Source organism: Agelaius phoeniceus, chromosome Z, assembly GCF_051311805.1.
Source record: "Agelaius phoeniceus isolate bAgePho1 chromosome Z, bAgePho1.hap1, whole genome shotgun sequence".
Classification (NCBI taxonomy): domain Eukaryota; kingdom Metazoa; phylum Chordata; class Aves; order Passeriformes; family Icteridae; genus Agelaius; species Agelaius phoeniceus.
Genome location: NC_135303.1, coordinates 71,485,790 through 71,591,919, shown reverse-complemented (window position 1 = coordinate 71,591,919; position 106,130 = coordinate 71,485,790). Strand labels below are relative to the sequence as shown.

General features: G+C 38.7%; 2 protein-coding genes across 5 annotated transcripts; both read right to left on the bottom strand.

Annotated features, from left to right (window-relative positions):
* Positions 1–2,844: 2,844 nt before the first annotated feature.
* Positions 2,845–48,780, bottom strand: CMYA5 (cardiomyopathy associated 5). Of its 2 annotated transcripts, XM_054652609.2 has the most exons (13): positions 48,617–48,780; positions 30,686–40,922; positions 27,889–27,984; positions 27,013–27,246; positions 25,238–25,260; positions 23,163–23,284; positions 19,018–19,167; positions 17,951–18,097; positions 14,405–14,549; positions 6,285–6,418; positions 5,424–5,523; positions 4,295–4,471; positions 2,845–3,446 (listed from the first exon to the last, which is right to left on the bottom strand). In XM_054652609.2, exons 1-13 carry the CDS (start codon positions 48,778–48,780, stop codon positions 3,194–3,196), a joined length of 11,982 nt encoding a protein of 3,993 aa, XP_054508584.2. In that variant the 3' UTR covers positions 2,845–3,193. The 2 variants fall into 2 exon arrangements, 1 of the variants encoding a protein (XP_054508584.2); XR_013180018.1 differs by lacking the exons at positions 2,845–3,446; positions 4,295–4,471; positions 5,424–5,523; ... (2 more) ...; positions 17,951–18,097; positions 25,238–25,260 and having other exon boundaries at positions 19,035–19,167.
* A 685-nt stretch (positions 48,781–49,465) lies between these two features.
* TENT2 (terminal nucleotidyltransferase 2) lies at positions 49,466–94,226 on the bottom strand. 3 transcript variants are annotated; one of them, XM_054651662.2, is made up of 15 exons: positions 94,056–94,225; positions 92,311–92,502; positions 91,571–91,696; positions 90,062–90,317; positions 88,989–89,103; positions 88,776–88,867; positions 87,932–87,998; positions 82,782–82,851; positions 80,169–80,245; positions 76,909–77,037; positions 74,725–74,768; positions 68,786–68,922; positions 60,804–60,895; positions 55,495–55,574; positions 49,466–53,638 (listed from the first exon to the last, which is right to left on the bottom strand). In XM_054651662.2, the coding sequence occupies exons 2-15, from the start codon at positions 92,463–92,465 to the stop codon at positions 53,564–53,566; spliced, it is 1,515 nt and encodes a 504-aa protein (XP_054507637.1). In that variant the 5' UTR covers positions 92,466–92,502; positions 94,056–94,225; the 3' UTR covers positions 49,466–53,563. The 3 variants fall into 3 exon arrangements, with proteins under 3 accessions (XP_054507637.1, XP_054507638.1, XP_054507641.1); XM_054651663.2 differs by lacking the exon at positions 49,466–53,638 and adding an exon at positions 60,120–60,232 and having other exon boundaries at positions 94,056–94,226; XM_054651666.2 differs by lacking the exons at positions 49,466–53,638; positions 55,495–55,574; positions 60,804–60,895 and adding an exon at positions 64,055–67,708 and having other exon boundaries at positions 94,056–94,226.
* Positions 94,227–106,130: the final 11,904 nt, after the last annotated feature.

Genomic DNA, 106,130 nt, shown 5'->3' with positions numbered 1-106,130 from the left:
CTGTCTTTACAGTCAAGCCTATATTCTCATCTCAGTGCACAGGCATTTACAAGCCTAATCTAAAATCTGCTGAAGTGAGAGGAAATTGTTCCTTTTAATGAAATGTGTTTCAGGTCAGTCCAATTATTTATTAACAATGCTTACATTGTTAGGCATCAGCTTTTGTACTTCAGAATAAAAATAAACCCCAAATTACTGGTGAACTCTTTTAAAGATGTTTGTGTAACTCCTAAAATGTTGCTCTAAGCATGGAATGATGACTAGACTGTGTACAGATGCGACACAACCCTCTCAATATTTTCATGAAGTCTTAGTGATTATCAGCCAAGTTAAGTGACATTATTTGCTGGGTCTGAGGTATTTTTAAATGTTAAATTCATAAAGCACAACAAAAACATGTTGACTGGGAGGTTTCTGCCTTTTTCTTCTAATATACAAGTTACAATGGTGAGGAAAAAGAGAGCAACAAACGTCAAAGTCTCACTGCGCTGTACATTGAAGTGTTAAAGGGCAGTCACCTTCTGGGAAGTAAGTTTCTGAACTTAATGCCCATCAGGCAAGTAAAATATCACAGCAGATGTACCTCTAAGCTTTCCAAGGGCAGCAGAGTTTGCACCCTATACTGTAAGTCCTAGCAGTTTAGCTGTGGCTTTTAGGGTCTGCTTTCTTCACTAATATGAGTGTTTTCTTTATACAGAATCTTAACTCATATATAGTTTCCTGTTTAGTGCGCACTTTGTTCCATTTTTCTGAACAGGACTTCTTCATCTGGCATAGCTTAAAGCAGACCAGATTTAGACATTCAAATGAGTACTGTTTAAGCTCTTTGAGTGACACTTTCTTTTTAAAATAACTTACCCAGCTTTCACATAAACAGTAAATACATTTTTTGGACACTGCTCAATATAAAAGGTGGACCTTATATAAAATTCATCAATAACACCAGCCATTTTTTGAAATTAACCAAATATGTCTAAGAATGAGATGTCTCCAATAAAAACATTTTGCCAAGCTCAGGTGCTGTAATAGTACCTAAGTGATAATGTCTGGCAATAGACAAAGCTTTCATTTTTAATTTTAAAATCACTAATTACTACTAATACATAGTTGCTTTTGACAAGGCAATTGCTTCTTGTCTTCATTGAAAAAAAAATCCAGATAATTTCCTGTCATTTTGTTCTCCTTTTATCACTGTCTCTCCCCTTGTCAACATATCATATTGGTGTCCATGAAGTAATCCCACCTTTGGAATGGCAGTGATCAGGGTGAGGAGGGCATAGGTAAGATCAGCCCAGTACTGGGATATTTCAGGCTTACTTCTAAGAACCACATTAAGATCTGGAGGTAGTCAAACCTTTGGTGAGCTCACTGGCTGCAGGAGCCTAAGGAACACACCCTGCTGACACTACTGACCTGCGTCTTAGTTTATCACCATCTGCTTTGTGAGTTTCCAGCCTACCTTCTGTCGCCTCCTCCACTTCAGCCGTCAGAGTAATGCTACCCCCAATACCCTTTCTGTCTTTCTTTCCCAATTAATCCTGGACCTTTTCTCACCATCCTCCACACCTCTACAAAATGCTCACTTGAGCCAACATGACACAATCCTTCTGTTTTATTCCACTCTCTCCTTGACAGGGACTCAGAACTGGCACCGTTTTATTGAAATGCCAGAAAGAGCTCCAGCTTAAAATGAGTGGTCACAGGATCCTCTCTGTGTTACCTTAACCAAGCTCAGGCTTGCCTGAGCTTGCTATGACAGTATGGATTGTGGCTCTCCTGGGACAACAAGCACACAGCAGACTGGAGCAGAAAACACATGCCTTGGTGGTGTTAAATCATAAATAAACCAACAGCAGGCACCTTCTCTGAGCATAAAAAGCAGAAGCTTCATGGTAATTCATTTAACTCCTCTTTTCCGCTGCAAACTCTATTACACTCCTGAAACCTGTCTTAATTCAGAAATACTGCTCTTCAGCTGAGCTCAAAAATGAGTCTGGCAACAGAGTCCCCTGAGGCAGAAATCTCCAGAGCAGGCACAACATGAAAACATTGCCTGCCTGCTTTAAGATTAATTTCCCCCAGCACTCACTGGAGTTCAGCACCACTGGCATTTGGGCCTTCAGCCTGAGACAGGCAGGAAGACAGCCATAGCACCAGTGTATGAAGTGCTTGGAAAATGGTTTGAAAAAGCCAAGTAGAAAAATCAGCATCCTACTCCTGTACTGACATAAACCATTTTTAGCCTGCTTGTTTTGGGGGCCCTGAAACACTGCACCTCACTGTCATGCTGGTCCTAGTGTGGATAACAGTAAAGAGCAGGGCAGATGCAGGAAAATGTACACAAACCTGAAATTAGGAGCATCAAATTTCTAAGACCAAAGGTAAAAAGCAGTGACAGAAAAGTGGTGATCCACAGGGTCTGGCATAGCAATCTTCCTTTCACTATCAAAACCACTGACCTGACATACTGAGGATGAAAAACACAAGGGAAGAATTTTACCACTACTATCAAGTTTCCTTATACTAGTGTTTTGTGAGTAGCTACTCACAAGCACAGCATTTACTGACACAGTCAGGTAGCTGCTAGTCTGCTGTGAGCAGGGTAGGTAGGTATAGCATACTCAGACTGGACATGGCTGATACAAACACCTAGCTTGGGACTCCCCTCCCATCTTGCAAACATGAGGATCTCTACATGATCAACTTCGCTTAATTTGTGCATTAAAGCTTTGGCAAACAATGGCACAGGATATATCAATCTGTAGCATATTTCAGTTGAAATTTTTATACATTTTCCATGCACAACACCTTGGATTCAGGCTCTGGCTCTCCTGGCAAGTGATAAAACAATGACTTTCATGTATTGCAGTGAGAAATGCATTTATTTCATACATGGGTTCATAATTAACTTTAAAAAGACAGCTAGCACTATCATATCTAACAAAACTTCTTTATCCCCTTAGAAGTACTGCTCTGTGTATTACTAAGTGCATGCTCCATCTGAAGGAGTTGATTTTCTTCCAGGCTCAGGGTGATTATCTATCTGAGCAGAAACTACAATTGCTGATGATGTGAAGGAGAGCTGTGCACATAGCATTCATCAGTGAAGACTACCTATACCTGGCATACCTCTTCCTCTCTCTATCCCCTGATGCTGTATTCACCAGTTTTCTGGAAACTGTGAAACAGGAGATTAGCTCTGCTTCACGAACTCCGGTAGCTCCATTCCTGTGCACAGGGTAAGCACTCCTGCCTTCTCCAGGGCAAAGGCTGGGTGAGCAGCATCAGTGAATTTGTGCCTGATGGCAAACAGCACCAGTCCTCTCTCTGCATTGAAGAACAACAGCCTTCCACTACTATAATCCAACAGGATGCCAATCCTGGCCAGGTGCTCCGTCACATGGACATCACTCATCACACCAGTGTGAAGAAATCTGTAAAGAAAGCTGCGGGAAAATGGAAACCAGAATACAATGAGCCTCCCCGTAGCAATTTACCAGAAATAACCTGCAGCTCAATTCCAATCTATTAACAGGTGGCTGCATACAGCAGCCTATCACGTGGCTGCAGCATTTTGCTCAGTACGTAGGCAAAGCAAATGTGGCATCACTTCAAGCCCTGCCTGGCATCCTGACAAGCCTTTTCACTTGGTATCTTTGGACTCGTAGAAAAAAAAGCCTCTTGGATGTTTCATTTAGCTAGTAATGTTCGTACATCTGTATGATTTCACACTGAAAAAAGCACACTTGTTTAGATCAAGAGCACCTTTATAAAGTAGCAGGCTGGTGCCTTACAAATCTCCAAGCAGCCTGGCACTGGCCTGCTACCACAGACTACCCCAGCACCCTGCAGTCCTGCCACAGTGGCAGGGGAGGTCTATCACTGTGAAGGACAAGGCTGGAGAAAACATTCCCTATCAAGTCTTGACATCTCCTACAAATGGAATTGGTTCTAAAAAGGCTTCATTTATTGAAATAAATACCGTTGCTGGTGTTTAGTGAAGCAAATCAGGATAAGAGCAGCAACAAACTAGTTCTTTAAGTTTTATTCCTTGTCTGGATAAAGGGTGCTAAAATCATCTATTCTGAGTTTAATTTTATTTTTTAAGGTGCTTTATACTTTTTAAACTAAGAGGAGGTCTAAAGATCTTATGGAGATAGCCATTTCTTATTATTCAAATTTACATAAAGGAAGCTGAAGAATCCTTTCTGCTTTCATGATTCTTGTGTCTGGCCAGCTTTATTTTCATGAAAGACAAGTAACTTCCCAAGCCACCATATTGAATCCTCTTTACCTGGTTTGTGTAGGACAGCACCTCATGCACCAGGAGGTATCACTCAACCCCAGAACACTGTTCTGTGTTATTGCCTCATAGCAAATCCCAATCCTGTAGCTTCTGCAGGCAGAGACAACAATTTCCCAGTAATGACATCCTTGAGCAGGCAGCAGTTCACCCAGGACGGAAGGAAACCTGTTTGTGGAAGAGGCAATACAGTAAAGAAAGCGTGGTGGTAGACAAGCCATATTGTGATATTTCTTTAACTCAAATCATGAAGCATCACAAAAAATTACTAAAGAATTGCACTCTGTTGTTCTAACTGCAGAGTTTTATGAAAGATTTAACTGAGAGTCTTTTCATCTTTGCACTGAGACAGACTTATCTAAAAGACCTCAAATTTAGAAGGCTTGTTCAAACTAGAAAGTCTGGTGTTTCATACAGACATAGTCACAAACATCTTGTGTACATTCAGTGGTAACAGCAACAAGAAGTGCTTAAACCAGTAAATCCTCGTCACCTTTTAAGAAGCCATATCAGTGTGGCACAAGTTATACAAGGGGACCTGTGCTTGTCCTAGGACTGATATCAATATGTTCACCCCCCTGCAATGTTCTCAATGGATAGAACTAGCCTGGTACAATCATGTTAACATATCCCAGGAGCACTTCCTAGTTCTCCAAAGCCACAAATACTTTGGAAAACACTACCCATAATAGCCTCAGCAGAGAAGCAAACTATGGAAGATGGATTACTTCTATCCACAATGTATTAAAAACTAAGCCCACAAAGCTGACCTTCTCAGTGCAGCAAAAAATTGGTTTGAGACTCTGATGGATTAAGCGGTGACCATGGGCTGAAACAAATCGAGCAGTCAAAGGTACCACTACCTTTGACCTCCTGGCCATTCCTTAGTGTGACACCCAACTCTTCCTTCTACATCAGTCCCACCAATGACTTAGTACTGAGATTTTGCAGTGTTTGAAAGGGAGGTTCAATTGCATGAAGTCCAGAGGCTGCATGACCAAAATGATTCAGTTCTACAAAATTAGCGTTGTGTGAAAGATGCCTATTGGCAAAAAAAATTAAAGTGAGGGATCCATCCTGAACCCCACAAGATGGTTTTGCTTATCATACTGCTACTCACCCAGTGAGTTTGGCTTTTTCAGGAAGGTGGATCACTGTTGCATTAGAAGAGATTTGCAATGCAGGATGTGCTGTGTCACTCAGCAGGTGAAATCGAGTTCCTGGTACAATTCATGACAAAGAAACACCAGATCTGAGAGGTTGGCTACATTAACATGAGAGGAATCATAAAATGTTAAGCAACAATGACGGCCATCTTAGCTGGTCAGGGTTGTATCTGCTGGCATGTAGGAGTGACAGAAAATTGCATGCAAATGCAAGGAGTCTTCCAAACTGAGACAGAAGTTTAATATTCAGAAATGCAGATAGGTGATAAAGAGGCCTTTTAGAGTATGTAAGAAATTTGAATAATTTTCAATCAATTGCTTTTTTCAAAATAGCAAAATTCAATTTTCAGGCTGATTTGGAAGAGCCATACATAACACTATTTATCTGGAAATCTTATAGTTTTAAAACTGCTTTGCATGCTTCCTCATCACTCAAAATCCATTAGGTTTTAATTGTGAGAGGTTTTCTTTAGAGTCATGACAACTTTTATCTGATTGTGCTCTGTCTGATTCAAGCAAACTGAGATCCCTGAAGAATACTTAATCACTTCATCTCTTTGACAGAATTCAACATTTTTGCTTGAGGTCACACTAGTTTTACACAGGACATAAATATACAAGCTTCAAGTGAAGTCCTGATTATGCTAATTTTAAGCAGAAAAAAAAGGGATATAAATTTGAGTTAACAAGATAAAAATTTCAGTAACTTGGTCACAACCATACTGGGAAACTTCAGGTATAATTTCCAAAGAAAAATGTTTGGCTACTTTGCCCTTTCCACCCTGTTGTGTTGACATCAGGAAATTATGATCTACCTTTAGTTGAGATGAGAGCTGCTTCACTTTGTTCACTTGTCCCAAATGGGTTGACAGCCCTCAGGTAGAAGAAATAGTTCACATTGGGCTCCAGGGATACTTTCAATTCGGATTTCTTTATACCAGCGAAAGACCTGCAAATGTTGAAGATAAATTAAAATGTATGCAGATATCCAAACTAGGGAAGACTGTTTTATGCCAACAGTTAAGTTCCCTAACTGTATTGTTTACAACTGAAATAACAAACACCATACAGAAACTCCAAATGAGAAAGACAAACCCTGTTTTCACAAACAACTGGGTTATGTAGGAGCTTCAGCATTTCACTTGAGGGATTGTCTTCACTTTATCTTACTTATGACCCAGTGCAGTCATTTGGTGTAATGATCACTTTATGTTGGTTTTGTGGCATAATTCATCACATAAAATTAAAGCAGCACAGAGTCAAATCCTCATCTGCCTCCTGTGAAAAGTCTGGTTTTTCTTTACAAAATAAGCAAGTTTCTGAAGGAAAAAAACCACTTTTAATTAATTAGTTACATGACACTGAATACACTTGTGCTTTACTATCTGGGCACATGCTACAAGTCCAAAAGAATTGATACCATTATCTGAGGCAGCACAGAAATCATGCTCTTCATCATGAAATCATCATAGAATGGTGATTAACTTCTTATTAGGAACTCCTCACTGACAAATCTTTCAATAGCCAAGCCTGGGCTCTGTCTTTGCTGTGGCACCATACACTCTAACAGGGCAGTTTTGCAGGAGGCAGAGCAGAAGAGCTGCCTTCACACAGTTCCCTGCTTTGACTATGCTCCCCAGTGCAGTGCCTCAAAAACTCCAGCCCTCCCATCCTCTACCCCTGGTGTCTTCACACACTGCTAGAAAGCAGGAGTCAGCACCCACTCAATCTGCTTATCAGGTGCTTTAAAGTATCAGTGAAAGTATTTTGGATGGCTAGAAAGATGCCATTTTATTTTCAACATTGACAGCAGTATGAAAGATTGGCTTAACAAATTCTCTTGCACTAGATCTTGATTTTCCTCTTTTTTTGCCTCTTATGATAACAGCTAAGCCAGACAAAATACATGCTCTGCATAGTATGCCTGTAGGTAAAGATTGTTTATCTGTATAAATTAGGTAATTTCCTCCAAGAAATGCTTTTAGGAATCTACAAGGCAAATATTTAAATTCCAGAATGGGAGACCTGCCTTTGGAGAATGAGCAAGACACTTTCCCTTCTACCTCAGGTTTGAGAGTGGAGCCCACAATGGTCTCTCTCCACAATGGCAAGCAATGCCCCTGTGAAAAGCTAGACTAAATAAATTACTTTTTGAAGCACAAATTGCTGTGACCCCAGAGGAGGTAAGGCAAGCAAGTCAACAGTCAGATCAGATTGTTCTATTCATTAGGGGTTACTGTTTTTACACACATATCCCACCAGAGAGCAGTACAAACTGATGAATAATCAGTGCTCATCCGTCGGGATTTTTCACATGCCTGCTTCTGCTGCATTTATCACATCAAAGTAAAATCTCACCACTCTCAATATAGCAGATTCCTGCTTACACCACACACATCTCTTTCTAGAGGATGGCATCTTCAGAAAAGACTGGTGTGTCATTCTTATTAGTCTGTGACAGGTATTTTGCACTGACAGTTGTCATTAAGGGCGATTAAGAGCATCAAGAAAATGCACTGGGTGCTTCTGTGATGTGTTCCTTCAATTTAAAAGAATTTCAAAGAGTCTGGAGCTCTGGCATGATCAGCACAAGACTATGCTACTTTCAGGGAATGTGTTACATTAATGCTGGAACTGACGTAGTAAAGAGAAATGGCAGAAATTGCATGGTTTGCTTCACCCTCATGACTCACCAAGGCCCTGACCGCAAGACCACTTCAGCAAGGCACCGACAGCACAGCAGGCTGAAAGGTTTAGGGAAGAGGTACAACCTGATGAATTGACTAATGAGAACACAAGCTCTTTAGATTTGAGTATAGGAGACGAGAGAAAAAAAAAATTATGAATCGAAGAAAACTACAAGATGGGAACTGAGAAAGGAGGCAAATATGAAAGGAGAGAAAGGAAAAACAGGACAGAAGCAGAGGCAGGGGAAAAGAAGTAGGCACCTAAGCTTTGAAGAAATTTGCCCAGGCTTCCTAGGCAAGACTTACCCAATCTGTTCCTTAAAAGCAGCACACTGACATCTTTGATGTGAATCTGAAGCACTGAAGCACAGACCACCAGAGAGGAATTTTAAGCAAAGAGTTACAAGTGACATGAAAAGAGGATATGCTAAGATATTCCTTGAAAGCTGTCTGTGGCACTATGTAGATCAGCATGCCTTAAGCACAGTGATGCCCTGTACATGGCTCCTTCTTCTGTCTTCTGGAAAATGTCATGTAGGTCAGTATCCTTCCAGAGAAATTAGGAGATCTTTTTCACTAGGTACTATTCATCAGATGATTAAATAATAAAATACAAAATCACTTCTAAATTCAATTAGATAGTTACATTGTGGTATAATAAGTAGACATGGGGTATTCATAATCTGAAGTGTAGATCCCAGAGATGTCTCATAGATATTTAGAAAACATGTTGGGTCCAGTCACTTGCAGAATAGGGTGAGCGATTGAAGTTCAGACTTTGGTCTCTTACCAATATGAAATTCTCCAAATCAGAATTTGGATGCAAATTTAAATCAGAGGTCAATAGCATGCTGCTTTTCAGTCATAATAGTGAGACAGAAAAATCTTGACTTTAATCTGATCTGGGCTGTAAAACGGTGATCAGATTTTTGAAAGCATTATCTGCTTGGTAATCTATTTCAGCCAGCTTTAAGCTGCCTGAGAATAAGAGCCCATCAATTTTAGCTATGATTAAGGCTTAAAAACAGTCCTGCTGCTGCCAACTAATGAAGCAGAATATGCTGACAAGAAGGAATTTCATTTGCTACATTCTGAGCCAGATCCATGAGCAAAAGAAGCTGCATGCAAAGAAGAAATAGGTCTTGCTATCTGTTGCCTCTCCTGTCTAGAGGGTAGGGTAAAAGGGGAGAGTGAATACTGAGGGGTCCCCAGCAATCACAGTAGTTTATCATGCTTTAGACTGACTTCACAAAAGCAAGTATGAGGAGAAGGTATGATTAGTGCTTAGCTTACAGCATACAGGTTATGTGTAGGAGAAGGCGAGGGAAAATGCATCCTGACTGTGTTGGTGGAAGGCTGTTTCATTTCTGATTTCTTGTAACAAGCACTGCAGATGGATCTTCCTCAAGCTCACCTTAAGTAGTGAACTGAAATTTTGAAAGAAAAAGAAATCCACCTACAACATTTCTAATGTCAGATAGTTTCTACTTTATATACACCTGCCCACTTCAGAGATGATTTGAGATGTAATAATGTTGTTACCAAAGTGTGAGGCATCCTGGTCTTTAGATTAAATGTTAACTTGCTTGCACTGTCCTCTCAATTTCTTGGTATTGTGGATACAAAAATTAGTGCATAGAAAGTCAAGAAGCATTCGAAGTTAACTATTTTAAGTATCTCCTCTCAATCCTTTCATTGTAAGATGAATCTGTAAGACTGAAAATCCACTCTTCAAATATCAGGTATGTGCTATTTAAAGCAGAACAAAAACGACTTGCATGTTCCTTCACCTTTAACTTGCCAATGAATATTATAGTAGCAGTTTTATGCTAAATCTGTGATTTCTTTGGTTTTAGGGACATCTGATCCTGTGTTTTCATGCTCATTTCTCTCATCAGCATCCCCATTTATTTAAAAGAAACAACATCTAGGGGATACTTTTTAAATATCGCCTGAACCCAGCAAATGAGATGCCTTGCAGTGATTCACAACACCCTCTGTGCTATAATTGTCATTTCCACCCCCAAGATCCCACTGAAACAGTACCTCCAGAGCTGTGCTGCTATCACTGACATGGAGTTAGGGTGAAAGTATGCAAGCTTCTCAAGATACATGTGGAAGCGTACAGAAAGGGTGCACCATGAGTGGAAAAAAGCTCTTGAAGCTAAAAATAAAGAGCAAATAGCTCTGAGTTTGCTCCCAGCTGTGCCACATGCCTCCTTTCCTCTCCTCTCCTCTGTCCCAGCTCAGGCTGTTTTGGGATTAGGTCACCAAAACACCCCCTGCTTGCTGCTATCTGCAATTGGCAGAGTTAGAGGGAAGGAAGGTTCTGCGTTTCCAACACCCTGTTTCCTGAGCTACCATGACTACCGTGTGGGCAATGAAAGAGGAGGGAGACTTGCTCCTTTTGTTCCAGCATTAGACTTGCTTCATCAGGAACCCAAAAATTTCATTCCCTAGAAGTGCTGGTCTTGCACTGTCAGAGAGGATGACATACAGTAACTTCCACTTTCACAAGCTCACTGCATACTGCACTTATTTCTGCCTCCCTGAGTCTTACAGATTTCTCATGATGTGACACAGGCTTTCCATCTGAACAGCCTACATACCTAATCCCTGGACTACATTTCTCACAGCTTTCCATCTTCCACCCACAACTCCATTGACTTCTCAACACAAAGAGGCTGAACAGTAAGAAAATAGCAGAGCTCTTGAAACTGAAAGAAACATTTCAAAGAGTCACTCAAAAAGATTCTGGAAAAATATTCAACCTGGGAAAGAGCTTTAAAACCACTGCAGCAGGCCAGGGACTCATTTTTGCTGAAAATTTAAGGTGATTTTATACGAAATTATGTCCCTCAGGTGGCAAGCTGGCAAGAAGACAGAAAGGAGAAGGGAAAATGTAGATTTGGGTGGAGTTTTTTTGGTTGGTTGGTTTTTTGTATGTTTTGGTTGGTTGAGTGTTGGATAATACGTTTTTCTTAACTTAGATATGGGGCAACTGAGAGGCATTTAAAAAACTTTGATTCCATTTTCAGTCTCATGAGAATGGTGAGACAATACAGATAATTCACACCATCACAATCAGAAGCCAATAATTTCCTAATTCCAATACACTATAAGTGTTTCTTGGCCTATCAGCTTTTTGCCACACCATACTGTGTGCCTTAAAACCAACCATCTAAAACTACCCCTTGTGGGTCCTACCCCAATGCATCATTCATTGTTCTATTTCTCCAAAGTATCTAGTCTTATTTGCAAGGTCATCTTTTGAAACTTTTTTCTAGCTCCATTTCTCTCAACAATATCTGTCCTATTCCATGGCATTTCTAAGTCAGCATTTCTTATCTCAAAATTTGCATACGGATGCATACTGTGTGGGCCTTCTACAAATCCATTTCCCATGACTGGGGTTTTGTGGTTTTTTTGTTTGGTTGGTTTGTTTTGTTTTGTTTTTTGACAGTATTTGACAGGAAACTTTAGTGAGGTTTCATTTCCAGATATGCTTCATATTCTCTCCCTGGGGAGCTGGGATTGCTCCAAGGATGTTCTTGGAGTTATTCAAAAGCATCCTGGGCAACTGGCTCTAGGGGGCCCTGTTTGATCAGGGGTGTTACTCTAGGTGATCTCCAAAGATCCCTTCCAGCCTCAACCACACTCTGATTCTGTGGCATGCTGAAGTCTACGTGTCGCTGACTCAGACCAGTCCCTAGCTGTTCAATGAGGGCCTTTCTCCCTGTTTGCTCCCTTGGGAGTGTCCTTTCCCTTGGGTGAGCTTCCAGAATGACATCCGTAGAAGTAGCCTTATGGGGATGGGACCATGCTGCCTTCTCCTGAACTTTTCTTGAATGTTCTTCCCTGACCTCTGCTTTCACACTGTGCTCGCAGCAGCAAGCACTGAGTGAACCTTCTAGGGTTGCTGAGAAATGTGTTTGAACTCCCACCCAGGGACTGGGAGATTGCTTAACTCCACGGCTGCTGCACGCACAAAAGGCACAGGCTGTCTATGAGAGGGCTCCACATTCAGCTGATCCCCAAGATGCACGTTGCTCAGGAAACCTGCAAAGGACAAACCCCAAGCTTTCCAAGGAAAAAAAAAACCAAAAACAACCAAAGAAACATCTACAAGATTTGAAACCAAAATTCTGGGTGTGCATAGAGTCAGAGTTTTATTCTACCTTATATAGGTACTTGGCTTCTAGTCAAGTTGATTGACTTCTAGTCAAGTTGATTTCTAATTCTAAATTGCACCTTTGGGGGCCTTGGATATGATGAGTGATACAGGCAATTCTCCATCTAGCAGTAGGCTTTTCCCCCCTCAACTTTATCTAAAATCTTAAATAGAAATCTTTAAAAAAATTTCTCCATCACTATAACAACTTGCGACAATACAGAAGATTTCCAGGTTATTCTCAAGGGGTTGATTTAGGGAAAAAAAAGAGGGAAATTGTTTTCAGGGAAAGTAAGGGGTAAAACATTGTCTTTGACACACAAAAAGAGGTCAAAGCTCTTCTACAAATAGAGAATTTTAAGCTATAGCAATTCTGAGAAAATTCATTTTTTTGTCCTGTGGAAAGTTTTCACACTTGTCACAGTTAAAGGCCAGCTTCTGCTAACAGGGAGGCCAAAAAGTCAAATGTGACTCAGTATAATTATAAACACATTAGATTTTACACAAGGTCACTTGAGAAAGCAAAGGGGTCTGTTCTGGAAGCTTTTTTGCCACATTTATCACCACACAAGAAAACACTTATGTTACCAACACCTTGCTCATGGATTACAGAAATCAGCACAGCTTCTGGTTTAGAAGTAAAAAGTCAGTTTCAGATAACAGCACAGAAACTTGAGGGCAAACAACCAGCATATATTTCAGCTTCATTATCTTTGACCAAGAGCGACTTTGGCAGGTTGACAGGGATCTGATGGCCTCATGAAATAGGTACGAAACACAGCAAGCCCCTCCGAGAAGCAGGAGCACTGGGTGAGACTGCTCCTTGATTGCAGTAATGCAGCACACTGGTACTGCATGATAAAAAGTCTCCCACCCACACAGAAATTTTTAATTTCAGTTTTCAGCCTACTTTTGTAAGGAGCAAGGCATTCACAATTTCACAGTTGTACTTCTGTCCTACAAAGCTAAGAACACTTCAGTCCACTTAACTAATTTTGACTGCAAGCCCTTCCCTCCTCTTCAAGCAGCTCATCCCTCTCTACCCCATCTTCATGATGTCCATGTGAACTAGCCCATAGCTGAAGACCCTAATCCAGCTTCTCAGGAAGTGAAAAAGACAACCTCAGCTGGGCTGAGGCTCTTTTACAGGGTTCTGTATGGCAAGTTACCACTCTCCACAAAACTCCTTAGACCTGTGCAGCTGCATTTTGCTAGAATATTCCCACTGTTTTTATAAGGCAAACAAACAAAGACCCCCAAGCCCTAAGGACATGCAGACCACCATGTAGTTCCCTGCCTACAGCTGAGGGGTTGGAACTAGATGATCTCTTCCAACCAAGGCTATTCTAAGATTTGATGATTCTGCAACAATTTTCTGGGCATTTCAGGACAGTGCACAGTTACCCGGCTCAGAGGTGCCAACATCCCTCCTTGTCCACTCCTCTATGCAGCACAGGCTTAGCACAGGGACAACCAGAGAGGGTCTGACATAAACAGCCACTACCCTGAATTTCAAAGCTACTTTTGGAGCCCTCTGGCATGCCTGCACAGCCAGGCAGCACCGAGCTCAGCTGTGTGTTGTGAGGTCTCTGCAAGCACGTCTAGACAGCACAGATGGGTTACTAGTATTACTGAAACACCCATATCACCCTTACTATGCCCAGAGACGACTTCCATCTTGTTCTCCACAAAGGAAAGAGCAAACTCGGCCACGTTCGTCCATCACTCGCCTTCCCGTGGAGCTGCCCTGCTCTGCCTGGCCCTGGGGCTGCGCCAGCTCCGCGGCCGCCATGGCTTCTCCGCCCAGCACAGCCCCGAACTTGTGCTTGATTGCACGCAGCACAACATCTCCGCGGTTTTGGCCCCAAATGAAAGGGATTGTCCGGTTAAGCAGAATGAAAAGGAAGTACTTTTATGTCTCAGCCTAATCTCACGGATTACTGCCTGCCCCTTAAATTCCTCAGCACACAGAAGCAGATTTCCTCCTTGCGTGGCTGCAGGCGGAATAATCTCTTGCGTAACGAGCGGCGCTCCGCAGGCCGGGCCCAGCGGCTGCCGGTGTGACCGAGGCACTGACCTGAGGCCTTCTCCTTCCGGAGAGTGCTGCCGGCAGTACTCCAGGATAAAGGACTCTGCGGACACGGATGCGGCGCGCCAGCGGACAGTGGCTGTGTCCCAGCACACGGTGCAGTCCTCGGCCCTGATGGTGGGCACAGCGGGCGCTGGGGACACAAGGACATGTTAGCTGTGCTGTGAGGAGGGTGCCCGAGGAGCGTCTTTGGAAGGGAAGGAACAGTCACCTCCGTGAAAACCCACGCGATAGATCTTTGCTTATCCAGCAGTGATCTTTTGCTTGTTTGTATTTGAATGGCAGAGGGCTACATTACAGGGAAAACAAACAATAAAAACATGCTGGGAAAGTCATTGTGAATAGTTGTGCATTTGTCACATTTACTTTAGAAAGGTTAATTTTTATGCCTTTCCTCAAGCAATGTTTCCTCATTTCTGCCAGTCTGCAAGGAGCAGAGCACCGAGGCAGCACTTCCTACAGCTCTCTGCATCACCTCAATCCTGTCCTCAGCAGCCCCTGCATGAACTGCATCAGAACAAATGTGCTGCTGCAAAAATGACAGGGAGATGCTGACTTTCTGTTTAATTATGTCTTCGTTATTTTTGCAATGCTAAAATTCGGTCCCGTAATTTCTCCTTTTTAGAGATTCTGTTTAAGAGCTACAGGCCCAACTGCAATACAGAAAACTGAATATAAAATAATGCACTAGCTGCAAGTAATCAAAAGCTATTGTGTGAAACTGCATATTCAACACTGTTGGCTGAAAATGGATCAGTTGTATTCTCTTGTTTTTCCCCATTCTGGGAAATAGCAACAGAAAACACCTTACTACCTGTTGTGAAACACACATAAACAGTCCTAATGCTAATTCTAAAAGAAAGGGCACTAATTAAAAAAAAAAAAAGTAAGAAAAATTAATTCTTCTTTTGGGCTTCCAAGTAGGAAGCCTAAGACAAAAGTAGGGATTAGAGGACTTTATGACAAGATAATCAAATAGAACTACAGGAAACATTCCAGATGCATTCTGTTTTTTAAGAAAATTGTTTGTTTTTACTAGAAAAGAAAAGAAAAACACAAATATTTAACAGTTTCCTGGTTTAGTGAAAATAAGGAGGTTAGTCGTTCAGGTTAAGATTTACTTTATGTTTTACTACAGAAAGACCTAATGTATGTATTTAGCAGAACAATGCATTTGTGAGATAGACCATCATCTGGTAATACCTCTTTGTAGCTTCCTTAGTTCTTTAATTATTTCCTGGTAAATTTGATTCTTGTCTGTTTCTAAATGCATCCCTGCTAAAGAATGAAAAATTAATAGCCGAATCCTTGAATACCTGCAGTCAGCAACTTTCACACATACCTACAGGTATGTATGTGTAAACAGCATGTCACAAGACATTAAAATTTTTTTACTGTAATTTGAAAGTAGCTGTCTAAAGAGTAGCTGAAGTGAGCATACTAGAAAAAGCTGTTACTGTGCTTCTGAGATTTTTTTAACAAATTAACTGCAGCTAGAATACAAAATCTAATTTTAGTGTAATATTCTGGAACTCATGCAAGTGATTGTGTAAGAGGCAAAGAGCCAACAGGGTGAAAATCATGCAGGTTTTGAGCAACAGCAGATGTGTCTACTTCGGTGTCTTTAGGACTGCAAGGAGAGAGAAGATCAGTTAGGGGGGAGGGCTCTGGGGGATAGAGGGATACTTCTTGCCTTCAGCATCATCCCCTCACAGAAAATATTGTTTGGAAACAGAATGTTCCTCAGTGGAGGGAGGGCAAGCTGTGAGTCTGGGAGGGGGAGGAGCAAGAGTTGGGGGGCTCTGGGGGATGCTACAGCAGCATTTACTTGCATTCCCCACAACTCTCCAGGCTTCACTGACACTTCCATGGGTGCAGTGCCAACAGAGAAGTTTTGTGAGCATTCCCAACAACTGGAAGAGACTCAGCTTTGTTCAGCTATTAAGGTGTGTATTCCTATAAATGCATATATAAGCAAATTATTTTCTTGTATGTGTGAACTTTCAATCTGAATTACTAAAAAAACCTCTACATTCTTGCTTCGGACTTTATTGGGCCACTTGAAGAATTGAAATTTGTCTTTGTATCAAAGCAGCTGGACTCCCCCTGAAGAATTGGCTTCCATTAATGGTGCTCATCTTTCTGCCTTCGGTGTTGAAAAGATGCAGCAATTTTGCATCAGCCAGTCCTCAGCAGTGTCCCCAAAAAGTCTATCTGGGGCTCATGCACTCCAGAGGGAGCTCAGCTGAGTTTTAGGGAAGGTGTTTAATAAGCCCACATTTTACCCAGTTTATTTGTTTTCTTAAAGAAACAGGCTGAAGGAAGCCATTAAAGACTCTTATAAATTAACTTTTCTTAGAAGGATTCAATTTTTAGGAAAAAAACGTGTAGTGAGCTTGACACAAAAAGACAAAGAGATTTCTTAAAAATAATGGTTTTAGAAAGGTGAAACCTCCTTTTAAAATGATGATTTATTAGGTAGCAATAACTCATAATTATTTGTGCATTTGGCAGAAAGTCTCCACAATGTTCACAGTTGCATTGCTGAAGCCAAAAATTTGAATTTTCCCTTTGAGTTCTCTGGAAAATAACCTTTGTTAAAATATAAATCACAAATTAAGTATCGGGGAGAATTATCAACATATGTGAAGTCTAGTAGGTTAAGCAAAAGGCTTGAAGCTGTGGCTGCTGCCAAGTAATTTTGAAAAGAAACTCAGTGTGGAACTGAATGAAACATAGAATTTTTTGCTATGAAATTGTTAGAAATCCTTGCCTGTATTTGTGACTTCAGGAATGGAGTAATTGTTTTTATCCTGCACCACTGAAAAAATTGTCTGACAGGAGGGCCTCAAACACAAGGATGCTTCTCCTTGCTCGCAATTCAAGAAGCAATAGTTTTGTCAATACAAATTATTAAAGAAATTAATGCTGAGAAAACTTAATCAGTCAAATGAAGCTCATAAGCAATACTCATCTAGTTACTCATCTCAATTTATACTACTTAAACAACAGCAGAGCCTCTCAGCCACACCTGAGATTTGTGTCCCACTCAGCAAGACACAGCATGCAACCTCAGTAAAGCAGTCCTTCCCTTGAAAAATTAATGGCTTAAATCAATGCAACATAGATGTAGTCAGGTGAATGGGATAGAGGCAAAACATGAAGCCATCTCCTCCATGTGGGCAGGAGAGGGAGCAGCAGTAGGGAGCAGCCAGGTGGCTTTCCCAGAGCTTCCATGGAGCAGTGCAACACACTCAGAAGATAAATACATAATGTGCCACCCTGATGCTGCAGCCATGTCGCCCAATACTGGAAACATCTTCAAATCTGAGTGCCTTCAAGTTTCCTCTCAGGAGCAATTATGTCACTATCTCTGAGCAAACAAGGGAATGACCATGAACTGCCTGCTATCTGCCAGATGGGCAAAATGGAGCAGTTTCTTCTGTGTCAGTAACACTGTGGACTGAATTAGTCTAAGGACCTTAGACTTAAGGAAACTTGTAATAATAATCAAATGACCAAAAATGTACATACCTGTTTTAAAAATGGCTTTTTCACTGGGTAGACTGCAGCCTGTGCCATTCACAGCCATGACCCACACACTGTAGCAGCGATCTGGCTCCAGGTCCTCCAGAATGCAGTGGCTCTCTTTCACTGTCACTCTGTACTCTTCCACTAAAGCTAGGAGAACACACACATGCACGGACCTCACACTGCTGCACTGGAAGGGCTTACAACTAAAACTCTCAAATAACACATTAAAAACAGTCAATTGGAAAAGATCTAGAAATTATTACTAGCTAAGATCTCCATATTTCACTCTGACTGACAAAGCTTTAGACATGCCCTTGAGTTGAGAGTACAAATGCCATTCATGGCAAGTGGAGATTATTGCTCTCAGTCCTACTGGACTGCAAGTTTGCGACATGCAAGCAGCAGTTACCAACCCTGGTGTCACCACTATATAGCAACAATTCCTCATAATGAACTATATAGCACTTAGGTATAAATCGCATATTACAAAAAGCCCTTAACATCCTTTAGCCTAGATGTATATGCATACATGGATTTATGCAGAGCCTTCTCTGCTTTGAGCTTTTTAACAAATTAGCATTTCAATCCCCTTTATTAAATTTAAATTTTTAATGTTTGAAATATTTTGAAAAAAAAATCTTTGTCTACATGTGGAAATACTTCCTAATGCTTTTTCAATGAGGACATTTCTGAAGTGCATGCAGGGTCCCAAAAACATAATGGGAGCTCTCCCCTTGGAAGCTCTGTCTGCAGTCCCCATGAGTAACAATGGGGCGGCATAGACACATCCTCTCTGATGGTCAGGCCTCTTCATGAAAAGGCACTTCAACAGGTGAAAACAACTGCCCTTGACTTTACAGAGCATGATATTATCTTGCATTTGTGGAGACAAAGGGGAGGAGAAGAAGCATCATCTTCCTCACAATCTCCCCCACCATTGCCTGTCTTTAGTTTTATACATTATGTCTTCACAGCCATTGCTCTTCCCATGTCATGGGCACTCCCCTGCAGCTCATCCTCCCACCTGCTTACCCCAAGCCAGGGCAGAAAGGGCAGATGTTACGCACCCCCTGCATCTTTGCTGGCTTGCAGCTCCTCCGTACAGTAGACCTGGAAGCAGTCGATGGTGTCCCCATCATTCACAGCCCAGTAGACAGCAATGGAGGTGCTGGTGGCTGAGTTTGGCTCCTGAGGTATGACAGTCGGTGTCTGTGGGACTGAGAGGAAAGTTTCCCATTGTTATACATGCTCCTGTGTTGTCAGCTGAATTACCTACAAATTCATGAGTCAACCCAATTGCTTATTTTCACTCAGGTTGCATATTTCCACAGAGCAAGTGCAGCAGGAAATACAGAATACTGGTGCAGTCTTAGAGCAACAGATCTTCATAAACTAGGAACAGAAAAAAGTATCTGCTCAGCATTGGAAACCCCCCATTTCCCTCACAAGTCTGGACAAAATAAGATGCAGTCTGAGTACTGGGACCAGCCAAACCCAGCACAAAGCATGTGCTTGTACCCTCCTCCACAGAGAAATGTGTGTACTGATCCCAGAAACGTGGGCAGCGGAAAGGACCTGCCACAGCAGGAGGGGATTCATGCAGTGTGTCAGTGCCAGTGACAGCAGCAGGGATGTGCTTCAGGCAAGGAAGGCTCTAACTGCGCTCTCAGAGAAGGCTCTAACTGCACTCTGCCCTGGGGTGGGCTCCTTTGCCCATGCACAGCTTGGCTCTCCTTCCTGCCATGGTCATTTCCCCACAGACCAAGCGGACTGAGAATCCTTGGTTTGCAGGTGCAGCTGAACTCTGCCAAGGCACCTGAACCCCATGGGGCTACCAGAATCATTCCTCACAAGTGCTTCAAAGATTTCCAAGGTTCCCCAGCTTTCACACCAACTTTTGTCTCCTGATTGACACAGATCCAGCCCCAGATGAGATATTGTTTGCCTCTGTGATTATGTCATAGAAGAGAGGGAGGGCAAAGAAAGAAACAAAAAGCCCCAAAAGATGATAATTGTTAAAATGATTGCAGGGAACGAAAATACATGGTTCTATTTCTTCACCCAGTAAATTTCCATATTTCATGAATTCTCTTAGAATCTCAGCAGAAAGCTTCAGTTCTCTTTTCAGTTATCTCCACAGTAATGATGATAATCCCCTGTGGCATGAACAAGGCAAATGCAGATGCTGGCTGTTTCCTTATGATTTATACAGAGAGCCACCAGTACAGTAGCATTACATCTGCTACCCATTGAAAAAAAATTATCCTTCTTATTGCTAAAAACAATCCTCATTTTGTCTTTTGACTGCATCTAGAGTTGGCAATTAGGAAATTTATCATCTTTAGGAAAATACTTCCTTTCAGTGGACATGATGGGGAAACCATTTTTTTCCCCATGAAGTTGCCTAGAAACCACTATTTTTGATCACAGAAACCCCAGAGTTGCAAGATCTATTATTATGCCAAATCTGAACAGAAGCTAGTTTACTGAATGAAACTTTTGAAAAAAAAAATCATAGATCAAAATTCAGTTCAGCAATATTGAGAAACATTTGATTTCTAATTTCCTTTTGCATAATATGAAACAATTTATTAGGAAGCAATTTCAAAACAGGAAGCTGAACTATTCTCTTCAGAAACAGAACATTTATGCATTATCCTCTTTTAAATGGTCCCTTTTAAGTGAATTTTAATCAAAAAATGAGGTATTTGCAATATGAGGTTGACTAACCGATATTTTTCAACAGAAAAGTGGCATATGTTCTCATCAGTTCAGTTTTCATTGAAGTCCTGTATTGTAAGGAAGTTTTCTGTCATGCTGTGTAATCTCCACAGTAATCCATGTGTTTTCTGGTGTAATGAGAGACAATATTTCCTTATTTCCTTGGCATTGTGTACTTGAAGAAGGAGAGCAGATGCATTCCTCTGTGACTCTATTTGAAACATTTTACAATCAGCAAAGGTCCTTGCCTTCCAGTATAAAAGGCCAGGACCTGCAGTGGGCTTTGGAAATAATAATTTTTAATTTTTTAATTATTCCCACGTTTCTATTCCCAGGCAGAACCTGGGTTCCATTATGTTCATCAGCATGCTGCAAGGGTTTTTTATGCTAATGCATTTATGAATGGAAATGGATTACATGAAAGGATGAAGAACTTGAGGGAAAAGGTCTTTTAATTAGTGGATATGGAAAATTTGGAAATGGAGGGCATTTTGAAGGAAAATATTTCTGAAGTGGTGAAAATAATGTTCTATGAAATTGTTCAGTAAAACACTATTCTTTCTGAAGGAAAATACATGGATTGAAGAAACCTGGTACATTCACATTCATTTCATCATATGGCTTCAGTCAAATAAAATTCCAAGTGTCTGAAAATGGTCCCCAGTATGTGATAAATTCATAGCCATTGAATTCCATTCAACTCCAAATCAAGTTCCATGTATACGCGTAACTATTTTTCTTCAGGAAGGTTGTAACCTTGAAAAAACAAACTATCAAACAAATGACAAAAAACACACCAAATTTTTTGTCTGCTGCTTACCAAAGTAAAAATCATGGTAGCAGTTGAAATACTTTGCAGTAAAAATGAAGACAGAAAATTAGGTATTTTAGATATTAAGTAGGCATAAAGGATAAGGTGCTTTAAAGATCTCTTCTAGTGGACAATTATTCATTTGCAGTTTGTCAAAGCAAACTGGTCTGGAGCCAGCAAACCCAGTAGCTAATGCAAACTAACCCAGAAAGCAGACTTCAGCAGTTTAGGAAAATACATGCCAGAGAGGCTTGTGGGAAAAAGAACTACGTGGCTCCATTCTCCTGTATGACCTTGCCAGTAGGCAGGAGCCTAGGAGGAATGAATGACTGCACCCATGGGACTGCAAGAGGAGGTTTAGGAACTAAGCCAAGAAACACAACACATTTACAACAGCAAGTTAACTGGCAGAGCGAGTTACAAAAATGGTCTTTTTATCTGACTTCCTAAAAAAATTACACTGAGATAATGCTGCATACACAAATGCCTCTCCAACTTCACTGCAGAAGCTTCAAATGCCACAGGCAAATTCATACACATCTGACAAGGACATTAACATCTCAGATATATTTGAGTTCCTCCAAGTCTAATAAAAGCAGTGGTGTGGAGGAGAGATACAATCTCCCCATACTGACACTGCTACGAAGTGCACTCAGCCCTTATTAGACACCAAAGAGTCAGCACAAGGTGGGCACTTCTCCAGGGTCCCATTAATCTTGAAAATCCAGCCATGAACAAATCAACTTAGGGAATCTAATGCTCTAGTTTCAGTACTCAGGAACCAAACAGATGGCAAAGGGGCTTCCCTTCAAAACCCAGGCAATGACTATGATGGCAATGGCGCATGTGCTGATGAATGGGAGGGCACAAAGCACGACAGTGAGATGTGAGATCCCTAAACCACTGTTCTCTTGAAAAAGAAACCCTGGAGTGGGGTCCCATTATGACGAAAATGAATCCACAAAATGGTGCTGATAAGATCTCTGTTGACAGCTGTCCAGATCAAGATAATACACCTATGTATACAGGCAGAGCGGAAAACTCAGTCAGGCTTTTTAAAGGACATGAAATGTCAGACAGAGATAAGTAAACCCCTTTCTCATGTACAATTTTTACTGCAACCCTCCCAGGCAGAGGCTGTTTCTAGCTATAGTTAAAAGGCTGTTTCTAGCTATAGTTAACCACTTTCCCTTTCACATCCCTTGGGAATTTCAGGTGCCTCCATTCACTTGTGACAAGTCCAGGGACCTCAGCCTGACCTCATCAATCAGCCCCCTGCTCTCATTCCCACATCAAGCATTCTGGGACTGCCACCCTCAGAAGAAGAGAGCTCAGGAGACCCTTTAATTGCTTCTTCTATCTCTGTATGCAAGGAAAAGCAACTTCTTTAGCCCTGGGAGATTTAGAGATCAAGACTTTCTGCTTGTCTCAGGTACAGATGTCTAAAATGATGCAAGAATCCCCCAATTTAGCACTTCTCCCTCTTGCTCATCTTACTGTACCTACTATAAGCCAAACACTTGTGCACAATTAAACCTCATTTTACATTCAACTGTGATTGCTAATTACATGGTTTGCAAATCTACACTTCTCATATAGATTCTATTATTAGCTTCCTGAAATTTCCAAAGTATTGCCAAAATGTTAGCTTTTGTGAAGACAATATCTGGAATTTCTTACCAGCCACGTGTTGTAAGGAGTGTTGATTGCTTTGTCCTGGACTGTCTGCATAGTGCTCAAATAGTGAAAAAGCGCTGGGCACCTTCTCTAAAGAGAGGGTGGTATCCATTGCAGAAAGTAACCTATTTGGAAGAAAACACATATCTCTCCGTGTAAATTCTTTGCAGCATAGCATAGTTTTCCAAAGGCCAGAAGCAAAGACCACATGACATGTGCTGCTTTGAATATTTCGTGGGAACTTAAGGACAGCATACAAGGAGAAGCTGTCTCCCTGATTTTGAACATTTACACCATACTGCAGTTTTGAATCAGGAGTACAGTGAGAGTGCTCATGGGTCTGTTTACACTTAACCCATGAGAATGTGAAGGTGTGGAAGTACTCAGCAAGACTCTCAAGAACACAGGGGTTTGGGCTTGCTAATGGGATGCCTTTAAAGGTTACAAACCTTAGAGCTAACTACAGCAGCTGACTCCAGAGATGTAGTTAAAGCAGCTGCTTGTGGCAAGCTAAAAAACATGAGAGGGAAGATAGATTCCACTTAATTGCCCTGTATTTACTGGGTTCATTATATAAAAAAACCCCAAACATTTTTAACCCTAGGACAGAAGCAAACTCAAGAAAATGGAAGGTTTTTTTTCAAGGCATCTAAATTTTATATTTCTCCCCTTCATTTTATTTCAGTCACCGAAGTAGTTAATTATGCATAATCTTAACAAAGTACAACAAATATAAAAAACACTTTCTTAATAAAAACATGCATTGTTAAATAGACTTGTTCTTAACCTATTTTATGTAGACCGGTATTATCAAACTAAAGTAATAACCAAGCCCATGCACCAAGCAGAATAAACTTGATTGTATAAGCAAAAATGTAAAGATCAAGTGGACAGAAAGCCTTGGGAAATTGTTTTGTCCCATTTTACCTGCTCTAATCTTATGCAATAAACTAAATGCAGATACGTGGCCAGACAGTTTGACTTGCAACAGGTGAGTCCAGATTTATAGTTCTAATTCTGGAAATTTATAGAAACCTTGAAGGGGTCTTTGGCACATTCTCTTCAGATCGCTCTCCCGGGGTTGTAATTTGACTGCAAACTGAAACCACGGTGTCAGTGTTATACCCCAGCTGGTGTCAGCACACATATGCCTGTGATGGCTGAGGCAGCACTGACAGGGGAATGTTTGATATGCACTGCACAGTGCCCAAGCCCTCTGGGGAGAGTCAGGGGTGGTGGGCTGGGCAGTGCAGTTTTGGGGGTTTGCACGGGAGAAGCCTGCAGCCAACTGCTCTGAATGTTTTCCCTTTACCATAGAGAATTTTTTTGGGGAATATGGGCTTATGGTTGAACACGTCTCTCATAAAGGATGGGACTCACCAAAATAACTCCCTTGAGAAAATCCCACATGGCAGAGAACTGTTGGTGATTGTATGCATTTACTGGTGTGTACAGGCAGATGCAGTTATGATGCGGCACCAGCCCTGTGACACACCCTGAATCAGGCAGTGCTTGTGGAAAGCCATAGGAAAACATCAGCTCGTAGTCTCCTAGCCAGGTTTTGAAATCTACTTTGTCTTATTTTTCTGGACTTGTGTTCAGAAACATAGTCAAACTACCTGTGTTGCTTTGTGTTTTAACCTTTCAGAGACCAAGTGTTACAGAACCAGATCAGTGAAAAAGGAAACGTGATACCATCTGACTGATAAGACATACCATCAGTGGTATGTCTAAAAGTGGAAGCATGGTCACAATGGTTGTTGTATATGTATATATAGCAAAAACTACAAGGAGCATCCTTTTAAAAATGTCTGTGTAGAGATTTAAAATTGAGCTGATGTTTTTACATGCTATTTGTTTAATTAATGTATTACAGAATGTGTGCAAAACACTTCAAAACCAGTCAGTTACAGCAACAAGTCTAAAGCTGCTTTTCTAAATTTCATTATTTGCAAGGTTTATAAAGGTAGCTCTGATTACTAGCAGTGTGTTTTCAAAAGCTCACAAATACTAAATGAAGCATCCAGCATGCTAGGCCTAGTACTCACTACAGTGCACTTAACCCATACTTCATGTACCTTTTATTCAATTCTTTAGATGACTAGAGAAGGGAAAAGAAATGTGTTAACAGTTTTCAAAACCCTTGAAGTGTTGAAAAGCCAGTCATGGTCATCTAACAGTCTTTCTACTCTCCACAGACACAAACCATACAGCTTTAGTGACTTGAGGTTGTGTGAAATGCTACTCATTCACGCCAGAAGAGAATTTACTTCCTTAGAAATATTTCATTTCAAAGCTCTGGCTCAGCAGGGTATTAGACTATAAATCTCATTTTAAGTGCTTGAGGAGTCAGTATTCAACATCTTGATTTAAAGATGGAGCATAATCAAGTACTTTCTAAAACCAGGACTTTTAGAGAAAGAAATCACTTAAGAATCACTTAAGAATGCACATTAAGAATAGTTAAATCCAAATTCTGTCTAAAATGTACATCATAACTTCTTATTACTAGAAGCCATGTGAGATTTTTACTTATGTAATGACAGTTTGTCCCATGCCCCAGGAATTTTCAGATAATGTTTCCTGGCATGTGAACAAAAAAGTTCCCGTCCTTTATCACTAACAGAAGGGAGCAGGAAAATCCAGTAATTTTTACACTCCCACAAAAGAATTTCAGATAACAAAATTATATTTGCCAAAACACTGATCCTCACAAAATCAGGAAAATGATCTAATCCCATAATAGCAAATCTACCACAACATTCACTTGGTTACAGGATACTACAACGTTGTGTGGCACAGAGCAGGGAAGAAAGCCAAATAATGGCATAATTTCTGTAGCTGCTGGGGCCTATGTGGGCTGGACACTTGTATTCTGAAAGCTGGCTTATTTTGCATGAGTGATCAGTCTTTAGACAGTAATTTGACCTTTCTATTTCTGGCATTCCAAGATAGTTTATCTGCAACTTCCAGGCCACATGCTAATTCCATAATGGGGGAAGATTATTATCCCAGAAGCTCCATCCTCTTTGAGACTGGTAATATACTTGTGGAGAGAAGAAAGTGCTGTCACTCATTTAAGGACAAGTCTTGCAGCAGAAGAGCAGTATTGGAGGACCCAGGACCAGCAACATCCTCTGAGCAAAGTTTAAGACTAATGACTGTATGAGTTAGTAGGTCCAGTCCTGCAGATCCACTGGAGGTGTTTTTTACATCCAGGAAGGACCATTAGAGCCACACACATCACATGCACAGCCCTCAGCCTATCTCATTGTCACGGTTTCACCCCATTCAGCAACCAACACGGCCCCTCACTGTTTTTCAACAGTAATTGTTTATCATAGCCTCAGTAATTTGAGTGGATAAGTACTGTACATCTGCTCATTAAAAACACCCCAAAAACAACAACAATACACAACAAAAAACCCTACAGCCCAGAAACAATTTTACTTTTCTATTACATGTTCTTGTTTCAAAGATCACTTTCTTGTTGTTTATTTTTATACATAATATGTATTTTATTTTTCATATGGTAAAATACCTAAATACTCTAACATCTCTTACTTCTCAGTTATTAATTCTAGATGCATTATCAAACTGTATTTTCAACTTTAAAAATGAACAGGACCATTTTACTAGCATGTCACATTTTTGTCCTGTGCATTCTCTCTACAGTTCTCTCTGAGAATTCCCACATCAAAACCAAATGATCCAGCAGTTTCAGAGTGTAATAGCTGAGCTAGCAAGATTGAGCTATCTTAAAAAAAAAAAATATTAATCAAGACCCTAGATACATAAGTATTTTCCTAACTAGTATCATAAAAGCTACAGCATGAAAGCCAATTCCACTTACATTTAGGAAAACAAATCCATCCACTTCATCTGTTTCTTTTACTGTTGTCTCCAAAGTTTCCTTTGCTGAATCAACAGTTTGCTGGAAATTTACCATCTGCTCATACAGGTATTCCATTTTCATCTTCTTCACTTCCTCAAAGTTTTCTGATTTCTCATCATATTGTGCTACCACTTTCTTAAGCATCTCTTCATTCTGCTTTTCCAATAAGTCTGCATTTTTCTTACAGTTTTCCTGCAGAATAAAATGACAACATTTAATGAATACACAGAAATTCTCAATTACTCATAGACAAGCCGGCCACCATATTGATTCTGGCACATTGACAATAAGACAATTTTATTTCTGCAGGCAAACTCCACTGTGAGAAATATCTTTAGAGAAATACATCAATAACAACAACAGATTTTTTTTTAACTGTTTAAAATTAAACTTTAATATTTCATCACTGAGATAGGAAGTCTGACCAAAAAATAGCTAAAAATGCATAGTTACAACTGGAGTTAATACAGTTCTCAAGGCTTAAGAACTTGGGCAATCAGAATTTAATATACTGTCCAACTAATTTAAATGCTTTGCATGGGATTCTAAATAAAACACCATGTGAGCTTTTTATAGGCATAAACAAAATTAAGGGAACTTTTTCCTTCAGTGTTTGACAGTTACATATTCCACTTTGCAGTAATGTGCAAAAAGGCAATCTTTTTCTTCCTCCAAAGTTAACACCTTCCAGTGAACTTCCAGAGAAGTCAATTTGAGGACTGGAGCAGCAGCCCATTTTAGTGGAAGCAATAATGCTGCACAAATAGGCAAGCATATTTTAGAAGTAATCCTGCAGAGGAAAAGAAAACTAGTGTGATAAAACACTGGACTTACCTCAACTGAATTAAATCTCAATTCAATATCACTCACAAACTCTTCAATCTTCATTGACTTTTCTTCCAGTGCTGTTAGCAATTTACTTAACTGATCCTGAAATTTAAAATGTTTCAGTAACTTAGGCAGGTTATTTTATAAACTTTTTACACAGAATTTATTTTAGGTGAATATTTTTCTTTTGCCATGAGCCACCATTGGAACAATTTTTAAGTAAGTTCAAGTATCACCCTGGCTGCAAAGACAAGCACAGAAATAGCAACTGGAACAGTGACAGAACTGTTTCCAAACCAAAACAAGTGAGCTCAGTTTGATAAGGCACTCTGTCCATACAAGCTGTTGAACGTTAAGAATTCCAATGCAGCTTTGCCAGAGAGTGAGGGTACTCAGAGCCTCATGAGTGTCCTTGAGAGATCATAGGAACAAGCCCATAAAAAGGAAGATAACAAAGGTAGTTGTGAGGGTCATAGATTATACTGTGTCATGGCTTTTAAAATTAGAATTTGAAAGATAGATATCTGTCTCTATATAGGTCAATGTATAGATAAATAGATACATGTTTATGTATGTATATGTATATATATATATATATATATATATATATATATATATATATATATATATAAAATTCCTGGAAACAAGAAGGCATCAAAATCACTGGTTGAGTTATGTGGAAACAAAAGCAGTCCAAGGCACACAGATCAAAGACAACTCAGAACTTTTTCTTAGTGCTTCTTGACCTTTTATGAAAATAAGTTGCTCAATTGCTCTGGCACAATTCATAATTTATAAAAACGCTTAGTTTCAATTTGATGGCATAAATCTAAAAGGAAGGTTATCTTCCTTTGTAACGGCTTCTTATTATGGCAAAATTTTACAGCTAGATAAAAAGCACAAGACTGTACATTAATTACAGGTGTGCCATTGGAGAATACAATTGAAAGCGCCCTTTAAAAATATTTAGGGAAATCATCAAGATTTGGAAACAAATTTCTGTTTGTCAGGATGAACTGTAAAATCTTACAAATGCCATCCCTAGCTCATTTAATTCACTGTGAAGCTCTGTTCTCACAGTTTTCATGCAACAATAATTTAGAAAAATTTTGAGATTAAAAATCATGCAACAAGCATTTTAATATATTAATGTTTTCTCAGTAATTATACAGAAGTAACAAGAGACATACAAATGCAGTCTCAAAGTAACCTGAGCCCTGAGTGTTAGAAATCATGTGAAACCAGGCCTGTGTTGCAGCCAAATTTAATACTGGCTTCATATCCCTGCTCCACAGCCAGGGAGTGATGTCATGGGATGTTTATTTGCAGCTTGACTCACTGTAATGCGGGTACATTTGAGGGGTGGCTGGGATCTGTGACTTTATTGCTGACTTACTTGTGCCTTGTTATCACTGCTAAGTCAAACCCAAATGGCCATGTATAAAAAACAACTCTATATCTGAGATGGTTTGCAAGTACTGATAACTGAAACTGTTACATTGACTCCTACTTTTGATTTCTCTCTTCTACATATGAGATAATATAATTTAAATACCACCAATACAAGCCCTTCTGGAATTTCACTAAAATGACATGAAATGTATATTCCTTTCAAATGAACATGTGCCAAAAAAGAGATCTCACCTTTCATTTACTGGGGTGAGAGTAAATAGCTGGTAATCAAGAAAGAAACATCTGTATGATATGTTCACTTGTACATGAGCAGATCAGATATCGGAGAAGTGACGTATCACATACGTGTTGTTTTCACACGCAGAACTGTAATTTAATGAACAATAGCTTCCACAGAAAAAGCATTTTCACTAGTATTTATAGCAATGGACTAGCTTACTGAAATGGAGGGCATTTTATCTATTGGGGGGAACAGCTTGGATATAGTGGCAAGTAGGACTTTATAAACTCTTACCTGTGCTGACACCACAATGCTATTGGCACAGAATGGTTTGGGTTGGAAGGGACCTTAAAGGCCATTTAGTTCCTATTTCCTTGCCATGGGCAGGGACATCTTCCATTAGACCAGGTTGCTCAGAATCCCATCCAGCCCGGCCTTGAACACTTCCAGGGCTGAGTCATCCACAACTTCTCTGGGCAACCTGTTCCACTGCCACATCACCCTCACTATGAAGAATTTTTTCCTAATTTCTAATATAAACCTTCCCCCTTCAGTTTAAAGACATTGCCCCTCATCCTGTCACTAGATGCCCTTGTAAAACCTCCCTCTCCAGTTTAAGGCCATTTTGCAGATGAAAGTGAATGGAACAGAAAATAAGTTGGTACTTCAACAAAACTGTGTAGGGTGATTTGTCTAACATCTCCAAGCAACCAGCGCATGTAAGTGGGACAGGGAACACTTTATGATGATACCAATCTCCACATATGGAGGTTTCTGTACCTTGTCAAGTGAAGTGAGCTGCTGTTACTGAAGTTTTATTTTCATAGAAACAACATTCTTCCCATTTCTCCCCCTACATATCAAAACCAGAACAAACTCATACAGATAAGACTGAAAGATGGAAAGTCTGCTAACAACTACATATAAACAAGGCCATTCAAATTTATGAATAAATAAAAATACCAGCTTAGCAAGTCTAGGACTCCAGAGAATACCTTAATAAAATGGTCTCCCATCAAGATCTACAGCAGGTGTGTAGGAATAGTTTTTATTTAATAGATACTGCATCTTAGCTTCTGGACTGCTCTTGGAAGCCTCTCCTCTTGATAATGCAAGAGAACTGGAGAAATTAGCCTTAGTATCTTCTTTTTTTGCCCAAATTATACTTACCTTCATCTTGATTGCAGCATCATCTAGTGTTGTGACTTCATGGTCTTTATGCTCTCCAAAAAGCTTATCAATAGCAGATATTGGGCATTTGCAGTGGTAACAATAAGTGTCTACTTGTGCTTTCTTCGGTTCTCTCTGTGGGCTCTCAACTTGAGGAATGTTTGTTGCTGATTTTTCAGGATACATCACCACAAAGCCCGAATCTTCAAGCTCAACAGGAGTTCTTTGTTCTGGCTCATTAACAAATTCATAGCTATCAGCAGCATGATCAAAGGAATCCCTGTCTTCAAATAATAGCTCCTCGTGTGTAAATTGAGATGATATTTCATCTTGCAAAAGCTCTTCTTGTGTAATCACATCATAGTCCATTGACTCAGCAAAATCTTCATAAACATCACCGCGCTGCTCCTCTCTTTGCAAGTCTGGATTCTCTGTTTGCTGAATGGTAGGAACACAGGACAGATGTTCCTGAGTAAACTGCTCATCTACACTGTCTTCAGTGGGAGCCCTGACATATGGAACATACTTTTCCATCTGAGGAAATACTGTTATATCTTGCTGTTCTTCCTGCTCAGTACTAGCTTCTTGATATGCAGCTCCCTGATAATCCACTTGATGACTGTATCTCTGTTGACTTGGCTGCTCTGGCAACTCTTCAGTTCTTTCTACTGGTACATTTTCTTCTTCTCTTTGTTCAGTGATATCAGTTCCTGCACCTGAAAGAACTGTTTTGCTTCCAAAAGGAATGGCATGCGTTGGCTTGCAAATTGTTGCTTGAATGTTGCTGTCAGCCTGGAATTTGTCTCTCTCCGTAACAACTCTTTCTGACAGAACCTCAGTTTTGACATACTGAACATCACCAGATCCCTCCTCCTGGTTATTCTCTGAACTCCAAACCAAAATTCCTCCACTAAAGGACTCATCTTCTGGTATCTGATCTTTCTGAGGCCCAATGGCTTTACTTGGAATTTCATCTTTAAGAATGTATTTTTCAAAATAAATTCCAGTTCCATCATCTGTGTCTGAATTTCTGCTAGGGAAAGAAGCATTAGAATTACCACTTTCTTCATCGGAGGGAGTCTCATCCTTTGTCTTTTCTCCTACTGCTTCTGCATATAGGTCCTTGTATAAAAATGATAGAGCAGGTGGCTCCTCTAAAAGCTCTGGGTTAACTGCAGCAACAGTGGTAGGGAACAAGAGAGATCGTTCTAGCACTCCTTCTTCTGAATCGAAGAGCGGGGTCCCTGGTGACTTGCATTCATCTTCTACATTTGTAATGCTTTTACTGCTAGAATCAATTGATTTCTGCAGTGGTAAAGGTTTTGAGGCATCTGCGTAGGATTGCATTTTGCCTTCTCCTTTTATGGTACCATAAAAGACTTCATCCAGGTCCTCAAGTAAGGAAAACTCTTCTAAAGTGTCTGCCTCAGTACTCTCTTTAAAAGGTTCGGCTTCTTCCATACATTCATTAGGGTCTTCTGTCACAGGAGACAATGAAACACGTCTTTCAAATTGTGGCTTAATCGGAGATTTGTCATCAATCAATGTATATTTTTCAAAATAATCCATATCAGCAGTACCATTATTAGGATCCAACCTTGCACAATTATTGTTTTCTGGCAACAGGAGATTTTCTTCTTGAGTTTCTACAGTTTGCTCATCATCATCCTTTTTGACCAATTCTATTAGTTCATGGCTTGCAGTCTTTCCCAATACAGAGCTTTCTGAAATTTCTGTGGTTCTACCAAAAGTTAGGGCTCTCTGGCCATCCTCAACTGATTTACTTCTAAATGAAGGATTTGTTTCCAAGTATTCTAATTTATCAGGCATGTGTTTACTTTCTTCTTGATCAACAGAAGAAATATCTGTAGGTGCATGAATATTGAGTATTTCATAACCTTCTGAAATTATATTAAATAGATCTTTTTGTTCAGTAGTCTCCAGAGCATGCTGGCTGTCTTCTACAACACTTGCATGTACCATTTCTTCCTCTTCTCCTCTCAGGTAATGTTCAGGCACCTCAGAGATTTTGCCTACCTCCAGATGTTGCATTGCTTCAATTTTTGTAGGGTTTAAAGTACTAGTTTCATGCTCCAGAAGTTTTTGTGGACCTTGATTATCTCCTACCAGAGATGGTAAATCATACCTCTGTGTTTTGGGACTAGTGTCTGAGGACTTCCTGTGAGAAAATTTATTTGACACTGATTCAGAAACTCTAAATGTATGTCCCTTAGTCTCTGTAGTCCCATGAACTGTGAATTCTGTGCAACTTCCAGCTGGGAATTGCTTTGATCCAAAATCAGAAGCTTCATTTGGAGTAAGCTGAATTCCTTGTGTGTCTACTTCTGCAGCCCCTATTGGACTAATTGAGCAAGCTTTCACCTCTTCTGCCAGCCAGCTAGCCAGCCCAAAAGATGGAATATCTGGGTTCTGCTTTTCTTCGGAACTTGAGCTAAGGGGCTTAATCTCTGCTGAGGAGAGGCTACCCAATTCACCAGAATAATGCTGTGTTTTATGTGTCACAGTTTCATGAACAAGGTCGGATGAAACAACTCCCAGATGCTCCAAGGTTGTATGCTTTTGGTCTTCAAAACCTTGTTGCATTTCATGTTTATGCTCTCCTTCAGTATAAATGCCTGAAAATTTGTTAGATTGCTTTCCAAGCATGTCTGCTACATCAGATAAAGATGATGGAATATTTTGTTTCTCTTCATCATCAGTGAGAGCCACTGATACTGGCTTTTCAAGTTCTGACTTCCCAGGTAATTTATGAAAAGCTATAAATGACTCTGATGGCACTGCTTGCTGGTCTGCTACACCAGTCACCTTTGACTCTGTGGTCACTGACCTTGGTACTGTCTGGACCTCAGGTTGCATTTCTTGCTCATATTGCTCAGCAGTGAATTTGGGGGAACTTCTGAGCTGGTCTGGAGACAAATATATGGTATCCAACAAAGAAGATTCTGGCTTCTCTTGGTCTTGCACTTGAGACGTACTCTCCAAGTGTGCTGTCTTAAAGGTTGCTGTTTCAGGTGAACTGAGTTGAATTTTTTGCAACTGTTCATTGTGTGGTGGAATTACATGTTCACACTCTGATTGTATGGGCTGGGTAATAAATGGCTGCATTTTTTTATTTTCTTGTTTGGCAAGAGACTGTGTGGGAATCATATATTCAGAGACTGGTTTTGAGTAAGATGGAACTTCTTGCTGGCATGTTTCATCAGCTGAATAAAATGGAACTGAAGGTTCAGACTGCAGTTTTGAAGGTACAGTCAGGTAATCCTGACTTTCTAGACTTCCTGTTTTATCTGTAGAATATGATAAATTTAGTTGTTCAGATTCTAATTGTATAGCTGTGTGAAAGTAATGTGGAGTCTGTTCTCTCTCAACTTCAGGTAAAATTTCATATTCAGCCTCTGACTTCACAGCTACAGGCAAATGTAGAAGACTTTCTGTATTGTCTTCTTCTTTTCTTGCAAAAGAGGACCCTGGCTCAGGCAGAGCAGTTTCTGAGTGTTCTGTTTTACAGCTGGAATAAGATATTTCTAAATGTTTGGGGGGTGAGCCTCCAGTTACAGGTGAAGACTTTGGACTTCCTTCAGGGCTTGTTTCAGAGACAGCGTGTGAAGCACCCAAAGGTACAGGCACGGTTTGTTCAGTAAGAGATGAATATGGTTGAATTTTGTGGCTGTCTGCTTCCTCAGTGGAAAATGATAAATTTTGTTGTTCAGTTTCCAGCTGAGCACTTTGAGATGAAGGAGCACCAGTGTCTTGCTTCTGTGAATATCCTGCTCTCAGTGGGGCCATTTCATGCTTTTCTGCTTTGTAAGTAAGACTTAATAAATCTGATTGTTTGAAATCTGGTTGCACAGTTCCCTGCTCCTCGGTCCTGACAAAGGTATGTGCTACAGAAGGTGTTTCTGGCTGCTCTGTTTCAACATTAGAGGACTGCAAACTAACATGTGGCTGTTCTGGTTGGACCTCATCCCTCCACTTTGTTTCGCCAGTGAAATATGGTTTCTCTGGATGCTCCAGCTGGGCAGTCTGTGGTTGATCTGCCTTGCCACAGGAATATGATAAATCTAGTGGCTTTATTACACAAGTCTCTGCTTTGCCAAGAGAGTATGACAAATCTGGATGTTTTGAATTCAGTTTTTCTGGTTGCAACTGCTCTGATTTTCCTGTGGAATATGAAATATCAGAAGGAGTGAACCCTGCTTGTGCAGCATCCTGCTTTTCCGTTTTGCCAGAGGAATACAAGAAGTCTGGGAACTCCCCTTCCACTGTGGATGTATTTGGCTGCTCTTCCATGCCATGAGGACTTGAAAACACTGGTTGTTCCAATTTTAGCTGCACTATTTCCTCTGGGTGTAATGTATAGCTTTTCCTCTCCTGTTTGACCTCCAGCTGTGCACTTCGTTTTTCTTCACTAACAGAAGAGGACAAATCTGTGTGCAGTACTTTGCCTGTGGCATCCATGACATGTGCATGTTCAGACTCAGGTAGAGCAGCCCATGATGGCTCTGTTTTGACAGATGAATGCAACAAACTCTGTTCTTTCAGCTCTGGCTGAGTTGTTTTATGAGGTTCTGCTGTGCCAACAGAGAATGACAAATCTGCATATTCTGAGTTTGCTTGGGAATTTTGCAGTCCTTCTGTATTCTCCATAGAGCACTGTAGCTCAGGGTGTTCTGCTTGCATTCCTGCATCTTTCCATTCCTCTGCTTTTTTGAGAGATGATGAAAACTCATTTGTCTTTTCTTGCTCTGGTTGAATCTTTTCTTGCTGTACTGTGCCAGTGGAATGAAATAAATCCAGGCACTGCAAATCCTCATCAGCAATTTGAGTTTGCTGTGTTTCACCAACTGAACATGATAAATTCATTATTTCTGCCTCTGGCTGAATGATTTCATGGTGTTCTAATGTGCCAGCAGATAAATCTGAATGGTGTGATTTTGCGTTTAAAGTTTCTTGTTCTGCCTCACTGAGAGAATGACATAAGTCTAAATGTCCCAATTCTGTCCACGCTTTCTTGCCTTGTGCCTCTTTTTCGAAAGAATGCAAGAAGCCTTGCTTCTCCTCTCCAGCAGTTTGCCCTTGCTCTGTTGTGCCAGATGACAGATCTGGTTTTTCTAACACTGCTTGTGTAGTTCTTTGTGGCTTTCCTTTATCAATGGAATGCAGTGAATCAGGATGCTTTGCCTCTGCTTTTAACATTTCTCCTTGCTCCATTTTTCCACTTGGGGATGGTGCATCTGGAACTCTCTGTTTCTCCTCTGCAGCTTGTGAATGCTCTGCTCTGCTGACAGACTGTTCTGCTTTAGAGCATTCCACAGCTGTGTGCTCTGTCCCTCGTTGCCCCACTTCCCTGGCCAGGGGTGCCAAGCTTGCATGGCCTGGTTCCAGCTGTGCAGGTGGGATTTGCTCCATTTTGTCATGACCACCTGGCTTCTCCAATCCCAGCTGGATTGTTTCCTGCACTTTGTGGAGGGAATGTTCTAGCCCAGGGTATTCAGGTTTCAGCTGTGATGTTTGCAGCCCTCCTACTTTGAAAACAGAGTAAGGCAAATCAGAATGTCCCTGCCCTGGTTCTGCCATTTCTGTTTCCTCTGCTGTACCCACAGAATGTGAAAAATGTGAAATTTCCACTTCTGGCTGAGCTGTTTTCTGTTCCATTTGTCTGAAAGGATAAGTTTGCTCTGTTTCTTGTACTCTTTGTTGTACCTCTGTGAGGTCCAGAGGAGATATCACATCAGTATGCTCCACCTCTGGTGGTATCCTTTCATCATCTGGCCTGTCAATGGAAAATGATAAATTTGGTTCTTCCAAGAACTCCTGGGCATGTTCTGAAGTGTCCCTTTTATTGGGAGAATGTATTAACTTTTCTTGCTCTAACTCCTGCTCTGTGGCTTTCTGCTGCTTTTCTCTGCCAAAAGAAAGTTTTCTGTGTTTTTGATCCAATGGTGCTACTTCTTCCTGGCTTGTCTCACCAGTGGAATGTGACAAATCAGGATGCTTCATTTCCCATGGTGCAATTTCTGTATGTTTTGACTCTATTTGTGCAGTTGCTGGAGAAGCTCTTTTTTTACCTACTTTAGGCAATTCTTGGTGTTTAGACTTAAACTTTTGAGTTGATTGTTCTTTGCCTTTATCAAAGGAAAAGGATGAATCTGAATATTTTGAATCCAGTTGTGAGCATGACTGATTTGGGTATTGAGATTCTATTTCCATACTTTCATCTTGTGCTGCTTCACTCAGGCTTCCTTGTGAATCCAAATGTTCTGATTTTTGCTGAGTTTCTCCCATGGCGTATGAGAGCTCTGGATGTCCTGACTCCTGCTCCACAATATCAACTTGCTTTGATTCACCACTGTCCTGTGAAACATCTGGATGTTCCAACATTACTGGTTCAGTTTCTTGTTGCTTCAAATGGAATGGTAAGGTTGGGTTTTTCACTAATTTTTCTTCCTCATGAGAGGAATATGGCAAATCTGAAGTTATATGATATTCTGAAGTTATTTCCATTTCCAGTGGAGCTTCTTTTTCACTGGAAGGAGGCAAAAATGTTTGCTCCAGCTTTGGATGTACTGTTTCTTGTTGCTCTGATTTGTGCTGCACAATTTCCTTCTCTGTTTCTGTACTTACATAAAATGTTTTTTCTGGATATGCTGGTTCTGTTTGCATTTCTTCTTGCATTTGTTTACTGAATGAATATGGCAAAGATGGATGCACTAATCCTGGTTGAGCTCTTTCTTGCTGTGCCAAATTATTTTGGTCTATGACCTGTGGCTCTTCTTTACCCAGGCTTTCTGAAATACCTGAATACTCTGTTTCCATTTGCACCGCTTCTTGTTGGTCTGTTTCCTGCTGTTCCACCTCTCTTTGTACTGTATCTTGTTCCATCCTGCCAAAGGACCGTGAAACATCTGGCTGGGGCACATTCAGAGGTGGTGTTTCCTGTTGCTGAGTACCAGCAGTGGAACAGGAAGGAAAAGACTGCTCCTGCTCCATTTGTGTTGTTTCCCAGGGCTTTGCTCTGTCAGTCACTTGTGACCGCAAAGTTCCAGACTCGACTCCTTCTTGTGTCGCTTCTTCAGTGATAAATGAGAAATCCCTCTTTTCTGAACCTACTTGAACATTTTCATGCTGCTCTGCTTCACTAATGAAATATGATGGCTCTGGACCTTCTAAGTTTCTCTGTACAGCTTCTTGTACCGTCTCTCCCTGGGAATACAGTGGATCAGTTTGTTCCAGCTTTGGTTGCCATTTTTGATGTTCTGTTTTGCCAGCAGAATATGTTGTCTCTGGCTGTTTCACCTTCAGCTGTGAAGTTTTATTTTCCTGTTCTTTTCTGGTAGAATGTGGCCAAACTGGAAGCTCTGACTGCAGTTGAGTAGTTTCTCCTTGCATTGCCATGGCAGAGGAATCCAGCTTACCTTCAGACTGTGAATCCTGCTGTACAGGCTGTGGCTGTTTTCCTTTGTCAGTTTGTGACAGTTCTTTCTCCTTTGTTTTATTAATGGGATGCGATAAATCTGAAAATGCTGTTTCCAGATACTCAGTCTGTTGTATCTCAGCCCTTCCAGTGGAATCAAATCTATCTGGATGTACCAACTGGAGTTCTGCAGCATTTTCTTTCTCTGCTTCCTCCATCAAACATGGTAAATCTGAATGCACCTGTGCAAGCTCTTCTTTTTCTTCTTGTTTTTCTTTTTCAGGGGAATAAGATGGTTCCTGTTCAAAAGGACTGAATGCTTGGTTTTCTGTTTCTTCCCTGAAAAGCAAAACTTGATGTTCATTTTCCAGCCGTGCACTTTGCATTTCCTTGACTACTTCCTGGGTTAAAGAAGAGTCTGGATGACCCATCTCCAGCTGTGCACTCTCTGATTCCACCATTTTTTCTCTGGAATATGCTAGATCCTCAGATCTATCATAGCTGGAGACCTCTACCTCCAGCTGTGTGTTGTCTGATTCTTCCATTTCTTCCCTGGAAAAAGAAAAGTCGGGATGCTCCATCTCCAGCTGTGCACTCTCTGGTTCTATTGTTTCTTCCTTGGAAGAAAATTCTGGTTGTTCTGTCTCCAGTTGGGATCTCCCTGATTTTTCTCTTTCTTTTGTGGAAAAAAGAAGTTCTGGGTAGTCTGTATCTGGTATTGCACTCTCTGATCCCTCTGTTTCTTCCTTAGAATGTGAGAAATCTGGAAGTTCTGTCTCTAGCTGTGCACTTCCTGGTTCCTCTATTTCTTCCCTGGAAAAAGAGAAGTCTGGATACTCCATCTCCATCTGTTCACCCTTCAATTCCTCTGTTTCTTCCTTGGGAGAAGAGAAATCCAGATGCTCTGTCTCCATCTGTGTTGTCTCTGATTCTCCAGTTTCTTTGGTGGAATATGAGAGGTCTGGATGCTCCATCTCCTTTTGCCCACCTTCAGCCTGTTTGTTTATTTCAGTGGAAAAATCAGAGTGATCAAAATCTACTGCTTTATTTGTAGCTGAAGTTTTCTGTGTTTCTTCTGTTTCTGTATGAACAGGATATGAAATGCCAAAATACTTGGAATCTATATTTTCAGGAATTGGTGGTTTTAATTCAATTCCTTGCTTCTTTGTTTTCTGAAGTGAAAAGTCTCGTTCAGACTTTGTTTGGTTCTCCAAATGAACATTTTGAATTCCTGAAGATGGGGTCTTTTGACCCTCTTCTCTTTCAGCTGAATACATTATACCTGAAGTTGCTGACTCTGACAGTGCAGTTGATGATGGACACTCAGTTTCTTGCTTTTCTGTTTCATTTCCAGAATGTGGTAAAAGCACATGTTCAGACTCAGACTGTGCAGCTTCTGATGACTGAGGAATAATATCTTCCTGTCTTATTTCAGTTGAAGTGGGATATTTGGATTTAGCTGATGGAACATCAGGTAAGTAAGACTTCTCTGTTTCCCTCTCAGGATGTTCTGACATAGATTCTGTAGGCAAAATATGCTGGGAACTTGGTCTATCTAATTCACTAACAAAATCTGCTGAAACAGACTGTGGTGCAGAATTAGGCTGAACTTCCTGCTTCTTCACTTCATCCAGATGATCTGATGCTGGCAGCAGGGATTGGTCTGTCTTCTTGTTTGCATTTTCGGCTGAGGGAAGCAGCACTTGTTTCTTGTCAGACTTGAATGGTGTGGAGGTTGTTGACTCTGTTATTGATGTTCTGGCTGTGGCTGAATGACTTAGCTGCTCCCTGGCTGCTTCTTCATTCTTCAGTAAATGTCCTGAAACCTGATTTGGAGTCTCTAAAAGAGGTTGCCTCTCTTTTCCTTCTTCATGTTGAAGAGTTGATTCTTTCATTTTATAAGGTTCAATATTTTCAGATGAAACATCATTTTTCTTAGAAAGCTGTTTTTCAAGAGGTGATGTTGGTGAAGAAAAGCTTTGATTTGCTTGTTCTGTGAGTTGCTCTCTTTGCTTCCTTCTTCTCTCTGAAGGTGTTTCAAGAATTTTACTTCTTGCTCCCTGGAAATGTTTTGGATATGTGGAGAGTGAACCGAACTTCTGCAATCTTTCTTTTACTGATGTTTCAAGGAACTTTTCAGAATCTCCTGAAGCTGAGCTACTTCTCCGGATTCTGTTTTTCTCCAATGTTTCAGGGGCTGGCCCAGTCCCTCCAAAAATTGAGTTGAACAGTTGGATTCTAGCTTGTACTGGTCCTCCAAGAATTGGACCAACTTTTCTCAGTCTGCTCTCCCTAAATATTGATCTTATTGGAGCACGTTTTACGGGCTCTTCTGCGATATTCTCTTGATCCTGTTTGTTGTCCAACATTTCCTCATCTGTGTCTTGTGTTTCCACCTGCTCTACATTCAATGTGGAGGCTTGCACATCTCCTAGAACAGTTCTTGGTTCTTGCCTTTGCATTCCAGAAGAGTCACGTTTTTTATTGCACTGGCCTCCTTTTGGTCTTGTAGCCATTGGCACCCTACTTGAAGATTTGCGTGTCCTTTTCCGAATGATCTTGCCTTCATCCATAATAAAGATAACTTTTCCTGGAGGAGAACCTACTGGTGAACTTTCCATACTGTAAAGATCAGAAGTTGTACTAGTTTCTGAGGTCCAGGGAGTAGAACATCTGCTCGAGCTGGTTTCCCAGGTTATTCCACTGTCTTCACTTTGGCATGTTACCATAGAAAAGGAAGGGTTAGTCATGATGTACTGCAGCTTGGGTTTCACATCTTCACTTTGGATAAGATCTTTTAAACTACAAACAAAAAAACAAATAACAAAAGAAAGCTTTAAAAACACACAACAAATTAAATTATGGAGGAAAAAGCTGAATTTATTCATTAAAATAAAAATGGCTTTCAATGTTGTAAAAATACTGCATAAGCATAGATTTTGAAGTACAAGCATAAGAAAAGTCATATTTCATCTCACAACTATATTTTAGATGAATTTAGATGTAAAACTGCATGTTGCAAGGTTAATTCAATGAAGGGGAGGTGTTTAAAAGATCTTGACAATGCAGGAAGAACAGTCTTTGATCTGACCTTGTTTTGCCAGTGTGAGGTTGAGCTGATTCTGGGGCTATTCTCCAGCATGTGTTTATCTCACAGTATAAATTAAACCTTTCATTAAACACTTCAAAGATACTGTCAGTGTTTTAATAGCACCCACACTTGCTTTGCGCAAGTGTGAATGATTATACAATGCTCAAAGCAGTAGTCTATCCACTGGTTTGTTACTCTCTTCTCATGTATTCTATCCTCTAAACACTCTAGATACTTAACAAAGTAACTTAGAATATATTCAACAATTAAAATATACTGACACCTCCCCAAATGAAACTGCAATGTTTCATAAAGGTAGTTTTAAACCTTATGATGTGTAATCAATACACTATCATATGCTGTAATCAAATCTCTCAGCTAAAATAGTAAAAAGGTTGGAGAAAGGCTTTTTTGAGAAGCTTTAGGAAAGAAAACTTCAAATTCTTCAAGTTCTTAAAATTAAGAGTGTAAAGATTGGCATAGGCAATTAAAAGACACAATGTGTGGAGGGTTTAGTATTTTTAGGTTTGCAATATTTACTTAAAACAAAAAAAAAAGGCACAGAAAAGTTAATCAAAGCTCAACCTTAATATTTCTTGAGTAGACAGTAGTTCATTTATGGAAATCACATTTGTAGCTGATGGAAAGAAAGGGAGAGTATCTGCTGGATAAGATGTAGCCTTCAGTAGAGCAGAAACAGTGAATTTTGGGTGGGACACTTCCTTTACACAGTTACATAATCACTCTGTTACTCCCATGGAAGAATGTACATTTATGACCACAGAGGGACTGAACAGAGGGAAGGGTCACTTTTCCACTGACTAGGGAAAAGCGTTTCAGCTAAAGTGAAGAAAGCTAGCTACTGATCAGGGATCAGAAAAGCAGAATCTGTCTGACCAACTGCCAGGGGCTGTGGCCCTGCACCACATGGGTGCCAGAGATACCTGCAGTTTGCAGAGGCAGGCGGACACCCCTAAGGAGAAGGTGGCACCATGCCAGAGGGTGCTGAGTCCCAGTCAGAGGGCAGAAGTCTTTAAAGGAAGAAAATAAATCCTGTGGAAAGTCGTTAAGTACTTAATTAAGAAACTCTTGGGACTGTAAGTTTTTTGTAAAGGGCACTCAGTGAAAATGCTCAGTACCTAATGGAAACAGAAATGAAATCCTGCCACTGATGGTGCTACCCTTACCTTTCCATGAATTTACTTTCCAGAGCCCAAAACCAGAAGGGCTGCCCTGGGCTGGTCCATGCTCAGGTCTGTGCAGACCGAGGCACAGATCATCTCTGATGTCAGTGCTAACTGAAGGCTGAAGTCACCCTGTGGGACAGTAGCCTGACCAGCCCATGGTGGGACCTTGCAGTATCAGACTCCACTGATGGAGCTTAAATCCAGTTGTGGTGACAGGGCTGGCCTGGAGATGGTAGCTGACAGAACAACTGGAAGGCCCACAATTCAAAGCATGTCTGAGAGTGCAGTACTAAATAATTGCATGTTAGCCAATTGCTTCCTGCCCCTCAAACCCAGCCCTCAGATTTAAGCCCCAGCATGTACTGCTGATTATCTGCCTTGGTGTAGTACTCTCAAGAAAGACTAGCTCCATAGGTAAAAACTTACAGGCTGGAGAAAGAGGTATAGCAGAACACATTCATACCAATTTTTCTCTTAGTTTTTCCTTTTCCAGTTCCATGGCTTAGCATTTACTTGGACATAGCAAAATATGATTAAATTAAAAAAAAAAAAAAAAAAGAAAAGAAAAATCAATAGCAATACTACCAAGGAAGTTTTCAGTTGTTTGAGTCTACAATAATAGATGAATAATTTTTTTTTAACATTTTTCAACTTCTAAATCATTCTTATATTTTAAACCTATTTTCTGCACTACTTGGTGCAATTAAATAGACCTTCATACAGAACAGAGCAGCACTCCCACTCAAGCTGATATTAATAAATAATATAGATTGCCCTGGCCCTGCCTATGCAAAAAGCTTAAATAACATACATAATTATCTCATTTTCATGGTCACAAACTAGTTACAGTTCATATTTCTCTACAGTGTGAGGAGATAGTGCTTTACACTTTTAAGACCAGAATGAGAGATGTGGAACTCAAACATTTACTTCCAAAGCACTTCAAATGCTGCCCTTTTATGAACTGTTTACAATCTGCACAGTAGTAGCTGAAAGACCCCTCTCTAGTCAGAGGAAGTGTTTGCCACTGGAAAGAGATGTTTGCAATGTTTGAGCTCGTAAATGTAGATATGAAGCCACTGACATCCAGGGCAAAAGCCAGTGCTGTCTTTTTTCCATGTAGACATTTCACGCCCATTACTGTTGGCATTTATATCATCAGCATGTTATTTCACTTCTAGGACATTGACTTAAACCTTTTCTTAGTCTTGGAGACATTGACAACCAGTTTTATTGCCATAATAGCTCAAATCCAGATTTTTCTTCCTGCCTCCTCCTGCTTCTCACAGCTCCCTGCTTCTCATGACTTCTGTGCTATGTCCACGAGGATTTCAGGTTTCTAGTCCAGCCTGGCAGGCTGCACAAATGTTCCTTTATGAATCATATGAGGGAAGAGTTTTCACCTCCCCAGTTGCTGTTGTGTTTACACAGTGAGTGGGGTCTACCCACCTGTGCACACCAGTACTATGAGATATACATGTAGCCAGCCTATCAGCTTTCTAAAATTCTCCCTAGCCTCTCTTTATCGTCTTCGTATTAGACCTTGCCACTGCTGATATAATAAAAATTGTAGCTGTTTGCTGCATAATTTCTCACAAGCTGAAAACAATACAGATTAAATGACCAAGGTGTCAACCTATGTCTGTAATCTGCACAGACAAGATCTCATTTTCTGAAAGCTCCTACTTCAGGCACAGTGGTGGAAATTGGTATTGCCAGCTTGTCTTCCCAATTGAAGGAAGCACTTCTCCGTGCTTGTGTTTCTATTCTGTACATATCTGTAATTTCTGCCTTTACCAGGGTGCCCCTTTCCCCCTACAGCAATCAGTATGCTCAGCAAGGTCTCTACCTATTGTTCTGTGTTTCCCAGGGCTACAGCTCATCCATCTTCTTCAGGCTAAGTGAACTAGGAGCTACAGAAAGACATAATTTCAAACCCAGCCTTCCACCTTTGACTTCTTTCAATTAATGATGCTTTGTCTGGCAACAAAGTGGCTCATGCATCTGTTGAAATTCAAAGGAACTACTATCTGAAAACAGTAAGACAGCTGCTTGCCCAGCTACAAAGCTGGGATTTATATGAGTAGCTGGGAGCCAGGACCTGGGTTTGTCTCACACGTTTTGTTCCATCTCTTATGAAGGAACACCACCTGCTGTAGTCCTAGTTGGTTTTCCAGACACCATGTCCTAGTGTCATTGCCATCCGCAGGATCAGATGCTGCTTGAGAGACCCACAGCACCTCCATTCCCAGAGGCCTGCCATGCTCCTGCATTCTGGATTCTCCACCATGTTGTAGAGGGAGCACAGGTACCAAACACTTCATTCTGGGTGGGACACTTCCTTTACACAGGTACATAATCACTCAGTTGAGACCCAATGGGGAACTTCTTGAGTCTGAGAGCCCTATGCAACACAGGCCTTTATTAAGGACTCAGTTTTAATCAAAAAGCTAAAGAGAAACAAAACATGGAATGCCCAGCTGTGGGAGCAAGTGGGGGCTGGCTGCACCCTCCCCTCTTCAATGCCCCCACCTCAGCATTCTGCCCCATTCAGCTGCTCAGTTACGTTTTGCTCAAGCCTTTGCTGTGATGTGCTTGAAATGGCCCGCACAACTCTGCTTCCTATCTCTCTCATGTTCCCTGCTGCAGGTGGCAAAAGAACAGCTCTGCCAGCCTCTTCCACCCTGGCCCATGCCAGGCACTGCCTCATCTAGAGGCATCTAAAATTACACACGCTTTCCCCATGTCTTTCTCTGCTTTGGGTAGGGTATGGTAATTGTTAATTTTGGAAGACAAATCCACAGTACTCCCCACCCCTTCCTTCTCACCATCCATTTGCTATCATTCCAGTCTTTTGCTCTCCTAGATGCTGCAGCATCCCCCACATGGCAGGAAGACGCCTTCTCCACTGTGCTTCCCTTTATATTCATTTTCATCAATCATTATAAATGACACCTCTGATCTTGTGGAAGGACTGCTTGCTTCATTAATAAAACAAAAGAACTCAACCCCTTCCAGAACTTAAGGACTTTCTCCCCATGTTTCTCCCCTTCTACTGGTTATAGGTAAACACTAAACAAGCAGATGAAATGCTATTTACCTATTCCAGGCAAACAAGCTGTCTGGTAACACTTAAGTTGGCTGCAGAGCCATTTTTATGTAAACCCCACACACAGACACATCCAGAGACATTCCCACTGTAGAAGGAAATCAGCTGAGAATGGTCTGAAAGACAGAACTGTGTCAGAACAGCTCACCCATCACATGTTTGTTAGAGACACAGATATTCCAGTGGGTATGTCAACCAGTTAAACAGTAAACAATTTTACTTTAGTTAGACTTAATTTTCACCATCACCAATATGAAAATTAAAACCTGTTAACTTCCTACTCATGCTTGCCTTAACAAACACAGTATTTAAAATATTTTCCCCATTCAGGTGTTTAATTGGATACATGGAGCTAGAAACAGAAGTCATCTACCATGATCATCTATCCTAGACAGTAAAATGCCCAAAGGCAAGAAACTATTGTACGGGTGCTATACAGATCATTGGCGGTTTTGTGCTGACAGGGTTATGAAACCCTTATCCCATCTTTTTAATAGGTTCTGATGCTGCATGTTAGTCTCATTACTTCTATAAAAAAGTGCGCTAGGAAACCAAATTATTTAAACATTACATTAATAAGGATAATAAAGACATGAAACTCAAACTCTTCTGCCTTTCACATGCATGCCTTGTAATTTTGAGACAAGTAATCCTTTCTGCTGCAGCTTTTGGGGTTTTATTTGCTGCAGCTGCTGCACAGTGTGGAAGCAGAGTGGTTTGATCAGAGCTCAGGGCCTGGTGTCTCAGAGGAACACCAGGGCTCTTCTACTTGTTTCACAGAGGTGCTTCCTGACCTTGGGGCACTCATCTTCCTGCATGATTCTCATATAAATTAGGTATGAGACTATTTAACATGCTTGAAAGGCAGAAAAAGGAGTCAGCAGGAAAGCTGACTTGCACTCTTCAACTGCATTCAAAGGAGGAAAGCAGCAGCAACAGAGAACTTGGTGTTGTTAAATATAAATTGATGGCAGCAGGGTCCGGGACAAACTGCCTTCAGCCAAGTTTGCATATTAGTTACATCTCCTCTAAGCTATGTTTTCAAAGCCCATGCACTCAAAACACTCTGTTCTGCAATGGGAGCTTGAAAACCTGTTTGTCAACAAATAATTAGCTCACGGCTTGAGTAAGTATGCCCCAGGGGCTCAACCTGTCTTATCTTGCCAGGAGCTCTGCCCAGGCACTGATCACAGGAGGAGGCCTGAAGCTCAACAACCCTCCTGACATTTGTGACAACATCTAAGCAATTAAAAAGTCAGTTATTTAACTTTTCCAAGCTATTGCTAAGCACTTGTTGCAGTCACCATATTTGTGCTGAACCCAAAATTTTACATCTCCTTTAACCTAATGAAACTAACCAATTTATATATGCTCAGTTACCACTTAGCATAGCTGTTAAAAACCTCTCTGGTAGACTATGACCTGTTTATTAGTAAGACAGTTAAGGACAGAGAAAAACTCCGCTGTGTTTAATATAACTGGGAGCTAAAGGGAATGTTTGCTGTGATTTAAGTAAGTGCTGAGATGCAATGCCCAAGTTTGCATTGCAGAGGTTGCCTGCCAGAAGCAAGACCCATCTGTGAGGAGCTGCTAAAAGGCACCCATGGTAAAGTCATCCTCTCAGCACAAGCAGTAAATAACTGTGAGGCTACAGATTTCACTCCCTTTTTAGTTATTCCTACTTGTGTTTTACAATTTCAGTTTTATTATTAGCTATTTAATTCCAGATTCTATTAATAATTATTTCTCTAAATCACAGTTTAGCTGTGTGCAGTGAGAAGCTCCACTCCATGGACTTCAGCTGGTTTTCTTGCAGGGATACAGCCATGTGCAAACTGTTTTATTGGCATGCAATCCCTCTCTCTGCCAGTACAGGACTGAAAAGCTAACATCTCCCTTGAGAATAAAGCAGCATTACACACCAGGTGTCCCCTCATTGTGAGAAACTAGCTCTTTATTTCCAGAACGGTTTTCCTAGAGTTCTAGGATACATTTCCCCATTTGGCTTTTGTTCTTGCAGCACTTTGGGTAGGTTAAGCTGCAGAGAGCTCCCCACTGCCATCTTTTTTCTCCAGTGACCATCAGCAATGTCAGAAAGCACTTTGAACTGTGATTCACATGGAGTGATGGTAAATGCAGATGGCTTCACAGCACAGAGGTATTAGGAACTGTATGACATGTTTCTTAAAAAATGGGTTTCTGGAAAAAACTCAAGCTACCAATATTAACATCTTAGGTTCTTCTACAGTATCCACTTAAAACTGATGGGGTCTGCTCAAGACAAGGAAGAAATCTTGAGACTTGGTATGGGCTGGGGGACTCTCAGGCCTTGTGGTCTCTTTATGAAACCAATGGTGCTGGCACAGCCAGAGTCTGTCTGACTGGACCGGGTTGCAGACACCTCTGCATCCTGCGCAAGACCATTGGGCAGGGCACTGGGCCACAGCCTTGCTCATTACATTCCTAACGGTAGGAAAGCAATCACAGGACAATAAACTGTTTCTGTGGAAGACTTAGGAAAACAAAAATACTAAGAGAAAAAACATCAAGATCAAAGGGATAGAATATTTCCCATTCCACCACAAAAATCAGCCTTACAAATCATGACCAGCAATAGGAGACATGTACAACAAATTTTTCCTTTTCAAGGAAAGAAGAAACTGAAGAGGGAGGGACAAGTGGGAAGGAATAAAGGGCCATAAAAAGGAACCAATTTTAATGCACCATTATAATCTTTGAGCATTTTCTCCCTGACAAGCAAATCTGCAAAGCATTTAAGATCCATATGTGACAAAGAGTCAGCCAGAGAGGGAGGAGTGGAAGGAGATGCCACTTGAGCTGGCACATCAGAGGATCTTTAAATAGAAAAGCTTTCAGGGAACTCGGGGTAGGCGCTTACCACACAAAATTTAATTACAGCCATACTCATCTGAAAAAAATATTACAGCCCTCTACTCCCTCCTTTTTTATCTACAGCAATTGGGTAAGGGAAGGGGGAAAAGTCAATAAACCACCATGGGACTCCAATCCTGGCATCTCCTGGGGGATGATGCTTTGGGGTAGAGCTGCCAGCTCCCTCTGGGGCTATAAATCCTTTGGGGGAACATACCTATTAGTCAGCTCCTCTGCTTCCTCTGGGTCCATGGCCTCCTCCTCCTCCTCCTCCTCCTCCTCCTCCTCCTCCTCTTCCTCTTCTTCCTCTTCTTCTTCATCTCCTATGAAGGACGAAGTCTCAGATGCCCTGTCACACTCAGAGCCGCGGGAGCCCTCCATTCCCTTCCCTGCTCAGGCCCTCGCCGGTGATGTTTACCCCCAGCCCTGTCCTCCCCAGGGCTGCCTGAAGCAACTGTCATCCCCAGTAGCACTCACTTCTCCTGACTCAGGGCAGTCTTTAAATAGAAGGCAGCAAAGTTACAGCGCAGAGTCGCTGCTGTTCCTACTCTGTCTCCTAGCACCAACCCAGTGCCAGGACACGTGGCCCCGTGGCCATCTCTCCAGCTGCTCTCCCCCTTCGCCTGCGCTGCTGCCATAGAGTTGTTTCTACAGCAGACAGGGCAGTCAGGCAGCAGCAGGGAGGAAGGGGGCCAAGCAGACCTTCCCCAGTCACCTCTAGCAAATTTGGGGTGGATGGTACAGATGAAGCAGAAGGAGGGTTTATCTGTGGCCTCAGAAAAGGTACATTTCAAAAGTTCTGCCCTGGAGAATACCCAGAGTGCCTCAAGCTCAAACTGGAAAGGTCAAATACAGTAACTAGTGAATGAGCCTCTGACAAACACATTTAATTATTAATACCATACTGTAAGATCTATCAGATGCACTGTGGTATTTAACCATGCAAAAGGAATGTATTTAAACCCTCAATTTATCAATGTGCTAAATCACAGGACATTTAAAACTTCCTATTTGAGTGGACTTGAACCAATTACAAAGCAAAGACATACTATACCACCATGCAGAGTTTAGGTTAAGCCACATTTATGCTTTATTATTCTGCATTTTACAAAAAATGCAGTGCTTTTCACACACAAAACAGAAATATTTCCCATCGTATTAGTCAACATAATGACTTTATTTTAAAAAAAAAAATTAGAAGAGGAGGAAAAGCATTAAACCCCTGATTCTAAGTAAAGAACTTCCAAGATATCTCAAGTATAAACAACTGTTTGCACAGTATAACTCCAATGCCCCCAGCTTTTTTTTTTCATTGTTCTTCAAATAAATATCTGGTAATAAATCAATCAGCAAACACTTCCTTAAAAGTGCTGTAAATATAGAAACACCCAGCCATGTACTTCTGACTACAAGCTATCTCTGCACACAAAATAAAAATTCTCCTGACATTCCTAAACAGTTTGTACAGGTCTTTCTGCTCTCTTGACCTACACAGTGACATACACAATTTACAAGGTGACAATGTAATTTTTTGAAAAGTGTATTTTGGAACAGATATTAAACTAAATTAAACTCTACATTTCATCATGAGCATAGACAGTGTACACAGCAAAATGTAAAGACTATGAAGTACTCTTCCTTAAATTTCATGTGGAAGGTGAGAGCTTTACAAGTCTTCCAGAAATGCTTATAGATGAAACATACATACATTGCACAAGTTTTGATTCAGTCTTCAGCACAGCAAGAGAAAGGCAAGTACTCTTTTACCAGAAACCCTTCAATTATTTTCATCTGTACTTCTCACAAGTGAATTTGACCTGTAAATGGACCAAAATCGCACATTCTTTCATGCTCTTCAGACAAGCATCACACTCAGTAAAATCAATGGAAATATTTATATCTGAAAACACAAGGATTACAGAGAACAAGGCAAAAAAAACCCCACAAACCACAAAACACAGGACAACCCGTAGCAGTACAGTACAATAAATCAAGAGTGACATTCTGTGATGGACTTAAATTTAACATCAAATATACTGTGACTCAAGTCCAGTAACACAAGTTCAAGTAAAGCACTAGTTCCAAATAAATGTTTGGGATTCACAAATATTAATGTGCTCACAAATGCTAACTTCAGGTTTTATACAAATCATCTTACATCCTTTTATCATCACTCCCCGTTTCTCCCAAATGAACATGTCATCCTGCAGTGTGAGTCTTAAAATTGATTTATACTGATTTCTTTGTGAGGGATTTTTAAAAAGTAACACCTTATACTGTCAACTCACCTAAAGGTACTGAGAGTTCACTTACATATTCACATTTCAGGACAAGTGAGAGCAAGAGCTAGAAGAGAAACTTTAAGTTTCACAGTGCACAGCCTATGCCAGTACTGCATCACTGTCACCAAATATGAAGCTCTTGCCAACGTTTGGTCCTACTGTGCACCTTTGAACAAGTTAATTTAGAAGACACTAGTGGTTTCTGACACATGAGGTGAGAACAGACAAGAAAACCCAATGCCAAAATGAGTAGTCAAGAATAATAATTTTAAAAATTAAATAAATAGAAACGCTGAACTAAACCAGTTTTATTTCAAGGCAATAACAAATTCCAAAGAAGACAGCATCTTGCACACACACTGACACCTTGGTCAGTTGCAAAAAATACCTTTTACCAAAGAGCTCTTAGAAAAAACTATTCCTGCCAGGATGTATGCCAAGGGATAAGAAGGTAAAAGTTTTTATTTTTAAGCTGAGGAAAGTTGAAAATTTTACCCTAACACTAAAATTTATGGTAGCCATTAGTGAATTTTTTACTCTGAATACTTGCCCAGAGATGAAAACACAGGTCATTAAACCTCAAAAGACTTGAGACTATACAGAACTGAATCCAAAGTTCAAGTCCAGCTCCTACCCACTCTCCCCAAGCAATTTACTTTGTGGTATTACATCTGAAGTTTTCTGACAAAAGTTGCAGCCCACTATTTAACAAATATGCTATCACCAGGTCTGTTCAAAAAAATTGGGGAAAACTACCATCTAGATTTTCTGGTTACAGACATGGTTTATCAGAAGGACATAAACTTCAGAAAAAAATTCAAAAGGATTCTTTTGAAACACACAGACTGTTGTAGTTACAGACCTTACCTTGTATTAAAAATACCACTTAATTGGTAGGGCATTTTTATAGAGTAGCTCAAAAATACCACTATGTTTAAACTAACCTTTTAAAAACAGCTAGGAATTAAATTAAACATGAAGCATTAATTTAAGGTGTAAGAAATGTTGACATATTAGGTGATGCAATACAAACTCATAAGAAAGTTTTATGCCTTTTATAAAGTTTTGTTTCTCACATTCAGCTCGCTTAAAATACATTTAAACCACCTTTAAACATTTATGTCCCTTCTTATTTATTCTAGGTTGGGAAAGTTTTAAATTTTCTAGACAAAGATATAGCCAACATGTTTTTTAAGAAGATACAGCCAACATTCTCTTTTCCCAGAATCTACATAGAGCTTGTAGAGCATCTTTGAATCCGGACATCATCCTGTCCTAAAATCTTGTGCTTCAGTTTTACATAAAGTGAATCAAAGTGAATGTTTCACTGACACTCAAGTCTACCATCCTATAGAAAAAGGGCAGTGAGGGTGAACATATGCAAGGAGGAAGAACATTTCAGTGGACTGCTGGAGTCATATTAAAACTGAAAGACAATTAAAATTAAGAAGAAAAGTCAATTGCAGAAAAAAGACAAAATTCTACATACAGTAGACCATGACAAAGTGTTTAGGAAGTAATCTCACATCAGGCATATAGTTTACAGTACTTTGAACTTCTAAATAAACTAGAACTTAATAGTTTGCACAAGAAGACATAATACTTGTTATTCTACGGTTAGAAGAGTTTTCACAATCTTGTCAGAGAAAGAAATAAACCAAACTTTTGCCTATTCAAGATGTACAGCAGAATAGCCATGACAGATCTTGATGAATTGCAACATGGGCCTTAGCTCATGGGGCATTTCCTATTCTACTTAATTATAGGAAATACTTTAAATATGCAGTACAAAATAACATAAATTGGAAAAATAACCCGTATCTTCCATATATAAACTTTATTTCACTGGACACCATATAAAATATTAAACTTAAAAAAATGGAAGTACGAATTCAACTTCAGTGGTAAATACAACCTTAAAAATTAATTGGTCTTCAATAACAAATATATGAGAGACACAAATTGTGCTATAGGAGGTCTAAGAGAAGGTTTGCAATTTTTTGGAAGAACTATAATTTTCAATATTACTTACTTAGATTCAATTTACAGTAGCTGATCAATTCACAAACATTTACACAAAATCAAATGAGAAGCCCAGCTTATTTCAGCACTGATGTGAGGTGTTTTGATTTTGATTTGGTCTTTTTCTCCAAAAGAGGCACCACTATTACTTCAAATACGTAAAAGGAAGCACAAAAAATTTTCCTTTCTACTCTATGTGAATGTGAAGCATTTATGTGCATTGAATTGAGCTTTTTTACTTACACTTCTTCATAGTACAACTATTGCTTGAAAATTTTGGTTTAGATTATAGTTCTTGATATTCAGAGTACTACCAACCATAATCTAGCTTCATTTTCATAAACAGTTGCTTGTTATTCCAAGTAAAGGTGAAATAAAACTGGAAAGTGCAAAGTTGAGCAGAAGTGCATACTGCAATTCAGCAGATGTAAAGCACAGACTCTGTTCATCAAGAAGTTGGTAGTGCACAGTGCCTCAAGAATGTAGTCAGATTTGCACATGGTTTAACTTTGAATGTCTATCTTTCATGATTAAATCTGTCTGAAATAACGGTTACACAAATCATGCAGGAAACAAGTCAGTATATCCCCATACTTCTTCCCTTAAAATAGATGTATTCTTCTTGTTTGCTGTGAGTTTCTTCTAGAAGTCAACAATGCAAGCATTTTCAGAAAGCGTATCTTGAAGAGCTGTATTAACAAATACTGATAATAAAATATGCCACATCCTTATAAACATTTCCTTAACAAAAGTTTACAGAGAAGAACAGGTCATAAAACGATGGGGTGAGTGCCTCTTGATTTTGACACCGTTCTTTATTTCAGCAGGATCCCAAAAAAAGGGAAAATGAAAGAAGCCAGTTATCTTTTCTGTTTGACTGCTTTTAAAGGCAATATACAGTTCAGGTCTTTCTTTTCTTGTAATAACTGCCAAGCCTGAGGAAAAAACACACAAGGTTTTTTAAAAAAGACTATATAATCTTTGCTTTAAAACTTAAATAGCATTATAAACAGTAAGCATCAAAGTGCCACAAAATTAAGCCTGATTTTTTTCCCCTTCTTGAAAAGAAAATTTGTGGGTTGAGGTATTTTTTGTTCATTTGTTTTTGGGATTTTTAAAGGGAAGCAAAATCCAAAAATACACAAAACGCAATGAACTAATGAGGAAGGTAACAGACTGGACTTTTGGAGACAGAAATGTTAGCAATATTTAAGCATTACACTGGTACTCTAACTGCAAAATAATTGTCCCAAATTCACACATGTCAAAGTCCCCAATAAATGATGTTATGCACTGTCATTTCCAGAACTCAGATGTGTCTCTAAAATAGGTTATTTCAACTTTCTTCTGTGTTCCAGTGTGAGTTTCAGGACATCTGCTATGCCATGAGCTTGCAAACAACTGCAATGACCCTCCTGTGTTTATACAGAAGTCATTTACACTCCAATGTGTAAAGAAAACCACAAGAAGAACAATCCTCTCAAGGACAAAACAGATTGCTTAAGCTTTTTTAAAAATAGTGCAGGATATTAAAAAGTACTTGCACTTTTAGAGCAATTGTCATTCTTATGGTATCTGGTAAAAAGGACATTTTTCTGGGCTGTTTCACTCTAGTATATTGCTTCCAGACAGCTAGGATCAAACATCTACTTACATTTTTCAGAAAACCACAGAGGTTTGAAATAAATTTTGTTAACTGAAAACTCTGGAAAGAGAACTTCACTCTGATTTCAGAGTACCGTGAGAGCCCAAACCACTTTGTGAATGTGACTTAAGCAGATTCACAAAATCAACTATTTTATGTACCAGTATATGAATGATTCAGTATTTTGTATGCTAACATGGTTAAATAAAAGAAAAACTTATTAACATTTCTGAAGAGAATTACAAGGAAAATGACTAAGGTGTCTCTTTTAGCGTTTGCTCTGTTACAAGTATCTGGCATTGAATTATGTTTTGCTGGAGAAGCCTTCAAGGTACTTGAAGACACGAATAACTGGAGTAAACAAGAACCTCCAAGGACAGCTGAACAGGGAAGTCTTAACCGGTTAAAGTTGGAAGCCAGTTCTACGCACGAATCCCTAGTCACAGCTACATAAAAAATAGTCAGAGATCTCAGAAACCTAGAATTTGAGTTGCAATACCTATGCAATGCCTATGATAGGAGAGAAGCATAAAAGAGTTGATACCAAAAATTTTCAGAAAAATGCTTAACCAAAGTCTAAATTTTCCCTTGTTTCAAAGTGTCCTTTCCTCCCCTGACTAGGACAGTGAAAGTTCATGTTTGAAGTACTCATGTTCTAAAATTATGAGTGTGATCTCCCTAAAGAAAAGTACCCACCTAAGTAAGATATTAAAAATAGGAAAACCCCCATTATTTTGGTGGTGATATTTATTAAAAAAAGGGGTTGTAAGAAGAATAAAATATTATCTATTACCACTCAAATTCATGTAAAAATAATTAATGAATGAAAAAAAAGTTTAACTTTAAAGGTCTTAACCACTGTTAGAATTTTACACACACTCTTAGAAAATCTTAGAAAATCTAAGAGAGAGGGCTTTTACTAGTTGGAGTACCCATTTCAGTGTAAACCTGAAGTTTAATGGCAGACATTAAAGAATACTCTTAAATGATTTTTCCACATATTTTTAAAAACATGCATTTTTACTACTTATTGTACAAACTATAAAACATCAGAAACAGGCAGGTTTAATGACTAGCATTTTCAAGACAGTAAAACTATCTTGAAAAACAAAGTGACCAGAAAAATTACATGAGATTACTTTTTACCTGTGCAAGTTCACCTCTGATCATATCAAACTTCTGTTTCTCATGTACAGCTCTAGCAGTATTTGTCCCATCAAAGGGCTCTGGAGGATCAAAATCAAACATGAAAACTGTTAAAGAAATCTAGAGTTGGTTGTCTAACAAAGTAGGGTCAAGCTGCTTCCCAAAAGTGCTTTAAATACTCAATTCCTCTTTGGTTCTCAAGCTTTCTTTCTACTTACCAAAAAACCCCAAACCAAAACTAAACTAAATGAACCAATAACACAAAATAACTGCCCCACCACAAGAACAAGAAAACCCAAGACAAAACAAACAAACCAATAAAAAGGAGGAGGGAATTAACAACCACAACAAAAAAAACCCCAACCACCAAAAAACCCCAAAACCCAAAAAAATTCCCAAAAACCAAAACACCCCAACACTGAATTCTCTGAATGCTCTGAATGGAGAACATTGTCAGAGAGACAAAGCTGAGCAGTGCAGTTGACACTATAGGACAGGATGCCATCCAGAGGCACATGGACAAATTTGTGCAGTGGGCCCATGCAAATCGCATGAAAGTTCAACAACTGCAAGTGCAAAGTGCTGCATCTGGGTCGGGACAATCCCAGACAAGATTACAGACTGGGAGAAGTCACTCAGAGCAGCCCTGCCCAGAAGGAATTGGGGGTGCTGGTGGCTGAGGCTGGACATGCCCCAGCCATGGGCACTCCCAGCCCAGAGAGCCACACGTGTCCTGGGCTGCATCCAGAGCAGGGTGGGCAGCAGGGCCAGGGAGGGGATTCTGCCCCTCTGCCCTGCCCTGCTGAGACCCCACCTGCAGGGCTGCATCAGCTCTGGGCTCCCAGCACAGGAAGGACAGGGACCTGCTGGAGGGAGTCCAGAGGAGGCCACAGAGATGGTCAGAGGCTTGGAGCACCTCTTCTGCAAGGACAGACTGAGAGAGCTGGGGTTGATCCATCTAGAGAGAAGGCTCTGGGATGGACCTCATAGCACCATCCAGTATGTAAATGGGGCCTACAAGAGAGCTGGAGAGGGACTTTTCTCAACAGCATGTCGTGATAGGACCAGATGGAATAGGTTTAAACCAAAAAGGGCAAGCTTAAGACTAGATATTAGGAAGAAATTCTTTACTGTGAATGTGATGAGGCACTGGAAGAGGTTGCTTTGAGAAGCTATGGATGCCCCATCCCTGGAAGTGCTCAAGGCCTGGTTGGATAAGGCTCTGAGAAAAATGGTTTAGTGAAAGATGTCGCTGTCCATGGCAGGGGAGTTGGAAAGAGATGATACTTAAAAGTCTCTTCCAACCTAAACCATTCTATGATTCAATGAATGCTTTAATGATATGTAATTTCTAATAAATTCAGCTTATTATGTGTTGAAGCATACTATGATTGTACTATGCAGTAGTAATTATCTGCTACAGCTCAATAGTCTGTGATAACATATCAGACTATGATTTTGCATATTAAAATATTTTGAAACTTATTACACATGAGACATGAGACTCTTGGAACTATTCACTTTAGATTAATCTCATTCAACAGTTTCTCAGTGAAATACTGAGAATATAGTAAAATATTTAGTATAATTTTAATATAAGACATACCAACTGCTCATACCTTTATCACACCACACCTATTCTGCAATATTGGTTCATAAGTTAACCATTTGGGGGTTCTACTTTCTAACTGATGATTAATCAATGTGATGTTCCCCCCTCCCTTTTTATCCTAAATTAATTAATAGTTTGGAACTTTTTTAATTGCAAGATTAAAAAAGTAGTTCTTGCTACTGATACGGTTGCCAACATTAAAGCAATTGATACTAAAAAATTATTCATTACAGTGTGCTACAGAACAGATTTTATAGTCTTTTTTTTCCTTAATAGAGAACTATTTAGGTAATATTGTGTATTTCACACTGGTAGAATGTATGGAAGTCCTCAAGGACCACAGAAACACAGAAGTATTTGTCAGATCAGGTAGATTTTTTTTTTGTCAAGTTGGTTATGAATTACTTTCATTCAGACAGTGATGTATAGCAAAATAAAGCATTACACAGACACCAGAAGGGCTTGTACCTTCATGGAGACTGGAATTTCAAATTTGGTACATGCTCCACGGCTTTTTTATTTCTGCTAGCTATTTAAATTCACTAAGAATTTTTTTCATGCAATAAATGTTGTATTTAGCAATCTTCTAAAAGGATTCTCTTCAAACTACCTAGTTTTCAGTGGACAGTTACAGGCAAACTTCTCTTATTTCAGAATGCATCATACTTCTAGTTTAGAACAAAAACTGAAAACCAAATAAAACATACACAGTCCTCTAATATCAGTCTCATTATTTGAGAGAGTGATCTAGTATAATTAAGAACTCCATGTTCACATATACTATGTGAACAATTACAGCATTTTATTTGTGTATCATAAATGTGATGGTAACTGCTTTTTTAATGCTAGGACCTTTATGTTGAGTCAAGTCATATTTATATTTTAAAGCCACAAGGGCTGAACTGTACAATCTTCTCAAACCATCTGTGGAAAAAAAGGCATTCCGGGCACAAAAGCTAACACATCTTCCCTTTAATATTCCTGCCTATTTACTGTTTGTCAAAAGACAAACTGGTTCTCTGAAGCACAGCAAGAATAATTTTACAATCAGCTACTCTTTACACCACTATATTTTCTAACCATCAAGACAGTAAGAGTTTGTTTAAAGTTATTTTCTTCAAACACAGAGATGAGAATATTAAAACAAAAAAGTAACACAGCTTTAACACTGATGCTTGAGGGAAAGACTAAAGGGAATCATTTTTCCAAACAAAAATATATAGTATCACAGAGCTCCAGAACTGCTGCTAACCAAGCCCGAGGAATTATTTTTTTAAATTATTTTTAGCATTTGGATCTGAAAGACTTGAAACTACAAATATGAATCAGGTACAGCTTAGGTGGCTTCTGATTTGATTTCCCTAAACTATTATCAATGTAATTATCTTATAAAATTGCCACATTTCTAGCTTTTCCTATTCTCCAACAGGACAGTAGTTGATATTACTTGATACAGACAAGATTTAAACTGAAACTGGAATAGTTAATAGCCATTTAGAGCTTCTGACAAGGATTGTTCAAAATATCTAAAAGCAGGGTTCTCTGTATCACTGTATCCCCATCATAGTAAAAGCCTATCATATTTTAAAGTGTCTGGAAAGAGCATCTCTACTATATTTGTTTCTCTAACAGCAGAAATACATATGAGAATCAGCCTTAAGGCCCATAACATTTAAAACACAATACAGTTTTTCTTGAGCTAATCTAAATACAGTACTATATGCAGAATTGTGGAAACTTGCAGGCACAGACTTGTGTAATTTATCAAGTACATTTTAGATATTTAAAAATAAATGCAATAGTACCAATTACTGCAATAGTATTCTGTGAACAGGAAAATTTGACAAAGACTTGGAAAACAGAATATATTGGCATGTTTACCTAACTTTTGCAATCTTCTTCTCAAGTACACAGAAATTTATGTACATACTTTGTTAACCTAGTTCGGTTTAACAGCTGTTATAAACATGAAGTCTACTTTGAGCAAAAGTAGATTTTATTTTTCCCTCCCAAATCAGAAGTAAAAAAGTTGGTTTGTGAGGCTAAACCCACTAGGTCTTGAACCAAGGAAGGAATCAGATATATCACCTATAGATAATTTTGACTTTTTTAATAGTTCAAAAGCAAAAGCATTAAGGAAAAGTTCTATGTAACCAATCTATGTTGATGTATATTCTATTTTCCAGCCTGGTAGAAAGAGAACCTAATTATTCAACCACTTTGTAATGTCATAAAATACTTGAGAGCTTCAAACACACAGCCCCCTGCAACACAGTGGATCAGCATCACGTGACAGCAGCAAACATAGCAGCCCAGCATTCCCACCTCCCACATTCAGACCAGAGCCTTGGCAGTGCCTCACTACGCTATTCTGAATCATTTCAGCTGTGCAGATACTCTAATTCTCACATTTCTTAACTCTAAGACCACAGAGTCCAATGCAACTATATTTCAGTGTGTTCTTCTTCTCCTATAACTGTTGACTTTTTCCCAAAGGGTCAAATAAAGAACAGGAATCCCATCATGTGGCTTTACACTGACATTCATATGACTATGGCCAAGTCCATGAGCTCTGGACCACAGAATAACCAAGTTCACAAGCAGGTGAAGTTGATTGAAGGCGATTCTCTGCACAGAGCAGCACAAATGCAGGAGAGTAGATACATACCCCAACCCTAAACCTTATCAATCTTGAAGAATGTCTGTTCATCCACAGATGAACAGACTTATTCTCCTCCTACCCCAGCAAAATCTTCTCAGTGTCTAACAACCTTCCCCATACCATTTGTCTCCTGTTCAAGTTATATTCCTATTTCATCCTGTGACGTCAAACAGCCTTCATTAATTTGCAGCCAGGGCTCAGGCCAGCTCTCCCTTTGTGACAACTGTTTCCAGTTACCCAGCAACTCTCAGCCCCTTCAGTCTGTCCTCATTCTCCTAACATCTCAATCCTTCTCTTGGCTTATCATCTTCTCTTTCCTTACTGCAAGCTTCATCTCCTATGTATGCTTACCTGCTCATCTTCTCCATGTACATTCCCCACGGCAGCTGAAAGGTGTCACTAGCACATGAATCTGGTTGTCTGTACAGTGCTCCTACTCAGTTCTGCACTGAGACAGCTGAGACCTGCAACTCCAACAGGTAGCCTGGGTTTACCCTCCAGTTCTGGAAGGCATCACGTAGTCTCTGCACAAAGCCTATATTCACTAGCCAGCCAAAAATAGTACCCACAAGGAGATCAACGTATACATAACCTAGTCAGTGCAATGCCAGAACATTGCAAGAACAAAGCATATTCTTCAAGAATAATCTGAGTATGTGCCTGCTGTGTTTTTTCAGAAGTTCAAACTCGGCAAAACTGACAACTATTTTTGTGGAGCAGAAAAACACACACTAGTGGCATAAAGGCTATTCCTTATCAAAATCCTAAACCCTGGTCCAAAAGTAACAGGGCAAAGAGTGCTCTTGAAGAAAAGGTCAGGAGTACTATTTTTAAACACTTTAGACCTTAAGCTTCCTTCTCAAATGTTTTTGACGGGATTGTTTACAAACTATTTACATTGGTTATACTTCCTTCTCTACATAATGCACACATGCAATATATTTCTCAAAACACAACCAAGGTAAAGTTTAATTTATAGATTTATGTATTTAATGCCTTAACACTTAAAAACTATAATGCAGCTTCACGTATTACCTTCTACACAAATAAATTTGTTTCTCCATTCAATACCATCAGGTCTTGCAATAGCCTTGGCCTCACGAACTGATATCATTTGATGGCTCCAACTAAAGAAAAGGAAAACAATTTGTAAAAAATTTTAACTCTTAGTTATCTTCAAATTATCAGTTTACACTAAAAAAATTGTCAGATTGCAATGTTATAAGTCTGGATATCACAGTATTTAGTAATAATGAGTAATTTAGTTTAACATCATGAGTAGGAAACAAGAAAACTTTTCTACTAACAGAACTTCAAGTACAAAAAGCATCTCCAAAACAGAGCATCACAGCTATCCATGAGTAACATATATTCACAATGGAATTTTTCTACTAACAATGTCAAACTTTGTGACAATTTACATTGTGACCTACATTTATTTCCAAGTTCAAAATAAATTACAGAGTCAAATTTTTCAGAATTTTCTGTAGGAAGAAAAGAAATATAAGGAATAAGTGTAGACAAGTCACATACTGCATTCCATAAACAACACTCAATAGTATAAAGATATGTAGAAATAATTTGCTCATAGGCCTTCCTTGTGAAAGGAACCTTTCCTTGTGAAAGGAAACTTTCTATTACTAGAAAGTTTCAATACTTTATATATGATGAATTTTAGATCTGCAAGTACAACAACTCTCTACTACTTTCTGCAGGCAGCTTTACAACAAAACATGGAAATTACCACATTTAAACAGGAACAGCAGGCAGATTATAGGGCCTTTTGATGTGCCACCATCTTTATAACACTTGGCACAACAATATCCCAAACATAATGGAAGCCAAAAAAAAAACCCACTTCCAGTTTTATGTTCTCATCTACCCAGCCACCTTTCAGCTGCTTTTAACTAAAGAGGGCAGCTCATCCTGCATGCCATCACATCCCATATCCAAGACAGTCATGGGACTGAGCCCAGCCAGCAGGGGTTTATGAAAGGCAGATCCTGACTGACCAACCTGATCTCCTTCTGTGGCAAGGAGATCAGGTTGGTCAGTGGATATGGGAGGGCTGTGATGTAGTCTACATGGACTTTAGCAAAGCCTTTGACACCATTTCCCAATTTCCCACAGCAATATCCTTGAGAAACTGGCAGCTAGTGGCTTGGGCAGGTGCACTGTTCACTGAATGAGTAAGTACCTGGATGGCCAGGCCCAGAGAGTGGTGGTGAGTGGAGTTACATCCAGCTGGTGTTCAGTCACCAGTGCTGTTCCCCAGGGCTCAGTACTGGGGCCAGTCCTGTTTAATACCTTCACCAATGATCTCATGGAGGGCACCCTCAATCAGTTTGCAGGTGACACCAAGCTGGGTGGGAGTGCTGATCTGCTGAAGGGCAGGAAGGCTCTGCAGAGGGATCTGGGCAGGCTGGATCATGGCTGAGGCCAATGGTGTGAGGTTCAACAAGGCCCAGTGCTGGGTCCTGTCCTTGGGTCACACCAACCCCAGGCAGCTCCACAGGCTGGGGCAGAGTGGCTGGAAAGGACCTGGGGGTGCTGGTGACAGCAGCTGAACATGAGCCAGGCTGTGCCCAGGTGGCCAAGAAGGCCAATGGCATCCTGGCCTGGATCAGCAATGCTGTGGCCAGCAGGGCCAGGGCAGGGATTGGCCCCCTGTACTGGGCACTGGTGAGGCCACACCTTGAATGCTGTGTTCAGTTTTTTGCCCTTTATTGCAAGAAACACACTGAGGTCCTGATGTTTGTTGAAAGAAGAGCGGGGAAAGAGTCTAGAAAACATGTCCTATGACGAGCAGATGGAAACGGCGTTTTTTATTCTTGAGAAATGGAAGCTCAAGGAGGAATTCAACTCTCTCTACAAGAGAGAACTACAAGAACTACAAGAATGTTGTAGCCACGTAGGGGTCAATCTCTTCTGCCATGTGTCAAGGAAAAGAAGAAATGGCCTCAAATTGTACTAGTTGAGGTTGAGATTAGGTATTAGAAAACGATTTTTCACTGCAAGAGTAAACTGGCATTGGAATAAGTTGCCTAGGGAAATGATGGAATCACCATCTCTTGAAATGCCCAAGAGATGTCTGGATGTGGTACTTGGGAATATGTTGTAGGGGTGATTACAGTGGTGCTGCATTGGAAGTTGGATTAGATGGTCTAAAAGGTCTCTTCTAATCTTGATGATTTTGCAAACCCAGGAGCCACCACATCAGTGAACAGTTGGATCACCAATACATCACCATATGTCCTGACTAAATGGGTAGAAATAGCTGGGCAGTATGCTTCCAGTTGTACTAGTCTTATCTGTCTTAACTGACAGAGGAGCTAGGCTGGGTATGTCAACCACCAGCAGTAAATCTGTAGATATCAACTGTAAATTAAAATAGTCATCCGTTCATTCATCAGTTAAATCTGAAAGAATTCTGTCCTCCCTAGACCACAGATCTGCTGTTGTAACTCCATTAAGTCAACAATGTCAAGTCAGCTAAAAATACTGACTGTAATTTTACAAGTTATCTTGAATACAACTCAAAATTAAAGCCTCCTATAGAGCTCAGTTGTTTCAATAACTGTAATTTCACAGAACACAAATATTTAACACTATGAATAGGGCCTATTTTTAAAAAAGGCAGGACACAGCACGTGAAGAGATCTAGGATACCTCAGTGTGTATATTCAGCATTCTCTTAATATATCCTTTAGAAAATTAGTAATGATGATGATCTTTTCTAGAATTCAATGTACACTAAAGCCTCCATTCTAACCCATAATCCTTCCTCTCCTTAATTCCCACAGTAGACTACTTTTGTGATAAATAGGGAGCATCAAATACTTTCCTATCATGTCTTTTAAGAATCAACCATCAATATAGGCTTAATTCAGATGAATTGCTCAAAAACCCCAAGTGCACACACACAAAAAGACAAAAGACAAACCCCCTGTGCTTAGAGCATCAAACAAGCTTAAACCGCTGCTCAAGAACACATGTTGCGAGCAGAAGCTTACAGTTTGCTTTTTTTAAAGCCTTACTTAAAAATGAGAGATCCAGGCCAGTGGAGGAAGAGAGAAAGAGAGAGAGAAAGAGAGAGAGAAAGAGAGAGAAAGTCATGCAAAGAAGTATTTGATGTGTATTTGGTTTAACAAGGCAGGACTGTTTCACTTGAAACAGCAATTCTTCTCTTGAATTATTTTCTTCCTAGGCTATACTTGATCCCTCAGCAAAAATATAAATGCATTTATAATACACTGGTTAAGCAAAAAGCAACAAAAAATTGGCACTTCTTGCTGTTTAAAAAGCCTTTTATTTAAATTTGAAACTTAAAAGCCTTTTATTTAAAATTGAAATTTAAATTTGAAAACAACTCTTTTATCTGACAGTCATACAGAACTGTCTTGGTACCAAGATCATACTGAATTAGAAATTAATTATGAATAGCAAATTATTTGTGTGTCAATTTTAGCCACTTTGGCTTGCATATAATAACTTCATTGTTGCCAACATAAAGCAGATACTCTCCCTGCACACATTTTCTATCTGTGAATTAACACTGCCATTTAAACAGCTACTTCAATTATCAATTATTTCTGTATTCACTGAATGCATTAGATATGTCATCTTCATGGCAAAGGCAAGTATTTGAAAGGAGGAGACTAGTAGGCATTTTCAGGTGTTTGTATGACTACAGTGCAAACAGGAAAAAAAACTTTTCTTTTCCAGAGCATTCTTAAAATCAAAGCCACTTGTATACACACAGTATGATGGGTACAAGTTACAAATATATTTAATTCAACATAGTATTAAAAATGATCCCTTTATTACCTAACTCATTCTATTGTGAAAAGAGCTGCAAGCAACTTCTTGCTGAAATTTTATATCTGGTCATTAAAATGTAAGCAAGCTTTTACCATGTGCACCATAAACAAATCAGTGAATGATCTTAAACAACTGCTACTTAACCTGCCATGGTAAATTTAAGGGAAGTAATCACAAAGAATAAATTCAGGTGAGCAATGCCTTGCTTCAAGGTCTCACTTTGTAAGGAGACAGCCAAGTGAAAACCTGCTGCCTTCACTCACAGCTGCAGAATTGAAATCAGACACCTCCTTCAGAGGGGCTGGTAAACACGTTTCCAAATACTTGCTTTGGGGAACATCTACACTTTTTTCTTGATTACATTCACTACTTAATCAGTGGACAATTTTAAATAGGTAAAGTTAAAATGAAGTCACTACCATAGCCAGCTGTATCATAAGAAGCATTACAGACTTGAACTCTAATGGCAAGATAAATATACAACCATAAAGGCAAAACGGGCTTTACCACATAGGGTGCGCTATTCCAATACATGCTGCAATTTCCAAACCACATTTCTTTGGGGACAGGGATAAAGAGGTACAAAAATTACTTCTTATGGACACACTGAAAACCCTAGAGTAAGACTGTGGAAAAACAATTTTCTGAAACACCTTATAGTCTAAATACACTAAACAGTTTAAAAGCGTAAGGGAAAATAAATACAGCACAAGGACTTATGCATGACTGCACAGGATGCAAAGCTCCTATTTCTTCCTTTGCTATACTCTTTAAGCCCATCTTGTCCTACATCAAGTAAAAAAAAATCACTGATTTTAATTGAAATACCTAATGGCCTTTGCTAGAGTGCGGGAGAAATTTAAAACAATATATCTCCATCTTCTCTTAACTTCCTGATGATTACATGTAAAATAGATCAGTAGTTAAAACATTCTAGACGGGTGGCTTCAATGATTTATTCCGTTCAAAATTATGATCTTTACACATGATCTGATCATTCTTGATTGCATGCTGTTCATTCAGAAAAACAGTTCCTGTGTATCAAATCTGGTAGTGCATCCTACTCCACAGATAGGAGCTTACATAAATTGAAGTCACAATCTCTGAAGCAATCTTTTCATCAAACACATGACAGTCCAACAGGGAAAGTTCAGTGGCCCAGTACAGATCATAAAAATATAGCCTCATTTAACAGTCACACTGTCTGAAATACAATCTTGGAATTTTGGTGCATAAAGACACTAGTAAATGTTTCACAGGGAAAACAAACAGTGAAAAAACTACTTATTACAGCAAAGAAAAGGAACACTCACACTCTAACTCTAGTTCTTCCATGAAAGACAGAACTATGAGAGCCCTGTGTTGGCTGTATTTGCAAGTTGAACAGAACCAGCAGTGCCCTGGCAGCCAGGAGGGCCACTCATGTCCTGAGGGCATCAGGGACAGCATCACCAGCTGGGCAAGGAAGGGATTGTCCTGCTCTGCTCTGCACTGGGGTGGCCTCACCTCCCTCACCTCGAGTGCTAGGAACAGTTCTGGGTGTCATAGTATAGGAAAGACATAAAGCTATTGGAGAGTGTTCAAAGCATGACCACAAGGATCATGAAGGGCCTTGAGGAGAAGCTGTACGAGGAGTGGCTATGGTCACTTGGTCTGTTCTGCCTGGAGAAAAGGAGACAGAGGAGACCTCATTGCGGTCTGCAACTTCCTCATGAGGGGAAGAGGAGGAGCAGACCCCGATCTCTTCACTCTCATGACAGGACTTAAGGCAACAGCATGAAACTGAGTCAGGGGAGGTTTAATTTGGATATTAGGAAAGCACTTTTCACCCAGAGGGTGGCTGGGCACTGGAACAGGCTCCCCAGGGAAGCGGTCACAGCACCAGCCTGGCAGAGTTCAAGAAGTGTTTGGACAATGCTCTCAGGCACAGGGTCTTAGGGAATGAATCTTAGTTAGGGATGATCACATGCAGGGCCAGGAGCTGGATTTCAATTATCCTGATGAGTCCCTTCCAATTGAGTATATTCTATTACTCTGTGATTCTATGTATTTCATTCTTACCCTCATTCTCATTTGTACTGTTGCTCCCATCAGCAACTTCAAAGGAAAGATGAAAGGTCCTGTGGCTAGCATGAGACTACTTTTACTTTCACTGGCTGGCTATCACACACACAAAACTTTTTAAGCACCATGTTCATGTTCCTCCCTATGGTGCACTTATTTGTCTTCTCCAGTCAATGAAAGTAACATGGAATTTTACTATCAATCCTATTCCTTTCAGAGGATTTATAGTTGAAAGGGATACACAGATAAACTGTACACTTGACTAAATTTTATTTCCATTGCAGAAAGAGTTAAAAATAATAAAGGCTGCTGCATTAAGTGCATAATTTCCTCAAATGATTTCTCAGCTATGTAGCAGCATTTTCAACACAGGAATTCTAATGGCTGTTTTTACTGGTATTTTTTTTCTTTTTTTTTTAACAGAATATCACAAGTGAAATGATTAAATACTTAACAGATACTGAACACCAAAAGAACACATCAGGTATTCTTTTTATTCAGCTGCTTTTTGAAACAGTTTCTTCTCTTGACATCAGCAACTATCCTATCTTCACTATCTACTTTTTCAAGCTTTCTCTTATGCAGAAGCTCCTCTGTGTGTCTATGAATAAATCTAAGCAGTATTTTTTCCTGATTTATAATCATCAGAAAAATAGTATTTAGGGATTGCAATCAGCTCAAACACTGATACTGCAGACTTTTTGGTCTGCATATGTCTTAGCATATCCTTTCTAATAGCAGACAAAAATGAAGTCATTCTGGACCAGCCACCAACTTAGGCAGAAATCTGGTCTTGACTATGTTAACAAGCACCCCAACCCAAAAAAGTCAAACTAGGTATTTTTCCTGTAATTAGACCAGATCATCTCTGGTACTTTGCATAGGCAAACCAGAAAATTCCTTAACGGATATTTACTTTCATATATAAGAAGATTAACAGCTTGTACAGTCAAGTAGTAAAAGATTCATGTAGTATCCCACACAAATTAAGAATCTAAGGTTATCCCCCAACACTGTCTTCTCATTTGCTTCTTTAGTAAACATCACCTTGTCAGCTGAAAAGACAAGTAGTCAGGAGAAACATTTCAGACAAAAGACCATTCTCTTATCTGCAGAGATTATTGAAAGAAAATTTCTTACATGAAAATCTTTCAGTCAGGCTTAAGCATGCACAAAACGCAGTTGGTTCATGCATTACTACAGGCCATAGGGATTTAGCTTACATATTTTACATGTGATGCACACCCCAGAAATGCTTTAATGATTTTATAGTCTTTCACTTCTTATATTAAAGTAAATTATGAACACTTCCAAAATTATGCATATCCAATTGGCTGTTTTGTTCTCCTTCCAAGAAATGGAGATGATGCACATACGCAGGACAGCAATATGCATGAAACAACTGCCTCAGATGTTATTTAGAAGATCTTCAAGCTGATTGAGATACAACCATTTGATAATTTATAAGAACAAGCATTTTTTCTAAGAAATTCAGAAGTACATGAGTAACAATTTGGCAAAACAGTTGTAATTTAAGGCTTTTTCAGATGTCCTCACAACTTAAGCTTCTCCTTTTATATAAGGAAGTCCAGATGCCAAAACTGAACTCAGATTCTAGTAAACCAATAATGTGAGTGAAACAACTATACATGAGAGAATTCTTCACTAGGTGAAGCCTGTACAGATTTATATTCTGATCAAAGTAAGGAGCCACCTGGCCAGTTACCTCCATTGACTCAAGTATGACAAAAGACAAGCACAGCCCTCAAGGTCCAAATAATTCATATCACAGTTGATGCCGTAAATGACAACTAAGAACAGATCTCACATATGAATAAGCAGTTATAGAATAGTGTAACAGTATAACAAACACCAGCAATTTTAAAAGGACAAAGCTCTCTAACTTTTGGGAACTATTTTACAAGAAAGAATAGCTAAGTAGAAGATATCAGACAATTTACTGGCATTCCTACTGTCATTTAGCCTTTCCACTCATAGCCTTCCTCTCTCTCAGTCACCCCTCCTGCACTGCTGCTTTTCTTTCTTTCAAGGGTTATAAAGTGTTGCTATATTGAATAGAAGGAATCAAAGTTTCATATCTTCTAAACCACTAAAATGATCTTATTACTTACTCAAATTCTGTGGCATAATATTTGAAGAAGCCTATTAGCAAATCTCCAAGGCTTGATCCATTTTTTGAGACGTAAGGAGGAATGGTACGTGGTGCTTGATGAACAAAATGCAACTGCATAGTAGGATCAAAACATTCCTGTCAAAATAAAATCAGAGTGTGTATATATACATATATATATATATATATATATACACAGAGATAGCCTTAACCCAGATACATGTATTTTCCACAATAAGAAAGCTGCCTATTATTTGCTTATTTTAAGTTCAAGGACAAGCCAAGGACTATTTCTCTTCTGCCTCACTGAATACTAGTTACTCCCTCTGAACTCAGGTAGAATTATCTTGCACAGGAGCATACAAGATAAAGAATTTTAACATGGGAGAATCTTTGAACTAGACTTGCATTTAAAACTACAAGAGCAAAAGCTGAGCCTGCACTGAGCTGACTGCAGTTCAGCTGAGAAATACATAGATGAAGTTAATGCACCTACTGTCAATTTCCCACAGCTTAACTGAAGTACAGAAATAATCCAGAGGAAGGCCTATCATTGCTACCAAGCACCAAGTTAAAAACTGCATACGAATGAACCTACATCCACCCACAAAATAAGCATAAAGACTGCAGGTATGACTTCCTCTAGCCAAGAATTAAAAAAAACAAACACAAAAAAACTCCAAAAAACCCCCAAAACCCCAACAACCAACAAAAAAACCCCAACCACCAATGAAGTTATATAAAACACACAAATACACAGAATGCTGCATTTCAGCTGAAGCATGCTTTTCTGTAGGGGAAGAGGGTTAGTATGATGGGGTAAGAAAAAATCAGGTTTGCTATGAAAAGAAGGCACCATTGCCAGCTTAAAAAGGAATACATACAAGACTAAATACACATGGTTTTAGAACTGCCCTGCTGTCTCAGTGTCCATTGCATCCTTTAGGTTCTTGTGATAGACTGGGGTACATAGAAGTAAACATATCTCCTCTTGCTACAGGAACAATTTTTATAACTTGCTGATACCTGGTTTTAACACCCTTTTACAGCAGTGTTGTGTGTTTTACTGAAAATGAACTCAAGGTACACAGATGCAAATATTACAATCAGATAAAGACACACATTTATTTAAATTTAGGAACCTGTTCACTCATTACTGTATCTTCTTTCCCCTCCCCACCCATTCATTTTTTTATTTTTAAGAGTAGTATCAGGCGTGATTCAAATTTTATAGTACTAGAATAGCACTAGAAGCACTACATAGTGTAGTATTATTTCCATGTCCACAGCTGGCACTACTTCCTCTGAGAAAAGTACTGTTAAGTGACAAAACCAGTAGGACTGGAAAGCCTGAGACTCCCATTTTCTTTCTGTCAGCTCCAGCAAAACTTCCTGGAACCTTGTGCCACACCTTTTGGGGGGAAAAAAGCCACTCTTCTAGAGATACAAAAATTTCAATGGTTGATCTCATAAGATAAAATGTTATATGTAAAACATTATTTTAGTTCACAAAGCTCAGAATTTAACAGTTTATAGTTCATCAGAAGACACCAAAACAATGGAAACACAGACATAAAAAGCAGATATGCAGTATACAAAGATCTAGAAAGGAACAGTTGTTCCAATGCCATATAATAAACACAGTTTTAACCTGAAAGTTAATCAGGAAGATACTACAGTGAAAGTCATTCCTTGTCCATCCCCACAGAAAACTCAGGAAGAGTCAGAAAAATTGAATTTAGAATTAACAGTACACCAGCTGATGAAGAAACATACAAGGGAGAAGGGGAAAGGAAGAAGAAAATCGGCCACTGACCTAAGAAAATACAAAACAGAAGTGCAACAAAATTACAACAGATGTCTACTATGACTTGTAAGTGTTTGGAGGTAGTAGAAAAGGAAGACAAGATTCATTTTTTTAAACTTTGAATATTTAATTGTCTGAGAACCTCTCAATTGCAAGAGAATTCTGCCATCACAGTGAGGTTGATAGCCTCGACAGCTAAAAAGTTAGGCTTTATTTTATTATTTTTTTCCTAAAAATAAGCTATTTTTTTACTCGTAGACAATAAGATATCAGACAAATCAAAGATTTTCTCACTCAGAAAGGCTTTTGCTTTCAAGCAAATACACACATATTATTCTAGACACGTACATTAGTACAAACACAGGCTACAGGCTATAGCAGCTAACTATTAAAACCCTCAACGACCTAGTTTAAGAGATGCATATAAGTAATTCTCATTTCCACTTGATTTAGTGGGTATGTCACTATAAAAATTGCTCTTAAAAAGACAACTGAGTATTGCAAACTAGAAGGCATAACTGATAGGACTTTTCTGGAAGAAAATAAGACTTATTAAGGGAAACAAAAGCAATGTATTAATCACATGTTTGTGATACTGTTAGTAGGTTTATTTTTTGTGCACTGTGGGTTGCTGATTACCCCACTGAGAAGGCAAAACCAAGTGTTTCACCTTTCTGAAATACAGAAAATTTGTTATTTAAGTTGCTATTACCATATTAGAAAGTTCTACATGTAAAACCAAATTAATTGCTACTTAAAATTGGCAAGATTTAGTGACAGCTTCTGTCAAGATATACCATAATTCAGTAATTCAATTACCAACAATATAATATAAGGTCATTTCTTAACAAAGGAATCACTCTGTGTCCAGTAAACAAGAGGTCAGACCAGCTAAGGGACACCAAGACATTTTTTTTTGCTTTGCCACAGACAACCCATGATAATCCCCTAGCTTCAACTCATCTCCGTCCACCTGCTGTAAAACAAGGATAACAGTATTTTCCTTCCCACTAGAGGGACTCAGGGAATAACTAGACAAACAAAACAAGGTACGGCTTACAGATTCTGCACATAGGTGACGTTGCTAAAAAAATGTAATTACAAAGCACCTTTGGAAGTACATTTTCTTTCCTTAACTTGCTCTAGAAGGCAAAAAATTCAGCTTCTATTAAAAACTAGTCCCTATTTTGCTTACTGTCTCTTTGCCTCAAGTTGTCTTAAGAGAGAGAAATTAGATTCAGGATCTGATTGAGCAACAAATATAAATGAGCTCTCCATTATTTTAAGATACCACAGAAGAGAGACCTGAAAGTTTTTTGCCTTTTTTGCTGGATCTCTAATTTTTACTTTGATTGGCTGATTTCTCAAGAAATACCAGTATTCAGCAACATGCTTCATGTTCAAGCTACATAATGCTTTTAAGTATACTAATTCCACCTTACACACTGGAAAGAAACAAAAGTGTACATCAAAATAAGATTTATATTTGAGTATTTTGATGTATAGTGAGTTTAACTCTGAATGTACAAGATTCCTTGTTCAAAAAAATTAAGTAGTTACATCAGCATAATGTCTTAACACAATTAAAATATTCTTTTCCCCAGTCCTATAAACGAGTACTTAACTCATATTTAAATATTTTAAAAGTGCAACTCAGTGTGAAGCAAACTGCGTCTTTCCAAGGGCTGACTCTCATGTTAAGGACCATTCCACCTTCTGCCCCACCCTTTGCAAGACATGACATGAAGCTGAGGCAGCAGAAACAAAAATGTGCTCATGCTAGAGTCCTTGAAGTTCACCATCCAGAGCATTCATGGAAACCCAATTTCATCTTGACTTCAGTTAAAACATCAGACTTCTTGAAACAGTGGTGAGTCAGGCACAAGTTTCCTTGTGAGTGCCAGTGAAAGCCATGTTCACCAGCCACAACGGTTTAATCCACCACAGGTTCTCTAGAGATTATTCATGAAGTACTGACATGGAAGCACATACTATATAGACTTCAAAACTGATGAATGCACTTGGTCGGCTACTGTCATCTACCTTACCTGGCTAGGGGGCATGGGAAGCCCCAGAATACAACCCTGCATTTGATGTGGTCTGATACTCCCTTTAAACTAGTAGCTGCTAAAACACATCAGCTCGGTGCCAGCTGGAAACTACCAAATTCTATGACAATAGAATGCAAAAGTGGGCAAATCTGGTGGCTTTCCATGACTTCTCACCCTTCACATTTGTAGCAGGGATTCACTGAGGCACAGAATCTGTCTTTTGTTTCCTCCTCTATGTAAGCATGTCTCTCCTATATGGTACCAACAATTTAAGATAAGCAGTTTCCTCCATATCATGGAAGTATTTTCAGGCTGCAGATTTGATTTTGAAAAACTGTGTGTAGATGTACATAGGGAAGATGCAGTATGTTTGTATAGTTTTTGTATAGAGACACAACTCTGACCAGCTACAATCATAAGAAAAATATATGGTTTCTTTTGATAATGAAATTTGCCCGTGCTTTTTAATTATTACTGCAAGCCACGAGAACCAAAATTGTTTTGCTGTATTTTTCACTTTAAATTCCTCTGAAATATCAGTATTCAGAAATTTCAAGTTTCATAATTTTTAAACATTTAATTATATTCCTAATGGAGACAGTAGATCAAAAACATACTTGCAATTTGGTTTGCAGTAAGCAAGCATAAAATATTCTTCTAATCTTGTTAGCAATTCTAGAATATTTCATCAATTCTCCAAATATAAGAAAGAACAACACCAAGGATAATCTACATCAAAACAGGGCAAAAATGCAGTTCTTACAGCAGTGCTCACCTGCAAGTCATTTACCATTTTCACACAACACAAGATAAAACTTTGCATTTACATTAATTAGATTTTTTAGCTTAAGTAGTATATACATTTGCTTTAATGACTGAAGGCATTAATATTTCTACAGTATTCTGAAGGTCTCCACAAAGTTCGAACACAACAAATATAAATATCTGCATTATAAATACAGAAGAGTCAAAAGTTGTCAGTTGTAAACACTTTTCTCTAAATAACATGCTACACAAAACTTAGAACACTACAGCACATAAACTTTAAGGAAATGTAACTAGCAAATCTAGCAATTCAAAAAGCTATCAGATAAAGCTAAGGATACAAGAAATGAAAGATAGTTTCAAAAACTCTTCAGCACTCCCAATGAAGAAACTAGAAGGTATAGAGTACCATAAAAAAACGACAGGAAAAGATAAAGACCATAAAAATATAGCACAGGATCCCTTAAGCAGATTTACAACACATAAATAAAACTGCAGTGAATTATTGCTCAATGCTTTCTTTTGCATCTCAATTATCTCAATTACCCAAAATGGCTGACACCACAGTATTTTCTCTCTGATGTTCAGAACCACTAAATATTCCCATTTGAGCATTTTTTGTTAATAAATTACAGCATAGAATTATTCAGCAATAGCACTTCTGTGCACAGGTAAATATTGAGGAGGGCAGTTTTTACTTCTAGATAATTTTTCTTAGATTAAATCTCACTATTACACTCCTAACTCTGGAGGGACCAAAGCATACTGATTCATTGACCTCTCCAGAAATGAACAGATTATAATCTGACTACAATAGCAAAGTTCCAAAAAAGTGCTTTCTTTTTGGACTGAAGTCAAATGTTGTGATGTCTCAAGTTTCCTTAGTAAACCATGTATCGTTCACTTTCTGCACATGAAAATACCAGGCAACTCAAGAGCTGTAGGAAGGTAAGGAATTCTGAAGCAACAGAGCTGAATGAAAAAGCACTACTTAACACATGAAGATACAGGAACCAGAAAGTTATAGCTGACACAGGAATATTTCTAGGTCAGCATAAAGAGAATTAGGTCAGCGGTTTTCATTAGCACTTTCTTCTAACTGTGTGTCAGATCTTCCCATACATAACAATTTTCATTAAAGAAATTACCAAAAGCAGCAAATAATCTTTTTCACACCTAGGTCTGGCATATCAATGACCTGATCTACTGGAACTGTTAATTCAACTTAATCCAGTTAGAGATAGTTAAGAATTCATATATTTAGATAAGCAGGGTCACACACATATATGATGTAGTAAATCCATAAGAAACACTTACTGGGTAATTTTTTTGGAGGGATGGAAGGATGGGTTCAGGTAAGGCTATAAAAAAAAGGTGAAAGTTGCTGTGATTCAGGTAATTCACATGGAAGCAATATCATATCAAATACACCAAAGAGTTGCATTGAAATTCTATCTTAAAAACATTTATCAATAACTTCACTTTCATGCATTTTGTAAAATAAGTTATTTGGGAAACATTTATATTACTGTATTTAGTACTGTACAGTACAATAGGACTTTTATTCAGCTAATGGAAGGTCTTACCAAGATACTACTATATATAAAAGGCACGAAAAATTCTATAGCAGCTGGGTATAGCTTTATTCTGAAGTTCATATTCAGAATTCATAGCTATAGAAAAATCATCTAGACTCCCTAAATGAAAAATTAGAGCTTCACTCATCTTTTTTTCCTTACATCTAATACAATTCTATGAACGAGTCTACAGTTACTGCAGAAGAACGTGTTTTTCAGCTGCCAAGTATTACATAATGAGTCTCCAAATGTAACCTATTAAAAAATGCTCAACACACTTAGCAGGCATTGCTAGCAAAATTCCCACAAAATACACAAATACAGTTTAATAGTATTAGCTGGTCTGCTAAACGGCAGATATGTTATGAAGACCATGCAGTCATTAACAATACTAACAAACACAAAATTATCTAAATATTGGTCACTTTTATGAAAACCATGGATTGGGAGTGCATCTATTGAACTATATAAATTAGACACATTAAAAAAAATCACTGTGATTAGGTGGTCTTGTAGATGAATCAAAATCCCAAAGTAATTACAACCTACTCAAGCAGCTCTAGAACTGTCAGAGCACTCCTCAAACTAAGGCTTTAACATCATGTCTTCAGCATGGTTTAAGAAATTGGTCTACAATATTCACTATGGAAAATAAACTCAGTACACAGGTCTTGGACTTGGGACTTAGTTCACTCTTTTATAAGGTCTTACAGGTGAAGGGATGTCACAGAATCCCTTTTCCATAGGGTCTAAGAATCAGAACAGCAAAATTCTTAGAACGTGCTTGGAATATCTTCAAAGAGTAGAATATACTACCAGGACTGCTAAGAAAATTACCACAGCTGCTTCAATAACATTTTTGTTTGTGGGTGTTCATGTTTCTGCAACATCTTGTATACTTTCCAGTTCTCTACCACATAAATTAAAAGGCAACAAAATCTGAGCAAACAATCAAGGTGTTGTATATCTAGGTGTGTATGCTTTAGTAAGCTTTACTACGAGGATGGATGGGAGGGGAAAAATTAACACCACTAGCATTTGCCCTATGAGTTTCCTTTTCTTACTGTTCAAGTTAATTAGACATATTATGTGGAAGAAAGTTCATGTACAAGATACTGATGTATCTATAAAATAAACTCAAGCCACACTAAACTTGTGTCCAAAGACATCTACATTAGTATAAGAATATAATAAGTATATTATTATAAGTATAATAATAGGGAAATAAGTATAGAAAATAAATTTGCCTAACAAAGGCAGGAACACTAGTGCAAAAGAAAGGTATTCTTTTTTTCTCTCCACAATATCAACAAAAATACTATTAGAAATTCTAGGACACACTATTAGAAATTCTAGGCTATTTTCAGGAACATCACATGCATATAGCAGGAGAAAAAAGCTTAAAACCTGCATGAATAAAATATCAGAACCTAAAAATCTGATGCTTAGATGCATGTACAGGGTACAGGGCCACACCTCAGGGTCTTTTTTTCCATGCTTTTTTTCCCCCCACAGAAAAGGCTGAGGAAGCACAGGTAGAAGGCTCCTCTTTGGTTTCTGGTCTGCTGATCTTCCCAAGACAGCTGACTGATCACAGTTTTGCATGAAAAAAATGGCAGCTGCCAGAGATGACTACTTATGCATTTTTGTGACGTAGTACTTGAGTTTATTTTATAGCTACACAGTGTCCTCCAGGTACATTTTTTTTCCAAACTTCTTTAAAGGTGGTAACTCTTTAAAGGTGGTAACTCTGTCTCCAAAGAGCAGGTCCACTTGTTAAAGACAAATGCAACACTAAAGAAATGGAGTAAAATTCACTTTACTTTAAAGTATTTCTGTGTAGGAAATACTTGCTTCATTAAAGAGGAAAACTACACAAATATGAACTTAAAAGGGACAGTTTACACATGTAAAAAATACTTACTCTGTAAATAGTGCAAAACCATCAACACAAGACTATAGCTGCTTAAAGTACCACGACTGGCATCATTTATGTCATGGAAACTTGCCCACTTCTTAATAACAAGTACTAATGGACGAACTCGATTCTCAACTGCAAGTAAAATAAACACATCTCAAAAAAGTACATTTAACTAGATAGCAATTAATCAACATTTGCTCTTACTTGATCAACATGATAGTTTTCTATTCTAAGGTTACATTCTACAGGCATTTTATAGAATTTACTTACAGAATTCTCCAATTACTATCCATCCTATAAAAATCAAAATATAGTACTTGCATTTGCAAACAGCCTTTTGAGTAGTAAAATCCACAGACACACCACAAGAGGTATACTAGGAAATTTGCAAAGCGTCTTTCTACTTCTAAGGTCTCTCCAGTTCATTGTACCAATTTTCCCTGAAAAAACTTGCTGCCAGGAAAGACCCTATGTTATTTTTCAATTTAGGCTATAAAAACTTGGAAGGCAGGAAAAAGAATTATTGTGGCTGGAGGACACAGCTGATTCTAAAGTTTACATCAGGATACATGACAGCAGTAATCCCTGCATACCAACATAAATTATAAATTTGCCCTGTCTTCAATAGCTTTTTATGCAGATGACATGTTAGATACAATATGTCTTTAAATTTATATATATGCATTTCATGAGGAAAAACATAAATGCAGCCATAAGCCATGTATGATCTTTTGAATTTCTGCTGAATATAGATAACCTTCTAATTGAAGTATTGATCTACGTAGGTAAACACCACCCACCACAAACTCCTGGGACTCTGCAGAATAGTTTATTATTTGCAGGTATGCAGAAGCAGATCATCAAAAAAAGCTTATACATTCTGGAGTACTTTTTCTAACCTGACATCATCATACAAAGATTTTGTATTCTGCTTATCAGGACCCGAGGACAAAAGACATCCTACAACTGCATCAGCTGGGGCGCTCTCAGTTATTCTGTAGAACTATCAAGCATGATATTCTCACAAACATATTTTTCTTCAACATATTTAGAGTGGTTCAGCACATATGCCCATGGAACAGGTACTCTTCTCAGAATTTATGTCCTACTACATCTGGAACACCTTCTGGAAACAACCAAACTCATTATTGCTCACCAGTGGTTAAACTAAAAAATGTAACTTAGTACACCAATTATGAGATGCCAAAAAAGTACTGTACAGATACCACATGAAGATGCATTAATTGGAATAGAATTTTTCCATGAGAGAAAAATGCAAATAGGTTCCAGTTTCAAACATAGCTATTTTGTGTCACAGCAGAAAAGATCTTTTTTTAGTTGACCTCATTTTGAGATATTAAATTCTGTCTCCTGGTGCATGTAACTAGCATATAACAAAGTAAATGTGCAACATGGCAGTAAACTTTGTCTGATACTTCAATACAAGCTACCTCTCAAGAAAATGCTCAGTAATATTATTTGCACAAAGCTAAAAAGTCTAGCCTCCACTAACTGAAAAATATCTAGCAAAAACTGGTGATTAATCACAGACATGCCCCTTTCCACAAACTGCTGGTAACGTAACAGCACAGACTTTGCCTTCTAGCTCTGCCTAATCTACCTACATTTTCTGCGGACGTTTTGTGTTAGCTTGCCTTATCATCCTCAATTTTTCATGCACCAACACCAAAGAGTTAACTTCAAAACAGACAGAAGAGCATCCACAGAAATTTTTGAGTTTTAGCTTTTTTATCATGTTCACTAAGATGGTCCCTTGTTTGCTTGAGCATCTAATTTGTTCCAATGGAAAACAGACCAATACATCTTCCACATTAAAGGTAATTTGATAATTTTTTCCCCTATTCAGGTTGAAGGCCTTAAACTACACATGGACCGTCAACTACACATTTAAGTGAGCAGGATAATACATATAAGGCTATCCATCCTTGCTCATATGACTTATAAAAAGTATGGAGTTCTGTGTGCGCTATGTCACCTGAGTTTTCTGATCTAAGGAAGACAAGACAGACAAGGTATATGCTGTATGATATTTAGGAAGGTCCAGAACATTAAGAAGACAATGTTTTCAATCACAGGTCTCCCTTTGCTATTAACTCACTCCTTGACCTCAAGAAATATTATTTGCCTTCACCAGGAAACATGAAGTTAACTTTGCTGGCCTTATAAAGTGAGCACCACAGCAGAACAGAAGAGAAGGTGGGATACTAGGACTGTTTCTACTGCTCTTTTCACATCTGGACTTGTCTGCCCTGCAGTGATTTTCTGACAAAAAACAATGTGTGACAGAAGCTACAAACAAGTACATCAACATTAGACTTTGTGAAGTGACTGACTGCTCAATGATTACTTCCTAATATTTTTAGTACTTGGAAGCAAATCCTTTCCCAGTCATACACTTTCTTGAACATATGAAGAAATTACAGTTAACCAACTGATCCGGGACAAGTTGTAGACTCTCCTAGTAACATGAATATGGAACACAAACTAGTTTAACTGAAATATTAGTAAAAACTAGTGAAGGCAGCTTCTATTGGTAACTGCCTACCCTAAATAGAATGAAATTCCTTTATGCAAGAACTGAACAAGAGGGTAAAAGGAATAAATGCAAATGCCCTAGAAGAAAAAGGCTGAGGCACACTCCTTTATGTACTTATCTGACAAATGACATTGCAATGCTAAGAAAGAAACTCTTAGTTTACCACTAAGAGTGCTGTTGTTATTACCTTCCTTTCACAAGGCTGTTTCACAATCTCTCCCTAAAATGCAAACTCCTGAGCAGACACAAACCAATTTTGATTCGGGATTAGTATAAATACTGAAGCAGTACTTTGGATTTTCCAAGCAAAGACTCTGCAACAGCAAATAGACATAGCTGGCTATCAGCCATCCATACTGTCATTGGCTGTAAGGAAATAAAAGAAGCTGGAGATTATACCACTAGATAACCATTACTATCATGATCTTATTATCTGCAGAATACCTGAAGTAGCCCTTGTAGTAGATATATGGACCTGAATATGAAAAATCTTTTTTATCTTCTGAATATTATAATATTTAGTTAAAAACATACAGCTGTTTTCTCCATGTATTTAGAATGAGCAAGAAGAATTTAAAGCCACTTAATGTAGCTAAATAGGTAATTATATATATAGTAATTATTAAATTTTCATAGAATATCAATACTAAAATACAAACTCTAAAAGCAAAGGTTAAAGAAATAAGAAAATACAATAAAAACTTACTGAATGCATAGCTTCTCAGAAGGAATGTATTTCTTATCCCTATCACATTGTTTACATTCAAGTCGAAATCCACATTGCTATTAGGGAGACAAAAAAAATGAAGCATCATGGTATTTAATTTCTGCATGTTTACTACCTACTTTATGACAGATGTAGAGAAAAGTAATTTTAATATAAAACTCTAGAAACTTTCTTCAGAGTTTTAAATGCTGTGATTTAGTTTTGTTTATAGCACCTGAGCCACTTAAAGACTTGAACTCCTTTGTTATAAAAATGTTATTGTTGTTTTAAATGAAGAATACATGTAGATACAAATTTAGACTTTAGGACAACTTAGGATATCTTTCTTAATTTTTGCCAAATCTTTCTCCAACTACACTTGCAATACATTATTTATTACAGACAACTTTTGATACCAGGAAGGATTCTCTGGGGTATTAGTTTAGGATGAACTGAGAAAGAGAACTGGAAGAGGTCAGAAGGTAAGATCAAAGGCTTGTCAGGAAGCAGAACCAGCATTAGAATAATTTCCTGGGAAAGACTACCAAAAAAAATATGGTAAGTTTTTAAGTGCAGTTGATCTTCTCTTATTTTTACAGCACTATAAACCCCCAAGTTTAAAGGTTATAAAAGAGAACAAATACAAACTGAATGCTTTCTCATTCACTGAATCAAAGTAAGGGGAAACAGCCATTTTCACTTGTATACAAAATAAATATTTCAGTTATTGGTAACACATTAGAATGTTCATCTCCAGATACAGAGATAACACCCATCAAATTCAACCACCTTCCCCCAGCATCTGAAAAAAACTCCCAACAAAAAATCAGCTCTCACAGGAAGCTTGTAATGTTTAGTTTCAATTTTGGCAAAGACAGGCCTAGTGCCCTAGGTACAGGATATCCAGTCAATTTTTCAAGACCTCTGTGAAAAAATGCATGCATATGCATTTTTTGTACATCTTAGCCTACAAAAGACAAGAGACCACTAAAAGACTAGAAAGAGACAAATGCTTAAATAAAAAGACAAAACATGGTGGTGACAGGTTATGTAAGAGTAAGATAACTGTAAAGACAGAAAATAAAACAAAAATTAACTACAACCAAAAAAATCCCAACCCAAAACGATGACATTCACCACCACTCCTCTTCCACAAAAGCAATGTGGAAGATGGAAAATCAGATGGCGAACAATACTGCTGTTTACTCTGCAAAAATATAATGTGCTGCTTCTAGTCTGAGAAGATCACACTTTGATTTAGTGGGAAATAAAGAGTTCTTTAAATCCTATCTGTAAGGTATACAATTATCATGACTTATTTTTTGAAATCACTGCTTACAAAAAGACTTCAGTCTTCTCACACAATCACTTCTATCTGTTCCACACTAAAGGTTTCTTTTTAAAAAAGTTTATTTTCTTAATTTAAATTGGGGAAAAAATATTCTTGCTATAATCCCATAACTCATTGAATATTTGGACCAGGAATGTATAATTTCATTTATATACGAAGACTAGCATTGCTATATGTAGGTAATCCAAATAACCCAAATTTTAGCTTGACAAGTATCATCCTTCCAGGAAGCATGAAAGAAAAAACCTTCTGTACTGTTAGAAGAGAAAGTAAAAAACATTCAAATTTTTAAAAGAAGGTAGGCAATTATACTCAAGTAAATATGGGACTGGGTGTAAATGAAGAAAAAAGTGTAAAGTGAAAACTCCAACAAGTGTGTATAATCTCAGATGAAACAAAAGCTTCAACTGGTGATAGAGTTTAGTTCAAATTATAAACATGAAAGATTTAGTTTTATCAGGGTAGGAACCTAGCCATGATAAAGTTATACCATGATAAAAACATGTTGTGATATGCTTTCATAGGGAGAGGCCAGAGAAGTATGCTTATTTGTTTTTAAAAGACAGAGACAGGCTTACAAAATTTTAGAACTGTACAGACAGGTTAAGAGAGCTACATTACAGTTTTTCAAAGTCCAATTTACAAAGAAGGATCAAACTATGTTACTATAGGAAACTGATAAATATCAGTGTTACAAAACTAAGCCAATGAACATTACTCAGACTATCAACATATTTCAGTGTTTGCATGACTTTTTCCTGTCAGATACTTTTATCACACACAATAAGAAAGACATCATTATCTGTCCTAGTGCAATGCACTAAATTATTCTCATGTCTTCATAATGAATATACAATGAATACAACAAAATATCACCACAAACTAGTTTGTTTCAGTGTTGTTTGTATAGCTCAATAGTTATGTCTGCACAGCAAGCAAAATTATATTTCACAACAGTTTTCTTCCTACCACTGTTTTTCTGTCAAACCATTTGTTAACTTGGAGTCCACTATGTACAAATAACCCACCAGAAATAATTCACATCACAGGAACTAAATAGTATCTCAACCATAAGAGGTGATTCAGACCATCAAGGCAATAAGCTGACTGCCACTGCATGCTAGCTCTACAAACTTGTGATAACAACTACAGCACCACACAAATAAACATACAAAATGGTGGGACTCCTTGTAAGGGCAGTACACATATAGAATGCTTTCCCATATCAAAGTCTAAAAGATTAGGCTGAACAGAATACTTGCCTGACTTTATCCCTGAATTTCACTATTGGCACTTTTGCTCTGATCAGCTGAGGTCGCTCAATGTAGCTTGCTGAAAGGGAGGAAAATATGCAATTAAGTTTCATGCAAGATGCAGATCTTAATAAAAGATCCTGTAATAGAATCTAATTGACTGATTTATAGCAAATAGCAGCTTATTAAATTTAGCAGGGTTGTACAAAACTAAGTAACCTTTAGCAACTGTAGCAAAAAAACAACCTATGAAAGCAGGTGGAACACCCCCCACACTAAACATTAGAGAAGAAGTAGAACATTAAAGACTGAGGGAAATATATTCCAGAAATTTTAACATAAGGAATGCAGTACTACAATGCTTTCATGGAACAGTACTTGTAATACAAATCCTGAATTGCTATAATTAAGGTACAAAAATAAAGGAGGAGAAATATATCTAACCAGGATGGGCTAATGATAGGCTCAAAATTTGTTTTGAAAACTGTTCATTTGAATTATAAACTACATACCAGGAAGTGCTACTGAAAACATGATAATGCTTTCTATCAAAGATGGGGTAAGCTTTATCTGCCTTATGTTTTAATAGTGATAGGACATGCAATAAATCCACACTGATGATGATTATCAGATGATTACCTACACAGTATGCTACCAAATGCACCCTCCACACGCAGCTCCCCAAAGCTGTTGCATCAGCCATACTGTTGTGAATTCCCTAGATTTCATTATACTTCAGCCTATATTCAGTAGCTTCCCATAATCCTGAATGAATACTGTGACCAAGAAAGCAACAAAGAAGAAAGAAAGGTAGGAGCCTGGAAGTTGTATGGTATTAATTTGGTCAAAAGGTGTGATTTTAGTAGTTACTTCTGTTGCCAAATCTAGGACCACTTGAATTTGTCCATATCCAACATCATATATTTTCCCATTGTTTTTATAAATTAACCTCAGATTAGCATAAATAAGCATGCACAGTACAAGTAATACAGACTAAAAATAATCTTGAATAAAATGATTTTTTCTTTCCCTCCAGAAAAAGCAACAAGGTACTTCTATCAGCTGAACATCCAGCATAATCTCCCTTGCTTTTGCATGATAAATTCAGATTTGGTGGAACAAAATCTGTGCAATACTTAATTAAAACAAACCTTTTTTTGAGATTTTCTGAAATTGTCTTGTGGCTATGCATGTTCAGACAGATTTGACCTGAGGCAATCTTTTATCTGGATTTTAATGCATCAGACAAGCCTATGCAACACACAGACTCGCACTCAGAATAAAACACAATCTTACTACTTTACTGATGTTAAAGAAAGAATCTTAAATGAACAAATTCAATTCATGCTCACTGTCTGCTAAATTAACACAAGCATCCCCTCTTTCTAGCTGCACCTTCCGACACATCCAGGCATCTGTCCTCCAGCAGAATATTTTTAAAGCGAGAGTCTAAAGCATGCAGAGCTCTCTGCCTCCTCTCTTTTCACTAACAAATTTATGACAAAGATTCCCAATGCACTAACACATGGTAGGCAATGGTAGACGTCTATCTGTATACCACAGCAATTCAACTTTCCTCACTTTGACCCTTACCAATGCTCTTCAGAGGTTAACTGAACTCATTCAAGGGATAATCCACTTCCAAACACATCCTTGTCTGCAAATGCCTCCCTACACTTGATGGATGCTTGTGTCAAATTAGCTGGCTAAAAAAAAAAGATACATCCCAAAACATAATCCCAATCTGTTTCACAGGGCGGTAGAAAGCAAGGAAGAAGACAGAAGAGGTAAGAAGAAGCTAGAAGCAGCAACTTCCTGCTGGTATCCTCTTTCTTGGCTCAGACCAATGATGCTGTCAGCAGAATCTATATTGTACCTTACACATATATACAGGGGAAGTAACAGTCACAAATACAGGGTGTGGAATTCTTGAGGGTGGAGTAAGAGCCTTAGTAAACTGACTATGTGATCACGAAAGCTGTGACCAGAGACGCTACACTAAAATACATGAAAAGAAATCTGTACAGCTGCTCCACAGTTTTAGGCATGTCTATGGAAAGGTCATGAACACCACTTCAGCTCAGCAAAAAAGAATCTAAGTGGCTTCAAAGAAGACTAAGCATTGCTTCATATACAACTTAATCATGCAGAATTTCAGACTGAAGAGCTTAATTCCCTCTCTTCTTTTACATAATGAAAGATTAAGCAATTGTACAGAATATTAATCCCAAACATGGCATATGCCAAAAAGATCTTTGACATCCTGTGCACAAAGCCTGCTCTTATTGATTTGGTTATACTACAGAAGGAGAAACACAGAAGTCTGAATCCACATTCATGAAGAATCTAGGAAGGTACAACCCACCACAGGACGAAGCAACTGCTGATTTTTTGGAATTCACTCAATGATCTGCACAGCCCTTCAAAGTCATTCAACTGAGTTCAAACTCCTTTGCTTGCCCCAGCTGTTACACATTTCCCACTAGACCACCATTAGGCAGATTCTACTCTGATACCCTAGTCTCAATGCTACTGTACCTCTTTGTAAATCTAAGGAAAAATGAGCTCTTGGCTATTTATGCAGATAGTAAATATTTGTCAACCTAATACTATTATGGTATTCTTCAAATGAATCCCACATAGATGAATCTGAAGTGGGGAATCAGTCTGACATCAACTCTCAGTGGTTTAGATATACACAAAAACAATGAATAAAATATCAGAAGCTTTTTCCCACTTTTCTCTGTTATTAGACTATTCAAAAACAGAAGACATTTTATTTCAATTGGTATTCTAGATACAGAATGACAACACAGAAAAGCCTCTGCTATAAGACTTAGAATCTGATGGACTAAAACTCCTTGCTCAGGAGTTTTAGTCCATCAGATGCCCTCAGACTTGTTACCTTTTACAAACCTGCAACAAGTTAGAGTTTATACAAATTTTGAATCCACTTCCCAAACCGCCTAATCTAATAATCACATTCAACTCCATATGAAGGATAAAAGACATGACACTCAAAGTTTTGAAAACAAAACAAACTGTGAAAGGGACTGATCTAATTTACACTTGGAATGCTTCTTCATTTATCCATCATAGAATTAAGATGAAATAACCACAGAACCACACTTTTACTGTCCTTATGTTGGAATGCACAGGAACACTGCAGACAGCAAGAACAAAGAAGGAAATGTTGCAAGAGGCACAGATAGAAAAAATTTCTCCCAAGTTTCTGAACCAAAGTGATTTGGAAAAAGGTTAAAGATCTAAAACTTTACCTATGCCAGCCTCCTTATTTCTTTTTGTCCTTTAACTCTTCCAAAAAAACAGAGCAAGAACTTATTCTAAATAGCATCTTATATCTTCTCCCTGTTGTTGTTTCTCTTACATCTTGGCACACACTTTTCTAGCTTTCATGTTTGGCCCACACTATGTTTATTTCCATTCTCTCCTGTGAAGCAATAGTAAGTTTTATGAGTGCTCACACACTTGTTTAAGAACATGCTGCAGTCTCTCTTCTACAGAAGAAAGAAAGAAATACTTAACTAATATTGCCAGAGAGGTATTACCTTAAAATTATAGGATAGTATCATGTATGCTAACAGCAAAAATTTGAAAATAATTACCAGCAGCTTCATACATTTTAGGTAGACAGGCTCTCCTTGATTTATAGTAAGCACTACTGAGAACAACTAAAACTTCAGTGTGTTACCAACACTATTCTCATATTAAATCCAAACCACAGCACTGCATCAGATACTAAGAAGAAATTAACTATCTCACCTGAAACCAGGACACCTCCTGTTCAGAACTACTTAACCTTGGCATAACTCAGCTATAGATTGTAAATTAGCTAAATCTAGGTGTAAAGACCCATGTGCCAAAGCCTTTTGGTTTTGAACATTTTTAACCAACCTTTGTCTATTAGTTCTAGTCACATAATGTCCACACACAGACACAGGACGGACTGCTACAAATAGGAATTAATGCCACAGTGATGTTAAGATTCTGAAGAGATGATGTAAGAGGACTACATACCACAACTAAGGGAGCCTGACAGGAGTGGTAATCTCAGCAGTGCTTTGTCCTGTCTTACCTTCCATAGAATATTTTGATTAAATCAGGCTGACTTGCACTTGCAAGGTATCAGAAAATTACAAAATCAAAAATGGGCAAAAGCACAAATCACTTGGGGATCACTTGCACATGGCTATCATACCTTTCCAATACAGGTAAACAAACCTGATTTTGTCTAAGCCTTTGTTACAGAACAAGAGCTCTTGAGAAAGACTGCTCATTTAGAAGCTTCTTGAACCCTGAAAACACACCTACGTTATCACTGTGCTATCAGAAAGCACTGCACCACAGACAGAGAGAGCTGCACCACAGACAAACCCAGATTAATTTTCAGACTTACGCAAATGTCAATAATCTGTAGTAATAAGCATTAAATATCAGATGCCTACCCAGCAATAGATGTATCAAGTCTTTCTTCCATGTGAGCTGTTAAAATCTGTGCATGCATGCTTGCCAATGAAGAAATTTTGAAGTCTGCATTTAAACTTATGGTTTGTTCATTTTAGCACTGCAGGACTGTTCAAAACATCACTATAAGGACTAGCATCAAAGAATATACCACAAGTCTGGGAAGCAGGGTGATAAAGTCATTGATACCAGTAAATGTAAGAGTATTTTATAATTCAAAGGAAGATATAAAAGCCTCTTTGAAGTAGAAGGCTTTCACATTTAAGTCAAGATCTACCCATGTGAATTCTTAATCTGAAGAGAGTCTAAACAATAAGCTAAAGAAACTATGAATTGATATGTTTTATCTGTATGTACTGGTACTGTCAACATTTATTACTTTCTTCATTAGGCACATAAGTTAATTACTTCTCAAAAGAAAAAAATCAATTCTACAGAGTCTACTGTGAGTGACATCTTATTTTACAAATTCTTAAGAGTATTTTTCCCAGGAAGACACTGCAATCTAAGATATTACTAAGAGTTCACTAAGAGAGGTTTCCCAAAAAGAACCTAGATTAGAACCTAGACAAGATGCAATTACATACATTAACAAGATGCAATTACAACTGAGCATCAACACTTCTTCCAGAACTGCCAATAATCTTACTACCTCGCTTTAGATGGTAACTTACAAAGTTTAGTACAGAAGAGTTTTTGGACTAAGCTGAGTATACGTCTTGCTTCAGTCTTCTGATTCACCTGAAAGTGGTATTAAAATTAATGAAAAATTTTGGTATCTCTCATTTAAATATTCAAAGTAAGCATGCTTTGGTTTTAAAATGAAATTTGTTCTCAGAATAATACATGAACAAGTACACCAACACATTCTACAGCCTACAGACACATTTATCACAGTAAATGCCAGACAGAACAATCCATACTCAATATGCAAAGTGATTAACAGACATCCAAAATCACAGACCTAGATGAAAACCTAGCCCCATTTACACAAAAATGCCCTCTTTTTCCCTTTAAATTATGCTTAAATTCTTTCAAGATTATGGTCTATTTAAATTTCTTTCAGATATCCTTTCTGTTTACCTAATTTCTACTCATAACATTTTTTCTCACTAAAAATGTTTAAGATACTAAATACATTTTTATGCCTGATCACTAAAATTGGTACCTATGACTCTAAACAATAAGAAACTTTACTTATTAGAAGTTGTTTCTGCACCTAAAAGAGTTCTCTAAACAGTTTTCTTCATCATTCTAGGCATCTGCTTCCCTTTTGCTCTATTTTTGCACTTATGAATTGAAGGTAAAGCTTTAAAAAATAAGTTTTGTTAGGTTGATAGGGTTTAATTCTTATCTGCACATTAATGGGCTCAAAGTTTGTGGCTATTATGAGTGCAAAACTATGTTATTAAATCAAAAAGATTTTACCATTTTTTTATGATTTCGGGATCCAGCCTTTTAACAGCACATACATAAAACCAGACTTTGTTTTAACTACGTATGTTTTAAATTACTTACTGGCTCTTCTTTAATCACCAGGCACAAATCACCATCACTAGTACGAGTGCCAAATCCATTCAGTGAGGACCCAACCAAAAAAAGTCTGCTCTCTGTAATAGAAGAGTAACAAAAAATAAACATGATGTGACATATTACAGTTTGAGAGGAAGGAAGAATCACAAACTTGAAGAATATGCAAACTGATATAAAGTAATTAGATTCAAAACGTACGTGGAAAAATTAGCTGAATTTCTCTCTGGAGTTCTGTTCTGCAAAGCTCTTTTCTGTCCAAATCAATGGCCTGTTGTCGACATGCTTGAAATAACTCCAAAACCTGTTTACTTAACTGGACACACACATACAAAAAGTAAAGACACAGCAAAGTGAACATTCTTTCTTGTCACAGATGCAATTACATGAAACACAAAGGGTTGGGTTTTTTTAATGCAAAACCCAGCACCATTACACATGATCAACTCCACTGTCTAGAGTTTTACTGCACTTAAATTCATAATTAATAATTCCTTTTAAAAATTTCTGCTAAGTTTTTAAATTTAAATTTGTTCCATTTGTTATAAAATGGCAAATCAGAGAAAATAATTTCTGCATCATCAGTATATGCAGTATTTCAGGGAATAAGTAGTGAATGACCAGAGACATCTCCTGCTGACTTTAATGTCAACAGTTTGCCTACCAGTAATAGGGAGAAAAATATCATTAAAAAAAACTGATTTAAATTAGCTTTCTTTTTTATCCCATATAAACTAATTAAGAAGTCAGATCTTTGTTGGAAGGAGTACTGACTGTTTTCCCTTCCCGCACTGTTACATTCTATAATCAACAGGCATATTTACACTAAAAAACCCAAAACCCTTCTGTCATGTGTATGCAGAACAAGAAACAGTTCTCAATTCCATTCCATTCTCTTCTATATTCCAGAACAGCTATGACAGTAACTTTTATGCTTTCTTGAAAAGAGGGAGCAAACATCTTTACAGGCCAAATACTGCATCTATTCAGAATGGGCTTCTCTCATATTACTACAGTGGGGTTTTACAAGGAAACAATACCCTGACTTCCCCTGCCACCACAAAAATGCTTCAAACCCAAGCAAAGACAAGGAGGTGATACAGAACAACAGTGGCAGCTACACTTATTGACACTCCTTCTAATGGCAGCTTACCAATAGATAGCCCATGATACTGTCAAAAACACTGGTAGAAATGTTTGTGGTCTCCTACAGTACCTCTAGATTCTGCATACTCAAAAGGCAGAAGTAAAGCACAGGCACAGAAAGCCATTACCTCGTCCTTGGCAACAGGGAGCCTGGTTTCTGTAGGATCTGGAAACAAAGTATCTTGCAAAGGAGGGACCCATCCAATTAAGGCTGGTGAGCCACTCGCATGCACCCCTGGAGACTGAACTGAAACTGATGCTGGGAAGGAGCGTCTATGTTCTTTTGGCAAAGGCACTGCTTGGTTAACTACAGCTGTATCAGAATCATGTGAATGAATCCGCTGCCGTTTGGCGTCATCTGGAAGACTCTGTTGACTTTGTCTCCTAGAGAGAGACACTGTGTAATTCCTCTAGTTCACAAGCTCTAACTTACGATTAAAAGACAGTTTCTACAAAGTTCAAATACTAACACTTAATGACATAACTACTTCACTAAGCCCAAGTATGCTACAGAACATGTGTGCCCATCCTAGGTACTTTGTGAAACAAACCTGGAATGGGAAAAGAGAACATAAAATCGCAGAAATAAAGCTACCCGAGAACTGGATTGATGCAATTCTTTAAGGCAAGTGTCTGCACTTAACCAACTGAAACCCAAATGACAAGTTTGTTTAAGCTGACTACAAATCTCCCAACATAGATAGCTTGTCACAGAATACACTGCTCAAGAGGAAAAAATGCATGGAGCATAAAACCAGGAGCTTCCTTAGTCCATGAGATAATTACATAGTCAGCTATAACTTAACAGCTTATATTTGACTGTGCTTATTTTTTCATGTTAGATTTGGTAGCGAAATAGCATTCAGGAGATAGTACTGAAGACACACTACAGAGAACCTCCTTCCAATCAGCTGATTCCCACAATTACTAGAAACATGTATCGACCAGTATATCTGAACTAATAAAGAGAACTGGCTTTTTCTAAAGCATTAAAAGATAATTAAACCCTACATTTATATAAAATTTCCCTTTCTGTGGTAACTAAAATAACAAATGTAAATTCAAGTAATGTAATGTAAATTCAAGTTAATTAAAAAAAAACTACAAAAACTAGTTTTCCATAAAATTCTCTTTAAAAAAAAGAATTTACACATGCTTGAATTTTATACCTTGTATTTGAAAAATAATATATCATGTAGTTAAGAAAATTAGGGAAAACATGTAATGCGTTATCAGGAAAACACGACAATTCCCATAAAACATTGAGGGTGCACTCTTATTTTTAACTTGACAAATTAACAATAAAAGAACATTTGCTGACACACACCAGCTTAAAGTCAAACCCACACAGACCACAATTCACTGCAGTATTACAATAAATCACTTAAATCACCTCTGCAAGGCTACAGATGCTGGAAGAGAAAACTAGGTATAGGAAGTCATTTCTGAGTACTAAGATTCTCAAAAAGGTACAATGCTTTAAAGAGCCAATACATGGCCTGTTTCCATCAAAAAGAAAAAAGTACTCAGTACTGCAATTTCTAACATAACTCAAACTGCCTAAGAAATTGATATCAGACGAGCTTCACAATGAGTACATTACAACCAATATTGGTCACATACGTAAAAGAACTTACTTTCTTCCTTGAAATGACGTCAGGGCATCTGGCGTAGACACTGGACTGACACTTCTGTAAGTCACTGGTTGCAGTGTAACAGTTGGAGTAGTTTCAACATTCCCACTCAAAAGAGCTCTAGAAAGACTACAGTCCAAAACAGTCATTCATAGATAACCAAGATACTTTTTATGGATTGGTAGTTTTTGTTAACTGAATATTAAATTCTACAAGTCCTATCACTTGGGTATTTTTAGAAGGAATATATCTTTCTTTTCTATTCAACATGAAGATATATTTCAGTTTATAACATTTCATTAAAAACAGAAAATGTTCATTCTTGGCAGCATATGTGTAAGAAGGGGTTAGCAAACAAATTCACTTAAGGAACTTTTAAATTCAAAAGCCTAAACAACACTACAGTATCTTCAAATATTAACCCAAGAATAAACATTTCCTCCCCTTCTCATCTCCTCCCTGCTCTCCTTAATAAACAAATATGATCGAACATCTTTAAAACTGAGCTGTGGATTAACAACTCTAATCAGCACCATTACATCTCATGCATTATGCATCGCAGGCAAGCATATAGATTTGCAGGTCCATAAGAGAAATTATACAGCTCTTTTTTATATGCATGACATCTTAAAAGTTTTGTGAAGTTCAGGGCAGTTCAATGTTATAAACAGTGAACACTATCCTTCATAAGGAGAAATATTTCTTTCAGACCAACCCCTGCTACCAAACCTTACTGTACTTACACTGCACTGCGAAGATGAAATGGAGGAACAACAATTTGCTGGTGAGAAAGAAGAGTAGGAGGCATATTTAAAGGAAGTTTAGTGAAGAAAGTACTCTGTTGTTGATATTTTGGAGGAAAGGGTGGACGACCCAAGTTGGAAGAATTTGGGAACATGCTCCTTTCTACTTGAAGTGAACATGTATTCTTTTATCTAAAAAAAAAAAAAAAAAAGAAGAAAAGAAATTGAAAGCAAGCAAAAAAGCAAAAAGAAATACCTGTTACCTTTTAAGCTCTTGGTTTAAAAATTCAAGTAAGCTAGAATATACTTCCAGGAACTGCTGAAGAGAATGGTGATCACAGGATTTCTGTCATTATAAGACACTAAACAAAAATGCTGCACACTCTCAAGTTTCATAATTATTGCTTACTTTATTTATGTTTAAAAGTGAATTTTTATATGACCCCCTCAATTTTTAGTTTAATTAAAAAAAAATAAAATTACACGTCACAAGATGTAACAGTTTTCATCTCAGGGAAAAGTACCATGCAACTGTGGAATTTGTTTCATATTTGAAACAGGTTCATAATATACGGAAAGAAATCCTTGAGTACATTATAAGAGCATGAAGATTCAGCTAATCATGAACTACAAGTTATGTCATGAAGTTTAGTACTTTTTCACAACACGACAAGTAAAAAAGCAGACAAATGATAACATCAATTGCAACAAATCTAATCATGCTTTATCATACATATGTAGTACTATTTTACTGAACAGACTCTGTCATAGAAGAAGATAGGTTTACTATCTTTTCAACTCAAAATTGATTCTGGCACAACTTCCCAGACAATTCTGACTGCCACTGTGGACAGCATTAGGACAAAGCATAAGAAAATTAATAATGAGGAGTTTATATGGTTGTGTTTGGCTTTGCTCCTTACTTCCTGCGATAACAATCCACACTAGTGAATAGTAAAAACCTGCACTAGCTCTTAGAGAAAGCTATTAGAGTTGCTCCTTTTTTTTTTTCCTCATTTGATGGGGCGGGTGAAGGGAAGCAGTATGCATTATGGAAGTTACTATTTGGATGTTCACTTTCAGTTCTGCTGAAGAAATGACATCATGTTGCATAACAAGTAAGTCACTTGACATTTAGTCTGGATGAGTATCTGCTGTCCAAACCTTTCTATTTCTAGCAGACAGAACAATTATTAACATGCCCCATTCCCCTCTAAGCAGACCAGGCACTCTCCACAGCACACCATAGAAATAAGCAGTTTAGGTATACAATTAGCTAGTCACAGAACGATGAACGAGAATTCAAGAGTTAGTCGCAGAAGAAACACATGTTCAGTTTCGCCTTTGAAGCTGTAAACACCAAGAAGACAAGCAATGGAGGAATTACCTTCCCCAACCCAAAACAATGCAGCAACACCGCTTTCTCACAACAGCGACAACGACCTTTACCGTGACCGTCAGCACGGGTTACCTCGCCAGGAATTGCCAGGCTCTCCTGAACAAGCTTCACAACTTGCAGTCCAGGTACCTTTGTCCCTTTGGGCAGTGTTTCCAAACAAGCAGCTATTTCCCACAGAGCCACATGAGTGAACCGTGCAGGCAAGTCCGTGCGCACGGAAACCCGCCAGCCCCCAGCCCCCATGCCGGGAGAGGCGTCCGGGCCCGCCGCCACCCCTGGGGCCAGAGCCCGGCACCCCGACGCCGCTCCCTGCCGCGTCCCCGCGGAACCCCCACAGGACACTCACGTAGGGCCTGAGCGGAGGCAGGCGGGGCGGGCCTGCGGGTATCACTGCGCGGGGCGAGCAGCGGAGAGCAGTTCCCACAGCTGAGCACTGTCCCGTCCCCCGGATGCAGAGACACCGCAGGAAGGGGCCGGCACGCGGCAGGAAGGGCCGGGATGCGGCAGGAAGCGCTGGGATGCGGCAGGAAGCGCTCTCTCCGTCAGTTCCTGCGCCACTTCGCGGCCTCCTCCCGGCGTGCACGCCCCCTAGCGGCGCGGCGGGACGCATGCGCGGGTCGGCTCCGTGAGGGCTCGGTGGGAGGCGACGGCGGGAGTTGGAGCGCTCCGCCGGCACCCAGTCCGGCCGGGCCTGAGAGAGACACCACGGTGCAGCTGGTTTGCTTTCTACAATTACTGGCGGACTGTTACTGAGCTACTGTTCAGAAGCGTGTCCAAACTATTATATTTGGCTAAATACTAGGATTTGGGCAACATGGATTATAGGCATGCTAGGATTAATCTGGAGTCACAAACATATTGAAATGCTTGCTCCCTGAAGAATGTCAGAAGCAAAATGATAGAATCATAGAAACATCAATGTTGGAAGAGACTTTTAAGATACATGCAGTCCATCAACCTTCCATCCAGCACTACCAACTAATCCCTAAACTACTAAACTATCACCCATCACCAGATCCAAACACCTCAAGAACATCTCAAGGTGACTCAATTACATCCTTAGGCAATCTATTCCAATGCTTAACCACCCTAGTAATACAGAAAAAATAATTAATACATAATCTGAATGTTCCCTGGTTCAATTTAAGGCCATTTCCTGTAGTCCTGCAGGCACCATAGGAGAGACCAGCTCCCACCTGGCACCTTCCTTTCAGGGAGCTGTAAGAGCAAAAAGGTGCCCCCTGAACCTGCTCTTCTTAAGACTAAACAAACCCAGCTCCCTCAGCTGTTCCTCATGACACATTTTCTAGTCCTTTCACCAGCCTTGTTGCCCTTCACTGGACACTCCAGCACCTCAATGTCCTCTTTAATGTGATTCCTTCTTGAGGTGTACACTTATCATAAGTGAGCTCATGGCTGAGCAGGTACTGAAACAGTGAGTTTATGCATCCATAGACACACTGTTGAAGCTCCTGTGTTTGAGAGGAAAGGGGTAAGTTGAAAGCTTGCTCAGCTTCAAAATTCTTACCTGAGGGCTTGCTCAGATGAGAGCAGGCCACAGCTGGAGTTGTTACGGTTTAAGGTTCTGGCTACTCAGAGATAGACTTAACAGATAAGAAAGCAAAAAAACACAGGGGCCTAGTGAAGTGCAGATGGACAGGCAAGGGAAAGTTTGGGCTGTGAGACAACTTTATTTTCTTGGCTATGACATGGGATCTTCATATTAGGATCTGTTTGTGATTAGCATTGCATTTATGAGAGACAAATCTAGTGGCATACTTTGAATGAAGATGTAAAGCAAAGCTCATCCACAAAGAAATTTCCTGTAAGAAATTTTTATTCTGGTCAGCGGACTAGGGCTGCTTGGGAGGATGGGATGAAACACAGCTGGACAGTGACCCAAAATGATCAAAGGGATATTCCAGAGCATGTGACATCATGCCCAGTATATGAACTGGGAGGAACAAGGAAGAAGAGGGGGCATTTGGAATTATACTGTTTGTCTTCCAGAGTAACCATGACTTGTGATGGAGTCCAGCTGTCCTGGCTGAACACCTACCTGTCCATGGGAAGCAGCGAATAAATTCCTTATTTTGCTATGCTTGCATGCAGAGCTTTTGCTTTTTCTATTAAACTGTCTGTATCTCAAGCCATGTTTTCTAACTTTCACCCTTCTGATTCTGTCACAGATCCTGCTAGTGGAGAAGTGAGGAAATGGCTGTGTAGTGCTGGTTGTGAGATGGGATTAAACAATGACAATCTTTCTGTGCTGTTTGTTTGGAATCAAGACTTAACTTTCTACTTCCTGCTCAAGACAGAAATGTTGTGTCTTAACTGCTAGAGGTCTGTGATACAACTCCTTATAGCTGCAGTTCTCCACCTGCCGCATTCAAACGGTGTTCTCCAGATCATTTGACTGCTTTTCTCATCATAATCTATCCATTAACTAAAACATGTTGTGCTCCTAGGTTTGTCACATTTGTCATGGGGTCTATGATAAATCTAACCTAACTTAATCAATATACTCAGCAGCAGTGTTTAGACCAGGATGTTAAAAATCAACATCTTTTTATACAGCAAAAATGAAAAAGAGAAAGAAAATTAAAAAAATATTTAGAAATGCCTTTACTGATTGAAGTAACTTGTGTTGCTGTGTATTTTCCTGGTTTCCTTTCCTCTGCTCCTTGGCATAAGGCACCCTGATTTTGTGTTTGCATTAATTGAGATACTAAATAACTTTTTTTTTTTTTTTGGCACAGACTGTTAACTCAAGGATTTTTCCCCATGTCTTGCCTGCACTCACTTGTCAACCTAGCTGCACATTTCAGTGAGGCACCTGAAATAACCTGACATTTTACAAATTGCCAACAGCCTTCTGAGACAAATCTCTGTGCTTTGATGTGCTGAGAGCTGTTCTATTTTTTCAATGTGTGCTGTCTTTCTTCCTGACCCTGACTGTGATCTCAGACAGTTTACAGATATTCTTCTGTTAGAAAAGACATATAAAGCCTTACTTCTAGTTTTAGGCAGGAATTGGACTGCTGGTCTACAGATACTCTACTGAACAACTATACAATAAAGAACTGGGGAACTTGCACTAGTGATTCCAACAGATTCCCCCAAACAGAATGGCGTTAGGACTAGTCTTGTGTTTCTGCCTCAAAAGATGCTTGCATTAGAATTAAAATGGTATATTTATTGTAAAAGTTTGTAAAACTAATTTATTTGAACGACAGCCACAAAACTGAGTGATCAGTGAAGGAAATTTGTGATCTGTAATAGAAGCAGAGTCTAAAGTCAGCCTCTATAAACTACAAACTATACTTAGTTCTGATATGAGGAAAGAGAGTGGTTTCCAGAAGTAGTTGACAAAGAAATCTCTAATGAGCCATCTGCAATTTCTCTCATAGAATGGAAACCATTATGCAACATAAAAATCCTTATTTAGTGCTTTTTGCAATTTTCTGAAGCTTTTGGAGCTGAAGTGCTTCAGCTACTTAGTCTCTGAAGGTAAATAGTGATGGAAAGTTTGATCAAAGCATCTCAATTGTCAGTAGCTCAAGAGGGAATAAATGAAGAATAAAAGTCAATTCCTCTATGGAAACCTTTGTTTAATCTTTGAAAAGTCTACAGACTTTTCTTTGCCTCTTGGTACCTCAGAAGGCCTATGGGAGTTCGGACAGGTGTGTGGTTAGAATGTGCTTTACCATAGCAAACAGCCTTATTAAAGGGCACCTATACTACTGCACTCATTAACAGTGATGAAAAACATGTATTTGTATGCTCTGCCCCTACTTACTTATTTAACTTACTTGAAACTTTTTTTTTTTTTAGTTTCAAAACCACCTGTATTATGTGATCATTTATGATGCTGTTAGTGTCTGGGACTAGGTCTGAAATAATGAAACTTGTGTCAACACAGAGCTTCATTCTAAGTATCCTTTTTTCATATTTGGTACTGGGACCAAACATAGCACATAGATTAAAACAAAAAATGTAGCTACAATTAAATAAATGGTATAACAGGGATTAATACGGTGCAGGATCCACTGTGAAGATTGAAGCTTCTTAGTCATGATACCCACATGCAATGCTTTAAATTTCATTTAGAAATCAGGATACTCTGGGATTGAAGCCAAACCAGACAGTGAGGTTTAAAACAAATTTTATGTACCAGGGAAAAAGCAGCTTTCCCCAGGAAAACAATACAAGATTTTAATAATAACACAAAGAACATAAATTAGATGTCCATTCGAAAAAAATATTTAAAAGGTATAAAGGCATATAAAGTAGATTTGAAATTTTAGCAAGTAAATACTGAATGAAAAATTAATAATTAGTGAGACAAATGCAGTATTTTTCCCCACTGTGCAACATTCTTGTTCTGATGTTCAACCTTCAGTGCTTTCAAAGTATTTATTACATACAGTGTGCTAATTTTATATGCATATAGGTATCACATAATATACAGTACAGGATTTATTAAATGTAGTTAATATCATAGGCCTCACATGAAATACCTCACATGAAAATGTGAGGTAAATTTGCAAACATGTCAGTTAAATGTGTGAGTTCCAACTTTGAATTGTAAAATCCAGATAAAATACAGATTTGATAAATCTATAATAATGATTTATAGCAAAATATGTACTTACAGTGATCTTCATTTGGTGTGTCTATGAATGAATTATCCCTGTATCTTCTTCAGATGAGTATTTTGTAGTGCACCGTTTAGATTACCATTTAAAATGTACTATATGCATTTGATGAGAGTTAAGCTGTTGTGATACATGGTTAATGCTCTGCTCTGGTTAGATTAATGAGTAATTGCTAGTATTTTTATTACTTCAGTCTTTGTTTCTATAAATTTTGTAATTACACTCCTTTAAATACAAATGTTTTAAAGGAAGGTCTAGGTTTTCCTAAATTTTAATCTTTCCTCTCTTTCATGAAGAGAGACATGTCTTAAAACACAGGGTCATGAATTTCAAATGAAAACAGTGGATAAAGCAAATTTATTCTGCACAACTCTAGAAAACTGGGGTTTATTCCAGTTTTGTATTTGCTCATTGTACCCTTAGGAGGATATTCATGTTCCTCATGCCCTAAACTAGTCAGTAAAGTTTTTGAAGGACATGCCTGATATGTCAGTTTCTGAGAGTTAAGATTTTAGTAAAATTTTATTGTAGATAAATAGTAGATAATCAGCTGTTGCCCAGTTTTTATAAGTAGTTGAGAGAAATTGATTTAAGGTTAATGGATCTGGAGGCAATATCCATAAACTTATCTTCATGCATATAGTAACATCTCCAAACTGCCAGACAGACAGATACAAACTTTTTTCTCTACTGAATTAAACATTTAATAAAGTCAGTATTATCTCTATTTTATATTTGTTTAAAAATTGATAAATTTAAGCATGCACTTAGAATTTATGAGTTTTCAATTAGCATACTGGGACTTGAAAAAATTGTGAAGGTTCTGCTGTGGATTAGTAAATAAAATATAACTTCCTACATGTGTTCTGTTTTCCTAACATCTTCTGAATGTAATGCTGGAGGCTGAGGAGGGTGAAAGAGCTAACTGTTAGTGGCCAACATAAATTCTCTTGTATTATATTTCTTTACTGTGTCTTTCAGGTTTTTACCTCTGGTTTTGGTTGCTTGCTTGTTTGTGGAAAATGCACCTGAATGCCCAGTTTTATTTGATTCATGAGCTTGTTCATGTTTAAGAACTAAATTTCATCATTTGGCTGTAAATGATGACAGCATTTTATAGAAAAAAAACCCCTTATATAATGGTATTGTTGTCAAAGATATGTACCTATCAACTAAGAAATTCCTTAATTTTAATCTTACCCCCACGGAGCAGATTGTTAATGTTATTAATATTCTGAGTATTACATGTCTACTTGCACAAAAACTATTCTACAATTTGCCAAATTTCAAATACATTTGGCAGCAACACAGATTGGGTCAGATTGGGAGGAACCACAGTGGGTCATGTGGACCAACCTCCCTGCTCCAGCAGGGTTGTCCCAGGACACATTTCACAGGATTGTATCCGGACAGTTCTTGAAAATTTCCAGTGAGGCAAATGCCACACCCTCTCTGGGCAATCTGTTCCAGTGCATGGTTACCTGCACAGTTAAGAAGTTCTTCCTCATGTCCAGGTGGAGTTTCCTGTGCATCAGTGTCTCCCCACTGCCTCTTGTTTTATTGCTTAGCACCACTGAGAAAAGCCTGAATCAATTGTCTTGACATCCTTCAGATACTTATAGACATAGATGAATGAGTAACATTTTCCTGTACCATCAAAGCTTTGAAATAAAATGTACTAGTGCTTAGGAGCTTTACTCAAGAAATCAGAACATTTTTGTTAACAAGAACAAGGATTGCCTTAAACTTTGCAATATGATGCAAATAGATGTTTCCTTCAAAACTTTTCTATGCAGCCCTATAATAGGAATAACTGAAGACACAGTTTTTAATAACCATTTGAGTAAAACGTCCTATAAAGAGCTGGTCCTATGTGCTTTGTCTCTGAAAATGAAGTCCCTATCTCTCAAGCCAATAGCATTTGTGTTACTAGGAAGACATAAAAGTTGACACTCATCTTAAAATGCAGGTAGCCAAGAGACGGACACATATATCTGTGCCATACACACTTCTGGAAACAAGTAACAGAAGTCTAAGCAAAAGTTAGAAGTTCAAAATTGGAACAATTTTAAACAGTAATCCACAGTGTTGCTTATATTCACTATCACCACCACCATTTTTCCAGGTGTACTTGATAATGCTTTTTCATGAGTTATAATTAAAATAAAATATTTTTCTAATTTTTTATTTGCAGGCATATTCCTTCTCATCTTCAGTTTTTATATGGTGTTTTTCAGGCCAGATAGTTCTTCAACCAGTGTCACAGAGGCAATGAAACAGAGATCCAAAGGGAAGCTGCCATCACCTTATCTATGAAGAGACTACCACATATCCATAATACATTACACCAACTTAAGGCAAGTTCAGTCTTTGTTGTGCACTATGTATTAGTGCAGTTTCTTCTGAATAATTTATAGTTGTTTCTGTGCAAACTGGGTGAGTATTAGGAGTCCTAGAAATGTCAGGTTTCAGAATAACCTTTCTATTGGTGAAAATATTCAATGTGAAATACTATATTAAAGGAAGAGTGAAGCTGAGCTTTTGAAATCACTAAAGGCAGGAAATGCAGAGTTAAGGTTGCCATGGAAGCCTTAACTCTACACCTTTAGGTAAGTTGTGTACTATGGTTTTAATTACTTCCCTTTTATCCAACTCTATATAAGTGGCTTTTTAAATGTGAATTCTAATTATATTGAGTGCTACTTACAATGCATATTAATGGTACTGGCTACTCAGCAAACATCAGAAATCAGATGTTAACTGTGGCTGACTCTATCTGTCACTCTCATATTAAAGTGACTGTATGATGTGTATCTAGAAAATAATATTATGGCTGACTTTTGGCCAAGGAATTAAAATGCACACCTTCTGAGTTAGAATTGCACAGTATGGCCATCACATTTCAAAATAATATCACATGAAAAGCAAAATCTTAGAACACACAAGTAATCTACAAGAGGAAAGCAGTAACTTCAGTGTAGTTCAATTTAACCAGTATAATGGTACACTTCTTCAACAAGGTGTGAAAATAAAAGAAAAAAGTTTGTGATTTGCAAATGTGTATTCTACCCTGCAGCAGCTCACATTCTACTTCACAGGACAGAGCTCTTGCTCCTTCTCCTCCAGTTTCCTCCCCAGCAACTTGGTGAGCAGTTTCAAGCCTCTGCAAAGCTTGAGTTTGGCTACAAGCCTGCATATTCTCTTGCCCAATTCAGAATTCCTGCATCTGGCAGATAAAGGGGCAGATTTGTGAAGTTGTGTCTTCTTTTAATTGGCTATTCTCAAATGATATGCAAGGAATGCACAGATGTTGAACATTAGGAACCTCAAGCCTTAAAAATGCTTTCCCCCACTCCTCCCTCTTTCTCATACATACTCTCTCAGTACTCACATGTAAAAACCACAGTGATTATTTTACAATATTCTAAAAATCTTCAGCTGAAACTGCAAAAAAAACCCCAAACTTAGTGATGTCTCTAGGTAAACTTGGTGTAAAAAGACAGAAATTACAAGTTGACCTAATCAGTCTAGTGGCATAAACTGTGCTTTCTGTATGGTCAGAAAAATCACTGGAGGAAAAGCAGCCACTGATAAACCTAAGTAAGAAATAAAAGCATTAGTCAGGGATCAGTATCTTTTAAAAATTCCAGTAGGGGTGTACTGCCACAGAGCTGTGTAGGAGATGTGCAATACATTTCTGGTGGCAAGACAATGAAATGTTGGAAGTGGGTGCTGGAAAATTAGCATTCACTGGCAACAGCACAGAGTTAGAAATATTGGACCATAAGGCATCTCAGGGAATTATGTCATACAGTTGCTTTCAAAATCAAATCTAGTCTTAGTTTGAGAGTACCACATTTACTTGAATATAAGACAACACTTATGTTTCTTCATCTATTCCAGGGGAAAATACAGTGGCTGTGAAATTGGTCCAGAATCCCCCCAGGCCCACCTGATGTAACAGTGAAGTTTATTCTAGACTGATAAAAATACAGACAAAAACCCTGGGCTCAGGGAAAAGGATGACATTTACTCTCCTCCCCTCTTTTCTCCACTTATATATTAAATGCAGATCCTGCAAGGAAAAATGATGGAGAAGTGATCCCACTCACTGAAAGAATCATGTGTGTGGGGAGGGAAATTGTTATTAGACAGGAGAAAAGAAGGCAAGAACAAGATATAAATGAGTAGGAGAAGGAAGGAGACACTAAATAGCAGCAATGCATGAGAAGGCAGGCAAGTGTGAGGTCCTGGCTCCCTCACCTTCAATGGGCATAAGCATCCTTGGTTTCCTTAGGAATTGTGTAATTTAAACTCACCTAGTATTGAACAAACAGTACAAACAAACAGAACAAAATAGCTGATGTAAGGGGGTGGTAGTACCCCAGACCTGACCCATGGAGGAAGTAGTACCTACAGGCTGTAGGTACTACCTGTAGCAAAGATGTCTGTATCCCTAGTTACCTCTATCTTTTCCCAGATGGGGTCAGAGATGGCTGCCATCTGTGATTACTTTTCAGTCATTGCTTCTTTTGTACCCAATCCCTGTTTAGGAAGGCTACTCCTGAAGGTATGAGCTTCTTGAAGAGCAAGAACCTTTGGAGTAGCAGAAAAAAAACATTTATGGAAGGCTTACGCTTGTTAATTCTTTTGCCATTTAAAAACTCTTTTTTGCTCCCTTGCTTGTATTAACCTCACCCAAAATATTTGGAGAACATAAAAATATGTCGTATTGAATTTTACTTTCATGAACCAAACAAGCCAAGTTTTAGTTTTCCATTCTCACATAATTGCTCTGAGGTTCCCTAAACAACCCTTTAACAGTTTCTGGGTTTGCTGCAACTAGAATTTTTTTGTTTTGAGTGTGTCAACTAGACCTGAGCAAACAATTGCAGTTCAAATACTTTCACTGTGTAATATAATTTAATAGGATTCCCCTATCCTTTCCATAGGAATGGTAGCTCATAGCCAGTGTGCGATCAAGTGGTACAGATCTGGTTTTGCATGGAAAAAAACAGGTACCATGCAAAGTTAGGCAAAATACAGACCTTTGTAGTGCTTCTTGATGTTCCATCTCTGTACGTCTGCTGTTCCAGGACTTGGAGCAGTGGCCATGTTGATACACAGCAGGCTTGAGATTCAGACAGCACAGCCATCTGGTTTTTTTTCCCCATCTACAGGTTTCCCACTGAGAGACTCAAAGTAGCATTCGTTTCAGAGATACCAGTAACTGCTGCCAAGTTTACAGGTGTTGCCCCAGCTGGTTGGCCATCCTGGGCAAGGGTGTCAGAACAGGGTCTGGCAGCTCAATAGCTAACTATGAATATACACACCAGGACTATGCTACTCCAACTCTGCAACATAACACTCTTTCTCCTGTACCACCCCGTGCTTTGCCTTGCCTGAAGCCATCCGTCTCTTATTTGATTGTGGCATTACTTGGTATTTTTGTGAAGGAACAGCCACTAAGCTGCTGATGATTTCCAGGTATGCTCAAGACTGCCTCCATCAAAGTGCTCTAGACAGAGAAGTGTTCTAAAATACTAGGGGAAAAACCCCAAAGCAATTAATTTAGAGCTAAAAGTCTTGTCATCACTGTTAAAATTCTCCATTTTATATCACTTCAGTCTTCAAGATGAGGTGGTTGTGTATTTCTTCTGTTAATATCTATGATTAATCATCTGGCTTGCTTACTTTGTATCTGTACATACAGTTCTGCCTTAGTTGACATAGATCACCATGTTTTTGTATCATATATTAAATTGGGGAATGGCAAGACAGAAAAGGGATTTCAGTAAGGTTGGCAAGTATAAACAGAGGCTTTTTCCACAAGTTAACATTCCACAATGTTAACTTGACAAAATCAACCTGGAAACTAATCAAGATTGTAAAAGGGTGTAATTGAGACAAAGTTTAAATCTTAGAGAAACCTGTCAGAACTGGAAGCAATGTAACAATAAATATGGAAGAGAAGTAATTAATTAGGGGACTTTCTGCACTTAAATATAATAATAAATAAAAATTATTCAAATGAAGAATTAAGAATGAAAAATAAATCAGATTTACTTGAAGTAAAGCTTTCTTTGTCCGTACAGTTCTGTTCCCCTACCCAGGATCTTATCCGTACCAGTACTCATATTTGATTATTTATAGAAGGGCATGAAATACACAGCTCATTTATTTCACAAGTCAATAAAGACATTATTGATATTCCAGGTTTCTTTGTCCATGATTCTGTTCACACCTCTGATTCTCAAGTGAACACACTATTCTTCACCCCAGGGTTCAGTGTGTATTTGTCTATTTTTATATTTTTCTCTTTTATCTTCATTCTTGGGGATTTCTGAGTTTGTACCCATGCTGTAGAAAAGTATACTTAATGCAAGACAAATATATGAACAAGTTGAAAGGCAGAGACAGATGGAATCATCTTTGTGATATCTAAACAAAATACTGTGAGCATAATGAAATACTGAAGCATTTGCATTAGTGTGTGAGCTTGAGCTGAAAGAACAAAACTGATGCAACAGTTACTCATATATGAAACTAAAGCCTTCATTTCCTTGCTGTTGACCTGCCATTACTGCAGGTCATGCAGAGTATCATTTCAGACTTTTAGAAGCTAATGAATATAGACTCCTAGCTACTTGACATCAGTGAATACGTACATATAAGCTACTTGTTGTTTATGCTTGCCTAGTTGGCATTAATTTTGCTCTTTTTCACTCTAATCATATAGAAGAAGGAATAGTTGTGGATCTCCATCTTCCCCCCCACCCCAATACCAGAGAGTACCTCCATTTTATGATAGAAGCCTGCACATACAGTTTGATTTTTAGTGGAAAATACATAGGACTTCCTATTTCAGAGTTAGCAGGTGAAGCCCAACCACAGCAATTGCAGTCCTGTGAAGTAATGCAGCCTCATCATAACTATGCAGGTTCTCAGCACTGCACACGACAAACCTTAGACTGTTGTCACTCAGACTAAAGTTTTTTTAGCTCAGTGCCTTTACTGTAGCTTATGAGGTGGTGTGTGGGAAATGAGAAATGGGCAACTGAGGAAGCTGTTCTTTTCTGCCGCGTGAGGCAGTATGCCTTGCTGCTACTCCCATAGTAATGATTCATACTGGGTTTCCTATGATTGTTTGTGATTGGGGGAGGTTTGCCTTGATATTTAATTTATCATCCTTGCTTTTCCCATAGCTGATTACTTTTAGAGGTCAAAATGTTGAAACAAGAGTCTGTAAAACATGCCCCTGTAAATTAAAATAAGCTTTGGAAATGTGCATCCTGACTCTAGGAAGATCAGATTGTTACATGAATGCTTTAGCTGTCTTTTATTCCAGCCTCTTCATGGGATACACTTGATCACAAGTAATAGAGGTTCTATGAGAGGACAAGCAACCCTTTGTTAAAGCAACAGTTCTAACATGGTTGGTTTTATCATGCTTTACAATTGTGTAACACACACTGTTAATATTCTGGGCTTCTTCAATTTTTATGTGGAGATTGGTATCTACTATAGTATCAATATCTTCCTCTTCTGCTCATTGTAGTTTAACATACCTCTGCTAGCTACAACCTCACTTAAGCAGAAAATACCATGAATATACTGAAAAACATCCTAGCAAGGAGCATGTTCCACCTGGGGCATCCCAATGCCACTGGCAGTGTACTGGAGTAGTTAAACCTAATGTTTACAAATTGAGGGAATCTCAGGGAGTTAATGGAAGTATTTGCAGAACTTGAGATGAGGTATGT

Excerpts from the sequence above, each read along its gene's own strand:
- CMYA5 (XM_054652609.2), bottom strand. The coding sequence starts at position 48,780 with ATGGAGGGCTCCCGCGGCTCTGAGTGTGACAGGGCATCTGAGACTTCG. Across the intron at positions 27,247-27,888 it reads TGAGATTTAATTCAGTTGAG|GAAAACTGTAAGAAAAATGC; the intron begins GTAAGTCCAGTG and ends TTTATTCTGCAG. Across the intron at positions 14,550-17,950 it reads AAAAGCCATTTTTAAAACAG|CGCCCGCTGTGCCCACCATC; the intron begins GTATGTACATTT and ends TTGTGTCCCCAG.
- TENT2 (XM_054651662.2), bottom strand. The coding sequence starts at position 92,465 with ATGTTCCCAAATTCTTCCAACTTGGGTCGTCCACCCTTTCCTCCAAAA. Across the intron at positions 82,852-87,931 it reads ACTCTTCTGTACTAAACTTT|CAAGCTACATTGAGCGACCT; the intron begins GTAAGTTACCAT and ends CCTCCCTTTCAG. Across the intron at positions 68,923-74,724 it reads CCCTCCAAAAAAATTACCCA|GAATGTTTTGATCCTACTAT; the intron begins GTAAGTGTTTCT and ends TTATTTTGACAG.